Below are 144,179 nucleotides of genomic sequence, written 5' to 3'. Positions count from 1 at the left end.
TTCTAGAAAGTAAAATTTGAAATCGTTGTAGTTAGTTCATAAAATCATTTTACAATAGTAACATGACTTACATGACATACACATACCTTTTTCGGTAATTATAAAATTTTTATGTTAACTGCTTCCTCCGTTGATTCTAGGTAGAAAAATGTCATACTAAATGAAAAGCATTATATTGGTTATGTTATACAGGATTAATTTATTGAGTTAACCACTTTTCAGCATACAAGGCCATAATCAGACTATATAACTACCGTAGCCAAAGAAGTTGCAATGTTTGTAAACAACACTGGAAAAGACTTTACTCATCTAGACTGTAGCATGGACGTATAGTACATGCCGCCCTTGACTGAGTGGTGGTAATGCAATTTAAAACGCAAAACGTTATACAGTAAATGAATACAGTATAAAGGCAGTGAGCAGGAAAAACACGAACACCATACTCAAAAACTGAGACTATATAACAGTTTACATAAAATAAACATACAAAATAAAATAAAGCAAAATTAGTACTTGACAAGTCTATTTCAAGCGGTGTTAAACATGGAAAGTGATGCAGAAACCAATTAAAAAGAATTAGCAGGTGTGACAACTGAGTATATGGAGTATACAGGCAATCACAACATAATAAAAATAAGTGAATACATAGAGGAAAAGTAGGAATATAAAGGAACAATGTGGAATGTGATGGAAAATGGAGGATTATGTGAAGTTCAGAAGAGGGGAAGTATTAAGTTGTATTTGGTAATTTAGGATTAAATCAGGAATGTGGGCATGAAAAAAGCATATTTACAGATTTTGAATCAAAGCTATTAACTAATATGAACCCAGTGCCTCCTAGAATGTATGGGCTTCCTAAACTACATAAGAAAGGTGTACCCATCGACCCAGTTGTACCATCATTCAGTGCTTCACCTTACAAACTGGCTAGGAAACTGGACACCTTAAATAAGAGCAAGTCTAAATTCAAATCAAAGCATGGTATTTCAAACTCAGTGGATCTTGTAAATAAAACACCTGTTTATCTCACACAGTGATAAATTTAGAGTCCTCTGATGTCTCTAGTTTCTTTTCCAACATAACAGTAGGGGAATATGTTGATATCCTGACGGAGTTGACATACAGGTCTGATGTCAACCCTGAGGAACTGAATGACTTGAGATGGGCCACTCAACATGCTTAGCACAAAATTATTTCCAGTTCCAAGGGACACTGTATAAACAGCTAGATGGGTATACAAGAGGGTTCATTCAGTTCACAATGGAGACTGGCAACAAAATCCATAAACCTTCCTGCATCTCACCATGACATCAATATGCAGACACATACTTTTAAAATATATGGAAAAAGTACAACTACAGACACAATAACACCTTCTTGGTCGCAACATCCAGTGACACACAAACATGAAGCTCTCCGCTAAATAATGGTGGTAATAATAATAATAATAACAATAATAGTACTTTATACAACATCGAATGATTCATTGCGTATGTACAAACACAGCTTACAGTTCTTGATGCATAACACAATAATACATTCTTCTGAATATATCATTGATTAACAAAATAATTATATTACAAATAAAATGGTTTGTTTAACAATATTTAATATTTTTTCAAAGCACTTCTTATTCTGCATGTAAGTATGATATTCTTGTAATGAGTAAAAGTAATTTTGTAACAGGAATTTCCTTAGCTGAAATTTAAGCTTCATTGTGGGAAGGGTCGTAACTGTAGTGGGCAGTTCACTGGCTAATTTTAAACCTGCATTGTGGACCCTTTTCATAGTGCTGTTCTGTGGGTGCTGATGTAATTTTTTTTATATCTGGTATTTTACTTATGCAAATCAGAACAAATGTTGGGCTGCAGTCTTTTAACAACTAATAAGGCTTTTAGGATGTACATGTTTACTATGGTTAGCAAACCAGTATTCGGAAACTAGCCATGGCATGAATCTTGTAGATCTTTTTTGAAGTATTAACTGCTTATTTAAATTTGTTTTGGTGGTTCCTCCGCAAATTTCTATTCCATAATTCAGGTGAGAGGAAAATAAAGCATGGTATGCAGTCTTTGGAACAACAGTGTCTTTACAGAACTTGCAAATCATATTAACTGCAAATATATTTGTAAATAACTTACATGCTAGAGTGTCAACATGTGTGTCCCATTTTAGATTGCTTTGAATTGTTAAGCCAAGGAATTTTACACTCACAAGGGGAGGCCGCCAATTGTGAAATTCAGATTCGATTCATACTGCGCATAATAAAAGCTCATGGCCAGAGGTGTAATGTGGCAAAGCACCAAGATGCACTTCTCAGCCGTTGACGAGAAAATCGACAGTTAAAAGAAACCGTTGCTGTGAAATACTCTCTACGATTAATAATTTTCTACAGCGTCGTGGCGCAGCGGTAAGCGCTCGGGTTCGTAATCCGAAGGTCACCGGATCGAATCTCGCGCCGTGCAGCCCTTTTTTTTTAGCATTTTTGTGTATATATATATATATATATATATATATATATATATATATATATATATATATATATAATTCCCGGAAATCAGTTGCAACAATTATGCATATAATAAGTTGTTGAAAGTCGTTTGTCGTGGAATAACTGGCGACTTCGAACATCATTATGTATTCCGCAAACAAAGTTGTATTTCACAAATGTTATTAATTGTCTTCATAATGTTAACTACATATAGTTAACGGAAGACGTAGAAACGGTATTGCGAAACGAATACATATAGCGTAAGTCAAACGTTCGAATTAGAATAGAGACCCCACGAACACAAATTTGCTGCGGCAGGTATGAAATATAAACTCCGTTACTCGCTCGTTACACTTGAAGGACAGATGTTGAATGGGCCGAAACGAGCCCGCATAACAGCGTAGTTGCCTGCTAACTTCGAAAGAAGGTAGATGCGGTCCCTAGCGCAACTTCTAACATCGTCGACAATCAGTGCGGACGGGAGAGCTTTGGTACACCCTGTCAAAAAAACGGAAAAATGGAGGCGGTACAATTGGAGAGCGATCCGCCTTCACCAACATGCATAAGCAATTCATTAATAGTGTGTGTGTGTGTGTGTGTGTGTGTGTGTGTGTGTGTGTGTGTGTGTGTGTGTGTGTGTGTGTGTGTGTGTGTGTGTGTATATATATATGAATTACAAAAAACTAATAATAAAAAAAAATTGCATGGCTCGAGATTCGATCCGGCGACCTTCGGATTACGAACCCGTGTGCTTACCACTGCGCCACGACGCTGTAGAAAATTATTAATCGTAGAGAGTATTTCACAGCAACGGTTTCTTTTAACTGTCGATTTTCTCGACAACGGCTGAGAAGTGCATCTTGGTGCTTTGTCACATTACACCTCTGGCCATGAGCTTTTATTATGCGCAGTATGAATCGAATCTGAATTTCACAATTGGCGGCCTCCCCTTGTCAGTTTTTATTTTACTAATTCATTATGTATGTATAGTTTAATTTTATCATTATAACTACTGTTGTTGACCTCCATGGGACATGTTTTACTGGTGTTTACATTTAAGTGGCTTTTGTTAAAATACTGAACAATTTCATTTGTCACATCATTACAATGGGTCCCTAGTTTGTTAAATGATTCCTTTTTACATACAATGGACACGTCATTCGCATACAGAAATACTTTGTAACTTTGAAGGCAATATTTTATGCCATTTACATAAATCAAAAAACAGAAGAGGACCCAATACAGGCCTGGGGAACTCCATATTTTATGTTAGTGATTTTGGATTTATGAACACCAATTCGAGTTTTAAGCAGTACAAACTGTTTTTGGTTACTTACGTAAGACTTTATAAGGTCACGAACAGTGCGTCTAATGCTAATTTCCATAGCTCACCTACATAATAGGATAGTAGCATTCACACACTCAAAAGGTTCCTCATGGACGTTATATATAAGTACAACATGTTGCTTGTTCTCAATGCCACTTATTACCTCTTCAGTCAACTGAGCAGATGCTGTGCTAGTTGATTTACATTTTAAGAATCCATTTTGTTTTCCAAACATTAGGTTGTGCTTGTTGAGAAAGTTTATAATTCTTTTATATGTGACTTTCTCAATAGTCACTATGGACTTTCCTTTTGTGTTTTCATGTAGGAAGGTGGTTGTGTACATAATTCAAACTATTTTGTCATTGCCACTCTGCCTCATCAGGGGCCTTGCAATCACAGCTTGTGAACAAATGCAGTACACCAGAGCTGAATTCTTGTGACTATACAGTTGTATCAAAGTACTTAAGGAACTGGCATATTTCCTCAAAATATAAGTGTTATTAGAGATAAAGTTAGGGAACTGCTTGCTGATATTGACTTGGACATTATGTGTACATCAGAGCACCACTGAAACAGTGACTCAGAGGCTTTCTGTGCCAAGATACAGATCAGCTGGCTGTTTCTCGGGGAGCTCTTTGAATAGTGGGGGAGTTGCCGTGTATGTGAAAATTGATAACCCATTTGAATCTCTTGATGTGCTAAAGCACTGCACTGAACAGGTCATTGAGTGCTGTGCAGGAGCAATTGAATTTTCACTTTTCTCTTCAAGCTAGAAGCCAGAGAAAGTTATTCATTCAAAATTTAGTTGTATGTGGTGACTTAATTTTATAAGTGATTGTACAAGGATATTGGAAGATCTCTAAATTCATATCATCTGATGTAGACTGTATTATCTCTAACCAGAGTGTAAGGGAACAGTATGATAAATAATAATAATAAAAAAAAGTTCCTTCATTCTTCATTATTAGACAGTGGATTCAATTACTAAAGGGGTTAATGGCCTTTCAGACTATGATGCACAAGTTTAATACTAAAAGGAATTTGTGTGTGTTCATGTACACATGCATGTGCACAATATAATACTTCCTTAACACACTTTCATGCTCTTTCAAAGTTGATTTCCATTAGAGCATTTTAAACAGGGCACTAGTACTAACAGGCAACCTGCATGGCTGTTTAATGGAACAGGGATAGCATACGGAAAGAAGTGTAATTACATCAAAACATTAGAAACAGCAACAATTGAACTACAGTAGCCCATTATAAATGCTGCTGTGAAGTGCTTAAAATGTTATTAGGACGGTAAAAACCATGTGATATGCAAACAGAACAGCTAGTTCTCAGGATAAAAATAAAGCAGTACGGTCAGTCATGAAGGAAGTGGCAGGCCCACAGAACATGGTCAAAGGTATATTAAGTCAATACATCATAATAAACATGTTATTACTGATAAGTCAGATATATATCCAGTATTAACAGTCACAGTCTGAATACAGCAAGAGAATTAAGTAAAAGCTTATTTTCTGTAGAAAATCATATAACTCCTGGAAAATGGCTTACCAACACTGCTATCTGGAATACACTTTCGCGATAGTGACAGGAAGGAGGCTGTGTCAGTAATTAATCACTAAATACTAAGGACAGTCATGGATATGATGGGGTATCTAGCAGGATACTGAAGCACTGTGCTGTGTATGTTAGCCACATTTGTAATTTTTCCTTTAGGAATGGTCAGTTTCCAAAAGGATTAAAGTACTCAATAGTAAAACAGCTTAATAAAAAAATTAAAGAAAATAGAGAATGGCCAAAGATTTTGTGAAACCACTTGTGTGTAAGTAAGAAATAAAACAGATTAGAGAAACATTTGATATGTCTTTGAATTATGCTTGAAATCGTGTACATTTTTAATTGATAAATGTGAATAAGCAAGTTTAGTTTTAGAAGGGATTAACAACTGAAAATGTTATATTCTCTTTTTTCTGTGTGGTACTGGACTGATCAAACCAGAAGTTATGAACATTAAGTGCCTTCTTTGATTTAACTAAGGTGTTTTAGTCTGTTGATGGCAAAATACTGGGTGTTTCAAAATGAATATCAGGGTTTTAAGGCTTTGTAGCATTTATTACATTTCACTTACAGTTATAAATAACACATCAAATGAATCACATTTGTCATACAGCACACAGTTGATGGTGAATTCTTCCCGAACCTTGATAACTGTATCTGGAGAAATTGTTGCAACAACTGCTTCAACCCCTTCTCTTAGGTTGCTGGTAGCAGAGCCACATACACATGATCCTTTACGAATCTCCAAAGGTAAACATTGCAGGGCGTTAGAGTGGGTGAATGTGGAGCCCAAGCAAAACATGCCCTATTTAGCCACTTGTGGCCAACCTAGCAGTCGGGTGCAATATCGTTTAACCAATTACATACTGAATTATGCCAGTGAGGTGGCACACCATCTTGCTGCCAAATGAATTTCTGTGGTTCAGCTTTTTCCAGTCGAGGAAAAGGCCACATTTCTAGCACATCAAGATAAGAAACACTAGTTATAGTTGCTTCACCAAAAAGGAAAGGCCTATATATTCTCCACCAGCTATGGCACAAAAACATTCAGTTTAGGGGAATCTCATTGCAACTGTACCATCTCATGGGGATTTGCTAACCTCCAGATGTGCACATTATGTATGTTCACATTTCCATGTAGGTGAAACATTGATTCACCATTGAAGATGGCACAATCCAGAAAATCATTCTCATGCAGTTACATTCTGTTTGCAAAGTTGGTATGTAAATCATTGTCTGAAGGCTGTAGAGCTTGTAACAACTGCAAATGATAAGGACATAGTTGTAAATGTCTGCTTAAAAGTCTTCACACATACGTCACTGGAATTGCTAATTCAGAATTAACCTTCCGAAGTGATTTCTGGGAGCTATGCATGAAAGACTCTCTCCCCTTCAAAAAGTTCTTCACTGTTGTTCACAGGTATACAGATGAAACTGTTTGAGTTGTTCTTTTGTTTCATGTATTATTTATAACTGTAAGTTGAATGTAGTAAATGCTACAAAGCCTTAAAACCCTAATACTCATTTTGAAACAACTGGTATTACTGCAGAGGTTAAACTGTTATAGAAAATGAGGAAGTAGCTGACAACTGGTTCCTCACATACTTAAAGAACAGAAGGAAAAGGTCATTCTCTACAATAACAAGAATGGCTGTGAGTTGGTGTCTGGATGGGACACGGTGAAGTAGAGCGTCCCTCAGAGGTCAGTGATGGAACCACGATTGTGTCTTATGTAATAGATGATATATCTTCTAATACGACAGGTTATTCTAAAATACTTCTGTTCACTGATGATACTAGCTTGATACTGAAGGATGTTGAGTGCAACATAGGCAATCTGTCAAATAGTGCAACTGAAGATAAAAGTCCATGGCTGGAAGAAAATAAATTGATAATAAATCACAGTAAAACTCAGTTTTCTCAGTTAAAACTGAGATTTTGACAGCACAGAATGGGTATATGTTTAATGAGTCTGAACAATTCAAATTCCTAAGTGTTCAGATAGATGGTAAGCTGTCATTGATAGACTATGTCCAGGATCTTGTGAAAAAACTCAGTACACTTCTTTTAAATATTGGTTGTTAAGACATGTAGAGAATAAAGGGATTAGCTGTCACTGGGAACTGATTTATAACAACAGAGCATGTTGAAAATTATAGCCAGACCAGGATTCAAACCCAAGTCTCCTGCTTACTAAGCTGATGTGCTGACCACTATGCCATCCAGACACAGAGGTCATCACAACTGCACAGACTACCCTAGCACACCTCCCATCACACCAAAATTCTCAACTTGTACCACACACTACTGATGTAGTGGCCCTCTCATTATCTTCATTTCTTGCAGCATGTCACAAATTCCCTTAAGAGTTTGAGCTTGGTGTGCATCTGCACTGAAGGGATCATTGGCCGTCGTCATAAATGGTGTGTGTTTTTTTGAGATGTATGAAAGAACAGACACCACATATATAATGTCATTTATTGTTAACAACATGAGATTATTTCTAAGAGCTAACAGCTTTCATTCAGTTAATGCTAGGAAGAAATCCAACCTGCATTTGGATTGAATTTCTGTACTCTTGTGCAGAAAGGTGTACTGTATTCTGCTGCATCCATTTTCAATAAGCTACCACTAGAATTAAAATATCCTAGCAGTAATCATCACATTTTTTTAGGCTAAGTTGAAGAACTTCCTCATGGCTATTCCGTCAGTGTGTTCCTGGAAAAAATTTAAGAACATTTCTCTGATACGGTGTTGATTATGCTAATATGAACTTGGCAGCTTGCCATTTGTATAGGATTCATGTTAAATTTGCTTTATTTCTTACTAGCAAACACAGCTATGCTTTGTAATTGATAAATATGTATGGTAATTGTACATCCTAATCTCCTCCTCCTTCTCTTCTTCTTTCTCTTTCTGCCCCCCCCCCCCCCCCCCAATCCGTTTTTTCTCCTCCTCCTCCTCCTCCTCTCTCTGACCTTGAGCTTTGTTTATTGTTATTAGCAACAGATCCTTGACTGGGAATTGCAGTCATTTAAAATACATATGTAAATTGTATATGGGGTATGATAGACCTCTCTTGCTGCTGCATCTGTGAGGATAGTAGTTTCACTGACATTATTCCATACTTTTAATTTGTGAAATGGCAGGATTACAAAATTTTTGGATGATTCAGATTCAGTAGTAAAAGTGTAATCATATGCAAATAAGCCATAAATATAACTTCCTGTTTTCTATTAAAACCAACTCTGAGGAATAAAGCAAAATAGCATATGACTGAGTACACTGCTTTTGTTTAACATTATGTATAAGGAGAAAAAATGTGTATTGGAGAAACAATTTGACTAATGATAAAATGCTCAGCTGTTGTGGTTAACTCTGACTGCCGGAAAGAAAATGAAGCTGCACGCTTTTCATAGCAGGGCATAGCACAACACTGTTTAAAAGCATATACAGCCTATGTACTTTGGTCGTGAACTTTTCGAGATTTTTGCTAACCAAACCCCCCCCCCCCCCCCTCCTTCCCCTGTGTGTGTTAGAGTCAGATTATTCTGTGAAAGTTTGAAGTCCATCTAGCAAGAACATCTTTAGATTTTTGTAATAATGTCAAACATAGAATGAAATTTTCACTCTACAGCGGAGTGTGCGCTGATATGAAACTTCCTGGCAGATTAAAACTGTGTGCCGGACCGAGACTCGAACTCGGGACCTTTGCCTTTCGCGGGCAAGCGCTCTACCAACTGAGCTACCCAAGCACGACTCTCGCCCCGTCCTCACAGCTTTACTTCTGCCAGTACCTCGTCTCATACCTTCCAAACTTTACAGAAGCTCTCCTGCGAACCTTGCAGAACTAGCACTCCTGAAAAAAAGGATATTGTGGAGACATGGCCATAGAGCACTTGCCGGAGAAAGGCAAAGGTCCCGAGTTTGAGTCTTGGTCCGGCACACGGTTTTAATCTGTCAGGAAGTTTCAATGTCAAACATTTTTATAATTATAGTAGTATAGATATAGATTAGCTTTTCTAATGTAATTACATGAACTGACTTCGTCCATAACCATGGAGACTGGCTCCTCAGTTTGTTCCTAAGGAAGTGGATGTGTAAATAAATAGATTGGCTCCTTTTTTGGTCCTACTAAACTCTAGATATGTAAATAAAAAATTGCCCCCACTGATAACCAAAGTCTTTTTCAGTGCATTGTGATCTTCAGCTATATGCATTCATCGTATGTCACCATTCGTTAGGTTGCAGCCATGGTATTTCCTTCTCTCTCTCTCTTCTAATCCAGCAAAGAACATGCCTCTGCTAATAATTTGCAATAAGCAGCTCTCCATCATTCACTGAGCAATACTCACTTTTGAATAGTTTCCGCAGTTCATGTCCATACCTCACTGCCGTAAGTCAAAACTGGTAATCCAAACTGGTTATACACTTTCCTTTTCACACACATGGGTAGCTTAGCTTTGAAACCACCATTGTTTGTTTCTTGTACTGCACATACAGGCGAACGTGTGCAAATGTCATAAATACAACAACTCAAACTGATTCTGTGATTTAGTTACGGATTTTTACAATTTTCTTTTCAGTATGTGTTGGTTTAGTTCACTTTGAACCCTGTTTTCCAACTTGGTCCATTAAGATCGTCTGCAATAGAAGAAAACAGTAAAATATTATTAGATAAATTAAGATGATTTAGATGTGTTCCATTAACATGCATTCTTTCAGTTTTCTCACTTTAAGGATGGAAATAGTCCTGTAGGGATGTAGATAATAGTTTTTGTTTTATGGAACCTAAAACTGGTGCAGTGAAAGGGAGAGAATTGAATAGGGTCCTGTGACTGAAGGACTTCAGATATGCAGATCTGAAGGATCTTTGTACTATTGTGGCTACCTTTAATGTCAACAGTAACTTAATTCTAGAACTTCTGTTACTCTTTATGCCCCTCATAAGTTTTTTACATGCTGTGGTGCAAGTAGTAGTTTCCAAAATACTATTATTACAGGTGGAACGAGAATGTGAAGGTCTTCAGTATCAGGTGGAAGTACGCAACATAACACAACGAATTGGTAGCTTGACAGAGAAACTTGACGCAGCTGGCCCTCTAGGAGAACCCCGGGAGAATGCTTTCCTAGCTTGTGACTTCTCACACAATGACAGCTTGAAGACTATGGAATCTGCTCTGGTCACTCTTGGTCGTGTTCGAACATCGACAACATTCCCAAGCCTGTGTACAGTAAGTATATTTCTTATGACAAAATAATGTCTATCCTTCCCCAGCAACTCTGTTACTGTTACTGTGGATCTATGTGCATTGTCACTGTATACGATGGAAGAGTGTGCAAACTTCCATTCTTTTCCCCTGTGGTACCATTTCGATAAACAATTTCTCATTCTCATGCTTTTTACATTGTATCCTAAGTAATTTAACGAGACAAAAAAGAATGGACCCATAAACGATCAGATATTGTCATGCTTTTGGTTAGAAATTCCACCTTTTCTTACTCTCTCATACTCCCAGATACATGATAAACTTCCATCGGTTTCCTTCATCTGGCTGTTGTATTCTACTTGAACTTGGTTTGAGATGCACAACACTTTGACAATTAGCATCTTTTATTGCATTAACTAATGATGCAATGGTGGTGAAATCTGCAGCAATTTGTGGAAGGGTTGCACTTCTGTCACATTGAACAATTCTCTTCAGTCATTGTTGATTCCATTATTGCAGGATCTTTTTTGGGAAAATCCCCATTTCATCGCTACCTCAGAGATGCTGTATGCCATTGCTTGTGCACCGACTATAACACTACATTCAAACTCACTTAAGCTCTGATAACCTGCCATTGCAGCAGCAGCAACCAATCTAACAACTGCACCGGACACTTGTCTTATAAAGACGTTGCCAACTGCAGAGCTGTATTCTGCCTGTTAATATATCTCTATATTTGAATATGCATTTCTACACTAGTTTCTTTGGCACTTCAGTGTATATATAGCTATTATAAGAGAAGGGAACAATCCCCCTCTATCTAAATTACTCATTTCGCATCAGAAGGACGATCTTTTTAAAGGAAGCAAATTTTCATTATGTACAGTGCTGAAAGACATAGGCTTCAGCTATGCAGTGTTTAATGAATGCAAAATATTAATGAAAAGGACACATGCAGATCTCTGTGCAGGATCATAGGTGTGAGATCTGAAAATATTGTGTGGATAGGTGAAATGTGGGTTAATGTCAGCCATTCGTTACGTGGAGGCTGGAGTGATGGAATGCCTGAGAGGACCATTGCAGTGCCTGTTGGAAAAGGAGGGTGAATAGTTGTTTTACATACAGGTACATCAGATGGTTGTGTGCCAAAATCCTTGTTAATGTTTCACTCATAAGTGATCATTATGGACATTGCCCCTTATCATTCTGTTGTTCATGATAAGGCACCAACTTTGGGGAAAAAAATTATATTATTCAGGGGCTGAAACAGTAAAAAGTGGATGTCAGAGAATATTTGAAGAAGGCAGAATTGCTCAAAATTGTGACACAAAAGAAACCACAGTTTCCAACATGCATAGTTGACAAGATCACTAAAATTGCATGGGCATGAAACCATTTGGATTCTTCCATATGAGTGTCGCTTCATTGCCATTGAAGGCCTATGAGCACAAATGAAAAATTACATTATTGCTGCAAACAAGCTGAAAATCTTGTAGCAGCTGTCAGTCAAGATGCAAGTTTCACATGAATGAAAACTGTGATCAGCATTGCAAGTATCATTAGAGAGGTAGCAAAAAATAAAGGTGTTATGGAAGAATGCATTGAAAATTTAATTATATATCTTGGAGTGAGCAGTGATAGGTTGAGCAATGCTAAAGAATAATATTTTAAATTAAATTCTGACAGTGACGCGAGTGGTGTTTTCCCATTAGCATAGATAAAACACACACAGGAATTTAAGAATGGAGCATGCTACTGATCTCTCATAGTGAGTACCTTCTTCAGATCATCACTGTTAACTTGTTGATAAAATATTGTAAATCATTGTAGAGCTGCATAATAAAGCTAATATTTAATGACAGAAACAAAAATCTGCAAATGGTCATTGATCTGCAAAAATAGTTTTTAACAAATAACGTTATGATACATTAACATATTAGATAGTAAATAGCTCTTTTTTTAGTTTTTTGAGATTACAAGCAACAACTGTAAATAAATTCACGCATACATATATGACCTACATGTTGTCAAAGTTTTTGCTTCTACTGCCAAAGAACACATGTAGTAGCAACCAGGTGTGAAATGCCGTAAGCCACATTCAGCAACATTGCCATTTGTCCACCTCAATTGTCAGTACCAATCACACTTTTTATGAACTATAGGGAGTCAACCTTGAAGTCCATGTGATATTAAGGTCCACTGCTAGTTGCATTTTCTGTAATCTAGACTCTTATCACATTTTACGTATAAATGCAGGAATCCTGTACTCACCGTTATTGAAAGTACCGTTTTATTACAATGTACTCTTTCTGTGGATCAGTATCAACCAGTTGCTCCATGAAGAATGACCTATGCTTATGTCATGATGCTGTCTGGCAAATACTGCCTGTAATATTTAATAATTCCAAGTACACTTTAAGATCTGATTGAATGTTTCAATACTTCATTTCACACAAATGGCAACTTTATGATACAAGGCTGTCAGGTGCATTTGTTAGCAGTTAGAATTCTGCTGCCACATTTACCTCACCTGTTTCACCATATTGCATAAAGTACACAGTTTGATGTATTCTCTACACACACTTCGTAGAATTGTAAGTAGTTGGACAAACTTGAATCATTTCCTGCAATAGTCCACTTCTTGTGTAGTTAAGACATAATGTAACAAATCAAAAAAAAGAATAATCATTTACTGGAACTCTCAAATAACAGAAAGATAGCCAGCATATTGAATACCAGTAATGATACTTCCTCAATGTGAACACTGATAAGAGTGTCACGAAAATTAAGTTAATTTCTCATACTTAGGTATGGGAATTTGGTTATAACTAAGAGTGCTTGCAGTGTAGAAAATTACCTGAAATATCAGTCCTATGACATAAAAGTAAAGATAATATGTTAATATTTTTGAATTGGTACAGGTGAATCTCGAAGGCCCAGCTGTGACCCAGTTGAGTTCATCGGCTGTTCTCCGAACAGTTGACTACCGTGGGGACCCTCGCACATCTGGTGGTGACCCAGTGAAAGCAGAAGTGGCCCGAGTAGACAGCAGTGCAGATATGCCTCCAGCTGAACTAGAGGATCGTGATGATGGTACCTACCGTATACACTTCAGACCTCCAGCACCTGGACGCTACATGTTACGTGTGTCTGTATTTGAACGCCCTGTCAAAGACTGTCCATTATTCTTCGATGTGACAGAGCACAACAATCCCATATCTGTCTATGGAATCAGAGGTTCTGGCAAAGATGAATTCTTGCAGCCAGTTGCCATCGCTGTGGATGACTCAGGAAATGTGTATGTTGTGGATACTGGTAATTCTCGAATCAAAGTGCTGACGCAAGACCTGGAATTTGTAAGACACATTGAAAATGAGGGACTTGTGGGACGCAGTTGTACAGGAATTGCGGTATCTGACAGTGGACTTGTGGTGGTTAACTGGAGGACTAAGACAGTGACAGAAATGTCAACTGATGGCCAAACTCTTTCAAAGTTTTCTCATAATGCGTTCCAAGAACCTATTGATGTAGCTGTGGACAGAACATATGGTCACATTTTAGTGGCTGACAATGGAATCAGTTGTGTTTTTGTGTTTGACTCTGAAGGAAAGCTTCTTTTCCAGGTAAATATAATTTTCTGTTTGCTTTTTATACTTACAAAGTAAGTTTTCCACATTACGGACTCAGCTGTAAGCAGCAGAATTCCTGTTTGCAGTCCCAAGGAGTGTGTGTGTGAAAGAGAGAGAGAGAGAGAGAGAGAGAGAGAGAGAGAAATTTTAAGATGTGTATTTCTGCCCTTTGTTGTTTTGTGTTGATAACACCAAGTTTTGTCATCCTTATTGATTTTTCCAGAAAACATCTACAAGTCGCAGCAGCCATCCTTGTCTTTTCTCTTCAGGAATCAATGGGTTTGGGAAAAACTGTGCACACACTTTTCTCTTTTACAGTACATTCTAGAGAGAGTATTGAAAACTTAATTTAAAAATATTGTTCCATTGGGATTTGTACCATTAACATCAACACACTGTGGGCGCATGCCCACTGCTTAACAGTGTCTGGTCAAATACACACCAGTTGTTTACATTGTCAGTTCAAGCTGCCACTGTAGTTATGCCACAAATGTCACTTATCTGCCAGAAAGGAAATAAATCTTCGAACTTTTTCAAGGGACAGTGTATTCCCTCATCGGATTTGTGGTAATAACAAAAATCATTCCAAATTATCTGGAGCATTCATTCAATAACCACTATGCAGAAAAACTATTTGCACTTGAATATCACTTCCGTTAACTGCTGTGTAGAAAGATGTGCACTATTCTGCTGTTTCTGTTTCCTAGAAAATTCCCTAAGATCTGAAAACTTTGGCTAGAAATCTCTGTATTTTCAAATATTAATTGAAGGGCTTTCTTATGGCACTATAAAATAGTTCCTTGCCGTTGTTTAGAACCTGTTACTGTGTGCGCCACTCATTTATCAACCTTATTATAACTCCTCTCTTTATTTTTATCAGAATCTTCCAATAATGTAGTGACTTTTTATTCGACTAAGTAGATTTGGCTCGTATGGTTCCACAGAACAGGAGAAAAATAAATAAATTAATGGAAAAGAGAACATAATTTAACTACACATATACATACTGCGTAGAGACAGTAGGAAATATGTAATAATTGAAATGTTTTAGAGTTTAAAGTATACCAAAGAATGGTATGAGAAAAATTATCTGAAAAAGGAAACATTTCATTTTTGCTCCCTCTAAAATCTGTCAGCTGAATGACTTCATGAAAGTCACTTAACTTTTGTGTGTGATTACCCGAGATAAAGGGAAAGATCTCAGTGAAAACATACACTGCTGTTTCACAGGGCATGTGTGACATATTCATTCCTGAGCAATTTACACATATGTCCTGTTATTATACTTATAGCTTTCTACTGCTTACATTATCTGAGCTGTGATTGTTGGACTTTTTATGTTATAGGAGGTTTGTGTTCAATTGTCTGAAAGCACAATCAATTCCTCTTACGTGTTGAATGTGGATTGCATGGTAGCTACTCACTGCTAGTTTTACCCCACCAATTTCCAGCCCTTATTTGGTAGAAATAAGAAAAAGAGACTTTACACAGAAAGTGCATTTAAATTGTATATTTTTAAAAGGGCATCAGTGCATAATTAGTTTATTGATTTTGCTGTTGTTTCGGATACCACATTTATAACTGCACAGACTGACATTAAAGGGGTGTCAACCATTAAGTTAGTATGTTTTCTATAGATTTATGATTATTTGGAATACATGGAGTGCTTCCAAGAGTATACTACAATAATACATCAAACTTCATCTATTCTCACACCCAAACCTCCAGGGGTCAGACATTCATATCTGCAGTAAACATTGTATGTTGATAGAGTATCAACCCAATGTCTGATTTAGTTCGTACTATGTGCTGCCGTCTTGCATTAATTAAAAGTAACGACAGAACTATAGAGCACAGCAAAAGCATATTTATGAATAGTTTTTGCGTGTAGGGAGAATATTTTACTGACTTGTAAAGACTTTTCAGAGTTTGTGGAAATTTTCTTTTGGCAGTGCTTCCGCTTTGTTTATTTGAAAGTACTAAATCTATAGACTACATTTTATTATGACTACTAATACTTCAGTAAGTGTGATGCAACGGTTTCTTTATTCTACTGTACCAATGTTTACATGTATTCTGTGAAACTACAAATGCACTAGCTGCTTCATCTTGAGTAGTGTCTGTTCTGTCACATGTGTCCGACAGATCACTACACCTATCTATACAAATGTACTCTACAGGTTTTCTATTTTCAACTAACAAAGCGAAAGCACTGTGAAACGAACATTTCTACAAACTCCGAAAAGTCTTTTTACATGTTGGAAAAAAATTCTCCCATATAAAAGTTTCACAATTGTAAGCAGAAGGATTTGAACATGAGACCCTTGGTACTCCGATTTAACGCTCTACCAACTCACCCACGGATACCAAGAACACAAATTATTCATTGATATGCTCTGATAATTCTGGTGTTACTTTTAATTAATGTTTACGCTCATTCTGCTGGACAGTAGCATACAGTACGAACTAAATCAGAGTTTTGGTCAATACTCTATCGACGTACAATGTTTGGTACCGATCTGAGCACCTGACATCTGGAGGTTTGGGTGTCAGTCAATCGTACAGCTCAGAATAATAATCACAGTCCCAGCAGACTTCTGTTGCACCTAGCTGATTCTGGAAAATTGTACCTCAATTTCCAGTGAGAGAATAAAGTTGTTTACCCTGTGACAGGGATTTCAGCTTCATAAAAAGGGACCAAAGGAAACAGGACAATTTGTGTGCTCTGCGTTATATCTCGGAGCCAGTTCATAGAAGTTTGTAAACAGGTAAATTTATTGTTAGAGACACTACTGTTACTGAAATGCTAGACTTGTAGTCTTGGTGGCAGCCACACTACAGAAAGACAAGAATTTATGAAGAAACTCTAAGTATTGGAAGACAAGGGAAAGCAACCACTCTGTTTGTAATAACACAAGAAATGGTAGCATTACTGCTTTTACAATGATCACTGTACTGATTAGTCACATTTTATATCTGAGGCCTTAAGTCCAATACAATCAAGGACTTGGAAAAACTCTAATATTGTCTGCCTGACTATCACCTATCATTCTCTGAAGATATTTTGTAGTGGCCTGTAAAGAAAAACAGCCAAAACAATCAGTGAGTGGACTCTCAAACACTGATGATTGTTGTAGAATAGTGCATCAGTACTGTAAAACTGTACATATTGTATCATATGCAGTCAAGATCAAGTTAATGTGACAGGCATCAGTTTCCAGCTTTTAATGATTAATTACATTACCAAAATATAACATTAGCAATTCAGTCTCCAGTCTGACAGTCACATTTGCACTGTATAACATAACAACGCCAATAAAGATGCCCATATGAAGTGCCTGTTCAGTTTCATAGGAGTAACAATAATTGAACACTGTAATAGACACTGTACTATTCTTAAATTACATTTTTCTATTTTGTATTTTTGTGAGAGCTGGTACTTACATTACACCAATACACATAGTGTTCCACATAACTCTGCAACCTCATATATTTCCTAACTGAAACAAAATGTGAAAATGCAACTGGCCAGTGATGCACCTATGTCCAGAGCTCACACAATGGGCAGGAATGCAAAATCCATTAAAGTAAATAAACATGACTTTCAACACAAAGTCCTATTTACTAAAATGGCACAGGTGGTTTTTTTCTGAAATGAAAACTGAGGTACAGTTTAGTGATAAGACTTGGAAACTTCAAGGTTGTGCGTTACATCTTGATGGCAAATGCACCCAGGTTCGATTCCTGGCCCTCGTACAAATTTTCACTGACTGCTTCAGCATTACATAAAATCATGATAAGTTATGAAAGCATATCTGTACGAGACCAGTAAAGTCTCCGAAATTGTGTCCTTTCATTTCCGTAAGTACCTGCACCTAGGTTTCAAGCTGGATTACATTCAATGCTAAGGTGCTAATCCAGAGCATGGACAGCTTTGGTAATTCTTTTCACGTGAAAGGGAAAATTTAAAGCAGACTGGGGCAGCAGAGAGAATTTGGCTCAAGGAGGGAGGAATGCCAGGGTAATCCATGAAGCTGTGTGAGCCACTGTATAAGGTGGCTTAGTGGCTAACGCACCTGTCCAGTAAGCAGGAGAACGAGATTAAATTCGCAACCTTAGTACAAATTTTCACTCTCCACTTCAATCTACGTAAACAAAACCTTCAACAGGTGTTTGAAGTGCACATCGTTTGCCACAGTATACTTTAAGAAACAGTGAACAAGTGAGTATTGCACAGATTGTTGTGTTTCTGGAGACAGCACTGCGCACACAGTGGTAATACGTAGTTGAATTTTCTCTGGTGTCGTCGGGGAACCATGAACACACATTTTCACTGCACCCCAGAACAGAAATGTAATGATTTCAAGTTGGGGGATTGGGCTGGCCAGCTCACAGCTCCACCCATTTGGGAACATAACATCTGCAACATCCACAACTTCTCTGGAAACATACACATAGTGTATGGGGCATCCATAATGCTGAAACCATATTGATAGACTTGTTTCCAGTCCCAGATCCTCTGTGAGAAGCAGTAGATTTGTATTGAAGTAATGATGCACCTTTCTGTCCATTTCATGTTCCCTGATAAAAATAGGGACCTAAAATATGGTTACTAAGGACTCCGCACCAAACATTGACTCCCTACTGTTAATGATGAGCAACCACATTAAACCAGTGGTGATTTTGCACAGATCAGTAGTGAACATTCTGCAGAATAACATGACCATGATTTGTGAATGAAGTTTCATCCATAAACAATGTGTCACTTAGGAATTTGAGACTAACTTGCAACCGCTGAAGTGCAAAATGACAGAATGCTGTGCGGGATTCAAAGTTCTTGGTGGACTTAGATATGAAATGTATGCCTGTACAACATTCTCCAGAAACTACTATGGATTATTGCAGAACCACGACGTGCAATCTGTTGTACACCACTCACCTCAGGATTGTGCACTACAATAGCCAGAACAGCAATTTTGTTCCCATTGTTGGTTGGTGTGTTTGTAAGTTAATGCTTTCTGGCAGCCCAGCTGCCTGTTTCCACAAGACTTATGGAGACATTGTAGTGGTACAAGGTAGAACACCATGAATCTGGATAGTATTCAGTGTAAAGTGCTACAGTGGTCGTTGCATTTCTGTGACAGATGCTGTACATTAATACGAGGTGTGGCTAGAAAAAAACCGGACTAGTACTGGTGAAACAATAAAACGAATGCAATAAGGCTGAAAGTCGCGTGGCCTGTCACGTGACTCTCGCTCCGCCTACTGCTAGAGTTTCATCTGCCTCCTGCACTCAGTCTGCCCGTGGCGTCTGTTTTAAGTAGTTGACGTTTTGTCTGTGCGTCGGAAAATGTTGAGTGTACAGAAAGCGTGTTAACATCAAATTTTGTTTCAAACTAGGAAAATCTGCAAGTGAAACATTTGTCATGTTACAACAAGTGTACGGCGATGATTGTTTATCGCGAACACAAGTGTTTGAGTGGTTTAAACGATTTAAAGATGGCCGCGAAGACACCAGTGATGACACTCGCACTGGCAGACCATTGTCAGCAAAAACTGATGCAAACATTGAAAAAATTGGTAAACTTGTTCGACAAGATCGCCGTTTAACAATCAGAGCAGTGTCTGAGTTAACAGGAGTTGACAAGGAAAGTGTTAGGCAGATTCTTCATGAAAGTTTCAACATGAACAAAGTGTGTTCAAAAATGGTTCCAAAGTGTCTCACAATTGAACAGAAGGAACGCCGAAGAATGATTTGTTCTGACATCCTGGAAAACATTGAAAGTGATCCCACCTTCTTACAAAATGTTATTACTTGCGATGAATCGTGGTTTTTTACTTACGATCCCGAAACTAAACACCAATCGATGCATTGGAAAACTCCTGGTTCTCCACGACAAAAAAAGCACGAATGTCAAAATCGAAATTCAAGGCAATGATGATTGTTTTTTTTTTTTTGACATCAAAGGGATTGTGCACATTGATTGGGTACCAGAGGGACAAACAGTGAATCAGCATTACTACATTAGCGTCCTGGCTACCCTACGTGAGCGAGTACGGAGAAAACGGAACGATTTGTGGAGAAAAAAGTCATGGATCCTTCACCAAGACAATGCCCCAGCTCACAGTGCGTTGTCAGTGAAGACGTTTTTTGGCAAAACACAACATTCCCATCTTAGATCATCCACCCTACTCACCTGATTTGGCCCCCTGTGACTTTTTTCTTTTCCCTAAAGTCAAGTCAGCTTTGAAAGGAACTAGATTTGAGACTGTTGAAGCAGTAAAAGAAAAAGCGACGGAAGTAATGTATGGACTTACCGAAAATGATCTGCAGCATTGCTATGAACAGTGGAAAATTCGTATGGAGCGGTGTAGAGACCGAGGAGGAGAGTACGTTGAAGGAGATAACATGAAATTGTAAATAAATGTTTTTTCCAGCATCAGTCCTGTTTTTTTCTAACTGCACTTCGTATAATATGTAGTTTTTCTTCATTATTGAAGACTGGCTTATCGACAAAATGAAAGCAAATGTAAAAAGCCACACCAGAGCATAGAGAGCAATATCTACTCAAATTTAAAATGCATTGCAGTTTATTTCCCTGTTTGACAACACCAGCAGTCCAGTAGATTTGATCATGATATGCTAGTGGACTGAACAATGAATGTATAATGTGCATACTGATATTGCTCTGCTTACAGCAGGTTTCAGAACTGTCCAGGCAACTTTTGCATTGTGCAATACAACAGAAACTAAGGCACCATTGCCATTCTTTAAAGTCCAAACAATTCAGAAAGTATGAGATTTAGAACAGCGAAACTAAGTCCACTGTCACTAATTGTACCTCAACTTTTCACTTCAACAAAAAAACATACATGTGCCACTTATATGGGGTGTGCATTCATGCCAATTGTATGATCCCCTGACCTAGGTGCGTCCCTGGCCAACTGTATTTTTCACATTTTATTTCATTTCAGAAATACGAGGTTGCAGAGTTAGAAACCCTGTACACTTTAAATGATTAACCATTCAAGGCTTCATAAGTGTTGTATCAGTCTTAACCTTTACATTTACTTCACATAAGGTATGAAACATGGACACACTATCTCTCTCTCTCTCTCTCTCTCTCTCTCACCAGCAACACCACAACATCAAATTAGAGCAAACTTTCCACTATACAGCATATTATATTTATTCAATTCATTTGTCCATACAGCTGTGGGTTTTTAAGATGATATTTCACTTTCCACTGACAACATGATACTTAAATCCCGTCCTCTGGCATCGACAAGTAAAGGAACACATGGTGTCGGTGCCTCAAAACATACATACATACATACATACATATATATTTAAAAACATTACTAAATCATATTATGAGGTCATTACATTGTCAGTCTATAAAAACATAAACTTGAGCCTCTTTTTTTTTAAAGGGGGTGAGGCTGTACTTTCTAATTGTAGTCGCCTGATGATGGGATTTATGTATTTTGAAGCTAAATGTGAGCTAGTAAATCTTCAAAATACAGCCATATGGGCAAGCATATTGAATAAATGCAAGTATTACAACTTTGACGATCCCTTTCCATCTTACTATGGAATCTGCAAAGTCCAGAGGTGTTAAAACACACCTCTCTGGTCTTATAGAAGGTCTGCTGTCATTGTAATCATTTGGTTTAACAGATAGGGTCACTGTGTCATCAAATGTATCCAGACAATTATTGGTGGACACTAATATGGGATGCATTCAGCCTTCACTTTTGACAGCTTGAAATCCGCTGGAGACACTTTCAATGAGCTGTCTGTATGTGTGTGCAGGAATGGCACCCTACTCTTCCTCAAGAGCCAAAACCAGAGGAGCACGAGATTAGTGTTTAACATTGCGTGAACAGTGAGATAATTAGAGACAGAAAACACGCTCGGATTAGGGGAGGATGGAGAAGGAAACTAGTTGTGCCCTCTCATAGGAACCATCCCAATATTTGCCTTCATTGATTTACGGAACTCGTGGAAAATCTAAATCAGTATGGCGGGATGTGGGTTTAAACTGTCATCCTGCCGAATGTGAGCCATGTGTGTTAACCGCTGTGCTACCCACTGCCCAGAGGACTAGTGATGTTGGATGCTGGGGTCTGGAGTGAAATCAATGTTCTAACTCATTGCAAAGAACTTCCATTGGCTTCAGGTTGGGACTCTGGGCAGGCCAGTCCATTTCAGGAATGTTACTGTCTGTAAGCGAGTGCCTCATAAACATCATTTAAGGAAAAAGTCATTCTCTTGCTGATACAAACATCACCTCCGAACAGTTCTACTGTACACAGTACACAATGCTGTAAATATGTTCACATCCCACCATATTTAGCATTTTCATATGCACAACAAGCAGATCACACCGTAACCACAAAAAAACACACTCGTACTGTAATATTAACACCTCTGTAGTTCACTGTTGGTACTACACTGATGGCAAGTTATGTTCTTCAGGCACTCGTGAAACCCAAATCCTTTCCTCAGATTGCCACAGTGTATAGCAGGATTGACCACTTGTTTCCTGTGTTCCACTGTCCAGTGGTTTCTCTCTTTATACCACCTCAAGCATCACTTAGCACTGACAGTGGAAATGTGTGGCTTATGGAGAGCTGCTCAGCCATTCTACCCCATTTATTCTTTTTATACCCCTGCTCACACTCATTGTTCTAGCTTAGCAGCTCAAAGCACCGAAATGAGTCCTTCAAACAATGGAAAATCCAGGATGAAATGTAACAATATTAGAAAAGGCACGAGCGCGCACACTCGCACTCTCTTCCTTTTCCGCTCCCCCCCCCCCCCCCCCCCCCCCCCTACCTCTCTCCTACCCTCTGCCTCTCTGCCTAGCCTGCAGCATTTCACTGTCCGCCACCCCCACCATAATATCCCTCCCTACCCCAGGTTCCTCCTTATTCACACCCAGTCGTCAATCCCATCATGCACTGGTGCAAATGATTCCTTCCAATGACTTCATGTGATTTTTTTACAACCACCCTCTTGGTTTAGCTGTTGATGTTCCCTTGCATTTCTGCTTTACAATTGCATCACAAGCAGTCAACTGGCCAGCTTTAAAAGGGCTGAAATGTCCCTGATAGATTTGTCACTCAGGTAACATCCAGTGACTAAAACTTGTTCAAGGTCACTGAGCTGTACTGTCACTGCTTCTCTACTGACAACCCAATACTCCCCACCTCACTGAGCGAGGTGGCGCAGTGGTTAGCACACTGGACTCGCATTTGGGAGGATGACGGTTCAATCCCGTCTCCGGCCATCCTGATTTAGGTTTTCCGTGATTTCCCTAAATCGTTTCAGGCAAATGCCAGGATGGTTCATTTGAAAGGGCACGGCCGATTTCCTTCCCAATCCTTCCCTAACCTGAGCTTGCGTTCCGTCTCTAATGACCTCGTTGTCGACGGGACGTTAAACACTAACCACCACCACCACCACCACCACCACCACCACCACCACCACCACCACCACTCCCCACCTCCTTTTATACCGGTGGGTGTGTCTCTTGTGACATCTAGTGGTAAATCCTGCATTACATAGGGGTGCCAAAATACTTTTGATCAGATAGTGTATAAATAAGCTGATTTTAAATGTTGTACTTACTGCATGTGTCAAAAAGTTACATGTACCTGAGTTGGAAAACTCAAAAGATGACATGATTGGCTACTCTTTGAGAGGCCTTATTGTTGCTGAGTTTATCTAAGAGATCCTGATCTATTCAGACAGAATAGATAATAGATATTCAGGCTCATACTGAAAGTAAGGAAATAACAACTAATATAAATAGTAATTGTGAACAAATGAAATTGGTGAACATACCCCCACTTCAAAGGTGCTGGGAAGGTGGAATGAGAAGATACAGTTCTGTTTCACTTAGGGATGTACATGATTTGCAGGCGGAGCCAATGATAAAAATAATATTGTAAGTCAGCAATTATGTGATTAATATTTTGGTCGAACATCACTTATAACTAAATCAAACTGTCACATCCTTGAAGCTACTACCTGACAATGTTAAACATGTTATAACTCCAACTACATTCTGTCTTGGCCTATCATGAGTTTCCACAAAGGAATCTCGTAAACTGGAATGGTTTGTGTCCTACTTTTGGCATCATTATGAGCAAAAGAGCAACAATGTTCTTTGCTAAGACTGCATTAGGTATATCCATGTAGTAATTAATACAAAACCATACAAAGGAAAGCCTTTTTAAAAACAAGAAAAGATGATTTCCGTAATTGGAGAAAGTGACAGAAAAGTTCAAAGTACACGAGAAGAGTCTTTTTCACTGAGATCCTGTCAAATTTTTCAGCAGTGTGAAACTACCATAGATGTCATTGACCAACTGGACAGGAAACACACTGACATATCATGAAATTCATGAAATGAATACGGGAAACGTCATTACGGTTCTTGAAGAGAAGAAGCATGATGTGCCAGAACTGAAGATCTGGCTGAAGAGCTGCGACACTAGGCTAGTGCCAGAGATACAAAATGAAATACTGGAAACTATGGCTCGCATGAGACATTGTGCAGCAAATAAAAAGTTCCTAGTTTTACGGAATTACTGCAGATTTGACAATGGACATGGCTCCAGGAGCAGTTCACTCTTTGTGTACTTGGTGTTGAACCAGAGATGCTCCATGTAAAAGATCTTTGTCTGGGTTTATGCAGTGGGGCTGACTCCAGGGCACAAACATTATCAACAAATACATCCTTCTAAGGCTCTCACTGGGAAATTAGTTTCTACTTGCCCATTCTTTTGGTGGTCCAGCTAGTATGCCTGGATGGAACAAAAGTGTGAAAGAAATCCATCTTAAAGACCAGCCAAAGACCTATTACATCAACTGCAGCAATCATTGTTTAGTCTAACACTACATGAAGTTTCAAGATGCTGTGTTCCATTGTGTGATGTCTAGGTAACTGTGAAAGGTGTCTCAAATATAATTGTGGAATCCAAAAAAGGAAGAATACATACAAATATGTTTTCCTACCATCTGGGGTCAAAACCAAAGTATTGAATGCAGAGAGTGCTATCACACAAAGGACATTCTGTCCTGTGGAACTATGCGAAGCAGTTTGAGATTTTTTTTTTCCCTTAATATGGTGTGTATGGAGCATCCAAAGAACTGGCCAGATCTCTACAAATTCAAGGTGTTAATGCAGCTAGAGAAATCTGAGCGATTCTCATGGCAAAAAATAATGCCAAGAGAGGTTGAAACACACAGAAAGACAGTCTGTTCCTGAGGAACTATTGTCTGAAATTCTTGATGTCTTTCTGAATGAAACCGATTCAAGTTTCGACCAAGAGGATCTGAAGCAACTTTCCAGTCTTAAAGGAAATACTTGTTATGTCCTCCCAAAGGAGCTCTGATCTACATGACATTTGTAGGAGTCCTGTAATAGAAACAGCAGACCTCAGCCTGTACATGCTTTGTGCACAGCTTGAAAAGCTGTAAACAATTACGATTAGTGTACAACCATGTAATGTATCTGCTCTATTTGTAGATAATAAAAATGATAACATGTACGAAAATAAAATGTTAGTGAGGAAGTAATTGCGGAAGAGCACAACATTGTTTTGTAGAGCTACTCACACAACTAAATGACTACCATCAGATTTTTTTATTATGGAGACTAGAGTTTCAACTTTAATTACAAGCAAATGAAGAGGCCTATTGTAAAATGAGTTATATCAATATTTCTCATAGTATGTAATAGAGGGAAACATTTCACGTGGGAAAAATATATCTAAAAACAAAGATGATGTAACTTAACAAATGAAAGCATTGGTATGTTGATAGAGACACTAACACACACACACACACACACACACACACACACACACACACACACACACACATCCATCCGCACATATACAGACACAAGCAGACATACGTAAAGGCAAAGAGTTTGGGCAGAGATGTCAGTTGAGGCAGAAGTACAGAGGCAAAGATGTTGTCGAATGACAGGTGAGGTATGAGCGGCGGCAACTTGAAATTAGCGGAGGTGGAAGCTTGGTGGGTAACGGGAAGAGAGGATATATTTAAGGGCAAGTTCCCATCTCCGGAGTTCTGATAGGTTGGTGTTAGTGGGAAGTATCCAGATAACCCGGACGGTGTAAGACTGTGCCAAGATGTGATGGCCGTGATCCTCATTACCAACAAACGCTGTCTGCCTGTGTCCATTCATGTGAATGGACAGTTTGTTGCTGGTCATTCCCACATAGAAAGCTTCACAGTGTAGGCAGGTCAGTTGGTAAATCACGTGGGTGCTTTCACAAGTGGCTCTGCTTTTGATCATGTACACCTTCCGGGTTACAGGACTGGAGTAGGTGGTGGTAGGAGGGTGCATGGGAAAGGTTTTACACTGGGGCTGTTACAAGGGTAGGAGCCAGAGGGTAGGTAAGGTGGTTTGGGGATTTCATAGGAATGAACCAAGAGGTTACAAAGGTTAAGTGGACGGTGGAAAGAAACTCTTGGTGGAGCGGGGAGGATTTCATGAAGGATGGATCTCATTTCAGGGCAGGATTTGAGGAAGTCGTATCCCTGCTGGAGAGCCACATTCAGAGTCTTATCCAGTCCCGGAAAGTATCGGGGCACTTTTGGGGTTCTTCTGTGGGAGGTTCTGGGTTTGAGGGGATGAGGAAGTGGCTCTGGTAATTTGCTTCTGTACCAGGTCGGGAGAGTAGTTGCGGGATGTGAAAGCTGTTTTCAGGTTGTTGGTGTAATGGTTCAGGGATTCAGGACTGGAGCAGATTCATTTGCCACAGAGCTAGGCTGTAGCGAAGGGACCGTTTGGTATGGAATGGGTGGCAGCTGTCATAATGGAGGTACTATTGCTTGTTGGTGGGTTTGATGTGGACGGATTTGTGAAGCTGGCCATTGGACAGATGGAGGTCAACGTCAAGGGAAATGGCGTGGGATTTGGAGTAGGACCAGGTGAATCTGATGGAACCAAAGGAGTTGAGGTTGGAGAGGAAATTCTGGAGTTCTTCTTCACTGTGAGTCCAGATCATGAAGATGTCATCAATAAATCTGTACCAAACTTTGGGTTGGCAGGCCTGGGTAACCAAGAAGGCTTCCTCTAAGCGACCCATAAATAGGTTGGCGTACAAGGGGACCATCCTGGTACCCATGGCTGTTCCCTTTAATTGTTGGTATGTCTGGCCTTCAAAAGTGAAGACGTTGTGAGTCAGGATGAAGCTGGCTAAGGTAATGAGGAAAGAGGTTTTAGGTGATCAGCATGAAAGGAAGTGCTCCATCGCAGCGAGGCCCTGGACGTGCGAAATGTTAAGGAAGTGGCATCAATGGTTATGAGGATGGTTTCCGCGGTAACAGATTGGGTAAGGATTCCAGGGGTACTAAGGATTGTCCAATTCTGGCGTCTTTGCTATGAACTTCTCATTTGAAAACTATGTAGCTTGAAATGTATTAGCCCAATGTTAATAAAATTTCAATAGGTTATAGGCACAGATATTGGTAGTGGAAATCTCAAGTTAGAGAAGTTTTCAGTCTCTCACAAAGAAGTTCTTATGATTTTTCTCAAGTAACTTTTTCTCAGCCCAGGATAAACATTTACAGAAAGTGTGCATTTTCTTTGAAGGTCTCTTTTGTAGTTGTGAGAAGCTACAACCACTGTGACTGTACAGTGCAATATGGATTTTATAAAGAGTGATACTTAAGGTATGGTTCTGTGTGTGCTGGACCCCGTGATTAACAGTGTACATGGCTGTGAAAATGAGTGCGTTGCTGCCATGAAATCCCAGGTTGTTGGAAAATGTTTTTCCTGTGTGTAGCAAGATAGTGTCAGATTCCATCACTAAGCCCACTGTTATTCCCACAGTCCAGTACACACAGAAACAGTCTTAAATACCACTATTATAAAATGCATGTTGCACTGTACGGTCACAGCAGTTGCAGCTTCTTACAACAACAAAAGAGATCTTCAAAAAATCTGTGCTTTCTGTTTTATGTTCATTCTGGGCAGAGAAAAAAAATGATAAGAACTTTTTCTTTTTGTTGACTGAAAAACTCTGTAATATGAGACTTCCGCTGCCGATATATATGCTTACAACCTATTAAAATTTCATAAACATCGGACAAATATATTTCAAGCTATATAGTTTCGAAGCGAGCAGTTCACAGCGAAGAAAACCAGACAATGCTTAGAACAAACTAGAAGTTAAATATTTATATTTAACTTTAAAACCAAATTGCTCCATCTAGTCTAAAAAAGAATAAAACAAGAAAAATAATGGTATAACTCATTCTGCAATAGGCCTATTGGTTCACTTGTAATTAAAACTTATACTCAAGTCTCCGTAGTAAAAAATTCTATAGCAGAGACATACATGCTGAACATCTGCCTACAGAATGACTTTCAGCAAGGTTAATTAACATATACTGAACATATGAACTTTTTTTAAAATTTACATTCTGGTATGTTATACAAGTTTTCCAGTGGGTCTATCTCGAGTTGCCACACATTCATTGACTTTACTAGAAATAGTAGCTGGCAAGAGTGCGGAAAAACTTGAAGTTCTTTACAACAAAAGGAAACAAAAAAATAAATTTTGATGATTCTCTTGAATTCGTGAAATTCTGCTCTAAGTGCAGTAATGTCTTAGTAAACAAAGTTGGAAAATGTCTTGCAGCAGGCCTAACTCAATAGAAAAGCCTCAGAAATAATGTCTTGTAATGTATTATTTTACACAAATTACTTTCTCAATGGAAAATAATAATAGTAATAAAGCACAGTATCTTAAATTGCATATTCTCAAATGAGGAACCGATTGTAACCATGGAATTTGATTTGATTCAAGATATTCAAGGGACAACAAATGTGAGGCAAATATTTGTAAATGCTTCAGTGACACTGATTAAGCTGACTTTAAAAACAATATACAATCATCTGTGATGTGTTTGTAGTAGAGCTGTCCACAGTTCAAAGACAGAATATTAATCATTACAGGAATTTGCAGACATGCCTTTATTATATGCTACAACAGGATGTAGTGTCTGGGAAGGTGAAAGAGTGTACAGAAAAAGTTTCACAACAAGTGTCATCTCAATTGGAAGCAATTTTTATTTTCATCCATAGGAACTTGGGAGACATTGGATCATTCAAGCCACAGAAGGCTGGTCAAGATCTCAAGAAAGAAATGATACTTCAGATTTTGAGGGAATATTGTTTGATCATATGGGAGCAGATTCGTCAATAAGCACCAATTTTGCAGCAGCATGCACATTTAGAAGAATGTAGTGTGGAGGGAAAAAGACGAAGAGGAAGACCATGGCTGAGGTACATGGGTCAAATCGTGAAAGATGCGGGATGTAACACCTATAAAGAAATGAAGAGAAAAGATGAAAGACTCACAGAATGGAGACAGGCTGCCATTGTAGCTGTTGCAAACCAATTCTTGGATTGACCACTACAGAAGAAGAAGTAGTGTGGAGGCCACTGGCAGAGCAGCAATTACACAACTATAATAAAGAATGAGTGCAAGCACTAGGTTAAGGTGGTTTTGAGTCCAGAATTCGGTTTCACCTACAGAGAATCATGTGATATCTCTTTAAATGATGATAGTGGTTTCATAAGCACGATTGCCACATCTGGAGTAATAAAAATTCCCCGTTCCATGGCTAGTGCAACTGCTGAATCTCTCTAATAAAAAAATTTTGTACAGTGTTAGATGAAGTTTTAGTGGATGCAAACTAGTAAAAGCTGATAAGGAACCAGTCGGTAGGATCATAAGCACTTGTCTATTTGCACAACAGACAACAGGAATAATTAACATAGTGTGCATAAAATTTTATGCACCATTGTAATGAAAGCATTAAAACTTGGGTGTCACTTTGAACAGTTGCTGTAAACAGCAGCTGTTGCAGCAAGGTGTAAGTTGTACATAAAAATAAAAATATTAATTTCTGAACATTTTATGCCTCATCTTGAAGTACTCAGTTTAGGAATCTCTATCATCTGTAATGTTTTGACCCTATGTGTTTGGTTGGTTGGTTTCTGGGATTGAAGGATGTTTGGAATGCCCTTTATGTTAAGGAGAGATGGGTAGATCTGAACAATAACCAGACTGTTTAATAATGTGTCTGTATGCCATTTATTTCACAGGCACTGACATTAACGTTTCCTAACAGAATATAAAGAGTAAGATAAAAGCAAAGGCAAAGGTCATAGAAAGATTTATTGTATCCTTTATCTCAAATGATCACCTTTCAAGAGGAAATTTTGCTATAATGTAAAAACTAACACTAGTGAAAATTTAACACCAATGTACTTGACAAGAATCAATTTCAAACCTCAGTTTGGGTTTATGATTATAAACAAATGATCACATTAAAGATTGTGGAGATGGAAAAAGAGAGAAAATGTTTTTACGTAGTTTATGTTTTCAAATTTTCAGGCAGAATAAATAGTTTGCCAAACTGGAATTCCAACCAGGAACCTTGTCTTTCATAAGCAATGCTTGTATTTTATTGGATTTCCCAGTTCTGAACAGTGGATATGTTTACATTTATCATGAAGCCACTTATGACAATGACAGTTTGTCAATTGCCATTATGTGCTTCAGTGATAATGGTCTTTAAATTCTCCTTTTGATTTTACAGACATTTGTGAAATTATGCACTAAGTTCAAATTCAGTGAAAATTTCCCTCGCAATCGCACACACTTCTACTGCATTGCAGTTCATGAGTTAGCAGTGCATGTGTACCACCAAGTACGATCTTCTGGAATTCATCCTTTTAGCACTTGATAGGAGCATCATGAGGGCTTCTACTTGTGTTCACCTTACTGAACAAAATTTGTGGAAGAAGTCTTTTTTTCTCTCATCTCTTGGAGATGCTCATTTCCATCTCAGTTTTTGACTGAAGGCGGTGGCTTCTATACTGTTCATCTTCGCCTTCTGAAGAACAGTAGTGTTTCATGTGAAGCAATCATATTTATCATTCATAGTGTATCAAGCTTCTGTTGTTCATTCTAGTTTCTGTGTCTTTTAGGTTGGCATATGGGTACTGGAGCTAGTGATATTTTTTTATGGACACTGTACTACTTGTGTTTGACATTCTTGGAGGCTCTTATTGAAGTCAGTCTGGACACAAGTTGTTGAAGCTTGTTTTAAATTTGTTACTGATTGTGTTGATGGAGACAAATTCTTACCCTTCCACAAACTGCAGTGTTCACATCATCTACTTCGGTCACACACTGTTCCATAAACCACTGGCTCGTAGTTTTTGGGAATTGTGAGACCTGTGCATAGACATTTCGTGCCACATACCTGCAGTAAGTACCAAGGACTTTTCGAATCTATGCTGTGCAGAATCACTGCTGTATTGCAGTCCAAATGTGGACCAACGAGCAAATAAGGTGGCAATCATAATATTTTGGCTCACCAGTGTATGTACTGAGAATACTAGAATGGTAACTGTTACATTAGGTTTGTTTTAGAGGTCAAGCCACTTCCTCTCTTTCGGAATTTGCACATGAAATATTTCATGACCAACTATATATTTGAAAGGCCACTACTTAATGAATCTGGCATTGTAAGTTACCATGCTCAGCAAGGGGTGCAAGAACATTGTGTACTGCATTTTGTTATATTGCAGAGCCTATTACCCTTTTCGTACTATGTGGATATTTTAGTCAGTACCAATTACAATGGAACTAGCGGAGGATAGCAGTGATAAAAGCTGTGGTAAGAGTAATGAATTATACTACCATAGTTTCTCATTTCGCATTAAACTGAAATCCTTTTCCATAAGTCTAAACTAATAACGCCTCCTTAAACATCAATTTTTTTTTTTACATTAAGAAATGCTTTCCTATTCCTGGGACCCTGTCATCATAATTCCTGATAATGTCACCAGTCTCACTGCCATTGACAGTGCTACATCATCAGATGAACAACAAAAACAATTTTGCTTAATCAGAAAGGAGTTAGAGGTTTTTTGGGGGAGGGGGAGGGGGAGGAGAGGTAGCAGAATTGATAAGACCAAATATGACAGTAAATGCAGTTAAGCAGGATCCTGATGAGTGAAGTAAGAAAATTTCGATTTCTTTCAATGTAAATGTTTAAGTCTTAAATACTACAAAATTGTATTGTTCCTTAACATGTTTACAACATTTACCAAAAGCTTGCATTTAAATTCTTCACTCACAGTTTGAGGTTTTCCTGTCAGACATATCTGGCAACAAATTATTTAATAGTGTCATAGTGAATATTATACACAGTGGAGCTATTTAGTGTTCATTCTCGGAAATTCTGAAAATACTATACAAACAACAACAAGGGAAATTTTCAAGAACATGTATCATATGTAATATATGTATAAAATGAAGTAACCATTAACTTTCAATTTATTACTATAGAAAGTTGTTTTCTGCTTGTCACCTGTTAAAAACTGAACAGGAATTATTAATTGCATAGCTGTAACAATAATCTGGATACTATTATATTAAGAATTAAAATTCTCGACATATAAAATGTTGTTTCAAAATCTAAAATAGCAAAATCTGTTATGAAGACCCTTTTACTTTTAAACAGAGAATAATTTTTCCAAGCTATTCGAATTACAACTATCTGCCATTAAAACAACAAAATTAGAACTGTCTACAATAGATACTTCACTTTGGGAAGGTTATTTGGCAAGTTTCTGTTTGGATCTATTATGTAAAAGCATACTTGTCCCTGAACATTATTTAAAAAAAAAAAAAAACTTAGAAATTTAACTTTTTATGGCTGGTAAACAATTTTGTGCATCCACACTTAAATTTTCTTTCATTTGACAGGTTGGAAAGAAGGGCAGTCAGAGAGGTTACTTCAATTTAATCTCCTCTGTGACTGTTGGTCAGAATGGAGAAATCATTGTTGCAGACTCAAGAATCCAAGTGTTCTCAGCAAAAGGTGATTTCATGGAGGAGCTCTACCCTGAGGGCAAAGGTTAGCATGTAGATCACTGTATGCACAATATTGCTAGAAAAAAGGAAGCATTTCTTTAGCAAAACAGGACCATCTCATATACTTATATTAGTACTGCCAAATTTATAGTGAATAAGTGTGTGCCCATCCAGCTTCATATTATATTGGTGTTATTTTCTAAGATAACCATTAAATCACAATATAATATACATACAGCCTCCTATTAACTGTATATTTATATTTTTTACATTTATCTTTTACAGGTCGTGGAAGATATGGTGGGATTGTCGTTGATGCCCACAATCACATAATTGCTACACGGTCGGAAAAAAATCGAAACTATGTTCAGGTGCTGAGATTCAGTGATGGTACCTTAGTTTCAACTATAGATTCTCACGAGTCTAGACTGAAAAGACCCAGTGGCATGGCAGTTACCAGTGACTTTCATGTCATTGTCGTTGATTTGGGCAATGATTGTGTCAAGAAATACAGATACTGGTAATATTGTCAGGAACATTAGCACAAGTTTTTGAACAACAACTGCATGTGTTCATTGAAAAATACCCTCTTCAGTTTTTGCATTTTTTTTAATTCACAAGGATGAGTAGAATACTCATTACTATGGACAAATTTTCAAAAGCTGCATAGAGATTTAATGTCACAGTTCCATTGGTTTATTGCACATGATCATTACATTTAAAATAGATCAAAATTTATTACCATCATCATCTTTAGATTAGATTACGGAATAGTATTTTGTCAGTAGTACCAAGTACTCGGCATCACACTGAAGAGGAAGTTTGGCTATGTATAATTTCAGTTCTCAGCTAGTCTCTTCAATTTGTACTATACAGTGTACAGTAGCCAACTTTAGTGTCACTTCTGAAGCAGTAATTTATTTTGACAAAATTACAAATTGCCTTTCTAATTTCTAAAGGCAATATTTCTGCGAAATTTAGAAGATAATAAAATTGTGTGACTGCCAGGTCACATAATTTATAGGTATGTTAGCCTCTGAGTTTCTATAAGAACAGCAGTATACCAGTGTGGAAGTACATGAATCTTCCTGTTAGCTCTTAGTGCTTTTGCACATAATTAATGCTATATTGTAAGCAAGACTTCCTCTGTAAATGTTACTCTTTTATAGGCAGGTTAATTTAGAAAAAAATGCTTTCAGTTCTATAACTTAATTTCCTTTACACTGAGGGGATGATACTACCGTAACTAATAGGGAAATTCATTATGTGTCCAATTCATGCCTCTTTACAAATAGCTTTGAGAGAAAAATTACACTGGTGAATTTTTTCAGCTAAAAAATACTATTTTTAAATGTAACAAGTGGCACTGTGAAATCTCCCCCCAAAAAACCTTGTTTTCTTCTATTAGTTGTAAAATAACTCATTTAACATAAAACCAGCACTATGTGACAAGTCTGTTCAATACCCATTAATACGTCTGCTGCCAGCATCATTAAGACATGAAATGTTGCATATATTCTGAGGAAGGTCTGACTGTGGCAGAAATACAAGCAGTATGTATGCAACAAACTAATATCTATCTTTGTAGAATATGTCGATAACATTCAGGTGCTAACTGATTAACTCAAGGAAGTATCCACTGCTTATGCTGATGGCCCGGAGGCGTATTGTGTAATTTTTTAAAATTTTGTCTTTGCACTGTTTAATCTTCGAGAATGCTTCAGAATGACAATCGTTTACAGAACTGTATCTCAGAGAATACCCTTATTATATTTTTGTTTGTCCTTTTGAAGATGTATATTAATAGTCTGTACATTTGTGTACTTGTAAATAACTTATCAGAGAAAGTGTTTCTTTTCATTAAGACTGATTTTGTTTTCTATTAACAGCTGTACATAGAATCTGTACATCCTAATTCTAAATGTCATTGTGTTTCAGCGTGTGATATTAATATGTGATCTTGTCGATTGTTCTTACAAAATATACTTGAATAAATTTCACATTGTATAAAATTATGTATTTCATTCTTTAGCCTTCCTTTCAGCCCTTTGTGAAGTACTGTTCTTTATGCATGCAAGCTGTTAAAATATATAAATATATTAAAAACATTCACATTATAAGTCACTTACAGTTACACTGCAAATTTCCTTCGTCTTTCTTACAATGAGGTGATAAGACTGTTGGAAAGTTTCAGCTAATACACACTTGTGGCCACAACAAAAAAAATTTATCTACTTACCATTCTTAGCAGTGTTATAATTACCACAATAAAATGTAAAAGTAGTTTGCTAAATTTTGTAGGAGCTATTCTGTCAGTCACTGACATTGATAACACTTTTAATTTTTAATATTGCTCTTTACATATTGATGCCTGCATAAAAGTTAGGTTAAAGTCATTTGTTAGAACTTTTAGTTGTAACCAAATGAGAAATAACACTTTATTGCTGGAGCTATGAAAAAGAAATCCTGTGTCACTATTATACTTTTTGTGTATGCAAACAGTAAAAAGTCCACAGTTATTGCAGAGACTTCGCTCCCCACATGAGTCATTGAAATGATCATCTTGAGGTTGAAACTCTTCTACCTGTGTTTGTTTGCAAATAGATTTGTAGTTGGAGATGATCTGCCTTAAGTAAAACACAATTTTTTTCTCTTTTTTTATTCTCCAGACACTTTTCACTGAAGTTCCAGCAACATTAGTGGTTTTCTTGTTACCACATGCTGTGGATTTCTTGTGAAATGAAACAAGTGAATTAAATCACATAAAATCCACAAAATCCACATGCTGTGGATTTCCTGTGAAATGAAACAAGTGCATTAAATTACATAAAATCCGTGAAGTCCAAAGCATGTGGTAATAAGACGATAAAAAACCCACTGATGACTCTGGAACTTCAACAAAACATGTCTGGGGGATAAAAATAAAAAAAAACTGTTTTGCTCAAAGTGAACCCTCTTCAAAAAAATAAGCGTTATTGAAAATTTATTAAGGAGATTAAAGAACTGTGTGAGGAGGATGTCTTGAAAGACTTTGAGATGAATACCAACGAAGTAAAGCAAGGGTAATAGAATGTAGTCAAATCAAATCAGGCGATGCTGAGAGAAATAGATTAGGAAATAAGACACAAAGTTATAAGGGTTCCATAAAGAACCAACTTTCGAAATACCTGCCATTTCTGTTCTAGTAAGCTGACAGCACTGAATGTTCGCAAACTCGAGGGAATGTTTGGTCAATGTAACACACTAAATGAGTCGACTGTGAGATGAGACTGACTGTTTCAAAAAAGTTTTTTCTGAACATAAACCCCTGGGGATGTTCTTGTGTTAATCCTTCTGCAGAAAATATTGCCATTGTGAGTGATAATTTTGCTGCTGTAAGTACAGTTAAATCTATTTGTGCAGACATTTATAGCAATAGGATATTCCCAGAACAAGTATGCAATGAATTCTGAAATAGGCTCTGCAAATTTGGGCATATAAAATCCACCTGACACAAGAATTCAAGCCAAGCAATCATGTGGGTGCTTGCAAAATGAATAGTGGACAACAATTTCATTAAGACAACAACATTCATTTAGGAATGGCTTCATGAACAAGTAAAATTGCAGTATTTGGGGCCACAGAAGAACCTTGAGTAATAATGGAGAAGCCATTGGATCCAAAATGAGTGAATATATGGTGTGGGGGCCACTATTCTTCGAAGATGGTGCACATTAACCGTGGACAGCAAATGCTGCTGCAATATGTTAAGTATGTGTGGTCTGAAATGGACCATGTGAATGTTTTGAGGTTTGGTTGCAACAAGATGGCGCAATCTGTCACACAACTGCAAAGAGGGACCTGTTATGAAGGAGATTCCTTGGCAGAGTGATTTCTCACAATGGTGGCATGAATTGGCCACCCAGACACACTGATTTGCCAGTGTCATTTCTTTCTGTTGGGATATTAGAAACCTCATGTGCATGTCAACAAACAATGATCACTTCTAGAGTACTAGGCCAAGATTCAGTGTGTAATTTCAGACCTACAGGGACACATATGAAAAGTTACGGAAAATTTAATCGAAGGTGCAAGAATGAGATCACATTTCATTCATTCACAAGTAGTGTACACTGCAATAATACACAAATTACTTAATTTCATAAATAAATTTGTATGTTGTAATTACCTCAAAACTTGCATTCTTTATGGAACACCCTCTCATAGATGGATTTTTTCTTTTACTTGGGCAGCAAAATAAGTGACAATGGTCACAGTAGAGAGGATATAAAATGCAGACTGGCAATAGCAAGAAAATAATTTCTGAAACAGAACTCTGTTAACATTGAATATAAATTTAAATGTTAGGAATTCTTTTCTGAAAGTACCTGTCTGTAGCCCGGCCTTCAACAGAACTCAAACATAGTTGATAAGCAATACAGACAAGAAGAGAGTAAGAGCTTATGAAATGTAATGTTAAATAAGAATGCTGAAGATTAAATGGATAGAACACATAACTAAATGAGAAGGTACAGAACTGAGTTGCAAACAAAATAAATTTATGACTCCAGTTGACTATAAGAAGGGATCAGTTGATCACCATGGAACAGACAATTTGGTGATGGAAAGGGGGGAGGGGGCGGCAGTAAAAATTGTAGAAAGAGACCAAGGCTTGACTACAGTAATAAAGTTGAAGTGGATGTAGGTTACAGCAGTTATGCAGAGATCAAGAGACTTGCACAGGATAGAGTAGAGTGCAGAGCTACATAAAAACCAGTCTTCAAACTGAAGACCATCAGACCATCACAGCAACACCAAAGCTATACCCATGATTTGGAAAAATACCACAGCCACCTTTGTAACTGAAATGGTCAATACACACTTGTGCAATGATGTTCAACTCAGTGGTGGCTGGTTGGTATCCCAGTGGTGGAAATAATTTCCATCATCACTATTTCATGGGTAAGGGGAGGGAAGGTGGTGATGTACAGTTCTTGATGGCTTGATTTTGCACCATTATCCTGGACTGAATTCCACACCTCTCTGCAGTTTATAATGGAATCACAACTTGATATTATTGATAGTGACAAGTTTGCTGGATGGGGATGTAAACCTGTTTGGTCCCCGTTTGTGCTGTTCGCAGAAGTTAGTTTTATGCAGACATCAGGTTTCACTCTTGCCCATTGACAACAACACTACACACAAGCCCATTAGCACCTGAAAGTATACAGTTAATGGGCTACGTGGCAACTAAAGCTGCAGAAGAGACCTCCCAAAACAACACCAGACAGTGGAGCACAATATAAGTAGGTAGACAGGTAAGTAAGAGTACCTACTGTATATTTAGTATTCCCATATTATTCTAAGCAAAATCCAGATATTTTGAAATATAGCACAAATTCAGGACTACAGAATAAAAATTAGGTAATGACTGAATTTACAGTCATGCTGACATATTAGTAACTTAGGTGAACAAAATAGAAGAGTAACAACATCATTAGGCACACAACTTTGATATCAAGATAAATATTAGATGTTTTGGGCTAAGTGTAATGGAAACAGAATGACCACAAGGTATTATTGACTGGGTCTTTCTATTTAATGCCACTTCAACAACCTGTGCATCAATGAAGATGAAATGAAATGAAATAATTGACAAGGCAAATACCCATTCCCCAAGCAAATAAAATCTAGGCACCCTCTATTTACAGGCAGTGACGAGAACCACTAGACCATAAGCTCTAACAATTTGCAAGGGTAACCTTATGATAAAAACTAAGACATGTCCATCTCGTTAAGTAACAAATACAAAACTAGGTCGAAAGCCACTTTGCTGTAGGACTATCTTAACTGATACAAACACTTTTTTAATATTACCAATTAGTCATTTCATAGAAACTATGCAATTGTCTTCATGACAGGCCTTAACGGTTTATTTTACTTTGAGATTATGGAAACTTCTTGCAGAGTAGGAATTAATTACATCATCAGAGAATTCCACTAACCTAAAGCATTGGAAAGCTTGCAAGTTGTTTTTCAATGGCAGTAACTATTTTCACAGATATTCATCAATTTTAAGTCATGAAAATTTGATTTGAACAGCAACTTCATGTTTGCTTGACTTCACACGAGTTTTAGTGGTGGTTCATTTGCCTTCCCCAAAGATAAATTTCACATCACATCATGAACTGCGCAGTCAACATCCCAGTCAATATTCTCACCCTGTCATTTATGAATGGGAGATTTCTATATTTTTACATGACAGACATCAGAAATACTATGTACAAAAATCATAGCTGCAAGTACTGGACCAACAAAGTATTAACCTTAAACTATGGAAACTCCAGGTAAGAATATGAGCCATGTAGAAAAAGATAGACTGCTACTTACCATAAAGCTAACACACTAAGTTCCAGATAGGCACAATTAAAAGGCTTTTCCACCACAGACTTCATTGGAAAAAGAGAAACTGGTACCTCACGCACACATGACCAACTCTGGCAGCTCGGGCCAGAATACAACTATCGTTTGGTATGGAAGTAGCAATCTGTGGCCAAGAGCAAAGTAGACCACCCTTTGGCACAACGTGCAGCTGAACATAGCATGCTTGATTTCAGTGGCTGCTTCACTAACCAAGCCACTTGGATCCTCCCCTCCACCACTAGCTTTCCTGAACTGTGCAGATGGGAGTTATCCTTACAACTCTTCTCTGCTGTCCCCTCCAGACCGCTGGTTCCATCCCACCTGATAGTTGCATTTTGGCCCAAGTTGCCGGGCATGTCTGTCTGAATGGCATGTGTGTGTCTTTTTCTGACAAAGGCTGTGGCCAAAAGCTTATGTGTGTCTTTAATGTGCATGTCTACAACTTAGCATGTTATCTTTGTAAGTAGCAAAGTATTAAACTTTTGCAGGAATCTCTGTCTTGTGTAGTACCCTGTCTTCTGCCTTAATGCTCTCAGGTTTTCAAATTTCGTCTCGTGTAGTTGGAAAATATGATTGACCAATGCTCATTAGATGACAAAGGAGTAGAAATTGGAGGAAGAAGAGTAGGGTGCTTGAGATTTGCTGATGACATGGTCCTTCTAGCCACAGGGGAAAAAGAATTACAGGATTTGGTGGACACCATTGCAACTAACAGAAAAAAAGATGGAATGAAAATTAACACAAATAAAACAAAAGTATTGGCAATAGGAGGAAATAAGGAAATAAAAATTGTGCTGAATGGAGAAACACTAGAACAGGTGCAAAATTTTAAGTATCTTGGAAGCAGGATAGACACCGACTGGAAGTGCACCACAGAAATTAAAACAAGGATAGCAATGGCAAAAGAGGCGTTTTATAAGAAAAGGAGAATCTTCTGCAGCGGTATGGACAGAGAACTCAGAAAGAGACTCATAAAATGTCTTGTATGGAGTGTTCTTCTATATGGCGCTGAAACATGGACTATGAGGAAAAAAGACAGAGAAAGGCTGGAGGCTTTTGAGATCTGGACATGGCGGAAGATGGAAGGAATAAGTTGGATAGACAGAGTAAAAAATGAAGAGGTACTGAGAAGAGTGGGAGAGAAAAGGCAGTTACTAGATGTAATAAAGAGAAGAAAAAGAAATTGGATTGGGCATATATTAAGAAAGAATGACGGACTGATAAAAACAGTTTTAGAAGGTTACGTAGAAGGGAAAAGGAAGTGAGGAAGGAAGAGATTCCAGATACTGGATGACATGATGGACGGTACAACATACAGCAGCCTTAAGAAGGAAGCAATGGATCGCAGAAAATGGAGAGGCAAAGGACCTGCTAATATAGCAGATAACTGATGATGATGATGATGATGATGATGATGATGATGATGTAGTTGCCCAACAGTAAGTCTTTCCTTCTCAGCCTGCTCAGCAAGTCTCCACTGACCTGCAGTTCTGGGCAACTTTCGCGAAATCTAACCTTTTTCCTAAACCTCTCCAGACCTTTCCTTTCACCCCTCTTTCTTCCTCTTCAACCCTTCTGTCAGAAGAAGGGGCCACTGCCTCCAAAAGCTTGCATAAGTATAATCTTCTTTTATGTGTTTGTGCTCTCATTGCCACTTGGTGAGTAGACTTTTTTTTATCTATCCAATTAACCTTATAACATATGACTTAACATGCATAAGCAATAATTTCTCTTTGGCAACAGAGAGCAGAAGTCTGAACTTCTTTAACTTGAACATATCCCATTATTTATGGAACTGCAATACCTAGGAGTTTCTGATAACAATGACATTTATGCTTGAGGCAGCTTAATTTTTGTGAGAGAATGACGCATAATTTCAGTGTCCCCCAAAATCATACGATAATTGTAATAACACAAAGGAACGCAATGCTGAAAGAAATGTCCTATAAAGTCTGTTGATTACTTTGAAAATATTAAAAGAAATGTGGCTACATAATACAAAAATTTCAGTCATTTTACTGTCCTTAAAGAACGTTCTCCATCACCAGGATAACTTCATTAAAAGAGACTTTCCCAGAAAAATTGGTGTGGATGGAAACCCTACAGATAATGATTGGGAGAAGGAATGTGGTAACATGTGCAGTTTTTTTCATTCTACTTAAGGATTTTGTACAGGAAAGACCAACAAACTCTACCCAGAAAGTCCAGTCAATGTGTGTATATTGTGAAAGTATTGTTGGTTTATTTGAAACTGCAGTTACTGTCCTTCAAAATAGTCCCTGCCGATGGTAATGCAGTTCTGGGAATGGCTGAACAAGTTCTGGAAACTCATGGTGTAGTTGTCTTTAGGAAAACCTTCAGTTGTGTTGTAACATTACATTGCCGGCCTGTAAACCTCTGACCCTTCAGGACTGATTTCAATTGGGGGGGGGGGGGGGGGGGGGGGTGTTTGGAGTACTAGGGCTTTACCACTTGATCTGTCTCAAAACCAATTTCTGCTTCTCTGCTATTATTCATACTATCATACAATGGTCCTGGGAAAAAAGTTCCTTCACTTTCTCTATGTTGTCTAGGGTGCATGCAGTTGCAGACTGGCCAGATCAGGGGACACCTTCCATAGTGTCCTGCCCTTCTTGGAAACATTTAAATAACTCATAAACAAACTTCAAGGTAACAGCACTTTCTTTGTAAATGGTTGTCAATATTTCATGAGCCTCTTTCACTGATTTTCCAAGTTTTAAACTGAACAGTATATTTATTTGCTGATCCAGTTTGGGTTTCCACTGCGTACGTTATACCTTCACTCTACAACGTTCTGTTTATGCGCGAGAAGCGCACACTCAGCACCGCCCCTCAGGAACTTGTTCACACATGCCTTTACCTGCCCAGTGCAGGATTCGGTGGTGGTCCATTCTTATGATTATGAGCAGTATTTTGTAATATACAGAACTTGGTGGACAGAGTTGTATTTACACCCTTCAGTTTGAGACTTAATTTCTATGCCTGTGCCTTTAACAGTTTGAACAAATGGCTAGTAGAAGCATCAGGCTACAATCTTCAGTCAAAATATCATAATTTTATGACACTTTAAGTCCTTGAGAACATTTGACAATAAACAGATACCCTGCATTTCATGATGTCTGGCAAATCTTTCTGATACACTTGAGCAATTAAGTTACGCACACGTATCCAGTAGCCTGCAGTACCCCTTTCTATCCCGAAGACAATGGAAACACACCATAACATTGGCTCCATGAGACAAATTAAGCATTGGTGTCAATACTGATCCATGATCTGCCATTCACTGTCCACATCCCACAGGGATTGGTTAGACTTGGCTCCAAGGCAAGAATATCTTACTTCATAGCATCCCAGATTTGTCAACAGAGTTGAGATCATGTCTCCTGGAGGTGGCCACATAATCAAGCATCCTCGTCTCATGTCTTTGGACTATTACTCAAACCATTCTGACAATTTAGAAGCAATGACACAGTACATTGTCTTGATGAAGGTACAGGTTATCAGCAGAGTGCAGTAAATGGAGGAGTATGTTGCACAATAATGCCCACCCCTACATTGCCTGTTTGGTGCAATAGTTCCTAGACAACAGGGGAATTGTGTCACTCAGTCACCTACCATAATCCCCTGTGTATCTCTAAATGTGAGAGAGTTTACATGCAAGCAGAGCAGGGAATTAAAGAAAGCACATGAAACTTAAATAATAATATTTATTATGGTGATTATTTTTATTATTGTTATTATTATTTGCTCCTGGTTAACTTTCAATAATGCGTTGCTCCTTGACATGCATTTTGAGGGATGACGAAAAAGTTATTAAGGGGCCACACAAGAATACTGCCACCACCATCTACATATCTTAAACACACCCTGTTGACCAAAGGAACCTATTGCCATTTGTAAGACTTGAAGTACCTTTATCCTGTCATTGTGTGTTCCACGATATCAGTCCAGGTTACTTTTTTCCATGCTTCACATACTGAATCCTGTGTTCCTGCATCCATGATGCAGGAACAGATGTGTTCTGTGTCCTGTTGTGAGCAGAAGTACACTTGTGAGACAACAGCTTCTGTCTCCTTCAACAAAGTTGTGCAGCACTGAACTTGCTGGAGGTGCACTTGGGCCATCATCGACAGTTACAATATCCACAATAGATGCCATCAGTCACTGTCCTCGGCAACCAGACACAATGGTCGTGTGTGTGTGTGTGTGTGTGTGTGTGTGTGTGTGTGTGTGTGTGTGTGTAATTCAGAAGGAAGCCTTTTGGACAAAAGCTTACTTGTTTAGAGTCTTTTGTTGTGCCTGTCTGTGATTCATGACCCCCACTATATGGTAAGTAACAATGTATCCTTTTTTTAATACTATCATGGCACTACAGTTTGATGCCAGAGGTGGTGCCAACTGAATGTTACTGAACCTGCCATAAACCATTGAGATGAACATGATTACAATAATATTTTGACATGTTACTTGTTAATCACATACAACTGCCAAAAACTATATTGCTGTTGACAAGGCAATGATACAACACTGTCTTAGAATAAAGAGGTGCATGGTACATCCAATGAGTTAGTTGATATTCAGCTGGAAAAAGCACTTTGTAACCCAATCCCAAAACCATTCCAACAGCGAACCTGACATTGAGCTCTGCCTTGAACAGTTCTGACTGAGATCCCAACTTATCCTCCTCTAATACCTCAAAATCATCCCTTACAAGTGTTCCAAGAATTCCTCACATCTAGCATTGCTTTACAACCCTTCCTCAGGTCTATACAACATGACACTAACCTGTCCTCTGCAGAACTCAAGGCTCTTCATTCTCGAAAAGCTGATTATCCTTCCAGGAGAGAAGGGATCTACCACTGTGGTAGTTGACTGATGGGAGTATGTAAGTGAAGGTCTACGCCAGCTGTGTGACACCTCTACATACAGCATCTGCTGTTAAGATCCCATTTCCTGTGATTCAAACTGACCTGCAGACCCTCCTTACAACCTCAGGTCCCTCACAACTAACGCATCAGTCCACAGAACTTCTAACCCCACCCAAACCATGCACCTCCATCTTTCACCTTCTTCCTTAGATCTACAAACCTGATTACCCAGACTGCCGTATTGTTGTTGGCTTCAAAGCACCCACTGAACATATATCTGCCTTAATTGATAAACACCTGCAACCCATAGTACAATGACCTTCCTCCAACATTAAAGACACCAATCATTTCCCAGATTATTTGATATCTGTACCCATCCCACTCTCATCACACCATGCTTGACACCATTGATGTCACCTCCCCCTATACCAACATGCCCCATGTACATGGTCTGCCTGCTGCTGAACATTTACTCACTCAGTGCCCATCTGATTCCAACTCTACAGTGTCCTTCCAGCTCATCTTAATCAACTTTATACTTACCAACAACCACTTTACCTTTGAGGAGCAAACATACAAGCAGATCAGGTGCACAGCCATAGTAATCAGGATGACTCCTTCCTACGCCAATCTTTTCATGGGTTGCTTGGAGGGGGCTTTCCTAGAATCCATAATTTCCTTGGTTTAATTTGGTTTAGATACATTGACGACATCTTTGCCATATAGACACATGGTGAGGCTGATTTGTTAAAATTCTTGGAATCTCTAAATACATTTTCCCAATGAAATTTCACATGGTCCTATTCTGAATCCCATGCTGCTTTTCTTGACGTTCATCTCATCTACAACAAACGTTAGTTACACACTGTGCACATCAAACCTACTAACAAACAATAATACTTACATTTTGAAGTTGCCATCCTTTCCATGTCTCATACAGCCTTGGCATTCAAGGCCAAAATATTTGTTCTGATGCAGACTCTTTACAGCAATACATCACCCTTCTCACATCAGCCTTCACTGGAACTGATTACCATACCACCCTAGCTCAAAAGCAGATTTCCCAGCCCACCACATCCAATTCTAGAGCTGCTGGTCACTCCAAAACAACAACTCAGGAGCACACCACTTGTTACTCAGCATTATCCTGGTCTTGAACGTATCAAACAGCTTCTTCGATAAGGCTCCGACTTCCTAAAATCATGCCCTGAAATGTGCTCTATTCTGTCCAATATTTTGTCCATCACACCTGGAATAGTTTTTTGTAGCCCTTCCCATCTCTACAAATACCTTTGTCAGATCTATGCTCATTCTCCACCTATCTCCCTACCCTATGGCTCCTACAGCTGTGACCGCCTCTGCTGTAAGACTTGCCCTATGCATCCTCCTACCACCACCTATATCAGCCCTGTAACTGGCAAACCATATGTTATCAAAGGGAGAGTCACCTGCAAAACAATATGTTAGATACCAGCTGTTACATAAGCACTGTTCGGCCTTTAACAAAGGCACGCCTACCACCAGTTTCTCACAACTCCGCAGATGGCAACTCACACAGCAACATGTCCTTGGTCCCCACCACCCATCTGGTATTAATTTATGTTAATTTCTTCACTCTGTTATAGTTCTTTATGTCTCATTTTCCAACTTTTCTATTTCTTGCCACCCACCTCCACCTCTTTCACATACAATACACTTTTCACTCTTATTAACTTGCGCAATTTTTTTTTCCAGTAGTCTCTGTCTTGCCTATTACCCTGCCTTCCACCTTTAACCATTCAGGTTTTCAAATCTCATTACGTGCAGTCCCTAATAATCAGTCTTCTCTTCTCGTCCCATCCAGAAAGTCTCCCCTGACCCAGTGTTCCAAGTTACTTTCCCAAACTCTACCCCTTTTCCTAAGCCTCACCATCCTTTTCCTTCATCCCCCTTCCTTTCCCTTCTCCGTTCTGCCAGAAAAAGGAGCCACTGGCTCTGAAAGCTTGCAAACTTTAATATCTCATAGTGTGCAAGATGTGCTTGATTGTGTGAATATGTGTGTGTTTTTCTTTTCTTCTCTAAAGAAAGTTTTGGCAAAAGGCTCAGTTTGTAACAGTGTTTTCTTTGTGCCTGCCTCCAACTCAATGCATCATCTTTATGACGAATAGCAATCTATCCTTCTCATAATACTGGAGGTAATAATCATGTGGAGATAGTTGCTTAGTGTCTGGGTTGACAAAACCTTTGCTGTTGCCTCCAAGAAGGCAGTGAACAGTTCTCTTTCAGTCTCCACAGGATACCTTTGAAACATAAGTTGAAGGTAACAGTCTTCAGGTCATGGTGTTGAGCATGGGAGATCACTACAGGGCACATCTTTGATGTTTTGTGTCACACAACCAAAGTAGAATGTGTGTCTGATGTCACTGTAATGTAAGCCAGTTCAGCATTCTCAGAACCCTTCTTGCATTCTAGTGTTAATGTCCACAAGGTCTTTGTGTTCAGGCATGCAGACAGACTGAACAGTCCACAAGACATTGTCCTGTTCACAACTGGAGCAGTGCACTCTACTGAGCGCCACAGAAAAAGGAGTATTCAGAGAAGTGTCTGGGGGAAAAAAAAAGGGTATCCCAATCATGAGGTACAGAAAGCTTTTTTTTTTTAACTAACCTGAATCCAAATTTGTAATATTTGCTTTGAATAGTTGCCTCAGCTGCTCTAAAAGTTTAACGTCCTAAATACAGTCATGACAATATCATACAAGTCTCATCAATACACAACTTTCATTCCTATCTATATTTGTTTCTTCTCGTCTTCTTGTCTAACAATTTAATGAATATTTACCAACATGCTGAAACTTTAAATAAATATGTATGAGGTTGGTTTGAAAAGTTCTTCGAACAGAATAGAAAAACAAGAACTTACATCACTGAAACTTTTTTATTTTTCAATGTAGTCTCTTTGTAGATTAATGCACTTGGTTCAACGATGTTCCAGTGCCTTAACCCCATCACTAAATTGAGTTTCCTCTAGGCCTGCAAAATAGTTGTCAACTACGGCTATCAATTATTCGTTTGAAGTGAATCTTCGTATACCAAGAAAAATTTACAGTTTTGGGAAGAGATGGAAGTCTGACAGAGCCGCATCAGGTGGGTAAGATAGGTGTGACAACAATTCATACCTTAGGTCGTGTAATTTTGCCATGGCAATGGCACGTGTGCGGGTGCGCATTTGGCCTTTTTTCGCGCATCTTTTGTTGCAATTTGTCCAGGAGGTTAGCATAGTATTCTAAAGTAATTGTTTGCCCACTGGGGAGATAATCTGCAAACAGTATCTCCTTCGCATCCCAGAACGCTGATACCATGACCTTTCCCTCCGAAGGAATTGTCTTTGATTTCTTTGGTGGTGCAGAATCAGAATTTTCCACTGCTTTGACTGTTGTTTTGTCTTTGGGGTATAGTAGTGCATCCTAGTTTAAACTGTGGTCATAAACCGGCACAAAAAATCTTGCTCATTTCTCCTAAAACAGGCCAAACATTGTTCCAATATGTCTATTCTCTTGCGTTTTTGATCAAGCGTCAAGAGTTGTGGGACCCATCTTGAAGACAATTTTTTCATTTCTAATTCTTCAGTTAAAATGTGATATACCCTTTCAGATGACATCTGGCAAGCATGAGCAATATAACGCACTTTCAATTGACGGTCCTCCACGACCATTTTGTGCACTTTTGCAATTATTTCTGGAGTAGTGACACATCTTGGCCGACCACTGCACGGATCATCTAAGCTTTCCAGACCAAATTTAAATTCATTTGGGGACTTGGCAACAGTTGAATACGAAGGAGCAGAGTCCCCCAGTTTTTCTTCTTGAAATCGGAATGAATGTCCTTTGCTTTCATACCTTTCTTTACAAAGTACTTAATCACTGCTCGAATCTTGATTTTTTCCATCTTCGCAAATCACTACGCAGGAACAACACAGCCATGTCACTGCTACAACTCTCTTCCAAGAGCACTGACGTGGCACATGTTTACAGGCAACAGCCCAATGAATATCACGTGAACAACTCGTTGCACTAGTGCTGACTTCTCGTGATGATTCCGAGAACTTTTCAAACCACCATCGTACACATCTTGTACAAGAAATGAAGAAGTGTGACAAGACTAATGTCTAAAATATTTCTACCCTTACTCCCTGTAACAACTGTATCACTGAATGATTTGTCCAGTGTTTACCTTAGGAGGTGAAATATCAGTACTGCCAATAGACATGTGTAAAAGAACAGACTCTCCCAGTGTTCACATGAATAGTTCCTTCTTCAGAGAGAAGAGAGATGTCGGGGAAGGTAAAATACTCGATTGGTGCATAGATTCATAGCATTTTTGTTTTGCATGTTGGTATTCCGGTTGCTATAGGTTTACTTATTGGTTATTTTTTATTTGTAATTCACTATTGCTATTTGAGTTTATGCATTGTCATTTGGAGAGAGGGAGTGGAGCTGTGGACACCAGTACCTGGGCTGCCAAGTGATGAAATCTGAACATTTTCGACATATTCTTCTGTTTGAGTTCAATGGAGGGGTGGCAGCAGTAGAGGCAGCCAGAAACTTTTGCACCGTGTATGGGGATAATGCCATTGGGCAGAACATGGCAAGACATTGTTTTTTTCATTTTAATGAGGATTGTTTTGACATTAGTGACTCTTCTTGTTCAGGAAGACCTTCGGGATTTTATGAACATTGTTTAAATGCATTAATCTACAATGATCAACATCATTGTACTCAAGAACTGGTAAATGTGATGAACAGTGATCATTCCACCATCATGTGGCACTTACATGCAACGAAAAAGGTTCCAAAATCGAGTGTATGGGTACAACAAATTCTCAGCCAAAATTATTAAAATTGCCAGTGGCCATATGTGCATCTCTGTTGCTCCCCGTCAACTGGCTTGTGAAAAACACCAATCATTCCTATCCTGTATCATTACTAGTGATGAGAAATGGTGTCTTTATGCTAACATAAGGACAAGAAAGGAATGAATGAGTCCAAACAAAGCAGCAACTCCCGATACGAAGACCTGTGTGCATCAGCAAAAGGTAATGTTATGCACCTGATGGAATGGTGACAGTGTGGTGTACTACGAATTGATTCCCTGAGGCATAACCATCACTACTGACATTTATTGTCAACAACTAAGGCTTCTTGCAGATACAATCCCAGAACAATGACCAGGAAGACTGGATGAAGTTATGCTACTCCATGATAACATCTACTCACTTTCTGCTAGACTAAAAGAACACGATACAGGAGTTGTGTAGGGAAGTCATTCTGCACCTGCCTTACACACCTGATCTTGCACACTCATATTTTCACCTTTTCCATCTCTATTAAACAACCTTCAATTTCCGGATGTAAATGTGCTCCGCAACATCGCTCGAAGAGTTCTTCACCTCAAGACGACATGATTTATACAGTCTCAGAATCAGAAAGTTACCCCAGCATTGGCAGACTGTTGTAACATGAATGAGAATAATTATTGATGGCTAATGTTTTTGTGATGTATATCTGTTGTGTTTGTTAAGCTTATGGAAAAATGCTACAAACTTATGCACCAACCTAATAGAAAGGGCAGGGCGTGAGAGAGGAAGAGGTGAGGTTGGTAAGGCAGGGCAAATGTATCTTCTGGAGGATAGTTTCAATGAAAATACTTAAAACATGCTTGCATATGCAGTTCAAAGAAATTACATCCTCATTACAGGTGTGCCATTCAAGAATTACAAAGATAAATATGAAACAATGGAAACTTCAGGTAGGAATATCAACAATGTAGGAAAAGATGGATTACTACATATCATAAAGAAGATATGTCAAGTTGCTGACAGGCACAATTAAAAGACACTCGCATATGACTTTTGGCCACAGCCTTCATCAATAAAAGTGAGCCAACAGGTGCAGCATCAGGATGTTGTAGGGTAAGGAGGTGGGGGTAAAACAGGAACAAAAAAGGAGAGGAGCATGGAAAGACAGGCGGATGCCTTGGCAGAGGGCTGTAAATGAACAGGGTGGAAAACAAGAATGGGTAGGAGATCATAAGACAGAGAGGATGGAAACTGAGGGTGGGGAGCGGAGAACATGTTGTAAGGATAACTCCCACCTGCACAGTTCAGGAAAGCTGGAGAATGCAGTGAAGGATACAGATGGCTCAGGTAGTGAAGCAGCCATTGAAATCGAGTCTCTTATGTTCCACTGCATGTTGTGCCACAGGGTGGTCTACTTTGCTCTTGGCCACCATTTGGCCATTCATCCTGGTGGACAGCTGGTTGGTAGTCACACCAATATAAAAATATAAAATGATTTAAGCGGAGCTGATAAATAACATGGCTGCATTCACAGGTGGTCCAGCCCCTGATGGGATAGAATAACTCTGTGACAGGAGTGGAATAGGAAATGCTGGGTGGCTGGATACGGCAGGATAAATATTAGGTACAGGCAGAAGTATACGACTACTGTTTTTTCTACACAGCATCCGTTGTTAGGATAAAAAGATGAACGATGGCTTACACATTTTGACTTGTGGAATACACATGCAATAACGCTATACATACTACAAGAACCCTCTTTTTATTGTAATATGGATAAAACTGAAGTCACGCAAAATTTGTGTGATTAAAACTACAATCGTCAAGCTGTAATGTCTATTCGTCTAAGACTTCAAATCGTTATTAAAAGCCTGGCTCCATTAATTTTGTTATGTTAGCTCATCCAGACTTCATCAACAAATACACAGTGTCTCCAGAGAGTATTTAACCGAAGCCAAACTCTTCCTCCCAAAAGGAATTTAACTGTGTATATTTCACATTATAAGAATACACTACGGAAAATTGATTAATGAGGCCACTCACAACAGCACTTAACAAATAACACATGTTTTTTCAAGATTTTACAAGCAAACCATCTTAATCAGGTAAGAGAGAGTGAATAAGTTAGTATATTTAACAAGAGTGAGTCAGACTTGTACTAATTACATGGAGAAAATGTGCTGAAGACCTCGGTGACAAATTTGTGAAAGGGTGAAAATCTGCTTTAAGAGCCTTTACCATTACAGAAAGTACCAATAATAATTTTACAGACATCACAAGTTCAGGAGAAGTCAAATGATCTGATATAGGTAATAGACTTAGTGTCACAGAGGCATGATAAGTTATGTAGAATCTTTCTTGCTCTTTTTTTCCTTGCCACAGCCTAAGTTTCTTAATTTTTTCCAAGAACCACATTCAAGAAAATTAGAGCATCCTTTATATTCAATATGAATAGTATTTTTGTGAAAGAGAAGTATTTGTTGGAAGACCAACCTGTCTCTTAACTGTCACATCAACTCCACTCAAAATCACAAGATCATCCACAGTATCATACTTTGAAAGCTAATTTTACATGGTAACCTATTCGATACGTTTTGAGTTCCTTCCCCTATTCTTTGGACACCTTCTCTAGGACACACAAGAATGAAATAAATGCCACAGGGGGAGTCCTAAAAATTTAATTTTATAGTCTAACAATAAAAACAATCAATTTTTGACAATATAATGTAATTAGATAGATAAAGAAATCTACTCACCAAGCAGTAGCACACACACATGTATACGAAAAACCCTTTTTATGTAGTATTTTCCTGCCAGCACTTGGTGAATAGATTTAGCTACCCAGTTACACTATAAAATTATAGTCTGGATTTCTTAGTGTCTGCTAACTTACGTTTCACATATTCTCCATCTACATCTATACTGTGCAAATCACTGTGAAGTTCATAGCAAATGGTATGTCCTACTGTACCGTTTATTAGAGCTTTTTTTCTGTTCCATTCACATATGGAGTGTGGGCAAAATAATTGCTTAAATGCCTCTGTGTATGCTGTAATTAACCTAATCTTACCCTCATGATCCGTACGGGAGTGCTATGTAAAGGGTTGTTGTATATGGCTAGAATCGTCATTTAAAGCTGGTTCTTGAAACTTTATTAGTGGATTTTCATGGGATAGTTTTCATCTGTCTTCAAGAGTCAGCCAGTTTACTTCATCCAGCATCTCAGTGCCCAGAGTTAAACAAATCTGTGACCATTTGTGCTGCACTTCTCTGTATACATTCAATATCCCCTGCCAGTCTTACTGGTATGGGTCCCACAAACTTGAGGTTACACAACCATTTGTAAGCAATCCCTTTGCAGAATGAATGCATTTCCATACTATTCTACCAATAAGCCAAAGTCTGCTGCTTGCTTTACCCACAACTAACCCTATGTGATTGTGCCACTTCATGTCCCTGTTGAGTGCTACAACAAAGTATTTGTACGAGTTCACAGATTCCAACTGTGATTCACTAATATTATGTTTATAGGATTCTGTGTTTATATATACTTGCAGTTTCTAATATGTAATGCAAATGAAAAAATAATTTTTGCCTTCTTCAGAAGACACTACAATTTTCAACTGCTAATGCACAAGGCAGAGAGCTTTGACTTATTCAGCATAAACCTCTCTCCTTCACGTAAATTTCTGATAGTAAGAAAACACACACACACACACACACACACACACACACACACACACATCAGGTGCATTTTCTCTAGTGTTTTGACAGATATTTGCAAGGTGTAGCTGGAATCTAATCAAACAAATACTGCATATCACATCTTTCATGCAACACAAAGTGACAACAGAAAGCAACTGTTTGTTTTCCGTTACAAACATAATGATGTTTGAGGAGGAATTTTATATGCACGTTCGATAGAGCACTCCCAAATTAGTCAGATGCGGTATTTGTCTCACCAATATGTATTAACACAGAGACTTTAAAACACTAAGAATAAAAACTACTCCAGCAGTGACAGCACTGCCCAGGCCCTCCTTGAGTGGTACATGACAGCAGTAGTGCTGCTCAGTAGCTGCTGGAGTACTGGTTATTCTTCATGTTTTGATGCCCCTGTTAATACATACTGTCAAAATGAATATTGCACAAGACTAATTCGAGACCATCTATCAAATAGGCACATATTTCCACTTTAAAAATCATTTTGATTGTAATGGGAAATAAACCAACACTCTGAGAAACCATGAAATTTAATAATTAATAATAATAATTTCATTCTCATTGGACAATTATAGCAATAAACAATGTCACACACATAGTACAATGCAACAGATAATTTAAAAGAACAGGCCAGTTGTTAACATTATAGTGTTACAGTACAATACATAGGCCGACATCCTTTTATGTGGTAAAAATGCTGGGAAACTAGCCAGCATTGCAGTGTTCATTTTAATGCTTATTCTGGTACATCTTTTACATTATGTAAGAGCTTATTAAGTAACTTGCACCCAATGAGTTTATGGGAGCACTATATCCAGCTGACACACTGTCCATCATCTACCATGGCCCAGCTGAAAGACTGGAGATAAAAAAATGATATTAAAAAATTCCATAAAAAACTAATCCACATAAGAAACAAAACATTTTTACCAAACAAGTGAAAAACTCCCAGACACAATGAGGAAAATAAGCAATGATTTTTTATGGGCATGTTCTCAGAAAGAACCCAAATAGACTAGCCAAAAAAATCTTTTGACTACTTCCTCAACAAAAAATCAAAACCAAATTGGCTACAGGAGACAGAAGGGCTTAAAAGAACTCCAAATCACACAAAATACATGTAAAAAAGTACTAAGTCAAATCAAAACGAAATGAATAATAGCTGAATAAGAAAAGAAAGCAATGTTAGAAAGAATGAAACAATAGAAGGGCACAGGACATTTAAAAGTGGACGACCTAATGTACCACAAAGACAGGTCATGAAACAAAAAGAAATCCTAATCCAGATTATAGAAGCAGCCCCTATATGTATTTCTATTCCAGAAGATTTACAGTAGTGGAGGCCCACTTTTAAAAAGAAATTTAAATCTTACATCATCTCTACTTCTTGGTCCATCTTGTTCCACTCTCAATTTCTGCTGAATTTTTCTATGTATAATTGCTTACTGTTCTTTTGTAAGATACTTTCCTCAAGTTATTGGATATACTGCTGTCACTATTTGGTCATTAAATCTCCAAAATCAGTTGCAATTCCTTTTCATTTAGGCCTACTTTACATTGCTGAAAGAAGTTACACTGAAGAATCCATTATCAGAAAATGATATAGTATCAAAAAATGCTACTTTAGAATATTGCAATTAGCAGCACCATGCATGTCAGAACTCTCCACCCATAGCTCCCCACAGAACTCAAACAGTGATAACTATGTAATATTTCTGTACAACACAAAAATGAGCACATATACTGTTGACAACATTGTGCCCTCCTCCCCACTAGAAATACCTACTACTCACATGACAGCTTACTCATGGTTTCTGCAAGGGTATTAAAACTGGAATTTAATTCGACAGATGAATCTCGCTTAAATTCTTTGTATTTTAAATCTGTATCTAACAAACAATAGTTTGATACTGAGCACAGTTCTCAATAAACTGCTGAGAATTCATATTGACTAGTAGTGAAACGTACTATTTAAAATATTGGCTCTATCACGAGAAAGCAATGGGCACTAAAGGCGCTGCTGGATTAGATTAGATTCAGTTTTTGCTCCACATACCCAAAAAATAAGAAGATTCTCGTGGTGGAGGAACACGTCAGTTAGTATAACATAAAACATTTGAATATAATACTTACTATTGTGATCACTTGTCAGGAGATAGCCGAAACAGGTTAATACAATGCAGTAAACTGGAACAGCTAATATTTACAGAATGAACACCTTGTCAGAATGAAACACTGCTATACACTACTAATAAATTTACCATACACAAAATATCTAATCTTGACTGTAGTGACCAAATGTCGTCAAAACTGAAATCTAACATACATTTTTACTTAAGCTGGCTTAACAGTCTCTGTTAAGATGTTCATCTATGGAGTAGGTGGAGTTACCTATCTAAAGGTCTTTCAAACTCTGGTTAAACCGTGCTTTATGTGAAACCAAGTTTTTAATGGTTGCTGGCAATTGATTGAAAATGAGTGTTTCTGAATATTGGACCCCCTTTTGGACCAAGGTAAGTGATTTTAGATCTTTATGTAGATTGTTCTTATTCCTAGTATTGGTTGGAAAGAGAGATGTATTACTTGCAAAAAAATTTCATTCAGGAATAAATATACTGAGAAGCAGTGGTCAGAATACAAAGTTCCTTGAAAAGGTCTCTACAAGATGTTCTCAAGTTTAAAACATATTAACTAACATATAATCATCACCAAAAGAAAATAGCTGGTATTTATTATGTAGCTGATAACAACGGGCTCACTGTCAAAATGTTATAGCTACCAGTGGACATTAATCTGTTTACAGGGCATTTACGATTTACAGAACACAAATTGACAAGTCTATTGTATCTCCAAACATGAATGCTACATTAAGATTATACAAGTGAGTGTTGGCTTGTGCTGTTGCCTTATTTAAATTGCATCTATGGTAACACATTTATTGTAAGACACTTTCTGACATTTTTAAGGCAGTAATTCTTTTCTAAGTACAGCAGTATGAACTTTACTACACACACAGTCTAAACAGTACGCGACAAATTATTATCTCAGGTCAGCTTCAACGTGTAAGAAACTGGGTAAAGCATACAGGGTTCTTCAGCTAAAAAGTAGAACAACATGACACAGACTGTCGCTTAAGATCACTGTAACTCAATGACACGTTTTACAATCACCGCCTAATTAAACTCAACAACAATGATTCCGACTGCTCCTTGGTGTCAGCAATTCGCTGTCTTCTGCTTGACTGTAGGCGTGACATACAATGCCAACATACCGAAAAAAAATTCGGTCGCCGCACAAATTAATCGGTACGACGAATGATAGAGCACAATAGCTAGCTTTCATGTATGTAAACTATCTCCGGAGAGGGGAAAAAATTAGAAAGCGGCCGAAACACAAAGAAAACAGCGTTTCCCTTAAGGCATTGAGACTGTGTGTACCTAACATCCCCGCATACGACTCTACTCCAGTGCTTTCATTGACCAATGATGACCTGGTGTTGTTATCACGTGACGTAATAGCTGAGGACAGCAGAAGATCGCAAGTGACAAGTCGTGAAAGTCGTTCACTGTGTGGGGTAGTTGTGTAAGAAGAGAATTGTTAAGAATATAGTGGATGTGGAATGGATGGCCGAATGTGCTCGGACGATTCGCGATAGCTCTCTCTTTTACATATCATTAATTAAATAATCGACAGCATAAATCATTATCATCTACATGACAAAATGTCGGGACAGGGTTCACAGCGGGTTCCAAAATCGTCGCCTTGCTCCTCATCAAAGCAGGGTCCAATGAGAGCTACACTGCCCATGTCGTCCCTTTTGAGACAAGGAAGTAATATCAGAAAAAGTAAAAGCAACAGCCCTACGTTATCGCCAACGTCCGCCTGGAAAACGAGAATATCACCGGAGGCTTCTTTATCGGGTCAAAGAAGCCCCGGATCTTTGAGTTATAAAGGTAATGCGCATGATAAGTTTTCGTGAATATATTGAGTTCGTGTCATTATTATCTCACTGGTAGATCGCAGTGATAATGCTCGATTTATAAGCGTCACCCTGTAGTACCGCTATTTGTTTCGATGCAGCTATTGAGTTCACTATTGTATTGTCATACCTTTAAGAAAAGTGATGATAATATTGGGAATAAACGAAATACATAGTGCGCACGCGTTAAAGTTTGATCCAATTTAATGGGATCTCTGCAATAATTTGCAATGCCCAGTTACTGTTACTGCAATTTTCTTTCACATAACATGTACTCTCAAATGGTTTTACTGAAGCATCATACAGGTTTTTGTATTTCAGGCAAATCGAAAACCTTAAATTCTCGTTCAAGTCATGGGTTTAGTGGCAATAACGTCATTCGACGTACAGCTTCCTTGGACACAATATATTTGAAAGGACAGTGGCCAAAAGAAAGTTTCTACATGTATTGTGGCCATCTCCTGGTAGACAAAGCCACACAGGTAAATAACACAAGTCGAATAGTTTTTTGTAGCATTATCTGATGAACCAACCAAAACGTAACAGAAGTTCCATTTACATGCATTTTCTACAAAGAACGGGGAATAATATCGTTCTGATAGTGTTCAGATGATTATTAAACATTACGTTTTTATATTTTGTCTGCCTGATTCATGTAATTTGGAAAATACTTCAATTCCAGACGGAAGAGTGGACCAGTGAACAAAGAAAGTCATATAGGTATTCAGAATCTGGAAGTAATGAAGATAAATTAGAGAAATATATAAGGCATAGGTAATGTATCCCAAGATTTGTGCTAATTGGTTAACTTTTAGGAGTATAACAGTAGTTTTTGTGGTTTGAAGTAGTGTTCAGTTTCCAAAGTTTTTCAGAGATGTATGCAAAGTCTTGTCAGTTATAAAGTTTGCAGCTTCCTTATGTTGAGTTTCACTGTTGCTTTTTGGTGTGGAATATTTGTCAATTAGTTTGTTTTCTTGATGGAGGGGGGAAAATATCGGAGCTTACAGCATTCCAGATTGTAGGATGAGAACTGTAGATCTCTCTTAAGTTACTTCACCAGTAGAAAATGTCATATTTAATGTGGATACTGAACTGACTTTGCATGCTTAAAGCTTCAAATCTTATTAGAGATGTTGAATGTGCAAACTTCTTCCAAATTGAGATATTTACCTCTACTTATTTTCACCAACAAATTTCAAGGGAAAGAAGTATGAAGTTAATAGTAGATTAATTTCTGATATTGCTGCTGAACATTAATGTTCACTTTTTCATATTGCGTGTAGTGCGCAAGTGGAAACAGCTTGAGATTTGCATAGTTTGGTACTCGGTTGCATTACTGCAACAAATGGCTTGTTGTTATGGTCTTGATGAGGAAGCTGGTTTTGTGTAGATTCTGATAATAGTATTTTCATCTTTGCATGACTACTGCACTCCTGCATGTAATCGAAATTTAACTATATTCAAGCCTTTATTTGACTCTGAAATACGTAATTATTCCTTGAGACCTCAGGATGTGTCTTATCGATCTCCCATCTTTTTAAGTTGTGCCATAAAGCTCTTTTCTATCTGGTTTGATTGGCCTGTTCATTAGATACCTGATAAATCTTGAGCTGTTTTTTTGTACCAACATCACATTTACACTTCTTGGTTCTCTTTTAGTCCACATTTCATTCCCATATAAGGCAACACTTAACACCAAATGCTTTCACAAAAGAATTTAAAGTTTTTAGATTTGTATTCATTGTTCACAAGGTTAACATTTCACAAATGCTTTTTTATATTGCCACTCTGCATTTTGTATCCCTCTACTTTGTTCATTAGTAGATATTTTGGTGCCCAAATAAAAAAGTGACTATATTTTTAGGGTCTCATTTCCTTCTCTAGTACCCTCAGTATTGCCTAATTTGATTACAGTAGATTTCATTGCCCTGGTTTACTTTAGTTGTTCATCCTATAACTTCCCTTCAAGAAATTATCCATTCCTTCAGCTGCTTTTCAGCAGGTTTAGAACATTATCAACAAACATTAGTTTTTAATTTGCCCAAACTTCATTACCTTTTCCACATGACTTACAGTATTAAATACTGAGAGTGAACCGTACAAACCTTAATAAAATAGAATTATTACTGAAGTTAAGGGATAGGTTAAACAATTAGCTGTTGTGTGTTTGTGTGTTTGTGTGTTTGTGTGTGTGTGTGTGTGTGTGTGTGTGTGTGTGTGTGTGTGTGTGTGTGTGTGTGTGTGTGTGAGGAAAAAGGGGGGGGGGGCTTTGTTACATTCATAAAAGGGACTGACTGCATGCAATGGTTTGGTGGTTTGGAATATACATTAGGACAGGAGAAGTTAAATTGCTGTGTAACTGGTTCACCAGTTGACTAAATTTTGTTACCAGTTTGGCATTACCCAAAGCTGCATAGAATTCAGTAGATAGATTTAATGAATTTATTCACAAACTTGAGTGTATCCAGATGGCTCAACAGAATAATGTGCCCAGATATTTATCTGAATGTTAAACTTTGTTTTCTTTCATGTCTTATAATTCCTGAGATGTCGTACTCCTTTTTCCAGATACCATAATGTAATGTAAGGATGTGTGTGTTCATTGCTGTGCATATACATGGGTTAGCTCATTCTCTATGCCTTTTTGTCACTGCATCAGTTAACAAGACTGTTCCGTTTTGGTCGGGTAGCCTTTGTTGGAGAAGCATTTGTTCACTAAGAATTTATTTTGATTAGTGGCACTGCCAAGTTTTGTTTCTTTTTACTGTTTCTTATTGCTAGTTTCTTCTGGGATGGTTCTGGGGTTCCAGCTTTTATTTCTCTAAGCATGGGGATAGGTCATTTTGTAAACTTAGCACGTCTCTGCCTTATGATTGCTCAGTCATTGTATGCACAAAATGGAAAATTCACTTCAGAAAACCATAAAATTATAGGCAGAGTGGATGGCCAGTTCTTACCACTTGGAGGCGAAACTCTGTTACTGCTAATACACACAACAGTGGAAACATTAAACCTAGTGTTCTCACTGTTGTGTGTTCACTGGAATTTTGTCTCCTAAAGACAAGTATTGACTAGCTATTCTGTGTCAGTTGTTTACGGCATGAATAGCAGGGCATCCTGTTATATTATGGTATGACATACAGCATCATATCTGGCACACATTCTCCAGAGCTGGTGGTTAGCCGGTGTGACCGTACTAATAACTTTGTTACCCAAGTATTAACTAATTTCACACACTACTTGCAGTGTAAAATAATTTTGTTCTTGCACTTAGGCCCATGCCACAGAATGCTGAAACCTACTAGTGCAATACACAGTTAGAAAAACACACACACACACACACACACACACACACACACACACACACACAAAACAAACCTAGTATTATCATCCTGAAAGTTGTGATAAACTTGATAATTCTCCCCCTCCCCCAGAATATTATCTTTCCTGTTGTTAATGTTAGTTTTGTGTAAGACATTGGTCACTTTAGTCTGTTATGTCCAGTTGGTTGAATTAATGATCCTTGATGTTCCATGGCATGCTTATAACTTACTATACTAAGATTTTGTTGCATAAAGGCAATTGAAAATGAAAGTATATGGTATCCATCAGTTTATTGTTCTAAAACACGCAAGTTTATGTTTATACCAAATTGTATCCCACACACTAAATAATCGCTGTTCGAGGCTTGTTTCATATGAGGAAGAACAAATGTTTTACCTTACCATTAATAAGATTTATCTACATTTTTGTTAATTTTACGGTCTTCTTTAAGGAGAAATAATGTGTGCATCCCATATTGAAGAAATAAGTGAATCAGTCACCATGAATATCTCAACCAAAGTAAAATATAGTGTAATTGGATAAATAAACAAATGTACTTATGAAATGGCAGCAGGAGAACACAAACATATAGCTACTTAAATTTGCTAGCTTTTGGAACCAGTGGCCCCTTCTACTGGGAGAAGGGTTGAAGAAGAAGAAGAAAAAGAAGAAGAAAGACTGGCGGAGGAAAAGGACTGATAAGTAGATTTTTCATCTATCCAATTACATTATATTTTCTAAAATTAAATATTTTCATTGATATATCATCTCAAGATAAAATTCTGTAACCATAATCAGGTGCCTCTAACTTCTCTACTTCCATGTTTTGCCCATTCCGTATTTCTTGATAAATGATGAATGATGTAAATCATGTGCACAACAGAACTTGACCCTAAATTCCATGTGTGTGATCCAAATGCTTCCATACCAAATGCTTGCTTTTGCATCCCAGCTCTTTTCAGCCGGGTGATGTTCACACATTGTGAGCATGCTTAGACAATATCCGATATTGGAAAATTTCTCTATAGAAATTCGTGGAAGGCAAGCCAATTGAGCATGAGTTTAATGAACTCATAACTTATCAGGGGCTGAAAACTTCCTGTGAAGTGTTCATGTAGCATGCTAACTTATAGGGCCATACATACACCAACTTTACCATTGGTTGACCCACTGTGTCTTGTGAAAGACAGAAATTGAAAGTATTTGACATTATTTGATAGAATACATGCTCAGTTCTTAGGTGATCTATTGGTAATACCATTATTGAAATGAAACAGCTACTTGTGTTATTGAAATATGTTGTAATTAAACAAGAAAATGTTTCTCACATGACATAGTAATACAAATCATGACATCTCACATGATAGAGTAATACAACTGCTGCTTCTGGCTGAAACTTGTGTAAACTACTCACCAAACATGTTAAATTGGCCCTTTCAAAACAGCAAGGTTTGCTATGATGCAAATATACAGAGCAACAATCTGAGAACGGCACAACAGTTGCTGAGCAGTTCTATAATTAAAATGAAACTAAGCTTTTCATCTGAATGCTTGTAACATAACATAATCAAGAGATTTGACTGTGGAGAAGACTCATGTTATACAGTATCATAGAACACCAAGAAATAGTCACCAAGAATCATAAATTAAATAAAATTATGTAAATTTCTATCGTGGTGGATAGAAAAGAAACAGGGAATAATCCAATTTGCAAGATAATCGGAAAACACAAATCACCACATTTCACTCAAAAGTATAATTTTTTGGCGAAGCCAGTTGTTGTCAATAAAACATATGCTCTGTAGTGCTTTAACTGAAGAGTTTCATTATTTTTAAATTTCTTAGACATGTGCCAGCATATTTTGTTGTTAATGGAATTCGTGAGGTTAATAAGTTTGTTGAGAATTGGCTGTAAGACACACATACTGTAATACACATATCTGCAACCTTAGACTACATACCTTCTTCATTTAGAGTTGGCACCCTTGTCAAAGATTCAGAGTGGAGTTTCCAGTCTGTCAAGGATTTCAAATCCAAAATTAATCCTGTAACATTTTTTCTTCAAATTATGTTCCAACAAATAATGAATTTATTTTTTATATAATAATAAATTTATTTTTTTAAAAACAAAGATGATGTGACTTACCATACGAAAGCGCTGGCAGGTCGATAGAAAAAAGTGTTATATCCATATCATAAATTTATTTTTTTATTTACAAAGAAGTCCTGTAATGAATGTTTTTATGTATACACACACAAAGATATCTATTAAAGCTCAAAATAGTGAGTTACAAAATTTTGAAGATCCCCAATAGTAAAATCCCAAGTATACTCATGCACTGGACTTTGTTAAAATATCCTGCTCCTTGAAGACATTGTTTTACTTTCTGTGTAGCTATCAAACCTAACTATGCTTCCACAATTTCCTGTGAACATAAATCTTGGAAGATCTGGCTGAAGCACAGTGGATGTATTTATCTTGTACCACTGGCAAACACTTGCCACTCAACTGACAAACTGCCGTCTCTAATGACGTAACGTCACATCCTTCTTCACAATCTGAGCTGCTAAATTCAATGTCAAACTATAACTATCCTTTCTTGAAAGCATTGACTAAACAACAATATGGGAGAGAGACTGAAAGCATGCATTTTGTTGTTGAGTATTCAAAGCTGCACACAGTAAAAATGATATATGGTGGCAACCACCTCAACCAAACCAATGTAGTCAGGCTACAATTGTAGAGCAGGTGTTCTCTAGTGGCTGAACACTTAACTACCTGTGCTGAAATGGATATTTAAGCATTTTTTTAAAAAAAAAGCCTCTTCTGATTGAGTTGCTCATGTATATTCGGGATTCTAAGTTTCTGTCAAAGTAATAAAAATGAGGTAACGTGGGGTTTTATGTTAAGGTCATAGTATGAAAGCTTTCACGACCGGATGACATATCTTCTGGTAAACCTTCTGGGATGTAAGGTCGTGGTCCATGAAACTCTTGAGCTCCTAACGTTTCGTCCAGAGCTGCGCTGGACATCTTCAGAGGGGTGTTTCCCCTCCGGTGAGTCGGCAAGACTCTTGCCGACTCACCGGAGGAGAAACACCCCTCTGAAGATGTCCAGCGCAGCTCTGGACGAAACGTTAGGAGCTCAAGAGTTTCATGGACCACGACCTTACATCCCAGAAGGTTTACCAGAAGATTTATGTTAAGGGGTTAAAAAGAAAGCTTGAAGCATACTTAGTTGGATATTCTATTTGTAAACTGTTTGAATGTCCCAGATTCTCTGGCTATTTTTATTTGTATTTGTATGGAGTGTAGCCATGTATGGAAGTGAAACATGGACGATAAATAGTTTGGACAAGAAGAGAATAGAAGCTTTCGAAATGTGGTGCTACAGAAGAATGCTGAAGATTAGATGGGTAGATCACATAACTAATGAGGAAGTATTGAATAGGATTGGGGAGAAGAGAAGTTTGTGGCACAACTTGACCAGAAGAAGGGATCGGTTGGTAGGACATGTTCTGAGGCATCAAGGGATCACCAATTTAGTATTGGAGGGCAGCGTGGAGGGTAAAAATCGTAGGGGGAGACCAAGAGATCAATACACTAAGCAGATTCAGAAGGATGTAGGTTGCAGTAGGTACTGGGAGATGAAAAAGCTTGCACAGGATAGAGTAGCATGGAGAGCTGCATCAAACCAGTCTCAGGACTGAAGACCACAACAACAACATTTATTTGTCAACCATTGATCGTGTATATGATACAGGTTTCATCAGATATATACATAATACGTAAAGACAAATGCATTCTCAAGTACATATATACGTGATATATAACACAATAAACATTAAGTAGATAGAAAAATTAAAGGAATAAAATTATGTGTCACAATATACTACTTATACTAACATACAGCTTGTCACTTATCTAAAACAAATTTTCAATAGTGCTACATACCTTTGCACATTGGTTTTAGTTTCTACCTATTTCATTTAAATGGTCACTGTACGGTAATAGTTTTTGAAGTGTCTGCTGTAACAATGTGTCCGAAGCTGCCCATTTCAGATGCTTCTTAAATGTTCTTTAGGTAACTTATTTAACTTGTGGTATTCAATATTGTTTTGTTTCTCTTCTTGTGTTTGTTTCTGGCATTCTCTGTTCCTTATGTTATGTTACTGTATAGAACTGTTTGTGGCATATTGACAGACTTTTCCTGATATTCACTAATGTTTGGAAAATGTATTGGCAGGGGACAGGAAAGATCCCCAGCTCTCTTAAATAATTCCAGCCATCAAAGACCCTTGTTGTCTCCAATTATTATTTGAAGGGTTCTCCTTTGTAATTTGAATGAGCTTTCTGTAAGTTCTGTCTATTTGTGCCCCATAAAATTACACCATATTTAGTAGCTAAGTGAAGATATGCATAACAGTTTACTTTGAGGCAATTACAGTTACACCCTCTGAGCACAGCATGCAGATGAAATTCTTTCTCCTTGTTGAATTTTCTCTCCAGTTCAGTTAGTTACCTGTATTCATCCCAAAAATTCTTGGTATTTACACAGGATACCAAATCACCATTTAAATTTAATTTATTATTGGTCTTATTTTTGTTTACATAGAAAGTTGTACAGTGTGCCTCCATGTTGAGTACTACGTTATTCTTCTCTGACCACTTGCGTACATCTTCTAGCATGTCATCAGCTTTGCACAACTGTAGCTTTGGTGTCTTATGTGTTTACACGTTACTTCCTTTGGCAAAGACAATTTTATCTCCCTATGGGAGTCTTTTGATCAGAAGCAATACTGGGTCCAGTATACTCTCCTGTGGGACTCCTTTGTTGATATATTTGCTGTCTGATGATTTTCTCTACAACTGACATCTGTATTGGTCTATAAGATGTCTGCTGTATTCTCCGTTCACGAGATATGAATGGAGCCACCTGTTTATTACTCATCTCATTTCTAGGCCTCTGACGTGTAGTGAAGTATTTTGTGATTTACTTTATCAAACAGTTGCATGAATAACTTTTTACAAAATACTGTTATGCCCTTGCATGTTTCCAGGGCCTCCATAATTATTTTAATAAATTCTTCTATTGCTGCTTCTTTACTACTGCCCTGTCTGAATACAGATAATGATTTTACTAGCAAATTATATTTATTAAGATAGACTTCAGGATTGCCTTTCATGACTGTTTGTTATTTTTGAAAGTGAAGACAATAGACTGGTCTGTAGTTTTCTGTATCACACTTTTTGTGTGCTGGCAAAACTCTGGCTTGCGTTAAGCTCTCATGAAAGGTACCTGAACTGAATTATAGGTTTATAATGTGTGCTTGGAGCCCAGTTGCTCCTTGAACTTGAACACTGGAACTTCATCTAACCTTGAGGATTTTTTATTTTGTAATCATACTTAAAAACCTCATTCATCATGGGGAGATTAATGTTTGTATTAAAATAAACTTCCTGTCTCAGTTTGAAGGAAACAAAATGAATGTTTCTGTAAAGAAAAACCTCACCTCTGTGAAGTCGTGCTATGGTTTAACTGTGAATGAATAGTAGTATACATGAAATAGCAACAGTTTCTATAAGTTTCTGTAATAGTAAGTTTTTCTTCTAGTTGATTTTTCACAGCCAGTCAGTAATGCTCACATTCAATAATGTAAGCGGATAATACTGCTAGATGTTTGAAAATAACACAGATGCAGTTTATACACCCCCATCCCCACGCCCCTCTGACATTCTAATTCTCATATTCCTCATCCATGAAAATTCTTGTTCCTGATGGAATCAACAAAATAACAACCAAGAAAACAAAGTAAATTAGTACAGTGAACACAACAATCTGTTGCTAGAGTACTCACGCAACACCAAACCAGCAATTAATAGTGCAGAAGTAAACAATTACAATCACCAGTACAATGCATTCTTGCTGAATCGCTTGGGAAAACGTGAAGAGGTTATGGAAAGCTACACAATGCTGCCTATTGTAAGTATGCATGCTTCTCAAATCAATAAAGTTGATTTACATGAGAATTCAAAAAGTTACTGATAATCTTTATGAATCAACTGACCCTTCAAAAGAAAATTGAGAGGAGGTATGCCAACAAGAAAAAGTGAAGACTTGGCAGAACATCTCAAACAAACAATAATAAAGAACAATAAGTGTTACAGGTACTGGTAAAGAACTGGATACGTTTTGTGGAGAGGAAGCGGTGTGGTTTCATTTAGGCAGAGTAAAAAAAATGGCAAAACAGTCAAAAATGTAACTGCTTTCTTGGAAAAGTTTTCCCTAGATCACAAGAACTTTGCAGTTGAGAAACTCAAGTGCAAAGGGATTTAATTGCAGTTCTATATTAAGTGTTGAAAGGATATATTAATGGATTTTTCTGTGTGGCCAAAAAATTTAGTTAAGAGGTTTCTTATTCAATAGGAAGTGCAGCTTTCTAATTCAGTAGTTATTCCAGAAGAAAATGTGCCAGACCAAGTCAAACCAGATGTTTTGTACATCAGTGAACTCTAGCTGGCAGAGCAGGAAGGGGATTATTATAGACGTGTGGGATATCTTAATGAAGGATTTAAAATACCATCAAAATTGATCAGTTAGTTAAAATGTGTATTGATGAAACTTGGTCGCATAAAGACACTGGTAGGAGAAACTGGAGATTTTAAGGTGTACGCTGGACTGAGACAAGGGGATGCCATTTCACCTATTTTATTTAACCTTGCCCTAGAGAAGATTGATAGAGAATTTTCTAAAACCAGTCCACAAGGGATTCAGCTGCAAGATGTGAACATTACAAGACTTGCCTATGCAGATGATGTAGCACTAGTAAGTAGTTCCAAAAGAGAATTAATCAGAATGATGCAAAATTACTACAAAATTGCTGAGAAAACAGGATTACATGTTAATGATGAAAATACAGAATACCTGCCCATAAGTAAGAAAACCAGAAAAGATGCACCTCTAACTGTAGATGGATTCAATTTCAAGACCACTTAAAGTACCTAGGAAGTATTTTTAGTAACAACAACAGAACATATATAGAAATAGATGCCCATTTATCAACATCAAACACTTTTTAGTTTCATCAAAATTCTAAGAAAAAGATCACTTAGCAGCAACTTCAAAATCTGCTTATATCAGTCGACCATTATACCTGTGATGTTATATGGATGTGAAACATTAATATTTAGAAAGAAAGATGAAGAAAAACTGTTAATATTTGAAAGAAAAGTACTAAGGAAAATTTTTGGACCTCTATACGACGAAAATAACATGGAATGGAGAATAAGAAGAAATGAAGAATTAAGAGGGCTGTACAAACACCGTAACATCGCCGAAGTGCTCAAGAGGAGAAGGTTGAATTGGGCAGGCCATATAGCAAGAATGAAAGAGAATAGACTACCTAGAATGGCATTCAGCAGAACAATAGAAGGAACAAGAAGAGGGAGACCCAGAACCAGATGGCGGGATAACATTCGGAAGACACAATGAGGATGAACAGCAGCAGCAATTGGACAAACAGCGCATTGGACAGGCAGAAGTGGAAGAGGCTCATAGAGCAGGCGTATGGTCGATAAGGCCCTTGCCACATGTAAATTAAGTAATTAAAGGAATACCTTAAAACGGGAAGTGAATTGTATCATAAAAAAGCTGTTCATGATGAGGTATCTGTTTGTGTTAACAACAACAGTGTGTGGAAGTTGATCTCAGAAGTTCTGTAACTCTGGATTTAGAGTTGGCCGCTTTAAAATTGTGTGATGCAAATATTGTTGTGTTCATAAATATGCACTTTGATAATTTTCTCACCATAGATGGACAGATGTTCATGCTATCTAATGTGCGTGAATTCAAAAATTGTGCTGTGTAGTGACCTCATCATCCATTTAAGAGAAAGCAGCATTATAGAGAAAACATTAAAGTACTTGGCGAGTAGCTATGGGTTGTATGTTGCTAAGCATGAGGAGAGGTGTGCCTCGACACTGTCATCACCAACCTAAACATGTGGGACTGCAAAATAAGTATGGTGGGTCCATTGATAGCAGATCATCAAGCATAAGTTTCCACCTAAATAGTCAAAGGAACCTGCATAGAAAAGCCAGTATGTCGTATTTCTGACTATACATTCAGTAAAAGGATTATAATGGAGAAATTAATAAACATCTTCAAAAGTATGCTTTCCAGCGCTTTTTGGGTATCTGAAGTTGTAGGACTGGGACCAAGTGAAGCTTTTAAATATATTTTACAGCTCCTCAAAATAAATTTTGATGGCTGTTTCCCATTAGTAACCGTAAAGTGTCTTCTAGATAACTTACAAAATAGAAGAAAAATAGCCAGACAAAGTTTGGTATAGTCCCAAGTTTGAAAACATAGAGTGTTGTTTTGCTGCTAAATGACCAGTTAAAACAGCAACAGACGCCAGGGCCAAAGATACATTTAATTCTCATTATCTGAAAGCTAAAAGAATCTACATGAAGTAAGTAGAAGTAGCCAAGAAGGTATATAATGCTTGGTTTGTCTCTGAAGCCCGCAACTTGTGCAAAGCAGCATTGGAACCAGTTAATTAATACAGAAAAAGACCCACTGTCCCGTTAAATGCTCATACCCATTATGATTTTAACAAATAGTTTATTATCTTGTTGGGATTGATGTAGCATAAGTGCCAGAGCTAGAAATTGATATTACTAGCAATATAAGCGTAAGCAGTAAATAGATGTGCCTTAACCAGGTGGAAGAAAGTGCTTTGAGAGGGCAGAGGTATATTATAAAAGGTGCCCTGTTAGCACGCACAGAATTTGTACTGGCAAAGACTGTACCAGTGTATAAAAAAGCTACCAATTTCTATCATACCTGTACTAGCAAAAGTGATAGAAACAATAATGAAGAAACAACTGTTACGTTATTTTGAAGACAACAATCTCTTCCTGGATAAGTAGGAGGGATTTAGGTGAGGGGACTGTACCTTTACTGCAGTGCTTGATGCAATAACAAAATTAATGGAAGCATTGGAAGAAAAGAACTACATGCCTTTAGTTCTTTGTGATCTAATCAGGACATTAGATTGCATCTGTAATAAGATACTTTTGGAAAAATTAATACCTTAAGGTGTAAAGGGTGTCATTTTGAGATTGTCATCTTACCTAAGAGACAGGCGGGAGAGTGTTTGTATCCAGGGAGCAATGTCGTGTGAAATAGTACTTGAACACTGTGTACTGCATGGCTCTGTACTTGGCCCTCTGCTGGTTTTAATATTTGTCAGTGACTTAAGTTGTGATTGTCATACTCTGCTCTTTGCAGATGATACAACATTAACAACTAAGGGTAGAAATTAAGCTGAGGCACTAAAGGATGCTCAAATTGTGTTTGAAGTAGCCAAAAAGTGGTTCAAAGAAAGTAAAATTGAACTAAATGAAGACAAAACCCACAAAATATTATGCAGGTTTGGTGACTGTGGACTCTCAGCAAATGTTGATAGTGTCAAACTCTTGGGAAGCACAATTGACAATAAGTTGACGTGGACTGAATACGTTGCACATTTGTGTTCCGAGCTCTCTTGAGAAATTTATCTCACGAAACTTAGATGTTTGATAACAGATCACAATATATTATGCCCTGTTCCACAGCTACATCACATATGGATCACTGCTGTGGAGACAAGAAATTTCTTCCAGCAAGAAATTTGACCACTGTAGACCCATTTCCAAGCAGTTGGGAATAATGGCAATATTCAAGCACTATTTTTTCAACTCTCTTGCCTACAGAAAATAAAGTATCCTTCTGCAAGACATGAAGTTCACAACTATGACACACAAAATAAGGCTGACTTTGATATTCTACGCTGTCACCTAAGTGAGGCGAGGCACTGGACAGTTTTCTGACAGCAGCCCTGCATTGAGCACACAGATCTAACTGCAGTCAAATTTGCTGTCATCCTGTTGTGACACCGTCATGCAGATGGTCAGTAGAAAGTCTGATATCTTGAACATGGAATTTCTGCTGGTTGCTGGTGTCCTTTACGTATCTCTTCTTGCATCGGGCACATTATGAAAATGGCCAAAGCATGTGACTGATATTTCCAGTCATATATCTGCTTTCAAACTCTGTAACAAACATAATCAAAGTAAGGGCCACCTACATCACACTTTGCTTATCTGCGCCAAAAATGGTTGTAGATAAATAATTTGATCCAGGTAGCTCTTTCATTGTAACAAGTGAACCTTTATTGTTGACTTTAAGAATTTATTTTTTATGATCAGACCTTCATGATCAAATTTCTGACCAATAGTTAAATATCTGCTGAAATTGCATGTGTGATAAATTGTGCTTGACCTATGTTTTTAAAATGTTACAGTAACTATGGATACCTTCCTCCATTGATACTATTAATTGTTTGAGAGAGGTTTTTTTCAGTTGCTGCTGAAATCCAGTAATGAACACCGGTTGCCATGAATCTTCACCAGCTGTTTAAATTTTATTTATTTTCATTACCAGTTTGACTGTATGCCTGTTCTCAAATCGGAATTGTGCAATTACTGCGTTATCAAAGTTTAAAGCATCTGATTAGTTAGTGAATGAAAACACTACAGTGTACATGATGATAAAATCTATGCCATAAGTGTGCAGTAATTGTGTGAACTCCACTTGAAAATAAGTTTACCATGTGAAATCAGTTCAAGTAGTGTTCAATATTTAAATTATGGACCTGACATGGGTGGTAGTTGATGTCGATTATTGGATTTTGAATAACACTAATCTTTTTTCCATGAATTTAAATGCATTAGTAGCAGTTTCTTTATCTAGGGTTTTTCCTCATTCTGTTTATGAAGTTCTATTGCATATTACTCCTAACTTTAAAAACGGATCTAAATGCTCACACTCCTCCTTATTCTTGTTACTAGACATAGATTGTGGCAAATCTGGAAGCAGCATTATGTTTAAACTTGTTTAGGAATTAAATCTAAGGAGTTTTATGCATGCATCTCTCACATTTCGATTTTAATCTTAATGACTTTGATGTCAACAGGACATCAAACATACTTCTGTTATGATCTGATGATGTATATGTAATACATTCTGTCAAAATGGTTGATTGTTGCATATTATTCTGTATTTCATTCTTGCATGTCCATTCAGGTTGCAAAGAACAAATAAGGAAGGTACAAGTAGCCGTGAGAGGACTGCTGCTTTTGGTTTGATCTTGCAACAGAGTACAACAGTACCCCTTAGCGAGCATGCGCCAACATTGCTGCCTAGTACGGGTACGAACACCATGCCTGCCACTGCCACAGGTAAGTGTGTAAGAAAATAATTCCTGTGTTGATGATAAGTAGAGCAAAGCAAAGGTCATGAATTGTTTATTTAGGGTGTAAATAAAGCCACAATATTTTCCATTCACAGAAGTGTAGTGGCCAGTAAGTTCTGAGACTAGATTGAGCTGCCTAGTACAGGCTCCACAAACATCTGCTCCCAGCTAGTGTGTGAACTGTTGTGAATACAGGGGAATCTTGCTTTTCTCAATCCCCTTTTCTCTCTCACTGCTTTTTCCCAGACCCTCCGCTCAAAAAGTATGATGTGTTGTCTATCTAAAGAACTTTCCACTGATAATTTAGTTGATTGTGTTGCAGCTAGAATACACTTGGGAAGTAATGCTTCCAAAGTAAACACACGGAACCCCCATGAAAATGTAGCAGAAATAATCTTTTGACAAGGGGTTACTTAACTCCCAACGAAACAGAGAACATAAGTGTAAATGATGCTGCTTTCAATTATTCAAAGGTGGTCAATAAAATCTTATTGCAGTGCCTGACAAAAAAAGATGAAGCGCACAGAATACATGGTCAGATGTCAATCTAACTTCATACTCGGCCACCCAGCCGGCAGGCATTTAAATGATCAGTGTTGCAATTCTCTCTGACAAGTAAAATGGCTACCACACTGCATTTGTATCGTTCATGTTTAGCATCGTTGCCAGGCATGTTTGCTTATAGAAAGAGCTTGAACAGTGTCCGCTGGTGAGTGATCATTATGGAGGACTCGGATATTCCGTATACTCTTGTGAGGCAGTGTTATCAGCACCTGCCAGAGTTTAAAAAGGGGCTTCAAATCATACAAAATCCAGACTTTTAGGGCATTCAGATGTCACAGTGCCCCAATGTTGAACTTCTTGGGGCTGTGATGACAGGCATACTCGTTAATGCCACAAGGGAGGATCATTGTATTGTGCATGAAGCACATTATACCCCTCCTCATATCCACCTGTCATTTGAGAACAAGTAATGGACCACCTGCAACATTGTGTGTCTTCTTGCACCATTTAGTCAAGACTAGCAGCAGTTGTACTATAGAATTACTGTCCCATGTGTAGGTTGTAGGCTGCTGTAGCACCACAGCACAAAGAGCTGTGTTTGGAGTAATTTCCATGACTGGGAAGTACGGACTGCTTATCGATGACATCACATTGTTTAGAGCGGCACATCATGGTTCTGTACTACCTTGAATGACCATCGTTGGTGAGGACGGTGGTGACCTGGTCAGAGGTCTCATTTTTCCAGAGTTTGGGAGATGCGCAGTGGTGTTAATTCTACTGTCATAATCAGAGAAGCCATTGGTTATGTCTTCATGCCCAGCTGGTAGTGATTAAAGGAATTTTGACAGCACAACAGTGTGCCGCAGATATACTGCTTCCTCTTGTGTTACCTGTCATGTAACATTATGGGGGTGCCACATTTCAGTGGGACAGGGCTTGTCCACACGTGGCAAGTGTCAGTGAATTATGTGCATGATGTTGAGGTAGTGCCTTGGCCAGCAAGATTGTCAATTCTTTCTCCGATAGAAAATGCGTGGGACCAGATCAGTCAACAACTCCGTCCCAGTTCAGTATCCAGAACATTGAGGACCATTTAAAACAGTTGTAGAAATAATCAATGCATGTTTTCAGGCCAGAGGTGTTGCAGTGTCCTTAAATTCCTGTTGTCACAGCTTCTAATGTTTGTGCTGTTTGTTTGTAATGAAGGTCATGGCAACAGACTGATCTGGCGCGTATGTTGTGTTCTAAGTTGGGTTGAACAATGATAGGTTGGTTGTGGTTATGCATAGCCAACAAAGCTAGGCTACATTTGATGAAGAGTTCAAGTAACTAAACAGAAGACCATTGGTGGTCACTGATTGTGTGTGTGTGTCTCACAATAATTTACCATTTTGGCTATATATCAAGTATCGCAGATTGTGTCCATAGCTCGTGGTCTAGTGGCTAGTGTTGTTGCCTCTGGATCATGCGGTCCCAGGTTTGATTCCTGGCAGGGTTGGGGACTTTCTCTGCCTGGGGACTGGTTGTTTTTGTTATCATCATCATCATCATCATCGTTCGTGGCAGTGGCTACATTGGACTGTGAAAAAATTGGGTTGTGTAAAAATTGGGACATCGTACAGGTGCTGATGACCACACAGTTGAGTGCTCCAGCAACCAAACTTCGTCATCACAGATTGTTTTATGTTATGTTACATATTGTGCCTACTTTTGTGGTTCCAGCAGGTTTGATTTTATGTTTTTAATTTTTTTTAATAAAATGAATCATTGCTCATTTTTTATTTGTTGTTATCGGAATTTGACAGAATTGCCTCCAGTAATTGCTGTGAAACACAACGCTCATGCTGTTATGTAGGCTACATTCAGCTACTTCTTGCACACATCCCTGATGTAGACTCTGACAGAAAAATTTTACTTGGTAGAAGTCACTACCTAGAAGTAATGTCAGACAGCTCAAATGCCTTTGGAAAACATATTTAACCAGTGTGTTAAGGCGTATTATATCAATATTTTGTTTCTTTTTGTTACCGAAGTTCCTCTCTTAAACCTTGAATAGGTGATCATTCAAATGCGTCTGGTGGCAAGCTACATAGTTTTGCATGCGGATGGCTGATACCACTGTTTTTGGGATTAGTGATTTACATTCTAAGCAAATTTTCATGCAGTTCTGAGCATTAGGGGGTTGTACACTTTGCTTACAACCATCATACTAATATCAGTTCAATAATGCAAACCGTACATGGGCTCACATCAAGGACTTTCCAAAGAACAAAAAAGTGCACAGGTACACTTTGAAATCCTAACACAGAGCAAAGTAAATAATCACCAGCCCAGTGTAATGCATGAAACATCTGGAAACTCAAAGGAAAGCATTGGAAAATGGATGTGGTCAAGAAAGAAATTGTAGAATGTCTTACATCCGTTCCTTAAGAGAGCACTTATAATCGGAATAGGTCATGACTGAAGATCCACCAGACATCTTACTCTACTTTGACAACCATCCAATATTTTACCAGTACATCAACTTGTTCGATTACAACAGCAGACAAGGGAAATACTGATTTTAACAGGTTAGAGGTTGAAGATCCATTTCTGGTATAACATTAACTTTTCGTTCTTTCATTCAGAGGGCAAATTGAAATCTACAAGGAAAAAATGTGTTGGTGCAATGAACAGCACTGGGAAAAGTCTACCCAGCATGTATTTCAAAGTATGGACAGGTAATGAAAGCAAATTTATTGACACTTCAATACAATCTATATTGCACAAAGGGCAGCCCACCTTTATTAAAGGAAACTGAAAATACCTTGAGAAAAATGGTCAATTACACTAATGAACTAGTTAATACAGGTAGTCAAAATAAACTGCATTAAAAAAGCATTTCCAGCATTTAATGACTATGTGCATGGATTGTTGGAAATTGAAATCTGATAGGGAACCTAGAAAATCTGAAAAGGGAAGTGCAGTATCATAGGACACAGTAGAGTGAAATGGAAAGAAGATAGAGATTTCTGGTCAGATGAGTATAGGGTGATGCCAACAGCATCAGAGAAAGATATAATGGGAAATATTCATTGAGAATAGGTACATAGATAAGACAGAGAGGGAGTTACTGTGAATAGTTGAGTGATCAGTGATACAATTCTTCTCACAAGACTTGACAGAAAACCTTAGCTAACAACAATACTTAAAGTATACACATTGTTACATCTCAACCAGAAGGGGGGAGGGGAAGGTGAGTAAGTATGAGGGCATTGAATACCAAACTGATTGTAACAAAATATTAGGGGAAGGAATAGAAGACAGAATTGTGGGACAATGAGCTTGTCTATAGTAATGAGAGGAGAAACGCTTATTGAGTTCTGCTGTACATCCCAGCTAATAGGAACAAATACTAGCTGGATTACTGGATTGTATGGTGAATCCAAGAGCAGATATACAGGGTGTTGAGAAATTCCCATTACAAACTTCTAGGACATGTACAGGAGAATGAGTACATAATATTTTGAGTACAAACTCATCTCCAGAAACATTATTTCTGCGGTACGACTGTTTCAATTCAGATGTTTAACTCATTCACTTCTGTGTGAGGAACTGAGTTAGGCGTGAGACAGTACAGTTGTTAGGTAACGTTCCGAAGGGAAACATAACAAAACATCCATTTATCAGTTAAGCAAGTTTGTTTGTATTAACACTTAAACATTAGGTATGTGCGTTATTCCACAACAAGAAAGAACCCAGCATACTATACATACAGAACAGTACTGATGCAGTACAACAGTGGTTTGATGTGGCAACCACCAGAGTCTTTACAGATATTGTACCTATGAAGCACGTTCTGGTAAACGCTCGCCATCTCATGTGACGCCTCTTCATTTTCTAATGTAGCAGCCAGAACACATATCAACATATCTTCCTCTGTGTCTTCATGAGATGCATAAGACAGAAAGCTTAGATAACATTCCATTAAAATTTGTAAAATCATAGAGGGAAGCAGCAGTCGAACATGATTTGAGTTTGTGGAATCTGAACTTGAAACACAACATGGTTCTTTCAGGAAAAATATCATACACACTGTCCTGAAGATGTCAAAAGCCACAAAATGTGAGAACTATCACACAGTCAACTTAACAGCCAATGCATTTGAGTTGCTGATGAGTACAATGTACAGAAAGATGTAGAAGAAAATTGGAGATCTGTTAGATGACAATCAGTTTGACTTCTACGTCTACATCTACATCCATACTCCGCAAGCCACCTGACGGTGTGTGGCGGAGGGTACCTTGAGTACCTCTATCGGTTCTCCCTTCTATTCCAGTCTCGTGTTGTTCGTGGAAAGGAGGATTGTCGGTATGCCTCTGTGTGGGTTCTAATCTCTCTGATTTTATCCTCATGGTCTCTTCGCGAGATATACGTAGGAGGGAGCAATATACCGCTTGACTCTTTGGTGAAGGTATGTTCTCGAAACTTCAACAAAAGCCTGTAGCGAGTTACTGAGCGTCTCTGCTGCAGAGTCTTCCACTGGAGTTTATCTATCGTCTCCGTAACGCTTTTGCGATTGCTAAATGATCCTGTAATGAAGCGCACTGCTCTCCGTTGGATCTTCTCTCTTCTATCAACCTTGTCTGGTACTTAACCCACACTGGTGAGCAATATTCAAGCAGTGGGTGAGCAAGTGTACTGTAATTTACTTCCTTTGTTTTCAGATTGCATTTCTGTAGAATTTTTCCAATGAATCTGTCTGGCATCCTCTTTACCGTCGATCAACTTTATATGATCATTCCATTTTAAATCACTGCTAATGCCTACTCCCAGATAATTCATGGAATTAACTGCTCCGAGTTGCTGACCTGCTATATTGTAGTTAAATGATAAAGGATCTTTCTTTCTATGTATTTGCAGTACATTACACTTGTCTACATTGAGATTCAATAGCCATTCCCTGCACCATGCGTCAATTCGCTGCAGATCCTCCTGCATTTCAGTACAATTTTCCATTGTTACAACATCTCGATATACCACAGCATCATCCGCAAAAAGCCTCAGTGAACTTCCGATGTCATCCACAAGGTCATTTATGTATATTGTGAATAGCAACGGCCCTACGACACTCCCCTGCGGCACTCCTGAAATCGCTCTTACTTCGGAAGACTTCTCTCCATTGAGAATGACATGCTGCGTTTTGTTATCTAGGAACTCTTCAATCCATTCACACAATTGGTCTGATAGTCCATATGCTCTTACTTTGTTCATTAAACGACTGTGGGGAACTGTATCGAACACCTTACAGAATTCAAGAAACACGGCATCTAGCTGTGAACCCCTGTCTATGGCCCTCTGAGTCTCGTGGATGAATAGCGCAAGCTGGGTTTCACACGACCGTCTTTTTCGATACCCATGCTAATTCCTACAGAGTAGATTTCTAGTCTCCAGAAAAGTCATTATACTCAAACATAATATGTGTTCCAAAATTCTACAACTGATCGACGTTAGAGATATAGGTCTATAGTTCTGCACATCTGTTCGACGTCCCTTCTTGAAAACGGGGATGACCTGTGCCCTTTTCCAATCCTTTGGAATGCTATGCTCTTCTAGAGACCTACGGTACACTGCTGCAAGAAGGAGGGCAAGTTCCTTCGTGTACTCTGTGTAAAATCGAACTGGTATTCCATAAGGTACAGCGGCCTTTCCTCTTTTGAGCGATTTTAATTGTTTCTCTATCCGTCTGTCGTCTATTTCGATATCTACCATTTTGTCATCTGTGCGACAATCTAGAGAAGGAAGTACAGTGCAGTCTTCCTCTGTGAAACAGCTTTGGAAAAAGACATTTAGTATTTCAGTCTTTAGTCTGTCATCCGCTGTTTCAGTACCATTTTGGTCACAAAGTGTCTGGACATTTTGTTTTGATCCACATACCGCTTTGACACAAGACCAAAATTTCTTAGGATTTTCTGCCAAGTCAGTACATAGAACTTTACTTTCTAATTCATTGAACACCTCTTGCATAGCCCTCCTCACACTACATTTCGCTTCGCGTAATTTTTGTTTGTCTGCAAGGCTTAGGCTATGTTTACGTTTGCTGTGAAGTTCCCTTTGCTTCCGCAGCAGCTTTCTAACTCAGTTGTTGTACCACGGTGGCTCTTTTCCATCTCTTACGATCTTGCTTGGCACATATTCATCTAACGCATATTGTACGATGGTTTTGAACTTTGTCCACTGATCCTCAACACTATCTGTACTTGAGACAAAACGTTTGTGTTGAGCCGTCAGATACTCTGTAATCTGCTTTTTGTCACTTTTGCTAAACAGAAAAATTCTTCCTACCTTTTTTAATATTTCTATTTACGGCTGAAATCATCGATGCAGTAACCGCTTTATGATAGCTGATTCCCTGTTCTGTGTTAACTGTTTCAAATAGTTCGGGTCTGTTCATCACCAGAAGGTCTAATATGTTATCGCCATGAGTCCGTTCTCTGTTCAACTGCTCAAGGTAGTTTTCATATACAGGAAAGGCACCTGGGTTGCCATTCCAGTGTCATGTTTGATAATGCAAGCAGTGCTTAAGAAAGATACTAGGACACTTCTTTGTGCTTTGTCGACCTAGAAAATGCTAGATGCTAGACATTAGAAATTCTCAAAAGTAATGAAATAAGCTATAGGGAAAAATGCTAGATGCTAGACATTACAAATTCTCAAAAGTAATGAAATAAGCTATAGGGAAAGACAGGTAAAGTAAAAGAAGTAAGGGGGAACAATAATAACTGCAGACAAAAAACAGAGTTTGGATTAAAAATGGCATAAGATAAGGTTGCAGTATTTCTTTTCTGCTATTCAAACCTGTACCTTGATGAAGCAGTGACATAAATAAAAGAACTTTTCAGTAGGGAGATAAAAATTAATATTAAAGGGCTCTGACATCAAGAAGTTGCCACAATAGAGGAACTTGTGGCAGGATGCATCAAAGCGGTCAGAGAAGGATGACTCGAAAAGATAATTTAATCAAAATGGTAAAGAGTGGATTGATGTTGATACATTCAGATTTTCTGTATTTCTTCAGATGAGGTGTTGTTCTAGAGAATGGGTATCTGAATTGCAGAATATGTATACTCTATCAGAAAATCATCAGTATAATCCAGTGAGTTTTATTTACGCCATCTTGTATTAGGAAGCACTTATTACTTGTCAGTGTTACATCTTTTAATGAAAACTGTTTGCAACGTGACAAAGTGTAAGCCTATATCTTCTGACTTCTTGTGGAATGAGAACAGTACCCATACAGTAATTAAATTACAACACAGAATGTATGAAAGATTGTGACAACTAACCATTCACCTCGAGATGAAACTTGGTTGGCATCCACACACACACACACACACACACACACACACACACACACACACAGAGAGAGAGAGAGAGAGAGAGAGAGAGAGAGAGAGAGAGAGAGAGAGAGAGAGAGAGAGAAGATAATGGTCACCAGCATCTGAAATGGCTTTATTTTTCCCTGCGTTAGTACAGCAAGAAAAGAACATATGAGGGGAAGCCATCTAAACTTAATTCGTCATATTCCCACCCTGAAATACCACTTCCCACGAGAAAATCAATGATTCCCATTTAACCTTACCATCAATCTCTTGTGGCTTCCATACCAAACAAGACAGCACAGTACTGAAAACATTTAACTCTTTTTAATGGTAGTCAATTCACTATACAGTTACCCAAATCATTAAAATCAAATGTCAGGGCTGTTGAAAAGAACTTAGCTGATTTCCTATTCCATCATGTTCCTTGCCTCCTCCTTGTAACTTCTCTCTTGCTGATGTACTTCACCTCACACTTCCAGAAGGCTTCCTCCCCCCACCCTCCAAGGGCAAAGAAAGTACAAGCCACAAACATCTTCTCTAAACTCCTAATTTTTTATTAACTTGTCCTCTAATTTTGTATCTCCTGCTGAAGCTTGTAGAGCAATGATTGAAAAAATGTGAAAAAATGTCTCCACATTACCATATTGTACATATGCAAAAGTAAATCTCTGACCAGCAAGTACATATTTTTCACAGTTACTAAGTGATATTTATGAACCAAGCATTCCTTAGTGGTCTGTGTTTCTAGTGCTGAAGTTCGCATATTTTTGATGAAATTTTGTCATATACTTCTTGTCGTTACCACTAGCCTTCTTCACCTTTCTTACAGATAGTATCAATGAAATTAGTTTTTCAGGTGCCTCTAACAAATGCAGTAGAAATCATTGAAATGCTGTGCACTCTGATATGTGAGAAGCTATCACTTTACATTCACTCTGTTCAATGTATTATATGTTTTTGTGCGGTAATTGTTTTGTTATTAGTAATGTTGACACTTGTCAGATCTCTAAACCTTTGGTAAATGTTTTAGGGTCCCACCATAAATTTCATCAAGCTTGTTAAAAAAAAAAAAGTCGAACACATCTTTGTGGTTAAACTGTATCTATTTTCATACGTGCAGTTACCCTTAAAGCTGTACTTTTTGTTCAAGACAAAATACTTGCTGATGTGCCAGTAAAGGTACTAATAGATACACACTCTGCTTGTATATTGGCTTTTTATTAATTTGTTGTGTAAGATTGTGATATGCCCCATTAAAAACTGTTTTAAATATGAATTTCAGTGTTATCTTATCAGTAGAAAAATGATATTGATCTGCAATAATACTGTGCATCATTGTGATATTGACTATACATTAATTAATAGAGGGAAACATTCCACATGGGAAAAATATACCTAAAAACAAAGATGATGTGACTTACCAAACGAAAGCGCTGGCAGGTCGATACACACACAAACAAACACAAACATACACACAAAATTCAAGCTTTTGCAACAAACTGTTGCCTCATCAGGAAAGGGGGAAGGAGAGGGAAAGACGAAAGGATGTGGGTTTTAAGGGAGAGGGTAAGGAGTCATTCCAATCCCGGGAGCGGAAAGACTTACCTTAGGGGGAATAAAGGACAGGTATACACTCGCACACACACTCATATCCATCCGCACATACACAGACACAAGCAGACATTTTTAAAGGCAAATTGTCAGTTAATACCCATCTTAGAATTTTATAGTCTTGTGAGGTGTATTGCTGAAGAGTGTTACTGTATTTCTGTATGGTTCCTAATAGATTTCATGGTGCTTACCTTAAATAGTCTATGAAGCTCCACTTTCTGCCAAGAGTTGGCCTTCTGCTCATTCCACATTTAGTGAAAACATACAATACAGAAATTTTTTAGTGTGTGTGTATTTATGGGGGGAGAACATTGGTTAGAGTGAATATAATTCTGCTGTTATTTCAGTGCAAAAATTGTGATATATTGGAGCCAATTAAAAATAAAACTGCTCTTACGTAGCAGTTTTTTTTATGTAGTTGGAAAAAAAGCTATTTGTCACGAATATTTATACTCGGTTCCAAATGTAATTCATTCCTAGGTGCTTGTCACTGCACTGCTCTCAGCATAATAGTTAGCCAGAAATTTGTTACAGTCACTGAAATCCAAGGTTAGCAACATATTGGTGTGTTTCCTGCTTGATGTGTGCCAAGTCTCAATTAGGAGAAAGCTGTAACTTCTCCAACAGGCATGATAAACATAATTTCTTGTGCATGGAAATACAGGTACAAACACAACTAAGGCAATTCTGGTCACCATTCCAGTAAAACCAATAGTGCCTCGGCCCACAATGAGGAGTTCGATAGAGGGGCTGAACCAAGAGATAGAGAGGCTAGTGCTGAAAGCTGGAGGCGGTCCACAGGATTCTGAAAGGGAAGAGGAGAAGGTATGTATACTGTCAAATGATCACTTATGTAAGAATACACATCTATACACTCTCACATATTGTCAGGTTTGGTTGGAGAAACATGATTAAAATTTGAAAATTAGGATCACGAAAATGTAACTCATAAACCTTAGTGCACTGCATGGCACTTGCATTATTAAAGTAATATTAATGTAGTAAAAAAACACACAAAAATCTTTGGAAGTTAGATTTTAGCTTGTGCATGTACTACTTAAGTGTAGCTCTCTAGGAGTAATGATCATTTGTTATTTGGATAACTGAAGAGCAAATCTTTAAAAACAAAAAGTGTGTTGACTTCATGACACCATTAGATGGAGTTATCTAAAAGAAGCTGTAGCCAACATAGACTGACTGCTTCATGACGAGAATTCAGTGTGTAATCAGATATCACCAAGAGGAATTTTTTCTGATTTACCAAAGACATTTTATTGTATCATCAATAATATTATAGTGAAGAAGTCTTGTTTACGTAGTATGCATGGTCCAGAATGTGACTAGCTCAGTTTTTGTTTAAGAAAGAAGGTAGACAGTAGGCTGCCAAAGTGACTCATAAGAGATTGTGTAATGTCATGTGTATGGGGAGAATTTAAAAATGGTGATTTAAACAGGATTTATTCATGGAACCATTATTTTTTGTATGTGTTAATATTTGGGACAATTCAATACACTCCAAACTTTTTGGAGAGACATAAGAACCAGAATCAAAAGACAGTGGCATATGAGAAATGTGAAGGAAGATTTTGAGCTTAGAGAAAGAGTAACAAGAAAGCTTTAGTTCAGAAATTTATTATGTCAAGTTCTCAGACACATAATGGGAGTAATGGGAATGGGTGGTGGCAGTGCTGTAAAAAGTGTGGGACAAATTTGATCCACATTAGACATTTACAGATGGTAGATGGATTTTTAAACATAAAAATAATTTGAGTGAAAGTACCAGAATGAATTTTTTGTGGATTGAGATAAAATATCAGGGGCATAATATTGTCTTTGAGTAATGAAATAAAGTGTAATCACATTTGATTATTATGTAAAGCCTATGGATAGTGATATGATGAGTGACAGTTAAATATCAGCCATAAGATGTACAGATTGCATTTGTAGGTACTACCTGTTGTTTGGGCTCATGGGGAAGTGTTGTGTGTGACCATGGGCAGTTGCAGACATACCAAGCGACACCAGAAGGACACCGAGCGCCACTGGCAGATCTGCTGAGGTCGACGCGTTCAGTCAACACGCAGACTCCAGCTGGTGGTGATTTTACAGGGAGTTCTCAATCGTCAGGTTGGTGTATTTGGTATTTGCAGTTGTTATTGAACTTAAAGGTTCTATAGATAAAAGATTTGAAAATGTCAGCTACTGACGAGCATTCAGATACTGCTGATCTATATTTGTATAGAAATAAATATCTGAGGTTCCTAATATTGATAGAAATACAGGCATGAGACTGCAAATGAAAGAGAAGTGTCTGAATGGGATGAGCAGTTCAGTGACAAACATGCAAGCTTTGAATCTAGTCCCTTGGGATGGACATACATCCAGTTCAACTAATGCGCATGTTTATCAAATTATATTGGCAAATAGAAAATGAGTAGTTGATAAAAATGCACTTAAAGTTGGTTTATCTACTAAATGGTTAAGAGTTTTGAGATGCACTGTGTTTCTTTTCCGGTGTTTCCAAAAACTTTTTTCTTGGAGAAAAAAGTTCAGCTGTCAATGTTCTAACAGCGGCAGATGCAGACACACACTGGTATTATTAACAACAAAATGAAACATGTTTCCTTGACAACCTCCAGAGATAAAATAAATATTTTCATGGAAGACTAAAGTTTGTCCAAGAAAGCACTGACAGTGTTTGAAGAGAAACAAGACAGAAGTAACATCTCATTTGTTTAGGTTATGCAGATATATTTCGCTATCAATGTGGCTCAGAGAGCAAATTTTAAAATTTTATTTCAAAATTCCTTGCCACGTTTGAAGTAATAAGACTTTTTTTTAGAAAAATAAGTATGAAATAATGTTCATATTAAGCAGGTTTCTATCTTATCCATTATAGAAATAGCTAACAGGTTCACTAAAATCAGCTAAGTTACATAATCTGTAGTAGGACGTACTATAGTAGATTAATGGTTTTTTCCCAAAGTAGCTGTTTCAGTCCTAATCTCCTATGAGGGTTGGATCTTTAATAGTGGCAACTATTTATTTACAGCTTGTACAAAATAGATATGTGTTTCAAAGTTCTACTGACCTTCATAGTAGTCACCAGCATAGTGTGTAACCCATTGCCAGCGATGTGAAAGTTGTAGGATACTCTTAGCAGTGCCAGTTTTGTTGACAGTTTGAGTGGTCCGGTCTATTGCCCGACGAATTTGTGGCAGTTCTGAAGCGAATGCCGTGAAGTGTTTCCTTCAGTTTAGAAATCAAGTTGAACTTCCGATGGCTCAAGTCAGGGAGTGCAGTAGGTGGTATAGCACTTAGCAGCGTCGTCAGTCAAACAAATCAGTAAAAGCTTGCACTGCACATGCTTGAGCATTGTCCTGCAAAATGATGGTCAGGTCCTGCAGAAAGAGTCATCAGTTCTGTCTCTATGTTGTTCATTTTTGGAACACAACGTACGACCAGCTTAGAGACAGAAGTGATGATACTTTCTGCAGGACCTGATCACCATTTTGCAGGACAATGCTCAAGCACGTACAGTGCAAGCTGTTACTGATTTGTTTGACTGATGGGGCTGCTAAGTGCTATACCACCTAGTGCACTCCCCTGACTTAAGCCTTCGTGTATTCAACTCTATTTCTAAACTGAAGGAAACACTTCATGGCATTCACTTCAGAACTGCTACAAATTTGTCAGGCAATAGTCCACACTGCTAGAACTGTCAACACAACTGGCACTGCTAAGAGTATCCTACGACTTCCCCATCACTGGCAACGGATTATACACAATGCTGGTTGACTACTTTGAAGGTCAGTAAAACTTTGAAACACATATCTGTTTTGTATGAGCTGTAAATAAATAGTTGCCACTGTTAAAGTTTGTGATATTCGCTATTTTTGACTTCATTAAAACAGCAAATACGAGTAGTTAATACTCTCAGCCAGAAGGCAAATATTTGTTTATAAATAATGATTAATGTATAATAATGTGTCGCATAGCGACGGTGGAATTTTCTAATGATGTAATTCGTCGTCTTTGGGCGGCAATAAAAACAGAAAAATACGGATAGATATACGATCCTTCACTATTTTGTTTGCTGGAGAACAAATGAAGCCTTGAGCGCTAAAGACTTGTACTGTTTTTCTCAAGTAAGACGGACGCAGATTTGTGGCAGTCTGATCTAATTTTTACTAAATGTATAAAAACGTGTTATGTCTAAGTTTGAGTGAAGTGTAAAGAACTGTTATAACTTACCGTGACGACGCACGAGCGACTCAAAGAAGACAACGGCTATATAAAAGAGCGCTCAATGGACATGATACGGACATAAAAATCTACCGTCATTGTAGTACTAAGCTTAAGGTACGATATATGTTTCAGTTATAATAAATATTTGTTCTGAGAATACTGAATCATTTAGCAGTGCTCATTCCTACCATCTCCTCAGTATTATCTTCATTTTAATTATACATTTTGCTAATATTACAGACACCAAGATCAGCAGTCCAATGTGCGTGTTACATTGATAAAAAGAAAACTGTTTTATCGTCTTCTTGCATCAGCTTTAATATTGAATTTCCCTTTTGTGTGATGTTACAGTTGTTTTTGCGCCCTTAAGAACTTTCTGGTCCCTTAGGAAATTGTTTTGTCATAACAATAACTTCACAACTGGGTATGATCGTATCTACGATCATGAAGTAATTAGAAAGACGATAACGCAATTTCTTAATCAATAGCACGCTAGTTGTGACTGCCTCAAGCCACGCGGAACTGCAAGTAAAAACTATTCACATCTCATAATGCAATATTTTATGACAATGGTCAATCCATGATTCTTACGCCAATTGTGATTGATAAAACAGTAAGCTAAATCTCAATTTCCAACTTTCCATTGAATAACGACGTCACTTTTATTTCGTAACATCACAAGTTCCAACCGTCATATAACAATAATTGTAATTGGTTTTTAGTAGAAATTATAACAGTAGTTTGCAGTGACTGTATCTGCCAGTCAACAACAATTTGATTCATTCCACACCTTTGAAGACTCTACTCCAAGATAGGATATATTGAAATTATGTGTGAGTGAATTAATAACAGAGCCATGCACAGATCCATGCATTTAAAGGTATATGTGCAAATTTGTCACACACGTTACCATTTCTATTCTGGTGTAGAAGAAATGGTGAAACATAGTGGTCACCGCAAAGGAATCAATGCTGCCTGACCTATAGTCACGTCAGCAATAGGGAGCAGGAGACTATGAAGAAAAAAGGTAAAATTAGGGTGTTGGGTCATGTAAAACCAGCACTTACAGACACCAATACGGAAGTTTTAGGCCTTTTCAAAATAACATTAAAGTACCCAATTCATCCTCACCCTCTCCCATCTCAAAACAAATTACATAATCCTTCACACTGAATAGAAAAAGTCAGTAGAATATAGGGACTTGGTTGATAATGGCACCACTTTTCCAATGGAAATATGTATGTATTTGGCACCCAACTGGAGGATTTGAATATTTTTTAATTTTTTATGTGTTTATGAGAACCACATTTCTAAGAAAATGATAATACATAGCTAAGAGCTATACAGAATGGGTGATCTTCATGGGGGCCAACGTTAAGTGCAGAGTGATGGTCGCTGTCGTCACGCTACACGAATTTTCCTGACCACTGGATGTAGCAGTTGCTGCTCTAATATATCCCCTGCACAGGATAGCTAATGCCAGTGTACATGCTGTCTCAACAAGTGCTTGATAAAGCAGCTGCCACAGAATTGACCAAGAAAATCTTCCATTTTTTTTCTTCCAGGTAACTATGTCCTTTGGGTTTTTCAGGGTGTATACGACTTGGGACAACTGGGAGACCCGGGAATTTTTTCATCCAGGACAAAACTGGGGAAAGCCCTACTGCAGCAATAAAACATGAACAAGACAAAAAAATGAAAATAAAAACTTAAGTTGTAAAGGAAATGCGCCATGTACAATAAAAAACATAGTGCTCATACAAGCGTCTGCGAGCAGCAAAATGTTTCAAAGGCTTTAGGAAGACTATGCAATGCTTCATAACAACAAATTGCCTCCGATGATCGTGACGTCACAACTGTTTACATTAGATTCGTTTTAGCAGTTTAGCAATTGAGTGGCGTGTGAGTAGTACCGTCTCTCGTTTTTGGCTACAGAAATGTGGCTGTTGGCTATGTAAGCAGTCACAGCAAGCAGCTAGACGCAACCGGGAAAAATTTTACTGTCATGCTCATGCTGCAAGATTCACGCATGCGCAGTGGGTCCAGACCTATGAGGGAGGGGAGGTGGAGGTCGCTAAATTCATATTCTTGAGGAGAAAAAAACCTTGTTTCACAAAGCGCCTAACATCCAGTGCACGTTGGTCTATCGATTACTCATATGATCTTGATGCGCATCTCTGTTGGTTTTTGAACACACACTGTAAGTTGGTTTCTGAATGAATCGTAAGCCGCGCATGGTAGCCGTGCGGTCTGAGGCAACTTGTCACAGTTCGCGCGTCTCGCCCCACCGGAGGTTCGAATCCTACCTCAAGCATGGGGGTGTGTGTTGTCCGTAGCATAAGCTAGATTAAGTAGTATGTAAGCCTAGGGACTGATGCCATCACCAGTTTGGTCCCACAGGGGGGAAAAAAAACCTACCAGAGTGGAAATAAATAACTAACAGGTAAGGAAGATTACGTATTATCTTCTCGGTGTATTCAGGGAAATGAAATTTTGTAAGAAAATGCTTGGCCAGATTGCTACACCAGTAAGGGCCAGTTGTACAGTCCCCATCTAGCAGCCGCTTAAGTTCTATTCTGGAAGAACATAACAATGCCTAACCAGAGAATAATCAAGGATAACTAAACTGGTGATTCTGGCAGGGTTAGTGAAGTTAACCGGCGAATAAGTTTAGACAAAGGCAGGTATAGTTCCAGAAGTAGTCATGACAAGATTGTTTGTTAGAATGAGGAAGGAGAAGATACAAGGACATCACACAAATTAGGGAAGAATATAACGATTCCAAATTTATATAAAAATTTCGTACTACTAGTTTTCGATCTTATGCCCGAGAAATTGGAGCATATGAATGAAATGTTAAACTATATTCTAACATAAAGCTTTTTGCTTGTAATAGGCCTAATAGGCATTTTATGTTGGTCTTCATGAATTACATTCTGTCATATTATAAAAATGACCATTTGTGCCAAAACAGTCACGTTTATTTGGTGTGTGTTACAATTTCTGCAGTGTTAGAAAGGCCTATTTTGTTTTATCTAGCAGACAGTGACAAAATAGACGTAATCAGATCGAGAAACCACACCAGTCTTCGGTTCTGTTTGTATTAACAGCTTACGCAGTAATAGACAACAATATTTCGATTTTTAATGTAGCAAAATATATGACTAACTTTGATGAGGTAATAAATCCTTTCGCAGAAAGAAAAGCATGCCGTGTAAAGCTGTAGCAAGATTAGAAAGAAAACAATGCTAGGAGCTAAGGATTGAAGAAATGTGTACTTTCTTGCTTGTCTCTTGTCTTTACTGGTTTTATGTATCCTATATTTAATTTTGTCACCCAAAACAGAGTTATTAGCTAACAGGCAATAAAAGAGTCCAAATTTTCTGAAGAGTTCTTGTTCTCCCAGTTACAAATAATCCCATCCAGCATTAATTGTGAGTATTTTTAAGAGGGGCAGGATGTCAAACCAGGTGACTGGGAGCAGGAGAGACACCACAGGACATTTTAATTTCCACTGTCCTTAATTTTATGTTATGGCATCCAGTACAAAATATACACGTTTCAATTCTACAGAGCGAAATACAGTGACATGCGATAGAAGTTACAAGCTGGAGAAAGAGGGATGGCACTGCACTCTGGCACACTTAAGACCAAATAACATATGGAACATATGTATTTTATGTATCAGACTCTTCAAAAAGATGTGCACTGCAAAATGAACATAGTTTTGAAAATTCGATTTTATAAAATTTTTGACGTCATATCTCAAACACTCGAGGGAGGGTGGCTGGGAGGGAGGGCGGGCAGGTGGGGGGGGGGGGGGGGGGGGGGTGCGGCACTATCTTAGTACTGCCCTGGTTCGGAAATATCATAGATTCGAGGCTTATGCGCAGAGCAGTCTTGAGTTATACTGGGGAAGTGTGTAGTCTCCACATGGCCTGTGTTTACATTTAGTGATTTTGCTGTTTCCTCTTCGTTTACTGCTCTCACGTCAAATGAAAATAAAATGGATTTCAGTGGCCATTGGCTATCAGGTGAATTAAAATACATTCACATAATTACAGAAGGCTAATATACGTTGTTAGTTTCAGATTTTATTTTATTTCCAGTTTGCTGACAGCCATGCATTCATCGCCTTGTAGAACAATGAAGTTATTTTTGTCGGTTTGCTAATGGAATTTGGTTTTTATTAATCTTTTACGCTGAGGCAGTCAATGTATTACAAACAAAGTGCTTAGTTCCACACTATTGGCTAATTTCAACTGCTCGCTGCATTTCAAGTGTATGTCTTCATCTTCTAACATGTATGGCATTATGCCATAATAAAGAATCAGGTCGAGGCCTACTTCATTGGGAATCTGGACACACGAATGTGCTCTTTAAGTATGCACTTTAAATGTGCCATGTTAGTATGGTTCACGAAATTCCGATGCTCTTGGAGTATCCTCTGATGTCTCTTTTTCTTTTTCTTTTGTTATATAATGTAAGATCTTTTAATGTTTTACATGCATGAACATACGGATGTCCTATGTCATCATAGCTTGCGCAAGTGCTATAATGCCTGTTACCTGGCGCTCTCTAAAGACTACTGAAACGAACCTATTTCTAACAGGACGCGGGAAAATATTGCAATAGTGGTTTGAAAAGTGTTACTTTCAAAGAAAATTTCCTTTTAGCAAGTTGAACTATGTGCGATGAATTTCTCAAGTCACAGAGAGTTTGATGACGAGCCATTTAGAAGTATTTCGAGCCCAGAAGATCAGACATTCATGTCGTTATTATGAGTAAATTGTAGTGCTACGGGAAGCTCTCTCTCCTCTGCAGTAGCTATTTTATTTGTGGAAAACTTTCAGGACAAGTCACTGGACTTGGCTAAAAATTTTACTTGCACATTTGTGTGATATATCTCAAAGTGTAACACACGCAAAAAATATCAACATTATATGTGAAAGCGTAGCTTCTCTTGCAGCTTGTTGACCTTAGAGACCAGTATTACATGTGAAAGCTTTTCTTTTCTTGTAGCAACACTATGTATATTAATTTAAAACATTAACTTTTCCTGTTTGTGAATCCACGCTACTTAATAGTGATGTTGCTGTTAGCTGACTACATCACGTGTCCTGTGGTCTGAATATCCAGTCATCAGCTGGCGGGATCATGTGACATGAGCTATGACTGGCTTACAGAAGCGCATCGCAATCTCTATTACAATGGTTTGGAAAGTAACATGCGGTGTTTGGTGGTATTTGAATTTATACTTTCGTAATACAAAAATATGCAGTGTACATGTTGCTGCACATCAAAAATCTTTCCAAAAGGAGTTTTCTTCCCTGAGTTTCGTTTTATAAAGTACTGGGAAATTCTACGCCTGTGTATAAAAACATAACCATTCAAAAGGTGGGTAGGTTTTACAGTTCAGAGGGAAAATATACCATCACTTAACACGGAAAAAGTGTGTTTTCATCTGGGAGAAAGTGTATTTTGAACTGGGAAGTCCGGGAAAAACCCCGGAATTTTTTTTCTTCATCCGCGTATATACCCTGGTTTATGCCCCAGCATTAAAGGACGTATGTTTTTATGAAAAAATCAACCAATTTCATTACAACTAGATTGTCATTCAAGAGTGACCTTTTTCTTATCTCTCACCTTCATAGAAAGTGTTCATAGGGAGGTGACTATAAATTTATACTCCAGTGACTATTCTCTTGTGTGTGTTCATGCCCCTCAGCGTTGTTGTTGTTGTTGTGGTCTTCAGTCCTGAGACTGGTTTGATGCAGCTCTCCATGCTACTCTATCCTGTGCAAGCTTTTTCATCTCCCAGTACCTACTGCAACCTACATCCTTCTGAATCTGCTTAGTGTATTCATCTCTTGGTCTCCCTCTACGATTTTTACCCTCCACGCTGCCCTCCAATACTAAATTGGTGATCCCTTGATGCCTCAGAACATGTCCTACCAACCGATCCCTTCTTCTGGTCAAGTTGTGCCACAAACTTCTCTTCTCCCCAATCCTATTCAATACTTCCTCATTAGTTATGTGATCTACCCATCACCCCTCAGCGTTAGGCATTTAATAATCAGTAAAATTTACTGCTTGCGATTTATCAAACTTGCTGCATTTGAATAGAACTAGTGAAGCATGTATTTTCAAGTATTCCAGTCACACACGAAGAAGATCACCTATGGCAGGTTGAAACAATGAATGTAGCTTTGTTATGTATAGCAGTGCAGTACTATGGAAATTTATGCTAACATGTTCAGCCAAAATTGTGTTTTATCTCATTATAGGGGAGAAGGGAGACGTAGGTAGCAAGAAGCAGTTCTGGAAAGGTAGTCTGAATCTATTTAACCAATTGTCTATGTTAGAAAGTATGAGAATCATTTCAGGGTCTTGAGGAAGGGGATTGCATTCTTTTTCACTGTTATGTTGACAAGTAGTGTTATCCAAACCACAAAAAAGATGATACTGCAGTTACAAAGTATTTTTACACCATAACATCTTATTTCACTGGATACAATAATATAATAATAATAAACCATAAAATAAAAGTGTGTTGGTGTCCACTGTTTGATGTTGTAGTGGTGCATATTTGATTTAAATTTTAACAGTTCTGAAGAGAACTTCGTTTCACGAGGTGAACGATGGAGTTGGTTCTGGTACCAGACAGACACAGCACCCAGATCCCGATAACATACTCTATATCCTATTGTGATAAGTATGTACCCAGGAAAAATAAAATGGAGAGGAAACAGTAATGCCTCTGCTCTCTCCCCTTATGAATCCAGGGAAGATATGTATAGATCCAGATGTTATTTGAAATATTGCCTTCACAAGCTTCATGGGTAATGCCATTGAAAGGGTGATCACCAGTCCAGGTGGATTCTAAAATTTTGGTTGTTGTTGGTCTCTTCTGGTAAGACTTTAGTAGAAACCATTCTACCTTGCTGGATTTGAACATGAAAAATAAATCTTTCACAAGTGACATCGGACAGCATATTTCTTTCTTACCTTCTTTCATTCTTCATGTTGCTCCTTCTTTTTTTCTTATCTGGAAATGACATGCTACCTCTTTAATGTACAACATGCGACATCAGCTCTATGAATAAGACTTTCCAGAATTGTCAGTCCTGCAGTATGCTGTTTATATGCTAGTGAGATACACTTCCTGATCATATTATTCAATAGTGTGGCATTCCCATGGGATGACTGACTTCACCAGTAAAATTACCATCGTAAGGAGTGCAGTCAATGCTGCTTGCTTATGGATTCTCCATACTCATTCTATATCCTTGTCATAGTCTCTTGTCAACAACAGGAAACAATCAGTTGACTGAAGGAAATTATGAAGTGTAAGTGTTTCACATTTTCGTGTAATAAGTAATTACATTGTACTTAGTTCTCCAAAGTGCTGTAAGTTTCCTAACCTTAAGCTTCTGTCTTCAATATTAATTTTAATCTTGTGGTTTCCTTGCCTTTAATCTAAAACATAATTCACTTCATTTTTAAATATAGGAAATTGTTAATGTGAACATAAAAATACCAGAATAATTCATTTTAAATGGCATGTACAGTAAGCTTAAATTACTCCACATACAGGTATGTGCTGTCCTCATCTTGTAAACAGACCGGCAAGCCCTCAGTTGGCTAGATGTTCCCTTTGTTTATTCATTCATCAGGCAATTAATTTTAACTATCCCAGTCTCCCTCATGAAAACAGGATATTGTGAAATTCTTAGACTGTCAACAGAGCATTAATGAGAGAGAGAGAGAGAGAGAGAGAGAGAGAGAGAGAGAGAGAGAGAGTGGGAGGCGGGGGTGGGGGTGGGGAAGGAGGAGTGTTAAATTTGAGGTTCATAGATAAATGCTATATCTCAGAATTGTGTGCAAATAGTTCTTGATATAGTTGTAGTGAATGATATAAAATAAATTTTTGTTTTGCAGTAGAGGATTGTGTTTTCTACAGAAAGGAGTTGCAGAATTGAAAAAAAAGTAAAATGTTGTCTGCAACTAATGCCAATATTTTTCATTTGAAATTCTGTTGAAATGCTGTGCTTTTATCATAATTTGTTATGCATTTCTTCATTTGCATTAAACCAGAGATTTCATTGTAGGACCACCATCGCGAGAATCTGTTTCACCCATGATCCCTGGGTCAATGGATCTGTCAAGGCCTCCAAGTGATTTCCAAGGTATATCTTTACATAAAATACCATTTTAAAGTAATTCCTGTTTCAGTAATGATAGCAACAGGTATGCAAATTCATAACAAAAGAAATGGAATGTGTCGTTCAGAAGAGGAATGACAGTAAATACACTGACATGTCTACATACTACGAGGTGTGACAATAAAGTAATGAGACTGATGTGAAAAAAAGTTGCTTACTGTTTTAGTTAAGTCTAGTGTTGCCTCCTTCAAAGTTGTTCCCTTCTGATTGCACACACTTTTTCCAGCGCTTCTGCCATTGATGGTAACATTTCTGGAACTCATATTCAGTAATATCCTCCAAGACCTCTTCAGTAATATCCTCCAAGACCCTCGTCACAGCTTTTTGGACCTCTTGTGTTTGAAAACGGTATCCCTTGACCGCTGTTCTGACTCTTGGAAATAGAAAAAAGTCACACAGAGTGAGATCTGGTGAATAACGTGGCTGTGGTAGTACTGAAGTTTGTTTTGAGGGTTTGTTTTGAGGTTAAAAATTGCTGTACTGACGGAGCAGTATGGGATGGCGCATTATCGTGATGCAGAATCCAATTATCAGCAGTGTTGGCATGGACACGAAGAACGCTTTTATGAAGTCTTTCTAAAATTTCTTTGTAATAATATTGGTTAACTGTTTGTCCAGGAGGTACCCACTCTTTATGAACTATTCTCTTGGAATCAAAGAAGCATACAAGCATGAATTTCACTTTGACATGCGAGCTTTTTTTGGTCTGGGTGATCCCTTTGAGCACCATTGTGAACTTTGGTGTTTTGTCTCTGGATCATACTGAAAAAACCAACTTTCATCACTAGTGATAACACGGCTCAACAATTCTGGATTGATTTCAGTTTGCTCTAACAGATCAGCTGCCACATTTTTCCATGTTTCTCGCTGTTGTGGTGTGAGATTTTTGGGGACCATTTTTGCACAAATCTTTCTCATACCAAGATCTTCAGTTATTATTAAACGAACCGTTTCTCAATTGATGTTCAGTTCTTCTGCAATCATTTTCATGGATAATCTTCGATCAGATCGTACGAGTTCACACATCCTGGTCAAGTTGACGTCCGTCCGTGAGGTCAATGGTCATCCACAGTTGTCTTCATCTTCAACATTCATTCTGTCTTCAATAAACATTTTATGCCAACGAAAAACTTGAGCTCTTGACATAACCTCCTATCCAAAAACCTTCTGAAGCTTACCGTAAGTAGTCGTCACTTTCTCACCCAATTTAATGCGAAAACAAATGGCATACCGTTGTCCAATATTATGTGGTTCCATTTCCGTGACGAGAGACACAAACACGTGTTAACTTTTTACAGCGCAACTCACGACTGAGCAGTTGCATCGATGTGCTGCTTGGTCTAGAAGCAGCTTATAGATGAAGGTCAAAGATATTGTGCCTAAGCAAACCTGCAGGGTTGCCACATCTTGCAAAGAAAATCAGTCTCATTACTTTATTGTTGCACCTCATATAAATACATTTAGATGTAACTCTATAATACTCCCAAAACTTTCAGAGGCTTGAACAATGTATTGCTTCTCAATCCTGCTTCACTTGCCTGTCCCTGCTTTTCATCTCCTTCAGTCATCTTTGTCTTCCATGGCTATGTTTATAAGGTTTTTATTACTTCAGTGTTAGTCTTTTTAATGATCATCATTTCAGATTCAGTGAGTAAAATAATACTTTCACAAATGTGTAACACTTTTTCCATGTATTTTGTACAACTGCTGTGCATATGCAAAACTAAATGATGCAACTGACTTGATACTTAAGAATTACTTTACAGCTTAAATACCTAGAATTTATGATTATTATAATGCTTTGAACTCATATTACCTGTACTTACCATCCACACTTTTTATTATGAACTTACACAACTTCTTACAATATTGAAATTGCTATCCTGGCTTATTCTCCTCTCCCCAACTTTTTAAGTATTTTACACTGGTTCTGTTGTGAATTTTGTGCCATAAATTTGAAATTGTTGATAATAAAGTACGTTATGTAAGTAGATTTCACACTCCTTTGAAACAGTGATCTTTCACCTTTCATTACATTGTAGTTGACAATATACTAAGCATGATGGGTTACTTTGACACATATTGTCTCATATTGAGAGACCTTCATCACCTGCTGCAGATGACTCTGTGCAATTATTCCTTGTATTAGGCTGTAAGCAATTCCTACGTATGTGTGAAAAATGTAGTACTCTGTATTTGTCTTTTAAGTAACTGCAAATCACTATGAAAACATTTAATAGTACAACTGGGCATCTTGTAACTAAACGAACTCATCGCTTATCATCATCTCTCCCCACCCTAACCTAACCTTACCTCTCCCCCTCTCCCCCTCTCCCCCTCTCCCCCTCTCCCCCTCTCCCCCTCTCCCCCTCTCCCCCTCTCCCCCTCTCCCCCTCTCCCCCTCTCCCCCTCTCCCCCTCTCCCCCTCTCCCCCTCTCCCCCTCTCCCCCTCTCCCCCTCTCCCCCTCTCCCCCTCTCCCCCTCTGCCCCTCTGCCCCTCTCCCCCTCTGCCCCTCTGCCCCTCTGCCCCTCTGCCCCTCTGCCCCTCTGCCCCTCTGCCCCTCTGCCCCTCTGCCCCTCTGCCCCTCTGCCCCTCTGCCCCTCTGCCCCTCTGCCCCTCTGCCCCTCTGCCCCTCTGCCCCTCTGCCCCTCTGCCCCTCTGCCCCTCTGCCCCTCTGCCCCTCTGCCCCTCTGCCCCTCTGCCCCTCTGCCCCTCTGCCCCTCGCCATGTGCGCGGTAGTCAATAAATCAGAAGTGAAGGGGAATCTGTTTAATATACCAGATTTTTCCAGTATGTTAGCATCATATTTTAATTAGCATTTTGGTTGCTCATGAGTAAGCCCTTGACTCCAAATAATCCCTGCAGTGTTGGTCACAATAACCTCATTGTCATAATTACACTGTTTCTATTTGTACTACAGATATGGATGTTTCCTAGTGTTCTAAAGAACTTTTCTTAGAACTTGATATATTATTTATATTGTTGTAGATTTATATTATGATATCTGATGTTTAAACAATATAACAGTAGAGAAGCATCTCAATAAACCTGCTTTTTGTGGGTGCGTGTGCGTGCGCACGCGCAATTCAAATTTCAGTAGGAGTACTAATGAGTGACATTTATTGCTAGTTACTTTTGCTGATATGTAACAATATTTTTATAAAATTATGGGGCAGAATTTATGGTCATAACTTAACCTTCAGGAGGTAAAATGCCAGGGCTGTTGATAGCCACATGTAAAGTACTACAGAATCTTAGCTTTCTTTGAGGGAAAAGAGGGATAGGTTGAGTAAGATAAAAAAATGGTGGTATGGGTTGTGTTGTCACATCATCTCACTCAGATTTCGGAATGAGAGTCAGCCACATTTTAGCAGTCTGTCTGATTTTTTCAGATTTTTAATTTTCTGTGTCATGATTGCTGTGATTCTGTGTACATGATTGCTACCAGATATAAATAAAAATATATTTTTTGAATTTTTCTATCTGTTTTTCCCTACCTTAATGGCAAGAAGCAGAGTTAAGGTTTAACACACTGTCAACAACAAGGTTGTTGAAAGTAAAACACAGAGATTTGGGAATGAAATCAACCTTGCCATTTAAGTATCAGATAACCAAACGTTAAAAAAAAATATTGAATGCATAACTATGAACTGTTCGAGATGAAATAAGTATTGTTGTGTATTTGCTTTCAAATGTCATTCTTGACATTCTCAGAATCTCAGGTGGTTTAGGATCTTGATTCCCCTTGATAAATATCTGAAGACATCCATGTTTTTGAGTGAATTTGAATGCGGTTTACGATAATGATAGTCATACCGTGAACAGATCAATAAAGCAGTTTCTTTTTAATTTTATTTTTTTTAAGGTGGCAGTAGAGGATCATCTCCAGACCAAGAAACTAGCCGGCTAGGTACTTCACCGCACATAAACAAGTTCCTCGCAAGGGAGCCCCCCGATGGCTGTGAAAAAGTAAACCTTAAGTTTATAGAAGATACAAGGTAAGTATATTGTTCATAACCGATAGGTTAATCTGTACTAGCAGTAAGAGCTCGTTGGTTTATAGGTGACAGAGTGTAAATAGTATTTGCACCAAACAGAAACAGAAAATTGAACTGAGAAAACTTAAAATTAGGAGACAGATTGGCTGGGCAGTATCTAACTACAGGTGGGTAAATTCTTAGGATCGCCAATAGAAACTCGTAAAACACAAATGTTGTTCTTAGCTTTAAGAACTCAGTGTTCCTTCTAGAAGGAAAGAGGGGTGAAATGAAATAACTCTGCAAATTTAGCTGTACTTTCTCAGTATTGGGAGCCCACTTACACACGCATCACTGAGATTGTAGATAGTTCAGGTTATTGTTCCACATTCTGATCTCTATGTCCTCTTTGGTGACAGTCCTACTTGATGCAAGAGATGAGAATTTTGCTTCATTGTATGTAATTATGTTTTGAGCATGTATATCCAGCAGCTGCTTATTTTTCCAACTGTTTGGATTGTCTGGTTGATAAATTGGTTCTTCCCTGACAAGGAATATTATAAATCTCTGGGACCACAAGACCATGACTGTCTTAGCTACATGCAACATATCTAGTCAGAAACTAGGTGTTGTGTATTGTTTTCCCAGGACCTTATTTATTTTTCCTACACTGCTGGAGAAAAGAATGCAAAACCCTTATACTATTCTGTGGCCCCAGGGTATAATATGTCCATACTGAGGGTTTTGCAGTTTTGGTGATCCCTTTGTCAGTCATCAGCCATCAGGTGATGCTCAGAAGGCCTGTCTGTGTGCCATTGTTTTGACTCCGTAAGTGGTAACTTTGCTGAGTTTAGAGGTGAAACTGTTTGCAACATTTATTCTACGATACAACCATGCCCTGTCAAGGACAACTCCTGCCATTTGAACAGGGTCATATTGTGTGCCTGCAGGAAAGTGGATTGACAAGTCATAGATAATCAAATATCCCCAAAAACAAATTATCATTAACTGTAGTAAAAAATCCTGTAAAAGGGAAAGTGATAACACACCACGTATGGCCCGATAGATCAACCCAGTGGTTACTGTCATAGTCTCACGTTGCAAAAAAGGCATCCCTTGATGAAAGCAATTACCGTAACAGAATTATAAATTTTTGGATATCCCGAGACCATTTTCAGCTTCTTAATAGGCAGGACTAGCTGATGTTCAGTTTTGCTTCTACTTCTTTCTTTCACTGATCATTTTTCTCACATGAAATTTGCATCTTAAGATGAAAACAAACTTGACGGGGGCCACTGCATGGTTTTGCAAAGCCAGTATTGAAAAACTGACAAATATTTTACAACAAATGCCAGTGCTAAGAGGTAACCTGTTGGTTTTTTTGTACTTACCTTTATGAAGCCTGTGCATCTGGGTAATGTTTATATCTGCACACAGATATGTCATATTGGCATTCTTTTTCCTGGAGTAGTGACTTGACAGCATAGGGAAAACTATTTACTCGTATTTGCTGTATGGTGTGGCAGGTGGCAGGTGACGCTAAATAACGAAAAGTGTGAGGTGATCCACATGAGTTCCAGAAGAAATCGATAGAAATTCGATTACTCGATAAATAGTACAATTCTCAAGGCTGTCAATTCAACTAAGTACCTGGGTGTTAAAATTACGAACAACTTCAGTTGGAAAGACCACATAGATAATATTGTGGGGAAGGCGAGCCAAAGGTTGCGTTTCATTGGCGTGACAGTTAGAAGATGCAACAAGTCCACTAAAGAGACAGCTTACACTACACTCGTTCGTCCTCTGTTAGAATATTGCTGCGCGGTGTGGGATCCTTACCAGGTGGAATTGACGGATGACATTGAAAGGGTGCAAAAAAGGGCACCTCATTTTGTATTATCACGTAATAGGGGAGAGAGTGTGGCAGATATGATACGCGAGTTGGGATGGAAGTCATTAAAGCAAAGACGTTTTTCATAGTGGCAAGATCTATTTACGAAATTTCAGTCACCAACTTTCTCTTCCGAATGCGAAAATATTTTGTTGAGCCCAACCTACATAGTTAGGAATGATTATCAAAATAAAATAAGAGAAATCAGAGCTTGAACAGAAAGGTTTAGGTGTTCGTTTTTCCCACGCGCTGTTCGGGAGTGGAATGGTAGAGAGATAGTATGATTGTGGTTCGATGAACCCTCTGCCAAGCACTTAAATGTGAATTGCAGAGTAATCATGTAGATGTAGACATGAGCCCATGTAAATTCGTGGTCCTCCTCATTGCATTTATTTGGGCGATTGTTAGGTCTCCCCCGCCTATCCAAATGAAATGAAATATTTAGCTTTTAATGTCGTGCTTCACACAAATCTATCACCATGAATTTACATCTAGTGTTTTGTTGCCTAATGAAACACAGAAACTAACTTCGGGAGTTCCAGATGTTTTCTTTTGTTAATTCACATGGTAGGTGTCCATTGCTTAAGCTAAGGATTGCTAGCCAAGTTGATCATCAGTATCTACATCTACATGGATACTCTGCAAATCACATTTAAGTGCCTGGCAGAGGGTTCATCAGACCACCTTCACAATTTTCTATTATTCCTATCTCCTATAGTGTGCGGCAAGAATGAACATCTATATCTTTCCGTACGAGCTCTGATTTCCCTTATTTTATCTTTGTGATTGTTCCTCCCTGTGTAAGTTGGTGTCAACAAAATATTTTCGCATTCTGAGGAGAAAGTTGGTGATTGGAATTTCGTGAGAAGATTCCGTAGCAACAAAAAATGCATTTCTTTTAATGATGTTCAGCCCAGATCCTGTATCATTTCTGTGACACTCTCTCCTGTATTTCACGATACTACAAGACGTGCTGCCTTTCTTTGAACTTTTTTGATGTACTCTGTCAGTCCTACCTGGTAAGGATCCCACACCGCGCAGCAGTATTCTAAAAGAGGATGGACAAGCGTACTCTAGGCAGTCTCCTTAGTAGGTCTGTTACATTTTCTAAGTGTCCTGCCAATGAAACGCAGTCTTTGGTTAGCCTCCCACAACATTTTTTGTGTGTTCCTTCCAATTTAAATTGTTCGTAATTGTAATTCCTAGGTATTTAGTTGAATTTACGGCTTTTAGATTAGATTGATTTATTGTGTAAGCGAAGTTCAACACGATCTTTTTAGCACTCATGTGGATGACCTCACACTTTCCATTATTTAAGGTCAACTGCCACTTTTCACACCATTTCGATATTTCTTCTAAATCGTTTTGCAGTTTGTTTTGATCTTCTAATGACGTTATTAGTTGATAGACAGCATCATCTGCAAACAACCGAAGACGGCTGCCCAGATTGTCTCCCAAATCATTTATATAGATAAGGAACAGCAAAGGGCCTATAACACTTCCTTGGGGAGCACCAGAAATCACTTCTGTTTTACTCTATGGCTTTCCGTCAATTACTACAAACTGTGACCTCTCTGACAGGAAATCATAGATCCAGTCACATAACTGAGATGATATCCCATAAGCACGCAATTTCACTATGAGCTGCTTGTGTGGTACAGTGTCAAAAGCCTTCTGGAAATCCAGAAATACGGAATAGATCTGAAATCCCTTGTCAGTAGCACTCATCACTTCATGTGAATAAAGAGCAAGTTGTGTTTCACAAGAACGATGTTTTCTAAACCCATGTTGACTGTGTGTCAATAGACCATTTTCTTTTTCTTCGAACACAATAAATGTTCTAAAATCCTGCTACATATTGACATTAACATTATGGGCCTGTAATTTAGTGGATTACTCCTACCACCTTTCTTGAATATTGGTGTGACCTGTGCAACTTTCCAGTTACTGTTACTCAGCTGTTAAGTTTCTTTCTACTGGAGGGAAGCTGGAATGTTTGACATTGCAGAAATCATATCTAATGAAATGCAAGAGGTTCTCTGCTTTGTATTGCATCCCAATGAGATGTTTAAAGGTGAGACCAAGTCAGTTTCATTAGTTTGTGTACCTATCAACAGATACCAGCATGTACCTCTTAAGTTTTTACATCTGAGGGTTAGCCAGATTTGCTGCGCACATCTTCAATTTACCATACAAAAATCCATCCAATTCTCCACAAAAAGGAATGTCTCCCTTTTCCATTTGTAGATTTTCTCTGTCCAAATTTTCTACCATTTTGATTTTGGTTTGTATGTCTGATTCATCATCAGAGAGCGAGAGAGCGCGCAAGAGAGAGAGAGCGCGAGAGCGAGAACTGTTCTGATAATACCACAAGTGATGACTAAATTTACTTACAGCTGCTTCCTGAAATTGTGGACGGTTGTCTTTTCAGATAATTACAGATTTTTTTAGGAAGCAGAGATGCAGATGAGGAGCATCTGAAACTCCACGGCACTGAAGCCATGGCTTGACATAAACATCTAAAATAAAAAGACACCTCTCAATGCATTTTTTTTTCCAATGGATAGTTCAAGTTGTGGTATTATCAGAAACATTTTTAAGCAATAAATTGCTCTTGCCATCCATCTTGCTTGACACATTGCTTCAAGAGGGTACGTTTTCCGGTCCCAAAAATTATTACACAGGCCTCTATGAGTTCACAGTAATCACCTCTCACTGTTCACCTACATCTGCATGGATACTCTGCAAATCACATTTAAGTGCCTGGCAGAGGGTTCATCGAACCACCTTCACAATTTTCTGTCATTCTAATCTCGTATAGTGCACGGGAAGAATGAACACCTATATCTTTCCGTACAAGCTCTGATTTCCCTTGTTTTATCTTGATCATTCCTCCTTATGTAGGTCGGTGTCAGCAAAATGTTTTCGCCTTCAGAGGAGAAAGTTGGTGGCAGGAATTTTGTGAGAAGATTCCGTCACAATGAGAAATGCCTTTCTTTTAATGGTTGTTGTTGTTGTTGTTGTGGTCCTCAGTCCCGAGACTGGTTTGATGCAGCTCTCCATGCTACTCTATCCTGTGCAAGCTTTTTCATCTCCCAGTACCTACTGCAACCTACATCCTTCTGAATCTGCTTAGTGTATTCATCTCGTGGTCTCCCTCTACGATTTTTACCCTCCACGCTGCCCTCCAATACTAAATTGGTGATCCCTTGATGCCTCAGAACATGCCCTACCAACCGATCCCTTCTTCTGGTCAAGTTGTGCCACAAACTTCTCTTCTCCCCAATCCTATTCAATACTTCCTCATTAGTTACATGATCTACCCATCTAATCTTCAGCATTCTTCTGTAGCACCACATTTCGAAAGCTTCTATTCTCTTCTTGTCTAAACTATTTATCGTCCATGTTTCACTTCCATACATGGCTACACTCCATACGAATACTTTCAGAAATGACTTCCTGACACTTAAATCAATACTGGATGTTAACAAATTTCTCTTCTTCAGAAACGCTTTCCTTGCCATTGCCAGTCTACATTTTATATCCTCTCTACTTCGACCATCATCAGTTATTTTGCTCCCCAAATAGCAAAACTCCTTTACTACTTTAAGTGCCTCATTTCCTAATCTAATTCCCTCAGCATCACCCGACTTAATTAGACTACATTCCATTATCCTTGTTTTGCTTTTGTTGATGTTCATCTTATATCCTCCTTTCAAGACACTGTCCATTCCATTCAACTGCTCTTCCAAGTCCTTTGCTGTCTCTGACAGAATTACAATGTCATCGGCGAACCTCAAAGTTTTTATTTCTTCTCCATGAATTTTAATACCTACTCCGAATTTTTCTTTTGTTTCCTTAACTGCTTGCTCAATATACAGATTGAACAACATCGGGGAGAGGCTACAACCCTGTCTTACTCCCTTCCCAACCACTGCTTCCCTTTCATGTCCCTCGACTCTTATAACTGCCATCTGGTTTCTGTACAAATTGTAAATAGCCTTTCGCTCCCTGTATTTTACCCCTGCCACCTTTAGAATTTGAAAGAGAGTATTCCAGTCAACATTGTCAAAAGCTTTCTCTAAGTCTACAAATGCTAGAAACGTAGGTTTGCCTTTCCTTAATCTTTCTTCTAAGATAAGTCGTAAGGTCAGTATTGCCTCACGTGTTCCAGTGTTTCTACGGAATCCAAACTGATCTTCCCCGAGGTTGGCTTCTACTAGTTTTTCCATTCGTCTGTAAAGAATTCGTGTTAGTATTTTGCAGCTGTGACTTATTAAGCTGATAGTTCGGTAATTTTCACATCTGTCAACACCTGCTTTCTTTGGGATTGGAATTATTATATTCTTCTTGAAGTCTGAGGGTATTTCGCCTGTTTCATACATCTTGCTCACCAGATGGTAGAGTTTTGTCAGGACTGGCTCTCCCACGGCCGTCAGTAGTTCCAATGGAATATTGTCTACTCCGGGGGCCTTGTTTCGACTCAGGTCTTTCAGTGCTCTGTCAAACTCTTCACGCAGTATCGTATCTCCCATTTCATCTTCATCTACATCCTCTTCCATTTCCATAATATTGTCCTCAAGTACATCGCCCTTGTATAGACCCTCTATATACTCCTTCCACCTTTCTGCTTTCCCTTCTTTGCTTAGCACTGGGTTTCCATCTGAGCTCTTGATATTCATACAAGTCGTTCTCTTATCTCCAAAGGTCTCTTTAATTTTCCTGTAGGCGGTATCTATCTTACCCCTAGTGAGATAGGCCTCTACATCCTTACATTTGTCCTCTAGCCATCCCTGCTTAGCCATTTTGCACTTCCTGTCGATCTCATTTTTGAGACGTTTGTATTCCTTTTTGCCTGTTTCACTTACTGCATTTTTATATTTTCTCCTTTCATCAATTAAATTCAATATTTCTTCTGTTACCCAAGGATTTCTACTAGCCCTCATCTTTTTACCTACTTGATCCTCTGCTGCCTTCACTACTTCATCCCTCAAAGCTACCCATTCTTCTTCTACTGTATTTATTTCCCCCATTCCTGTCAATTGCTCCCTTATGCTCTCCCTGAATCTCTGTACAACCTCTGGTTCTTTTAGTTTATCCAGGTCCCATCTCCTTAAATTCCCACCTTTTTGCAGTTTCTTCAGTTTTAATCTACAGGTCATAACCAATAGATTGTGGTCAGAGTCCACATCTGCCCCTGGAAATGTCTTACAATTTAAAACCTGGTTCCTAAATCTCTGTCTTACCATTATATAATCTATCTGATACCTTTTAGTATCTCCAGGGTTCTTCCATGTATACAACCTTCTTTCATGATTCTTAAACCAAGTGTTAGTTATGATTATGTTGTGCTCTGTGCAAAATTCTACCAGGCGGCTTCCTCTTTCATTTCTGTCCCCCAATCCATATTCACCTACTATGTTTCCTTCTCTCCCTTTTCCTACACTCGAATTCCAGTCACCCATGACTATTAAATTTTCGTCTCCCTTCACAATCTGAATAATTTCTTTTATTTCATCATACATTTCTTCAATTTCTTCGTCATCTGCAGAGCTAGTTGGCATCATCTCTCGGTCTCCCCCTATGATTTTTACCCTCCACGCTGCCCTCCAATACTAAATTGGTGATCCCTTGATGCCTCAGAACATGTCCTACCAACCTATCCCTTCTTCTGGTCAAGTTGTGCCACAAACTTCTCTTCTCCCCAATCCTATTCAATACTTCATCATTAGTTATGTGATCTACCCATCTAATCTTCAGTATTCTTCTTTTAATGGTGTCCAGCCTAAATCGTGTATCATTTCAGTGACTCTCTCTCCCATATTTCATGATAATACAAAACATGCTGCCCTTCCTTGAACTTTTTTGATGTACTCTGTCAGTCCTACCTGATAAGGATCCCCACACCGCGCAGCAGTAGTCTAAAAGAGGATGGACAAGCATGTGTAGGCAGTCTCCTTAGTAGATCTGTTACATTTTCTAAGTTGTTGTTGTTGTGGTCTTCAGTCCTGAGACTGGTTTGATGCAGCTCTCCATGCTACTCTATCCTGTGCAAGCTTCTTCATCTCCCAGTACCTACTGCAACCTACATCCTTCTGAATCTGCTTAGTGTATTCATCTCTCGGTCTCCCCCTATGATTTTTACCCTCCACGCTGCCCTCCAATACTAAATTGGTGATCCCTTGATGCCTCAGAACATGTCCTACCAACCTATCCCTTCTTCTGGTCAAGTTGTGCCACAAACTTCTCTTCTCCCCAATCCTATTCAATACTTCATCATTAGTTATGTGATCTACCCATCTAATCTTCAGTATTCTTCTGTAGCACCACATTTCAAAAGCTTCTATTCTCTTCTTGTCTAAACTATTTACCGTCCATGTTTCACTTCCATACATGGCTACACTCCATACAAATACTTTCAGAAATAACTTCCTGACACTTAAATCTATACTCGATGTTAACAAATTTCTCTTCTTCAGAAACGCTTTCCTTGCCATTGCCAGTCTACATTTTTTATCCTCTCTACTTCGTCCATCATCAGTTATTTTGCTCCCCAAATAGCAAAACTCCTTTACTACTTTACGTGTCTCACTTCCTAATCTAATACCCTCAGCATCACCCGACTTAACTCGACTACATTCCATTATCCTCGTTTTGCTTTTGTTGATGTTCATCTTATATCCTCCCTTCAAGACACCATCCATTCCGTTCAACTGCTCTTCCAAGTCCTTTGCTGTCTCTGACAGAATTACAATGTCATCGGCGAACCTCAAAGTTTTTATTTCTTCTCCATGGATTTTAATACCTACTCCAAATTTTTCTTTTGTTTCCTTTACTGCTTGCTCAATATAGAGATTGAATAACATCGGGGAGAGGCTGCAACCCTGTCTCACTCCCTTCCCAACCACTGCTTCCCTTTCATGCCCCTCGACTCTTATAACTGCCATCTGGTTTCTGTACAAGTTGTAAATAGCCTTTCGCTCCCTGTATTTTACCCCTGCCACCTTTAGAATTTGAAAGATAGTATTCCAGTCAACATTGTCAAAAGCTTTCTCTAAGTCTACAAATGCTAGAAACGTAGGTTTGCCTTTCCTTAATCTTTCTTCTAAGATAAGTCGTAAGGTCAGTATTGCCTCACGTGTTCCAGTATTTCTACGGAATCCAAACTGATCTTCCCCGAGGTTGGCTTCTACTAGTTTTTTCCATTCGTCTGTAAAGAATTCGTGTTAGTACTTTGCAGCTGTGGCTTATTAAACTGATGGTTCGGTAATTTTCACATCTGTCAACACCTGCTTTCTTTGGGATTGGAATTATTATATTCTTCTTGAAGTCTGAGGGTATTTCGCCTGTTTAGTACATCTTGCTCACCAGATGGTAGAGTTTTGTCAGGACTGGCTCTCCCAAGGCCGTCAGTAGTTCCAATGGAATTTTGTCTACTCCGGGGGCCTTGTTTCGACTCAGGTCCTTCAGTGCTCTGTCAAACTCTTCACGCAGTATCGTATCTCCCATTTCATCTTCATCTACATCCTCTTCCATTTCCATAATATTGTCCTCAAGTGCATCGCCCTTGTATAGACCCTCTATATACTCCTTCCACCTTTCTGCTTTCCCTTCTTTGCTTAGAACTGGGTTTCCATCTGAGCTCTTGATGTTCATACATGTGGTTCTCTTATCTCCAAAGGTCTCTTTAATTTTCCTGTAGGCAGTATCTATCTTACCCCTAGTGAGATAAGCCTCTACATCCTTACATTTGTCCTCTAGCCATCCCTGCTTAGCCATTTTGCACTTCCTGTCGATCTCATTTTTGAGACGTTTGTATTCCTTTTTGCCTGCTTCATTTACTGCATTTTTATATTTTCTCCTTTCATCAATTAAATTCAATATTTCTTCTGTTACCCAAGGATTTCTACTAACCCTCTTCTTTTTACCTACTTGATCGTCTGCTGCCTTCACTACTTCATCCCTCAGAGCTACCCATTCTTCTTCTACTGTATTTCTTTCCCCCATTCCTTTCAATTGTTCCCTTATGCTCTCCCTGAAACTCTGTACAACCTCTGGTTCTTTCAGTTTATCCAGGTCCCATCTCCTTAAATTCCCACCTTTTTGCAGTTTCTTCAGTTTTAATCTACAGGTCATAACCAACAGATTGTGGTCAGAGTCCACATCTGCCCCTGGAAATGTCTTACAATTTAAAACCTGGTTCCTAAATCTCTGTCTTACCATTATATAATCTATCTGATACCTTTTAGTATCTCCAGGGTTCTTCCATGTATACAACCTTCTATCATGATTCTTAAACCAAGTGTTAGCTATGATTAAGTTGTGCTCTGTGCAAAATTCTATCAGGCGGCTTCCTCTTTCATTTCTTAGCCCCAATCCATATTCACCTACTACGTTTCCTTCTCTCCCTTTTCCTACACTCGAATTCCAGTCACCCATGACTATTAAATTTTCGTCTCCCTTCACTATCTGAATAATTTCTTTTATTTCATCACATATTTCTTCAATTTCTTCGTCATCTGCAGAACTAGTTGGCATATAAACTTGTACTACTGTAGTAGGTGTGGGCTTCGTATCTATCTTGGCCACAATAATGCGTTCACTATGCTGTTTATAGTAGCTTACCCGCACTCCTATTTTCCTATTCATTATTAAACCTACTCCTGCATTACCCCTATTTGACTTTGTGTTTATAACCCTGTAGTCACCTGACCAGAAGTCTTGTTCCTCCTGCCACCGAACTTCACTAATTCCCACTATATCTAACTTTAACCTATCCATTTCCCTTTTTAAATTTTCTAACCTACCTGCCCGATTAAGGGATCTGACATTCCACGCTCCGATCCGTAGAACGCCAGTTTTCTTTCTCCTGATAATGACATCCTCTTGAGTAGTCCCCGCCCGGAGATCCGAATGGGGGACTATTTTACCTCCAGAATATTTTACCCAAGAGGACGCCATCATCATTTAATCATACAGTAAAGCTGCATGCCCTCGGGAAAAATTACGGCCATAGTTTCCCCTTGCTTTCAGCCGTTCGCAGTACCAGCACAGCAAGGCCGTTTTGGTTAATGTTACAAGGCCAGATCAGTCAATCATCCAGACTGTTGCCCCTGCAACTACTGAAAAGGCTGCTGCCCCTCTTCAGGAACCACATGTTTGTCTGGCCTCTCAACAGATACCCCTCCGTTGTGGTTGTACCTACGGTACAGCTATCTGTATCGCTGAGGCACGCAAGCCTCCCCACGAACGGCAAGGTCCATGGTTCATGGGGGGATTTTCTAAGTGTCCTGCCAATAAAATGCAGTCTTTGGTTAGCCTTCCCCATAACATTTTCCGTATGTTCCTTCCAGTTTAAGTTGTTCGTAATTGTAATTCCTACGTATTTAGTGTATGGAGTGTAGCCATGTATGGAAGTGAAACATGGACAATAAATAGTTTGGACAAGAAGAGAAAAGAAGCTTTCGAAATGTGGTGCTACAGAAGAATGTTGAAGATTAGGTGGGTAGATCACGTAACTAATGAGGAGGTATTAAATAGGATTGGGGAGAAGAGAAGTATGTGGCACAACTTGACTAGAAGAAGGGATCGGTTGGTAGGACATGTCCTGAGGCATCAAGGGATCACAAATTTAGCATTGGAGGGCTGTGTGGAGGGTAAAAATCGTAGAGGGAGACCAAGAGATGAATACACTAAGCAGATTGAGAAGGATGTAGGTTGCAGTAGGTACTGGGAGATGAAGGAGCTTGCACAGGATAGATTACCATGGACAGCTGCATCAAACCAGTCTCAGGACTGAAGACAACAACAACAACAACATATTCAGTTGAATTTATGGCCTATCAATTTGACTGATTCATCATACAACCGAAGTTTGATGGATTCCTTTTAGCACTCCTGTGGATGACCTCACACTTTTTGTTATTTAGTGTCAATTGCCAATTTTCGCACCATTCAGGTGTCTTTCCTAAGTTGTTTTGCAATTTTTTTTATCTTCTAATGACTTTATTAGTCGATAAATGACAGCGTCATCTGCAAACAACCTAAGGCGGCTGCTCAGACTGTCTCCCAAATCGTTTATATAGATAAGGAACAGCAAAGGCGAGCAGGAGAGGTAAAGCACTTTGGTACTGCATGTAAATTTAAAGATGTTTACTATAGGCAAAAACAAGTTAATAAATGGTTACATAAATTTGCGATGATGAGCACATAGGTGCGAAGCCGTATTCCCATCATAAGTACGAGGGCAGTTCAATAAGTAATGCAACACATTTTTTTTCTGAAACAGGGGTTGTTTTATTCAGCATTGAAATACACCAGGTTATTCCCCAATCTTTTAGCTACACAACACTATTTTTCAATGTAATTTCCATTCAATGCTACGGCCTTACGCCACCTTGAAATGAGGGCCTGTATGCCTGCACGGTACCATTCCACTGGTCGATGTCGGAGCCAGTGTCGTACTGCATCAATAACTTCTTCATCATCCGCGTAGTGCCTCCCATGGATTGCGTCCTTCATTGGGCCAAACATATGGAAATCCGACGGTGCGAGATCGGGGCTGTAGGGTGCATGAGGAAGAACAGTCCACTGAAGTTTTGTGAGCTCCTCTCGGGTGCGAAGACTTGTGTGAGGTCTTGCGTTGTCATGAAGAAGGAGAAGTTCGTTCAGATTTTTGTGCCTACGAACACGCTGAAGTCGTTTCTTCAATTTCTGAAGAGTAGCACAATACACTTCAGAGTTGATCGTTTGACCATGGGGAAGGACATCGAACAGAATAACCCCTTCAGCGTCCAAGAAGACTGTAACCATGACTTTACCGGCTGAGGGTATGGCTTTAAACTTTTTCTTGGTAGGGGAGTGGGTGTGGCGCCACTCCATTGATTGCCGTTTTGTTTCAGGTTCGAAGTGATGAACCCATGTTTCATCGCCTGTAACAATCTTTGACAAGAAATTGTCACCCTCAGCCACATGACGAGCAAGCAATTCCGCACAGATGGTTCTCCTTTGCTCTTTATGGTGTTCGGTTAGACAACGAGGGACCCAGCGGGAACAAACCTTTGAATATCCCAACTGGTGAACAATTGTGACAGCACTACCAACAGAGATGTCAAGTTGAGCACTGAGTTGTTTGATGGTGATCCGTCGATCATTTCGAACGAGTGTGTTCGCACGCTCCGCCATTGCAGGAGTCACAGCTGTGCACGGCCGGCTCGCACGTGGGAGATCAGACAGTCTTGCTTGACCTTGCGGCGATGATGACACACGCTTTGCCCAACGACTCACCGTGCTTTTGTCCACTGCCAGATCACCGTAGACATTCTGCAAGCGCCTATGAATATCTGAGATGCCCTGGTTTTCCGCCAAAAGAAACTCGATCACTGCCCGTTGTTTGCAACGCACATCCGTTACAGACGCCATTTTAACAGCTCTGTACAGCGCTGCCACGTGTCGGAAGTCAATGAAACTATACGAGACGAAGCGGGAATGTTTTAAAATATTCCACAAGAAATTTCCGGTTTTTCAATCAAAATTGGCCGAGAAAAAAAAAGTGTTGCATTACTTATTGAACTGCCCTCGTAGTACAAAGTCTCAATAACAAGCTGTCACACTCTGAAATTTAAGTGATGTTTCCAGGCCGCCTGCTCTTGATGCAATGGGCAGACAGCAGAGAGGCATTCATTGAGCTTCACAGCGTCGGCTTGAGGGTGCTGTGGATGCCGTAGTTAGTCCGCTATCGTAGTGCCAACCTAAGAGCGTGCACCTATGCTGTGGCATCGGAACTATCAGTACCACAGAATCGATTTGAAATCCATTTTCAATAGCACCCTACTACCTTTCTTGAATATTGGTATTACCTGTGCAACTTTCCAGTCTTTGGGTATGGATCTTTCATCGAGCGAATGGTTGTATATGATTTATATGATTGGTACGTATGGAACTAATGCATCAGCATACTCTGAAAGGAACCTTATTGGTGTACAAAGTCTGGACCAGAAGACTTGCTCTAAAAGTGATTTAAACTGCTTCACTCCTCCGAGGATATTTACTTCTACGTTACTCATGTTGGCAGCTGTTCTTGATGCGAATTGTGGAATATTTACTACTTGTTCTTTTGTGAAGGCATTTTAGAAGGCTGCGTTCAGTAACTCTGCTTTGGCAAAACTGTCATCAATAGTATCTCCATTGCCATCACACAGGGAAGGCATTGATTGTTTCTTGCCACTAACATACTTCACATACGACCTGAATCTCTTTGGATTTTCTGCCAGGTTTTGAGACAAAGTTTCGTTGTGGAAACTGTTATAAGCATCTCGCATTGAAGTCCGCGCTAAATTTCAAGCCTCTGTAAAAGATCACCAATCTTGGGGATTTTGGGTTTGTTTAAATTTGGCATGTTTGTTTCATTGTTTCTGCAACAGTGTTTTGACCTGTTTTGTGTACCAAGAAGGATTAGCTCCATCATTTGTTAATTTATTTGATATAATTCTCAGTTGCTGCTGATATATTTCTTTGAATTAAAGCCGCATCTTGTCTAAACTTATATTATTAATTTGGAAGAAGTGGAGATTGTCTCTCAGGAAGGCGTCAAGTGAATTTTTAGCTGCTTTTTTGAATAGGTTTATTTTTGGAGGATTTGGGGGTTACAATATTGAGTCTTGGTACGTCAACCCTGTGTTCACTAGTCCCTGTATTCGTTTTAATGCTCGTTATTAACTCAGGATTATTTGTTGCTAAGAGGTCAAGTGTGTGTTCACAACCATTTACTATTCGCATTGGCTCATGAACTAAATGCTCAAAATAATTTTCAGAGAATGCGTTTAGCACAATTTTTGATGATGTTTTATGCGTACCTCCAGAATTAAACATGTATTTTTGCCAACACATTGTGGGTAAATTAAAGTCACCACCAACTATAATTGTATGAGTCGAGTACATGTTCTAAATCAAACTCAAGTTTTCTCTGAACCTTTCAGCAACTGTATCATCTGAGTTGAGAGGTCTGTGAAAGGATCCTATTATTATTTTATTCTGGCTTCCAACAATGACCACCTCTGCCTCTGTTGGTTTATCTAATTCGCTTTCAGATAAGTCTAACATCTGTTTAATTTCTGGCTCATTAAAAAACAAATCTACAATTTCCTTGCAATAGTGAAAGTTACTGACTTTGATACTATCCCAGTTTTCTCTCAAATGCTGATAGTATGTCAGGACTGCTTATTGTAGCACATACTTCAGATTCAGACACACTTTCAAAAATAAGTTCACATATATTTGGTGATAGCATGGGGAATAAAACAACACCCCATCCAATTTGTATTAAAGTAAGATGCATGCCATATTAAGATGGCCAGTGTTGGAGGCAGTTGTCACTGCAGAGAATTTGTACATTTTGTTCAGTGACATACATTAATGCATTCTAAACAGCATTTGCTTGCTATTTACCACGACCTTCTATAATTTTGCTACACCAACAAGCTGTTCACTATCCACAAGTGTAAAAATGATTGGAAGTATTTCTTCTTCTGGGTTCTTGACATTTAATGTTGGCAACAATTTACTGTCCCAGCGAACAGTAAGAACTGCAGGGAAATCGTGCCATTCTCTTATTGTGTCTGATTCTGTGAAGAGAAGACTTATGGATTCAGAGCTCTTTAGTATTGTAACCAAGCACTTGTGTGTGGAAATAATTTTATTTATTCATCCACATTAACATTATTTTTTTCAAAGTAGTCCACTTATGCCATTGTTTCTTCAAATCCCCAAAACACTTCTGGAACTCTCTTTGGGCTAGCAATTTGCTGTTTTAGCGATTCATTCATACTCTCATGTAAGCTTGGAAAATGCTGGCTCTTTAAGATTCTCTTTTCTTTTGGGAGTGTAAAAAAGTGACATGGGGCCATATCTGGCAAATATGGAGGCTGGAGCATCATTACAGGGTTGTTTTTTGCCAAAAATTGACGAACAAGTAATAAAGTGTGAGTGGAAGCATTACCATGGTGCAAAAGCCATGAATTGTTTCGCCACAAATCTGGACTATTACTTCTTCTTCTTCTTCTTCTTCTTCTTCTTCTTCCTCCTCCTTTATTCCCATCCCCTCCCCCAGCCCAGTGTGGAACTTATAGACAGTACTCATTATTGATAGTTTCATGTTTTGGCAAGGACTCATGATGCATTATGCCATTAAAATAAAAGAAAACTGAGCAGAGCCTTCACATACGACGACTTTTGCCAACCTTTTTTCGATCTTTGCAATCCAGAATGCGTCGACTGGGATGAATGAGTCTTAGTTTCGTACACTCATGTTTCGTCACATGTTATGGAATGTTTCAGTAATTCTGCATTGTTGTTGACTTCATTTAGTGACTTCTCACCAACTTCCTTTCACAACACCTTTTGCTGTCACACACTTCATACTCAAAAGATCAGAATATATTTCATGGCATGCCAACATCAGCAACTTCTCTGCTTCTTATTTGTTCGAAATCATTTCTTTCACTTTTCCATGTTTTCGTTAGTTGTCGATGTGCTGAGGCGTCAAGAACATTCATCATCTTCAACTTCATGGCTGTCTTGAAAGTGTTTATACCACTTGTAAACCCTCGTGTTACTCATAGCAGACTCATCAAAAGCAATATTCAACATCTCTTAAAACTTGTTACATTTTTATAATATTTTTATAGAAAAATATAATGTAAATTCTCTGATGCCTTTTTGTAAACAAATCAATGATTCTACCCATAAGCTGTCACTTGACACATCCAATATGGCTCTCAGTGCACAGATACGTTTTAGACATATTTACCAACAAAATAACAAAAAAATGTATTAATCATACTAGAATGACCCATGAAATTACAAAATTCCTGATGCTTTTTGAACACCTTACAGCTGGTATCTATTGAAGACACCCATTAATTTTACAGTAATAAAATCTTTGGTACCTCGCCTTGCAGCACTCTCCAATAAACTACTCTCAGAAGTTTGTTCTAAGCACTCACCACCGCTAATGTCAGTTTAGTCTGAACATGAAAATGTCTTACCTGATTCTGCAGATGATTAAGAAGGAAGATTTAGAAATACCTTTTCCCTTCTTCCAATTTTCTCTGCCTAGACATTTCTTCTTGTTGGCAAGTATTCAGTCTACTCCTGCAAGGTAGCCTTCTCTTTGTCGAAGTAAAAATATCCTGTCTTCTTCCACATATATCATTTATAGAACATTGGCAAGTGCCAAATCAGATTAATAGTCCTAATTATTATTCATAAACTTCTCTTTATGGCATTTAAATGAACCTTTATACTTTTTTCCTCTCTCCAAATGCAAGTTAGTGAATTTCAAGGAACAATGCTGAATAGCTCTTACTTAAATCCTTTTTTCTCAAAATGTAATGCACTTGGTGAACCACAAGGTTAGCACTTCCACTAAATGTTAACTTTACTTCCTGTGTGTTATCAAATAAAACTACCAGCATTAGCCTATTTGATGGTAATTTGTGTTCAGTTATTTGGTGTTTTATATCTCCTATTAAAAACACTAATTTCTTCGCAATAAATAATTGATGTGACACCTTAGGAATTGACTGGAAAACATGTAGAACATGATGGGTAACAAAAAACTGACTGCACTGCATGTGCACATACTTTTAAGCTGAGGTGACATCAGCATGACATATAGACAGTGTGAAAGATGTTCCTCATGCAAGTTTGGGCTCAAGTCACACCTGGTTAGAGTGCTTTGATCACAACAAAATTTTGTACAGACATGTTTTAGAATCATCCAAACAGTATTGGAAGGTGAGCATTCAAATATATTGAAGTTGAAAAATGAGGGACACCCTAACCTCCAATATGGCTATCCTAGTGTTGTTAAAGAGGGGAATGGTGCTCTGTTGTCCTCAATGATGAGAGGTAGGTTCCGTCTGTATGTGCATGATGGATGTACACATGTATGGTTTAGACCTGGTGAGCAGCCTATTCTGGAATTCGTTCACCCTTGACACACAGGTCCTGTTCTTGGCTTCATGGTGCGGGGGTCATCAGTTACAACTGGTGGTCGCGTTTGGTGTTTCTGTAAGGTAAAGTAATCAGTGCCTGCTACATTGCGCAGGTATCCCCGTGCTGTTGGCATTTGGTCGTCAAGAAACTGATATTGTTTTTCAGTAGGATAGTGCATGTCCACATACAGGTACTGCAATACAACATTCTCTTCGTGGTGTATGATAATTGCTGTGTCCAGCAAAATGGCCAGATCTCTCACTAGTGGACATGTAGGGGACATAATGAAGCAGTGCCATACTTGTTCTTCAGAGCTTGCAAGTACCATTGCCAAAATGTACTAAAAGGTGCATGGTGGCTGAAACAGTCTGTTGCAAGATGCCATTCAGCACCGATTATTTGCTTGTAAGAATATATATCTGTGTTGCTGCAAGAGGGTATACACTGGTTACTTATGCAACAGTTTGGGGACGCCTTACTGTAATGTGTGTGTTTCGTTTGGTCAGAATTTATCACATATTCCTACAGTGACCAACCACATGTCATATCACTTGTCAACGAAATGGCCTAGGTAGTTGCATTTTTGCCCCAGTAGTTTATATGTTACCCACAGAAATGGAGGGCAATAACTTTATTTTCTAGTGATTATTGAGTATCTTCATGTTTCCATGTTTTGGAGAATGCTAACTTAATACATTGCTCTGCAAAACTTAAGGACAAGATAAAGTACCATAACATATTAACTACTTGGTGAAAATGAATGAACATGCAGAAGCATGTACAGAAAGCTGGACATCACGTGGTGTTAGGTCAGTGTGACTCTAGAACTTAATGGGGCTGGGCCTGCAATACAAGGCCGTTGAAGGAACGGGGAAAGACAGTGTGTGTCAGTCAGTGAGCAGTGTTGGTGCTCTGTAGTGATGTTCATTACAACATGGCCCAGTGACAACATTTGGATGACTCCACATGAGGAAGAATCATCAGGAAACTGGAAAGAGACTGAAGTGTGACAAATATAGCCCAGGAGTTTGGTACTGCTCACAGCGCTATATGAAGTACGTAGGGAACTGTCCAAACCACAGGCACTGCTACCCGAAAGAGAGATGGTGGAGCAGAAGTTGACTGCTACATTGTGCAACAGGCAAGAAAAGACCCTTGTCAGACAGTGGGTGCAACTACATTCACATTTAACAGGACTGTGAGGAACGCAATTTCATGATCCACGGTGGCACGGTAACTGCATGAGGGTGGTCTTTCTGCCTATTGACCAGTATGATGTGGTCCTTTGACACTCGCATATCGGCAGCACTATTTGCAATGGGGCTAATAGCATAGGAATGAGTAAGGAGTGAGATCACATGCTCTTATCAATTGAGAACAGATTCAGTCTGAGTAATGATTCTCATTGTACCCTGATACAGTGGAAACATGTAATGCATCCAGGAACATTGTTGAACTTGTTTATTTTGGTGGGTAAATGTTACTAAGACACTGCTTGTTCCATATATGTGTCTTTTCAGGTGTGCATTCAGCCCGACTTCATTTTTATAAATGACAATGCATGACTGCATTGAACAGCACAGGTAGAGTGGTTCTTAAATGAGAAGATATTTGGCAAGTGGACTGACATGCCTATTTCCCCAAAATAAATTCCACTGATCATGTTTGGATGCATTGGGGAGATGTACTGCAGCACATCCATGTGCACCAATGACTATCTAGTAGTTGTCAACCTTTTTTTAGATGGAATGCTGAACAATGAGAACTCCTTACCAACCTTGTAGCAGGCATATGAGCACATTGCAGTCATGCGTTGCTTTCCTTGATAATCTCTCATCATACTAAGAATCATGTCCATAATAGAGGTAAACATTCCACATGGGAAAAATATATCTAAAAACAAAGATGATGTGACTTACCAAACGAAAGTGTGACTTACCAAACGAAAGTGCTGGCAGGTCAATATACACACAAACAAACAAACACAAACATACACACACAATTCTTGCTTTCGCAACCAACGGTTGCTTCATCAGGAAAGAGGGAAGGAGAGGGAAAGACGAAAGGATATGGGTTTTAAGGGAGCGGAAAGACTTACCTTAAGGGGAAAATAGGATAGGTATAAGTGCGCCAGTCTTTACTTGGATGCAGGAATCATAATATTCCATTTGTTCAGAAGGTGTTTATACTGGCTGGGTGAAAAATGAGTAGATGGCTTGGGACTCTTTTATCTGTGAATTAAGTTAGTTTCACTCCTACATAGTGACTGCCACATTTGGGTGGCACTTAATGCTTTGGAGTGCTAAAAGTGAGATCACTTGCTCAAAGAAAATTTAAGTTGGCTCGGAGGGTAATGCTTGCCATAACTATTATGTCCAATAATGATAATGTGCTACAGTGATGATAAATGATGAGCAAGAGCACATATAATGCTATGAAAGGGTTTGGGGTTTGGAAACCTGAAGATTTTAAGCCCGTGCTCTTACATTGTCTTTATCACTGTGAGTTTTGCACTGGTATGCTATGTTTCGCATAGAACAAGGCACTTATTATTTGCTAATGGGTTGTAAACGGTTTTGAAGTGGGTGACATCAGGAGGGGGGGGGGGGGGGGGGGGGAAGACTTTATGCTTAATAGTTGAATAGGTGTTGAGGTTAAACATTAACAGCCTCTGCTTTGGAGCATGTTTCACAATCCATTCTGGTAGACATGCTAGAATGCATCAAGTCCTGTGACAGTACGTGTTTTTGGGACTTCATTAGACCATACTAATGCAGCTTAAGACATTCCAAGCCACCAGAGGGACTGTTTTCTAAATGTTGTTTTGTAGGGCAGGCAACCACAGCCAAAATTCAGAATTTTTTCAAAGAAAATTCTGCATTGGCTGTATGAATGATTTTTATTAATTCTGTGACCGGTTTTGCACCACTTATCAGTGCACTGTCAGGCAATCTGTACAAAAAATAATATCAGCTCATATAAACTATTTGATCCCCCAATTCTGAGATGTAAATTAAACTTTTAAATAGCCGGTGTTTTGAATGAAACAAGAAAGTACTCATATATGCTATTCATAACATAGTGATGTTGAACATTGCCCTGTAGCCACTCCCCACCATTCACGTCCAATATACTGTCATCTGGTGAAAGTTGTAGTTAAAATTTTAAGAATCTTTAAAAAAAAAAATTTTTTTAAATGATGGAAGCAGCAATGACCAAGAAAATAAAAATAAAATACGATGCTGATAAAACACCCCTAAACACGGACGATGAAGAGTGGAACATTAACATGAACCAACAACGGAATTAGGGCCATGTAAACATATCAGAACATACCGTGCAGTTTGAGAGGAGCTGCATGGCAGCGTACACAGCCTGACTGACCTGCAGAGACCTGGAAAGCACGCAGTGGCACAAGAATCGCCAGAGGCTGGATTCTTTGCCAGTCATTGTACTGGTTTTGATGATGATATTATGCAGTTGTTTGATGCAGAGTCTTATACTGTTACCGTTTCAGCAAATTCAGATTCTGCAGCAAAATGATGGCAAATTAAATCTTCAATTTTAGGCAGTGTAACAGCATTCCTGCACGTATTCTTAACGTATTAGTTGTTCAAGTACACACATCAAAAAAGTTTAGCATCACCGCGGCTCCCTCAACTCCTGAAGATAGACGTTGACTGTGAATGTTGTATCACAGACACCGTCCCTTTGACTGTTCAGAGATGTCACTAAACCCGCCCAAAGATGTAAACAATCATGCATGGACAGTGCTTATTAGATGGAGGGGGTCCGACATCTGATCAGTTCCAGTCATTCCACCAAGGAGGTTCTACACGGCTCATGTTGTCTGTAGTTCAGCCATGCCTAGACAGTCAGTACTGGGGTTTGATCGCGTCCGCATTGTTACTTAGTGCCAGGAAGGGCTCTCAACAAGGGAAATGTCCAGGCAACTTGCAGTGAACCAAAGCAATGTTCGGACATGGAGGAGATACAGAGAGACAGGAACTGTCGATGAGATGCCTCGCTCAGGCCACCCAAGGGCTACTACTGCAGTGGGTGTTTGCTACATGCGGATTATGGCTCGGAGGAACCCTGACAGCAACACCCCCATTTAGAATAATGCTCTTCGTGCAGCCACAGGACATCGTGTTGAGACTCAAACTGTGCGCAGTAGGCTGCATGATGCGCAACTACACTCTAGACGTCCATGGCGAGGTCCATCTTTGCAACTATGACACCATTCAGTGCGGTAAAGATGGGCCCAACAACATGCCGAATGGACAGCTCAGGATTGGCATCAAGTTCTCTTCACCAATGAGTGTCACATACGCCTTCAACCAGACAATGGTCGGAGGCATGTTTGGAGGCAACCCGATCAGCCTGAACGCCTTACACTGTCAGCGAATGCAGCAAGGTGGAGGTTCCCTGCTGTTTTGGGGTGGAATTATGTGGAGCCGTTGTACACCGCTGGTGGTCATGGAAGGCACCGTATCGGCTGTACGATACGTGAATTCCATCCTACGACCGATAGTGCAATCATATCGGCAGCATATTTGCGAGGCATTTGTCTTCATGGATGACAGTTCACGCCCTCATCGTGCTCATCTTGTGAGGCCAGCATGTTCTCCAGACATGAACCCTATCGAACATGCCTGAGATACATTGAAAAGGGCTGTTTATGGACGACGTGACCCACTAACTATTCTGAGGTATCTACGCCGAATCGTCATTGAGGAGAGGGACAATTGGGACCAATAGTGCCTTGATGAACGTTTGGATAGTATGCCACGACGAATACAAGCATGAGGGGACGTGCTACTGGTTATTAGAGGTACCAGTGTACACAGCAATCTGGACCACCACCTCTGAAGGTCTCGCAGTAGGGTGGTACAACATGCAATGTGTGGTTTTTATGAGCAGTAAAAAAGGCAGAAATGATGTTTACGTTTATTTTTGTTCCAATTTTCTGTACAGGTTCCGGAACTCTCTGAACAGAAGTGATGCAAAACTTTTTTTGATGTGCGTATTTCAACAATATTGCACAATTCATTTGCCAGTATAATGTGGCCAAAAATGTCATCTGTTAGATAGGTGTCTTATCCTATTTGTTAAAGGTTTTCCACAAATTCTGGTGCTCACTTGATTACTTTGTGTTCTGCCATATGAACGATTTTTTAAACAGGCATTCATTTCGTCTGCTAATGTCAGTTTCAGAACTGCAGGCAGAGTTCGACAAAAATTGCCTGACCGTATGTGGCGTATCTCCCATTAAACATGTGTTCTCCCTTAAGTCAAGGATTGTGTTATTCAGTGCTTTCAAAGACTTTCTGTGGGCGATTTTGCTTTCATCCCATATGGTAGCCTTGCACTGTTTCAATATTTGTCTGCGTGCTGATCATTTTGTTATGACACATACCAGAAGTTCATGGTCGGCTACATTTAAAGGTAATTTAACAGCATAATATGCTGTTCATCCACCATTCGCAAGTATAGCTGCTATCCATAAACAAAATATGAGTGAAAAGATTTTTGCCATCCTCACTCACCCACTTCTGCTTACTGCAACCAAACACCCTTATTAACAGCAGGAGACCAAGAACCATCTACAACTTGCAGCTGCAAGTGGGTGACAGTGGGTTGTCACGAAGAGAAGTGTGTCTTCACTACACTCATTCTTTTTTAAAGTTACCTAACTGATCTAAATTATCAAGGAACATATCATTCTCTGTGCCCTGACCTGTAGAGTGCCAGTTTTATTGCTCCTGAAGACAACATTCTCCTGAGTCATTCCCACTTGGAGATCCAAATGGGGAACTATGTTAATTCCTGAATATTTTGTCCGGTCATGCAATACAGTTCAGAAATGTGTATGTAGTTTCGCCTTGCTTTCAGGTGCTCACATTACCAACATAGTGAAGCCATATTAGTTAATGTTAAAAGTGCAGATTAGTCAGTAATCCAGACTTTTGCCCCAGTGGCGACTGGAAAGGCTGACACTTCTCTTTGGACCATATGTTAATCTAATATTTATGTAGTTACATATATGGTATGCCTCTGTATTGTCAATTCACACAAGTCACCCCCAATAACCCGAGATTTTTTTAGCATCACTTGCATTCCCCTTGCATGGCTGTTCAATGCTGTCATTAGAAAAAGAACAATATTAAAGATACCAACAAGCATAAAAATGCTAACTGAATAGGGAAATGTTGTGGCACCTCTGAAATAACTGCTGTGCTTCTGTTATAGTTGTACTCAAATGATAAAGCAAAAATATTGAAGGATGTTTTAGATTCATCTTATGCCAGAAATGGTATTTTCTCCAGTTATACTGTATTATGGAGTGACTTTCTGAGGCAGTGCACCAGAGGTCCATAAAGTACTGTCATAAGAACATCACAGGAAGTTGGCAACTGAACATATTACAAATGTCTCTTTAAAAACCTTTGAATCCTTAGTCTCATAATTCATGCTCACGTGATGACACATTAACTCCTCAGTGGCATTCATAATTAACAACAGAAATGATTCTGATAAACAATAATAAATGTTATCAAACTATAGAAATTCCATGATGTTATTGCATTGTATGTTATTATTTGTGTAGTGTCTTTACTTTTTTTGTATAGAATTTGGAGAAAAGTTGCTTATCCTTGTGCTAAGATCTTGAACAAATTGCACCTTGACATAAGACGAAAGGCTGGCAATCTTAAAAACTTTGAAAACAATTTTGGAAGCACGCCACATTGGTCACGTATATAAATGAACAGTCATTTGCACTGTTTATCAGTCACTTGCTGCACTGTATAGAGCAGTGTGTGAAATTGTTCTAAATGCCTTATCCACAAATTAGATTGACCAGTTAATCAGAGAACAGACTGATGAGAGGTAACATCATAGGTCCCGTGGTTACACACGGGCCTGAACTTTGAGATACTAGATATGGAGCCAAGGAATCATTGATCATAAGGATGTTATGGCATCATTAATTATGGATGCTTGTAGAAATGTCAAGAGAAGTGGGAAGATGTTTTTGCTTAGTAAGTGTGACAAGAAACACTTGAATACTTGAGAAGCCAAGTCATTCATCTCCTGAGTACAAAAATGTTGAGAATAAGTAGATGAAGCTCAGGAGTCTTCGATAATATTTCTTCGATAGGTATGTGCCGAGCAAAGTAGTGAGACTGGGAAAGGCCACCATGGCTCAACAGTCATTAGAAAGCTTTGTCAGCAAACAAAAACTGGTTGAAGCCAGAGTTATTGTAAGGAGAGGCTTGTATGAACCAGTCCATGAATTCTAAAATAAAATTCTGTTTACCAGTCAAATGGAAAATCTCCAGCTGCTTCAGTCTTTTGTTAAAGCAGTAAGCAGAGCTAAGCCATCTGTACAGACACGCATTCGATCCTAATGACCTTGAAACACGGGTTATGGAGAGAAAATGGAAATACTACATTCTTTCCCGAACTTGTTTTTCTGTTGCAGAATCATACTTCAGTTCTCTCTCTCGGCCATCGCACTAATGTCCAAACTGGCAGATATTAGTATAAGTGACTATGGGATAGAAAATGAACTGAAATCCTTGAACGGAGGAAAGGCAACTGGACCTGATTGGATACCTAGACAATTCTACTGCAAAAGAATTTGCTCCTCAGCAATGTATCATAGTTCACATGAAGACCAATGTCTTCAAAGTGATTGGTATAAGACTTGACTGGTCAAGAAGGGTTATAAATTTGCACACAACTAAAGGCTAATATAATTGGCATCTGGAATTTTAAAACATTTTATGTTTATGTATTATGATATTTCTTGGGAGAAAAAAAGCTCCTAGTGGAATTGACATGGATTCTGCAAACAAAGATTGTGAGATACCCAGCATGCTCTGTTTGTCCACGATACCCAAAAGGCAACACGTAATGGTACCCAGGTACCAGGATTCCTTGGTTTATGGAAGGTTTTCTGTACATTTCTGCTCTGTTACCTAATAAACAAAATAAGAATGTACAGAACATCAGAACAGTTTTAACACTGAATTGAAGAGTTACTAACAGATAGGACGTAGCACGACATATTGCGTCCCAGGTTTCATCTTGAGATCTTCAGCTGATGACTAATGATGTTTTGACAGCACAAGTAGCTGTCACTATCAAACATTCTCCCCTCCATTGTTGGTAACAGGCAATGGAGGATTAATTTCTGGCATCTTTAACAATGCCAGTCAGTCACATTGTTAAGCATAATTGTTAAACATTGACTGAAGGACTGAGATGAAAGAAAACAGGAATCATCAATAAGTGGCAATGAAAACTTCAGTCGTCTACATCTACATTATATTCTGCAAGCCACCTGATGGGGTGTGGGAGAGGGTAATTTTGTACCACTAACTGAGCCCTCCAATCCTGTCTCACTTGTGAATTGTGCATGGGAAGAATGGTTGTCAGTAAGGCTCTATATTGGCTCTAATTTCTCAAATTTTCTCCTTGTGGTCATTACGTGAGATGTACATGGGGGGGGGGGAATATGTTGGGAGACTCTTACCGAAAAGTGCTCTCTCGAAATTTCAGTAATAAATCTCTCCATGATGCACAATGCCTCTCTTGTAATGTCTGCCAGTGAAGTTAGTTGAGCATGTCCATAACACACTCGTGCCGGCTAAATGATCCCATGGCGAAATGTACCGCTCTTTGTTGGATCTTCTCTCTCTCGTTTATCCATGTCAGAAGATACATGAGGCTGTTTGCAGGTGATTCTTTCATTCATATTGAGAAGTTGTAATGCCAAAAAATTTGAGTGCAGTGCACAAAGAAACCTCATGGGATTAATGCTTAGTGTATGCATTGGCAGTTGACCCTCAACATAAAAAACTTTTTGTCTTATGCAGTTTTAAGAAACTTCAGAATAATTGAAACAGCTGATTTTGGTGTTCCATAATGTTGCTTATAAATAAATGTAACATACTGTGCACAAAGAAACTGAAAGGCGATTATTATGTGATCACACAATTGCAGAGTACTGATAGCAGCGATGTCCATTAAATACCTGGAATATGTGTATAGAGTGATTTAATGAGGAATGTCAGCATAAAACCACACATGCCAGATGGAGAAGAAACTTCAGGAAGTATAGTCCATGTAGATAGGAAGTAGATTACAGAAATCTCATTTGGCTGATATTGCTCACCAGTCTGAGACTCTTACCAGGGATGATTAGTAGAGGAAATACAAAAGATCCAAAGTAGTCAGCATATTTTGTCAAAAGTTTATTTAATAAGCACAAAATTGTCACAGAGATGCTCACCCAGCTCTAGTGGCAGATGTTAAGAGAGGTGTTTGGCAGCACTGTGTGGTGCACTGTTGAAATTCAGAGCACGTACATTCCTAAGAGGAAGAGGCAACTGATCTAATGCTTCTTCATACCTATTTCTTACAACAAGACCATGGAGGAAGAGTTAGAGGGATTGTAACTCTCACAGAGATTAACAAACAGTTTCTCTTTGTGTGCCATTTGTGACTGGGCAAAGAAAAGGGGAAGTGACAGTGAAACACAAAGTACCTCCCACCATAGAGTGAACGGTAGCCTATGGAGTATAAGTGGAGTAGGTGTATACAGCTACTGAGGACTGTCATTAAAGGCGAGGAACTTGCGAAAGAGTGAAATTTGGAATGGAAGGGTGGTGATATGCAGTAATGGAAATTCTAGTGAGTGGTCCAAAATATGTGTAACAATGCATCAGTGATCTGCTATTTTCATTGTATGCTGCTGTTCTATCCATTTCACAGACAATTTAGCATGTGTTACAGCATGAACTCAAGTATGTTGGGTAATACCAGTAATAATTGATTCTTGGTGTCTTGTTAAGGCAGATGCTCCCTGAAAACTGTTGTGAAGATATGTTTTGTCAAGTGCAATCGATTCTATTAAATGCATGACAGTTATTGCAACAAGAGTTGGAAAGAACAGGTGGACAATTGGTTTAGCTTCTTGTCAATGTAGCAGTTTGCTGCTTATGTTTGTATGAGGTTTTATCTGAAAAGTTCTCGACCTTGCCCAGAGATCCCACCACTACTCATATTATTTTTTCCCCCTTACGTTGGCACACGTGGTAGTAGACACCGAAGCTGAAATTGTTATAGGTACGGAAAGCTGGCTGAAGCCAGAGATAAATTCCGCCGAAATTTTTACAAAGGCACAGACAGTGTTCAGAAAGGATAGACTGCATGCGACCGGTGGTGGCGTGTTTGTCGCTGTTAGTAGTAGTTTATCCTGTAGTGAAGTAGAAGTGGATAGTTCCTGTGAATTATTATGGATGGAGGTTACACTCAACAACCGAGCTAGGTTAATAATTGGCTCCTTTTACCGACCTCCCGACTCAGCAGCATTAGTGGCAGAACAACTGAGAGAAAATTTGGAATACATTTCACATAAATTTTCTCAGCATGTTATAGTCTTCGGTGGAGATTTCAATTTACCACATACAGACTGTGACACTCAGATGTTTAGGACGGGTGGTAGGGACAGAGCATCGAGTGACATCATACTGAGTGCACTATCCGAAAATTACCTCGAGCAATTAAACAGAGAACCGACTCGTGGAGATAACATCTTGAACCTACTGATAACAAACGGACCAGAACTTTAGACTCTGTAAGCACAGAACAGGAAATCAGTGATCATAAGGCCGTTGCAGCATCCCTGAATATGGAAGTAAATAGGAATATAAAAAAAAGGGAGGAAGGCTTATCTGTTTAGCAAGAGTAATAGGAGGCAGAGTTCAGACTACCTAATAGATCAAAACGAAAATTTATGTTCAGACACTGACAATGTTGAGTGTCTATGGAAAAAGTTCAAGGCAATCGTAAAATGCGTTTTAGACAGGTACGTGCCGAGTAAAACTGTGAGGGACGGGAAAAACCCACCGTGGTTCAACAACAAAGTTAGGAAACTACTGCGAAAGCCAAAACCTCTCAGACAAACAGAAGCTAAACAATGTCAAAGTTAGCGTAAGGAGGGCTATGCGTGAAGCGTTCAGTGAATTCGAAAGTAAAATTCTATGTACCAACTTGACAGAAAATCCTAGGAAGTTCTGGTCTTACGTTAAATCAGAAAGTGGATCGAAACAGCATATCCAGACACTATGGGATGATGATGGCATTGAAACAGAGGATGACACGCATAAAGCTGAAATACTAAACACCTTTTTCCAAAGCTGTTTCACAGAGGAAGACCACACTGCAGTTCCTTCTCTAAATCCTCACACGAACGAAAAAATGGCTGACATCGAAATAAGTGTCCAAGCAATAGAAAAGCAACTGAAATCACTCAACAGAGGAAAGTCCACTGGACCTGATGGGATACCAATTCGGTTCAACACAGAGTACGCAAAAGAACTTGCCCCCCCTTCTAACAGCCTTGTACCGCAAGTATCAAGAGGAACAGAAGGTTCCAAATGATTGGAAAAGAGCACAGGTAGTTACAGTTTTCAAGAAGGGTCGTCGAGTAGATGCGCAAAACTATAGGCCTATATCTCTTGACATCTGTTGTAGAATTTTAGAACATGTTTTTTGCTCGTGTATCATGTGATTTCTGGAAACCCAGAATTTACTCTGAAAGAATCAACATGGATTCCAGAAACAGCTATCGTGTGAGACCCAACTCACTTTATTTGTTCATGAGACCCAGAAAATATTAGATACAGGCTCCCAGGTAGATGTCAATTTCCTTGACTTCCAGAAGGCATTTGATACAGTTCCGCACTGTCGTCTGATAAACAAAGTAAGAGCCTACGGAATATCAGACCAGCTGTGTGGCTGGATTGAAGAGTTTTTAGCAAACAGAACGCAGCATGTTGTTCTCAATGGAGAGACGTCTACAGACGTTAAAGTAACCTCTGGCGTGCCACAGCGGAGTGCTATGGGACTATTGCTTTTCACAATATGTATAAATGACCTAGTAGATAGTGTCAAAAGTTACATGCAGACTTTTGCGGATGATGCTGTAATATACAGAGAAGTTGCAACATTAGAAAATTGCAACGAAATGCAGGAAGATCTGCAGTGGATAGGTAATTGGTGCAGGGAGTGGCAACTGACCCTTAACATAGACAAATGTAATGTATTGCGAATACATAGAAAGAAGGATCCTTTATTGTATGATTATATGATAGCAGAACAAACACTGGTAGCAGTTACTTCTGTAAAATATCTGGGAGTATGCGTGCGAAACGATTTGAAGTGGAATGATCATATAAAATTAATTGTTGATAAGGCGGGTGCCAGGTTGAGATTCATTGGGAGAGTCCTTAGAAAATGTAGTCCATCAACAAAGGAGGTGGCTTACAAAACACTCGCTCGACCTATACTTGAGTATTGCTCATCAGTGTGGGATCCGTACCAGATCGGTTTGACGGAGGAGATAGAGAAGATCCAAAGAAGAATGGCACGTTTCGTCACAGGGTTATTTGGTAACCGTGATAGCGTTACGGAGACGTTTAGCAAATTCAAGTGGCGGACTCTGCGAGAGAGGCGCTCTGCATCGCGGTGTCCCTTGCTGTCCGGGTTTCAAGAGGGTGCGTTTCTGGATGAGGTATCGAATATATTGCTTCCTCCTACTTATATCTCCTGAGGAGATCACGAATGTAAAATAAGAGAGATTAGAGCGCTCACGGAGGCTTTCCGGCAGTCATTCTTCCCACGAACCATACGCGACTGGAACAGGAAAGGGAGATAATGACAGTGGCACGTAAAGTGCCCTCTGTCACAAACTGTTGGGTGGCTCGTGGAGTACATATGTAGATGTAAAATTGCAAGTAATTCCAGGTAATACTTATTTAAAGCAGTTGTGTGTGCAGTGATTAAATTCTTTGTAAAAGAGCTTTAATACAAACCAAAATTCATTTGTGGCTTGTAAAAGTGTATGGCGGCTCTTCACCTTCAATTTCTACCATGAAGAAATGGGCAGTTTAAATGTGGCCATGAAATCATCCAAGCTGATCCATCCAGAGAATGTCTAAAAAGGGTAAGCATGCTGGAAATCATTGACAAATTTTATGGTGAGATTTGGGAAAGATAGGGATATAAAGATGTGTGAAATTGCTAATGCTGTGGAGATATCAAAGGGTCATCTAGGACACATTTTGCAGCAGAACTGAACATGAGAAAGCTTTGCACAAGATGGGTGCTATGTGTGCTCACTCTGGCTCACACACTCATTTGCATGACACTTTCGAGAAAGTGTTTGGTGCGTTTTAAGAAAAGTAGAAGTGACTATCTGTGCTGGTATGTGACAGTGGATGAAACGTGGATCCACCACTACACGCCTGAATCCAAACAGCAGTGTACACAATGGATAGAAGCCTGTTCTTCAGCTCCAAAGAAGGCAAAAAGGGTGTCATTGCTCGCAGTGCAGTACTGTCAACCACTGGGTGTGGGGTGGAGGTGGGGTTTATCCAAAGGAAATTTAAGGGTTATTGACAGTTTCTGAAGCCACATCCCACAGTAAATAGCCCAGCACAATCAAATTTTCAAACAAGAATCAACAATGCTTTGCAATAGACTTTGACTGTGCGTATTAACTGTGGTGTAGCCAGCTTTTAATTATTTACTTTCAGCAGCAGCCTGAATTAAGCAGTGCTCTATCACCTATGACTTTCCGTGACTCTCACAAACACTTATTCCTCAAAAATCCAACATTAACGTGCACAAGACCTATTGGGTACATATTTTAATTCACCCTGCCTAAACATTGGCAATGAAGAAAAAGGATAAATGCAGAAAACAGGCCTCTGAATTAAGTTATTGAGGAGTTGAATTGGAGTTACAGGGTTCCATAGGTGGAAAATGAGACACCTGCTACAAGAAATTTTTCATCTACCAAAAGAGGGAACAACTCCCCCATCCCCTGAAGACTTTCTAAGTTGGGGTGGCCTGAGTACCTCGGTGATTCACATATCCATAATGTAGATTCAACCACAGTGGGAGGGTATTCATGAAGAGGCGAGGCAAACATGTTGGTCCGGAAGGGGCTGCAGCCTATTTAGTAGCTGCAGCGACAACGATCTGGATGATTGATTGATCTGGCCTTGTAACATTAGTGAAACGGGACTTGCTGTGCTGGCACTGTGAATGACTGAAAGCAAGGAGAAACTACATACATTATTTTTCTTGATGGCCTGCAGCTCTTATGTGTAGTTAAATGATATCTTTGTTGGTAAAATATTCCAGAGGTAAAATAGTACCTATTTGGATCTTTGAGTTTGGACAACTAAGGACGACATGGTCATCAGGAAAAATTAAACCGGTATTGTGTGGATTGGAGAGTGGAGTTTTAGCTCCCGTAATTGGCTAAGAAGGTTAGGGAATATAAAAATGGAAATGAAAAGGGTGAAGTTAGGTATATGAGACAGGTGAAATTGCCTCAGACTTCAGGATGACCAAAAGTGGAGAGAATATAAAATACAAACGGGCTACAGCACAAAAAGCACTTCTAAAAAAGCAGGAATTTAACATCCATTGTTACAGAGTCATTTCGGAAGGTATTTGTCTGGAGTGTAGCCTCGCACAGAAGTGAAACATTGAAGATAAGTGGACAAGAAGATAATATAAGCTATTACTATTAATTTGGTATTTGAGATAAGTGGTAGGGGATAAAAATTGCAGAGGAAGACTTGAGGGATGAATACAGTTATCAGTTTCAAATTGATTAAATTGCAATAGTTATTCAGAGATGAAGAGGCTTGCACAGGGGAGAGCAGGATGAAGAGCTACATGAAACCATTCTTCACACTAAAGACCACATCAACACAACTACTGCTCTAAGAGGAGCATTTAAAAGGCAATAATAGAGATATAAAAGCTGTAGAAGTGTGGAAATATGAAGTTGCAAGTGGGAGGATACCAATGGCATTGTTAAATTTGGGATGTCTGGGCTAAAGATTGAGAAGACAGGAGTGACATGTGATTGACAAGAGTACAAGAAAGTATAGATGTGAGGGAAGAGAACTAGAATGTGATAAAGGAGGAGGAGAAAAATAGGAAGATGACAGAGAGGCTGGTTTCCACTGGACCCACCGCAAGGCTGGAGCTTGTTGGCGATGGTAATATTAAACTAATTGCCTTAGCTCCAAAAAAATGGCGTACTTGATTTCATACAGAATTGGAGAGGTTTTCCCCAGATAAAAAGCCATCTAAATATTGTAGTCAGTTAACTATCATGATGCCAGTATCCATATTTATACATTGAAATTAAACTTCAGAATTGCCACTTTATAATGCATTTACCAGGAGGATTTTATCTTCTGCATGGTAGTTCAAAAGATGAGCATGTACTAAATTGTTTTCACTTGTTTAAACATAGCAACTTTCTCATGAAACATGAAGCATTTCTTATTTTCAAAATCTTTAACTGTTTAAATTGTTGCTCTGTCTGTGTGTCTCTGTATCTGTTCCATTAGATACTTCTGCTCCAAAAAAACAATAAAAATGTTATGGGCTCTTCTTCATTTACGAATATAAGTTGAATAAAAAAGCAACACGGATAAATTTGTTTTGTTAAAAGTGCTCAGCATTTGTGAAATATAAATGTGTTTATTAGTGACATTGAAACAAAAACTACTTTGTTCACAGGCCAATGATAGACTTAACAAAAATGGATTACTGCCCCCTGAAGCCCTGTGTTACTTTCGAGCTGAAACCGAGTCTGGGCTCAGCTTTCTACCCACCACAGCAGCAACGTGCTGATAATGCGAATGGAGATAACAGTCCAGCAGTAGCACCAACTACTGAAGATATGAGTGAGGCTGACAGTTCAGCTGCTGGGCCCAGTGACATCACTGATGCTGCTCCAGTGCCTGCAGCATGCTCGTCAGACGATACAGCACCAGAATCGGCGTCTGCACCTGTTGCAACGGACACTGTCTAGGCAGATGACATTTGAGCATTTGGAGCGGTCCTCTGCCCGCTCGACACTTTTCCCAAGCATATCTCCCAAGAGTAACCCTTCAGCATGCAAGCATAATTATCAAATTGTTAGATGACGGTCCAAGATGGATCTCGCTTTCTGTTAGAAAACCAGTTTTTTAAACCAGGAAATGTGAAAATTGTCTTAGAGCACTTGATGTACATGATACAGACTTTGGAAGGAGTGTACAAATCCACTTCTATTATTAACTGGCATTCCAGTTCATTGGTCAAATTATGGCGTGTGCAGACAGTTTCTTCACGCAATTTAAGTTTTGAGAATTTATTTTTTATATTGCTTTCTGTGTGCTAGTGTGTTTGATCATCTTCAGCTGTTACGGTTCATCAAATATCCTTTTAGCTGGTATTGCTGCTGCAGTTTTGGTTTGTGCCCTTCGATTTCCATGTTGTTACATTCCCACAGACGACTTTTGCTTTTGTGAATGGTATTGCAGCAGCATGTTACAGGATGAGTGCCTTATGAATGAAGTTGTTTGCATTTAACTGCAAAGCTTGTGCTTCATTTATGTGTATAAAATGTGTGTGTGTGTACATAATGACAGACTGGAACTGGAACTTCAGTTGGTAATATGAAGCTGGACATTTCAAGGGATTTCTCATTTTGTGTGATGGCAGTGAGCTTACTGTTGGCTTAAGTTTTTTTGATGATGTGTGAGAATTTTTTGTGGGAGTGAATAATAATGATTTGACATGAAAACATGTTTTGTGTAATTTAGCTCTTGATTCATTGGTACTGCAGCAGGACTGACTGACTGTTTTACACACACACACACACACACACACACACACACACACAGAGTGGAATCTTGAGACTGAAGAGTAGTAAAGGTTAATCATTAGTTGAAAATTGATGCAGTTGTTTCTTGTTACTGGTGAATGTACAGCTTAAAAATAAGTGGCATTTTCCAGCATGTCGTACATAAAGTAAGATGTAAATATGTTCATTACCAATATTGTTTAATGTTACTAATGCTTTAATGAGCAGTACCCCTTTCAAAATTTGATGTTTTCAGTCTTGCAGGTTACCAAATTACTGATAAGAGAACTTTGTGTTAAGTTTGTAATAAAACAGTGTACGTCCTTTCATTACAGACCATCCTTTTATAGCAAATTGCAAATTAAATAGACATTGAAGTACAGACAACTAATCCATTTTTTAATCTGTTGGTCACATGTTTCCAAATGCTTTATTATTATATTTCAATTTCCATAAACAAGCAGTGTGTGCCTCATTGCACCATTCCTTCATACTAGCACCCTGCGGACTAGTTGGTTTAAAATATTTCTTGCTATTTACAAGTTTACCCAAGAACTCCTGCTATGATAGGGTGTTTAGTCTCTATCTGATACTGCTTTCCTGGTTCATTTTCATGTTCTTTATGTAGTATGTAATTCTTACTTTTCCAAACATGTAAATGTCATTAATTTATCATCCAGTATTACTGAAATACAGCTTCTACTTTAGTTTCTAATAGTTAACATTCATTCCCAGTATTGGTGCCACCAGCCTTTATAATTCTGCGTGTATCTGCTCAACCAAAATTAGAAACCCTTTTACTGAAGATTTTTGTTTAATCTGAAAACATTAACAAAAAACAATTTGCCATGACTGTACTTTTGGGGCTAAATATTTTAAAAAGAAATAATTGCTAATTCTTAAAAAGGTGAAAAAGTGTATTATTGAAGAGTTTTTGTGTAACCTGTTATTGAAAGTGTCCATTGATAGTTAGTTTTTGGGGGTAGTGTGATAAAAGTAACATGGTTTCACAAAACACTTTATCAGTTTACATATTTTTAAAAATCTGCCTTGTGAAGATGTTTGTTTGCCAACAAATTTTCAAGTATTTAGTGTCATATAAATGTCATTTCACAGCATAGCAAACATGTACAGATCACTTAATATCAGGTGAGTTTGGAACACAATACTATCAAGGGACTGATCCTCAGGTCACAGATTTCCACTGGCTCTTTATATGATAAAGGAAGGTCCATACTTATATGTTTAGTAAAAGGTTTTCTACAATTTCGCCAAAAAAGTCACTGAGGTGACTACAGTGAATAAAGATGAACTATTAAGGGAGTAAGAATATTTTATTCAATTGAATTCATTCATTCTTTCATTCATTAATTCTTTCAGTTATAGCAAACAGTGTGAACCATTAAGCTACCAGAAGCTAATTGCCATGATCTCTGCTCTGGAGGAGTTAACATTTTTTAATCAAAATATATATACAATGAAAACTGACTAATTTTAGAATGCATTCCCAAAGCTGAAATGAATGTTGAAAACAACTAAAACTTCAGAAGCCTCCATTTTATATTGATTTCTGAAATAGAATAAAAATAGGCCACAGAAATTTTTTTGGTTCCATGGTTCATCTTCAGTATCATGCCTTTGTTGCTATGATATGCTTTTGTGTCTGAACATGTTTGGGGATAGGTGATATACAGAAGCTGATACAGAATTTTTCCATTTATGAACTTGCCAGAGATTTATTGGGAACTGAAAAAATGTACAATGCTATTGTAAGGATTTCATTATTATAAAACAATTTATTTCATTCTTCAGATTGGGTACTACAATTTATTACGTGACTGTCAAGAAAGACTTAAGTTCTGTCCAGAAACTGAACACAGAAGAAAGCAGATGAAGTGACATCTTGATTGATGTGACATATTTTGATAGCTCATTTGGAAAAGAACTTCATGCAAATTATAGAGATTCATTGATCAGTTTGTCCAGCACACATACACTTAGAACTATGACAAGTGTATGATTTGGCTTAAAAATGTCACATATTATAAAAACAGGTAGGATTTCTTCACTGTAATAAGTGACAACTTGCCAGTGTGAAAACACTCAAGTTAGGAATAGCAAGATTAGCTGAATAGAAATTAAGTCACTCACTTTCATAGGAAAGTACAAAATCAGTTGTTTATTAATCGCTGTCTAATTTGTCATACAGTTATCATATATTACATCCATTGGTTTGATTTATGTTTGTTTTAAAAGGGTGCTTTGCTTCTTGCCTGTAAGCACACTGTGCTAGCTAAAAACTTAACACTCCTTGCACATATTGTCCTAGATGTCAGACGATTTAATAAACAGACAAGCATTTGGTCTTCCATGAATTACTGTTCGAATGATTGTCGCCGATTCTGAATTAGTCGTATAAATAATTGCTGATATTGGTATCACTTAACTAAGATGGATAACTTTCAAAAAAATTAATGAAAGAAAAGATTTTCAAGCACCAGTGACAATTTCTGCAATAATTTGATCTTGTGGAAGTAGCTCATTTGATTATTTATATTACTTTTGAGGTAACACAGCAAAAACTTTTTTTTCTGAGTCTAGCTGTTCGTTTGCAGAAAGAAATAATTTGCATACAATTTTGTGACAGTGACAGTATTTTTACCTTCAGTTTCTCAAAAATAAATTGTCATCTTGCAGTTCTGTATTTAGTCATTTTGTTGGAAATAGTGTTGGTCAAGTGTTTATAATTGTTCTGCACCCTTAGCATATTACTGGTTTCAGATCACTCTTAATAGTTATTACATGTAACAAAGAGGACTGTTCATTGCAGAAAAGTTTTGTTATTACTTAGTTGACTGTGTACAGGTTGAGAACATAAACTACATGAGAGCTGTTATTGATTACTGAGATCTGTCAGTAAAAGTCTCTATTTCAGTTCTTCAAACAATAAGGCAGGAAGCTTACAGCTTCATTCAGAGCTCTTAATCTTTCAAACTGAGTTCTAGAAAAAGTCAGTATGGTACATCATCTTCATATATCTTTATTATGGTGTTTCACTTGATTTTCACTATTACTACTTGGTTCCTTGTTTCATACCACTTCTTCTCATCAAGCAAGAAGAAATGCTCTTTATTCGCTCCTTGTTTCGCCCCTAGTCAGATAACTTCATAAAGACCTAGAGTTTATATTGTGGCAATTAAGGTATTAAACATTCCACTGACCATGTCCCAGTGTTGTAAAACATATTTTAAGATAGTGAAGAGCACAGATACTTTCAGCAATGGCTTAAAATTTGTCTCCAACACAATTATGATTTTTAAGAGGAGGAAACATTTAATCTTTGTCAAAATTCCAGTAGATGTGGAACACCTTCAGCAAGCTTTACGTTTCAGAATTGACTCGTGTAGTTTCTGTAATAGGCTAACCTGCATGCCTGAAAACATATATATATATATATATATAAAGACTGGAAAGTTGAATTTTCAATATGAGGAAAGCTGCAGTGAAAGTGGATTAAGTTTCCACTGTTTGGTACAATTTCAGGCCACCCAGAAAGCACCTGTCAGTAGTCTAGAAGATTTATGTTAAAACACACAACTTCTGTTTTACTTTTATGTATTTAAATTGCACAAATGCATTGTGAAATGTACATAGGTGTGTGTGTGTGTGTGTGTGTGTGTGTGTGTGTGTGTGTGTGTGACGGAATGAATGAATGAATGAATGAATGAATTTGTACACATTCCTGTATGTTGTGTTTTGTCTCTTTTGTTGATGTATTGATAGCCTTAAATTTTGTTTTAAACTTCCTCATGATTAGCTTTTCCTTAGACCAGTCGTGTGAATAGCCATGGTATTGTTAAAACTTAAATTCTGCAACACATATAGAAATTATGATAAAAACTATCACATTCCAGCCTACTGTTTTTGTCGTCTCTCAGAATATTTTATCTCTCACTTTGGACAGAACATAATAATAATTACTGTAACTTAATTTCATACCAAAGAAGACATGTAATGCTTTAATTTTCATCAAATAAATATTTTCACCTATTTTTATTTCTTTGGAAATTATTTTATGTACCTGCTTGATGAAAATTTAGGGCAAAATCATTTGTCTCACTGAAATAGAAGTATTTTATTCCTAAGACGCATTATATTTCTGTATCCATCAGCCGTGAATTTTTTTGTATTATTGTTAATGTCCCTTTTATTTTGAAAAAGTATGCTAAACAATGTCAAAAAATTGCTCTAAAATCCTATTCTTTGTATGCAGTTGTGGCCATTGATATGCTAGTAATATTGTTCATAAATTTGGTAACAATTTAAATCTGTTCAGTGACTGAGCTTCTAAAAACCGTTAAAAAATTGGAAGTTATTATTTTATATTAATGGAGTTGCTTTTTACAGACCACTTCTTCATAGGTTATTGTGAAAGTTACTTATATTGTTACTTATTGGGCTTTATATAGACATTTTAGTTTACTTTTCATTGTGTGACTGGTAACTACCTAATATTATGACAGTTCGTAAGAAACAATGAAGAGTTGTTTACTACTCATGGTCTCAAAAATCCTACTGAAAACAATCAAACTCAGTATGCTGATAACGTACAGGTAAATCTCATTATATGTGATAGTTATGTTCCACTGAATTGTCACACGTACTGGAGTTGTGTAAATAGTGTGTCATTTTATATGAGGTTATGTTCTCGGTTACTCACATATTAATTTTAAAAATAGTGTTTCTTAGTTTATTTACCAAAAATAGGCATTATCATCTTTCTGAAACACATTTTAATGCAAAATTTATACACTTAAAAATTTAATATTGCAACACACAATAATATACGTAAATCCTTTTCTGTGTCCAGTGGACTCCCGGCCTGCTCTTGGCACAACCCTTTAGTGCCTTAAGATTTTAAGCAGAGTAGATCAGAAGAGATTTTAATCTGAAATTCCATGGTGCGTTTCCTCCAAAAATAAGGGTGCATCGGTCCTTGGTAGCCTTAAATCCAGATACTGTTTTTTTTCTTCAATAGAAATGAATATGGGGCTAGGCATTAGTTTCCAAAATAAGCCTGTTTCATCAAGGTTGAAAACCTACTTCACAGAGTAACTTCTTTCCGACACAATTTCTTTAAAACACTCTTTAAATTCCTCAGCTCCTACATCTGCCCTTGGTGCCTCTTCTCTCATTTTAATGTTACAAAAGTCAAAATGATGTTTGAAGCAATTGAACCAACCTTAGGTGGCCAAGAAAGGTGCTGGATCGTCTGCTTTATTTGTTAAATCCACTTACAAGCTCTTGGCCTTAGTTCGAATAGCAGCTGCATCTGCTGCTGGTTGCCGTGCTGAATCCCTTCTTTCCATCATCTCCAAGTGAGACTTGGTCACTGTAGTCATAAAACTCAGTTGAACGGTGAGTTTGAATTGACTTTGCATATCACTAATAGTTCCCACAGTTGGTTCACCAAGTCCATAAGCTTGCTGAATGTCAACAATACACTCACCTCTTTCATAGTGATCCAAAATTCCTTCTTTGTTTCTAATGAATATGAGCACCATATAGGCTTGTTTCCATTGATAGGCAAACTTTCTTTCCTTTTACCCAGCATTTTGAATATAGACACTGTCAAGTGCAACTTACAGCTCTACTGACCTGACATCTCATTAAACATGACTGAAGATGCCTGTTGAGATGCGCCAATGCATCGCTGCTTCCATGTATTGTTAACAGATGGCACCACTGGACTTAAAACTAAAATAGAGTATACGACAAAATGTAGGTAATGAATCTGCATATAATGGGATTTACGTGTATTTGTCTTATTTAGCAAACCCTGGCATATGAGAATTTAACACAGTTTAGAAGGGTTGTTTTCTTTGCTCTAAATTAAAATCTGATTGATTCCACAGCAGACTTGGCGGAGATTGAAAAAGTCCAATTTCAAACATAAAGCAGTAAATGTATGCAGATTGAAGAGAGAAATATTACTATTCCCTTATTTATTATGCCTTGAAATCAGTGAACGTCTTGCATTTTTTCTTTGAATATTGCTTACATTTTGAAAACTCTTGTTCTATGGGCATTAAAGAGCAAGAAAGGGGAAGTAAAAGCGACTTTGTGAAGATTAGAAAAAACTGCATTCATATACTGTATTATTTTATATGAAAGGGTGAAGGGTTCCACGGAGGAAGAGAAAGTGTGCCATGTGTATCTCAGTCCAGCTTCTCTGATGCAGTATTCTTGTGCAGTGTTACATTTGTTGCTGACTGGTCTTTTAACACTTTTCTACTAACTTATGACTACGTTTTAATTTGTCTCTGAACTATACAAAAAAATTATTTTCTGGGAACATAAAGTGACGTTCTTCTGTAGTTTATTTGATGATGGTGTGACATCTCCCACTAAGCTGCATTACTGCTGTTCCTTTGTTTACCATACATGAAGGAGAAGAAAAAAAAACACTTGATTATAGTGTTTAAAATTAAGCATCAGTGTTGTTTGGTAGTTGGTTTGCAATTTCACAAGGCTAAGTATTTGCTGCTGGAGAATTTGTTTCTCATGTTATGTTTTTTGTTGTACAATACTCTACCAGTTCTCCATTGGTTTAATTAACTCAGTTTTAAAGATGCTACAGTTGGCAACTGGTAAATTGTTTAATTCAGCCTAGTAATTGTTGTGAATGAAGTAGAAACTGGAATTGGAATTTTTTTCAGTCGCATTTACATATTGTAAATGTACTGTTTTTCTCATACAACTAAGTATAGAACTAAGCACATTTCCAGTATATATGTTGAATGTTATTTTGAAGACTGGATAGTCCCTCTTGCAGATGTGCGAAATTTCTCATAATCATTATTTTCTTACGTGGAAAACAACTTTTGAGACAAAATTAATTTCCTATGTGTTTGATGTATTTCATCGACAAAGGATTTCATGTGCGGTATTTAGTTTGCTATGTAATTTGATTTGTAGATTTAAATGTGTAACTTGAATGTCTGAAGTGAAAATACTGTGATATGAAGGTGCACGAACTTACCCATTGCCATAAAAGAAATAGTCTGAATTGCTAAACATACAAAGATTTTTTTTGAACACTGTCAGGCCTTGGGAACATTAAAGTTGGTTCTGTACTTGGAAAGACACAGATAAGAAGTGAGAAAGATAGATAAAAATAGGCAGTGGTGGTGGACAATGAAGTTAACTGCAAATCCTGCACTCCTAGTTGTGAGAAAAAAGGTACCACTTGAGTGTAAGGAGTGACTTGCTCCATGTTCAATTATGTTCTCACTCTGTCCATTACCTGTGCATTGATACGGTTTCTTAACTGCCCTTTCTTCAAGGCTGTCGGAATATTGTTCTTCAATCTCTTGCATTCCTGTCAATGGATAAGTAGGTGCTTGTTATTGGACCACGTATTTTGATTTGATTCACAATTTCATTAATACATTTGAGGCACATCCAGTTTCCTTACAGGTTAAGTAATTTGGTTTATTTGCTCAGCTTATTAATATTCTGAAGAAAGTTTCCACTCTGAACAATCAAGACAGTCATCCTGCAATGCTTGATATCCTTAAAATGCAACTTTTTGTTAGTTATGGGAGGAGATTCGATTTATAAGATTTTGTAGTTATTTAGAAAAAACATTTGGGCACATGTTACTTTCATAAGATAGTAATTTTTATTTATAGATCTTAAAACGAAGCCACTAGCTTTGCTCTGTTTGATTTTAATAAAAATTATTTCAGTATATGTTGTTGCAGTTTGATGTAATGTGGGGAAAATTCACTGATGATCTTAAAAGTGAACTATTCCAATTTGAAAAATGAAAGAAAAGAAGAAACTTAACATTCATCTGTGGATAATGAAGTTCGTTGACTCCTCAGTTGGTGCTTGGTGTTACATGGACACTTCACTTGCCCCTTAACATTTTGTGGCCATTTATTTCTAGTAAGTCATTGCAATTCTCAGTAGTCTTCCATTTTATCTTCCATGGATACTAGCATAAAGAGAAGAGCAGTCAGTCTCGGCAGTATTTTGCAGGGAAGTGATATCATTTTTCAGCATTTTCACCTTTATGAAAAGGAAGACATATCGCACATAAAGTTTTCATTAAGGATTTAATAACTTGATATTAAGAAGAGAAAAATGCTTGAAAAGTGTGGTTTGGATGTTCTGATTTCCTTGCTCAGAACTTGGTTTGAATCTATATTTCACCATTTATACACAAGAATTGTTTTAAATGGCAGTTGCTAGATGAAAACAGTTAATGTAAATTGCAATCTATTATTCCACATTATATGCTATTACTGCTGGAAAGAAGCCATCATTTATTGATGGATGTATATCGGAAAACAGCGGTATTAAATGCCTACAGGAAATTGTTTTATAATTTCATATCCATATTGTTTAAAAATAAATACTGTGTAGTTTTATTTAGTGTTTTTATTTAATGTAGTTCTCTTTTAAAAAAGTCTGACGCTGTATGTGCTCTTGATTATTTAAAGTTTCAAATGAAAAATACTGGTTCTGTTGTTTGCAAAATTGTTTTCTTTGTTCAAATTTAATACACTTTGGTGTTACACATGTGCAGAATATTTTGCAAGTAATTGTGAGAAAATTACCCAGAATTGCATGTCATCTTAAGAGCATGAGACTTACTACCACTAGTGTGTGTTAACATTTCTCTTTTAATGTTATATACAGCCAGTATGCAACAGTACAAAGAAAAAGAAACTTGTACTTCACATATGTACAGTGAAATGAAACAGAACAGCTGTCTGCCCTTATTACAGAGATACAGAAAGATTAAAAGCACTTTATATGGAGCTATTTTAATTGATTTTCTTTGTTTGAATGTACTTTGTCATTAGATTATTGTATAGTTGAGGGGGCATATTTTGTGTGTATATGAAAAGGATGCAGGCAGGACTGTTGGAAACTTTTAACTGTTTTTACTAGTGCTGGTGTACAGATTATTTCTCTCTAGGAATTTTTGTACAGTTCATAAAATTCAGCTTGCATGAGCATGCAGGTAACAGAAAATTAGAAAGTGTAGCAGTCTCATTACACCTGCGAACCATTAGAAAACCCTCTGGATCTACCACATCAGTTGGATGAGAGGTGCCATTGCTGTACCTGTTTAGTCATAATATTTCACACGAATGTTATTTTGGTTAGAGTTCATACACTAAAAAAGTAATTACAGTAAGTCATACGGCAGTTAGGACCTATTTTCTGTTGAAGTTTGTATTGTGTACTTTTCTATCAGACATTTTGAACGCTTTTGGTCCATATTTCCTGATGCCTGCATGTGATTTAGATGTATCTGCAGCTATCAATTAATCATTAAACCCTTGGTGTGTTTGTGGGTATTGTGTGATTAATAAGACTGTAACACATTGCTCTTAGTTCTAGCAATTAAATTTTTAGGCTTAATTCAAAAATTTTTCATATATCTATAGGACATTGTACCTACTTACATTGATTATCCTGTGATAATTTAATGTCTTGCCTGCACTTTTTCAAACTCCCGAAACCCATGCCACATTGAAAGATAACTAGAACATTTTAAATAATAAAAGTAGAACTTTCATGAAAGATAAATTACAAAAAATTGCGACCGCATTTTCCCCTTTTCCGTCCCTAAATTAACCAGTTGTATAACTTGTAATTTAAATGAATTGATTAAAATTAAATGGAATTGTACAGTAAAATGGTAGCATAATTGAAAGTTCCAATATCCTTAAAATGTAAGCATGTAAAGGAAAATCCTCAATTGTTACGCTTAATTTTTTTCAGGAATGAAATTTACTAATTTGAAGTCAGTAATATTTCAATTTAGTATTTGTTCAATAGATAATTTGAAAGTGAAAATTGCAGTTCAAATGTGCATGGTTTGGAAATGATGACCTGAAGGGCAGGGAGAGGAATGTTTTATATAAATACAGAAAGAGTTTCAGGCTGGATTTGTGAAGTAGACAGTGCAGAAATGATCTCTTCATGTATAAAAATGTGTAATTACTGTGAATATGTGTGTGTGAGAGGTTGTGTGGGTGTGAGTGGTGTATATCACAAATTCAAAGTAAAAACCTTCATAAAAATAACAAAACTGAAAATACAAAAATGTTGAAGCACTTGGATTTTATTCTTGGTATTCTATTATAGACAGAAATATAATAAACAAAAAGAGCACTGATGATAAAGATTAAAAAATACAGTTTGATAGATTACGAATGTGATAGGGAAAGCAAAGTATTTCAAAGCCTGTTTTGACTTTTAATTTGTTATAAAATAAGTATAACTGAAACATTTCAAGTGTGAATGACAATATGAATAATTTTTATGCAATAGACTTCACTAATTATTGTGTTACAAATCGAGAAAAAGCAGTATGTAATGAAACTGGGCATTGTTGGTGTACCAAAATGCTGAGGCATTAATTCTTCAGCTTGAATTTGTTTGATATGTGGGGTTTGTTTAACACACTTTTGTTTCACAATCAGAGATGTGTTGGTTTTTGTAACCCCATATAAATAAAATGAATCATAATGTCTTCAATGACTTTTTGTTGTACAGTCCTCGGTTGCCCTTATTATTAAGTGATGCTTCACTATCACTGAAGATTACTTTGTAATAAAACATTTTTCAGATAGGAATCAATTATTGTAGATGGTTTACACTTTTTTAAAACAAGGAAAACAATCACCAGTCACCATAAAGATAAAACTGAGAGTGGTGCACACTAGAGATGACCTTTTAAACTCTGAACTTTAATTACCCATCAGAAAGAGGCTGTTACTGGTACATATCAAGTGTGTATCATGTATTAATGAACTGTCTTTTACTCTTCACTGCAGACACACTTGGAAATTTCCTGTTGCCCCAGGTACAGACCATTTTTTCTTAAAATGCTAGCAAGTATGTAACAATACGTTCCCTGACCAAGTACCTTAATCACAAAGTCCAATGAAATAAAAATAAATGAAACCAATTATGTATAAAAAATTTTACATTGCACTCGCTTTTAATGAAAAGACCTTTTTTATCTCTTAAATTATTATTCAGTAAATGTATTATGTTGTCTGTGTTGCTGCTTTTCACAAGATCATTGTGATGATAACTATAACAGCGATTAAATTGACAAACTGTTGGCTTCTGTATTAGTTGTTTAGCTGACATTTGATTTTTCTGACATTTTGCTATCACTAGTGGCATGCAATGTCAAAACTTCACCCTCCATTGTTGGTGGTGAACTGGAGTCTAGCTCACAGCCACAGATTACAAATGTGTATCACCACTTGCTACTTGCAACTATCATTTGGTGCAACATGGTAACCCAGGACTTGTTCATCTAGAGGCTTTCCTCTTTCTTGTTGAAGCTGTTGCCACATTTGTGGATCTATGTGGTGTCCTTGAACAAGCAGGTATGATAGCTCTCATCCGAGGTGCTGTGGCTCACATATTTGGCTTCTGAGCAGTATGAGCATATTAATCATCCCTTTTTTATGGCTTAGGCAATGGTGTGACAGCTTGTGCAGGCATCTATCCATGTGTGTTGGTTTTTCAATACATGCTGCGTAGCAGGCCCTCGCTATTCCTCGTAACCAGCGCATCTAGAAGAGGTAACTGTTAGTCCTTTTCTACTTCAGTAGTAAATTTTATGGTGGCACAGAGACTGTTCAGATATCTGACAAAAGTCACTAAGCAGTTTCTCACCATACCTCCAAACAATGTAGGCATCGTCAACATGCTTGTACCGTGCCTTAGGTTTATAAGGCGCCAAGTTCAGTGCCTGTGTTTTGAAATAATTTAACAACTGATCAGTCTCTGTGCCAATATAAAACTTCCTATGGAGGTAGAAATGGACCAACAGATATGCTTTTTCGATGTGGTAGTTGCAATAAATGGTGAGAATGTGGGACACAATGTGTGTAAAAAACTGATACAGGTGGACCTTTACAAACTCTCAAACCATCACATGAATCAGAAAAGAGGGATAAT

The 144,179-nt window shown here is 38.2% G+C and overlaps 2 protein-coding genes and 1 non-coding gene across 8 annotated transcripts in view; 2 read left to right on the top strand and 1 right to left on the bottom strand.

Moving 5' to 3' along the window:
- The window catches only part of LOC126475060 (tripartite motif-containing protein 2-like), a 454,750-nt gene extending 419,617 nt beyond the window's left edge, over positions 1-35,133 (top strand). For all 5 annotated transcript variants that reach the window (XM_050102612.1, XM_050102615.1, XM_050102611.1 and 2 more), the window contains exons 6-9: positions 10,388-10,618; positions 13,516-14,217; positions 33,064-33,214; positions 33,457-35,133. In XM_050102612.1, the coding sequence (XP_049958569.1) occupies positions 10,388-10,618; positions 13,516-14,217; positions 33,064-33,214; positions 33,457-33,695 (1,323 nt within the window). In that variant the 3' untranslated portion in view covers positions 33,696-35,133. The remainder of the gene's footprint in view (positions 1-10,387; positions 10,619-13,515; positions 14,218-33,063; positions 33,215-33,456) is intronic.
- Trnas-cga (transfer RNA serine (anticodon CGA)) lies at positions 9,066-9,140 on the bottom strand. The gene has a single exon. It is a non-coding gene; the product is annotated as a tRNA-Ser (tRNA).
- Positions 35,134-56,568: 21,435 nt separating the features above from the next.
- LOC126475059 (protein FAM117B-like) lies at positions 56,569-132,113 on the top strand. Of its 2 annotated transcripts, none has more exons than XM_050102610.1 (9): positions 56,569-56,974; positions 57,322-57,482; positions 57,683-57,774; positions 71,456-71,610; positions 81,804-81,925; positions 83,107-83,227; positions 93,460-93,537; positions 97,440-97,572; positions 131,063-132,113. In XM_050102610.1, exons 1-9 carry the CDS (start codon positions 56,743-56,745, stop codon positions 131,355-131,357), a joined length of 1,389 nt encoding a protein of 462 aa, XP_049958567.1. In that variant the 5' UTR covers positions 56,569-56,742; the 3' UTR covers positions 131,358-132,113. The 2 variants fall into 2 exon arrangements, with proteins under 2 accessions (XP_049958567.1, XP_049958566.1); XM_050102609.1 differs by having other exon boundaries at positions 83,101-83,227.
- Positions 132,114-144,179: the final 12,066 nt, after the last annotated feature.

This window comes from Schistocerca serialis, chromosome 4, assembly GCF_023864345.2.
Source record: "Schistocerca serialis cubense isolate TAMUIC-IGC-003099 chromosome 4, iqSchSeri2.2, whole genome shotgun sequence".
Lineage (NCBI taxonomy): Eukaryota > Metazoa > Arthropoda > Insecta > Orthoptera > Acrididae > Schistocerca > Schistocerca serialis.
The sequence above is the reverse complement of the archived record's forward strand: the minus strand, read 5'-3'. Positions and strand labels throughout refer to the sequence as shown.

What these genes read in the sequence shown, in the direction of transcription:
- LOC126475059 (XM_050102609.1), top strand. Translation starts at nt 56,743, where the DNA reads ATGTCGGGACAGGGTTCACAGCGGGTTCCAAAATCGTCGCCTTGCTCC. An exon ending in CGGATCTTTGAGTTATAAAG is followed by an intron (nt 56,975 to 57,321) that starts GTAATGCGCATG and finishes TTTGTATTTCAG; the next exon opens with GCAAATCGAAAACCTTAAAT. An exon ending in TGGTAGACAAAGCCACACAG is followed by an intron (nt 57,483 to 57,682) that starts GTAAATAACACA and finishes CTTCAATTCCAG; the next exon opens with ACGGAAGAGTGGACCAGTGA.